The 144,179-nt window shown below is 41.7% G+C and overlaps 1 protein-coding gene and 1 non-coding gene across 3 annotated transcripts; both read right to left on the reverse strand.

Moving 5' to 3' along the window:
- Window positions 1–11,016: 11,016 nt before the first annotated feature.
- Window positions 11,017–120,358, reverse strand: TRIM44 (tripartite motif containing 44). 2 transcript variants are annotated; one of them, XM_054585902.1, is made up of 6 exons: window positions 119,526–120,358; window positions 94,766–94,843; window positions 85,571–85,618; window positions 75,037–75,276; window positions 67,760–67,779; window positions 11,017–18,259 (listed from the first exon to the last, which is right to left on the reverse strand). In XM_054585902.1, the coding sequence occupies exons 1-6, from the start codon at window positions 120,195–120,197 to the stop codon at window positions 18,232–18,234; spliced, it is 1,086 nt and encodes a 361-aa protein (XP_054441877.1). In that variant the 5' UTR covers window positions 120,198–120,358; the 3' UTR covers window positions 11,017–18,231. The 2 variants fall into 2 exon arrangements, with proteins under 2 accessions (XP_054441877.1, XP_054441875.1); XM_054585900.1 differs by lacking the exons at window positions 11,017–18,259; window positions 85,571–85,618 and adding an exon at window positions 25,641–25,764.
- LOC129080837 (small nucleolar RNA SNORA29) lies at window positions 41,425–41,558 on the reverse strand. Its single transcript, XR_008530234.1, has one exon. It is a non-coding gene; the product is annotated as a small nucleolar RNA SNORA29 (small nucleolar RNA).
- Window positions 120,359–144,179: the final 23,821 nt, after the last annotated feature.

The following is a 144,179-nucleotide window of genomic DNA, read 5'->3' on the forward strand; positions in this document are numbered from 1 at the left end:
AAACCTAGGCCCACAGATGGCGAGGTCAGAGGTTTGGCTGGGGAGAGCTTCTGTGGGTGGAGGAGATGTAGTACTTTTTAAGGGCAGAACAGGAATTCAAACTAGAGGTGGGTTTTGGAGGATGGAAAGACTGTCGTGGAGGGAGAGGAGGGCTGAGGCCTTCTGAGCAGAGGAACCTGCCTGGAGATCAGTGGGGAGGAGAGGGAAGGGGGTCTAGGCCTGGGTGGGCGGTGGGGGAGGGAATCCCTGGGTTTGACCAATGCCGAGGTGCCCTGGTCTCATTCCTCCCCTTCTGGGCCAGTGACAGACCCGAGAACTGAAGGGTGGCCCGAGTTGGAGGCAGGCGAAGTGGGTTGTGCTGAAGTCCAGCTCTGTCACTGACTCACTTTAAGGGACCTGCCTCGGCCTCGGTTTCCGCATTTGCAGGAGGGCCTTACCCAGCTTTCCCGAGTGGAATTGATGAGAAGGTTAGAGCCTTAAGTCAGCGAGAGCGCTTCGGGCGCAGGCCATAGCGAGCCCTTCCCCGCTGTCTTACCTTCTGCGGTGCACCCCCAGCCTGGCTTCCTCCTCAGGAGCCTGGCTCACATCCAGGCGTCTTTGGGAAAAGAAGAGAGAGAGGGGCCTTCCCCGGGCTTTCTTGCAGGCCTGAGGATATCTCCCAGAAGCCCCTGCAGTTCACCTGCTCATTCAGAATCCCTCACTGACAGAGCGTGGGGCTTGCTTAGGCCAATCAGGCCGCCCCTGGAGCTGGGAGGCGAGGCCGGGTGTCTCCTGCAAATCCCTGAACCAGGAGGAGGGAGCTGAAGCGGTTGGACCTCTGAAGTACACGTTCAGAGACGTTTGCAAAATGTCCCAATGTCCCACCCAGAGGAGGTTCTTAGGTGGGGGGCCGGGGGCGGGGTCGCAGGTAACCGCCCAGTGGTATCTGAGGTTGTTAAAGCTCTAAAAAAAGTGAGGGAGAAGATGAAGCGAGTTCTGGGAGAACCCAAGCAGCTCAGAGTTGATAATAACAAAATCATAATGTTTCTAAAGTTCTTTTATGTCCTTGTCTTGTGACTTTTTTTATTCCTCTCTCAAAAATCAGTTTTTTAAAAAACCTGTTAACATTTCTTCCCTCTTTTCCAAGGTATAGCAACATATCCCTTTTCACTTCATTTTTACAACTATCCTACTTCTTGTGGGGACATCATTGAGTTCTTTCTGTTACCTTTTTGTGTCATCAGAGGGGTTTTGTTTTTGTTTTGCAATTGGTCCTTGTAGTGATTGTGACTCTAGTGAGGCCTGGGCTATGTGGATACAGATCCCAATCCCAGCACTTCATAGTTGTGCAAATGTGGGCAAGCTGGCCTCTTTCTCTGCTTGTTTCCTCATCTGGAAAACTAGTAGTACCTAGTTTTTGGGGTTGTTATAATGGTTAAAAAAAACCCCAGTTTGTTGTTCTTTGTTTGGCAGAGGTGGCTCATTGAAGACTGGAAGAATTCGCGAATCCTGGGAGACTGGCCTCTTGCCACTTCCTGCCAGCTCGGCAAAGAGCAGAGCACAGAATAGGGCTTTGTGAAGGGAAGGAATGTGCAACTTAATGAAAAGCATGCATTCCATAATTTAAGGAAATTACAGTATTATTACTTTCCAGCATAGCAACAAGATATAAATAGATACTAACAAGTAAAATTAGGTTAATTGCTGAAAAAGTATAATTCATTAATAGGGTTGCATTATGTAAACGTTTACACATGTAGAAGTCCATGTGTGTATATGGATTTTAATGGCTGCGTTAGCATGAAAAATTACTGACTCAGCCACTACTAGCTGTGCGATCTCAGGCAATTCCCTTCACCTTTCTGGGCCTCAATTTCATTGGCTATAAAATGAGACTAGTAATTTCTTTCTTGTAAAAACAAACTTCATGATGTAATGCACGAAAGGACTTTGAAAACTGGAAATCATGACACTCTTCTTGGATATTTAATTATTATTATAACTAATAATCATCCACAAAATACATTCAAAGACTCATTGTTTGAAATAGCAACTTTGAAAGTGATCCAGAAATACTAAACTCATGCTTTCCTTACAATGGCGTCTATAAATTGGAGACATTTAATTTGCTTTTTTAGATAGTCTTTTTTTTTTTTTCTTTTTGTAAAGATGTTATTTCTTTACTGTTCGGGAGATGGAAAGGGAGGGAGAGAAACATCGATTGACTGGTTGTCTTTCGCATGCTGCCACCCTGGGACCTGGCCAGCAACGCAGGCATGTGCCCTGACCAGGAATCTAACGGGTGACCCTTTGGTTCGCAGGCTGGCACTCAGTTCACTGAGCCACGCCGGCCAGGGTTAGATACTGTCTTTCTGATGAACAACAAGTTTGGACCTGGTGGCAGCAATTTGAGAATTGTTTCAGACAGAAATCTGGACAGTCCAAGCTCCTGGATTAAGATACCCTTTATGAATGCATTTTCTGGGTAAATGTGAAAACCAGATGAAGCCAAGCACTTCATTGTGGATAAGGGAACTCAATGCCCTATGGGATGACCTGTTTAAAATCTTAGTAGAGAAATGAATGCACAATTTATATTTAAGAGTTCTGCAATAATAAACCAGAGCTGTTAGCTTCTCACTCCAAGTTCATTCACACAACCATCGGGATGGTGAGTCAGTGCTCATGGGTTAAAAGCAACTAATGTCAGACCCCTGCTGGCCTAGCCCAGCACTGCATAGAGAAACACACACTGTTTCCTGTTAGTGGGGAAATTTGCTCCAGGTGCGAGAGGGCCGAGACGCTAAGTCTTCACTTTGGACGCACTTTCTATAGTTGTCAGTATTTGCCAAAAGGTGTGCCAACTTGGGAGCAAGAAGAAAGGTCAGACTTGACTTACAATGGAGAGCATAGTTTTCGAGGGGCAACCAAGGGACCATGGTCTTCCTTCAGTCCTAAATTTGAACTGGCCTGTCCAACCAGCTTGCTTTTCAGCACTGCAGCCTGTAGTGTGGCACTTATTTTTCAAATGGCTTTCAAACTCGTTGTTGGTTGAATACTCTAACCTCAAGAGCCGGGCTGAGGCTTTCTCCCCAGCTTTTTCATTCTGCCTCTCAAAGGCAAAAAGCAGGATTAGGAAGGGTCAAGGTCAAATGGAGTGCTCAAGGATATATGTAATAGGGTCACTATGGTAGGAGATGAAGTTTGCAGGTGTAAAGAGTGCCCAGGATTACAATTCTTTTCCCTCTAGCCCTGCAAGGAAAATGGTGTCCAGGGAAAAAGAAAGCACAGAGCAGCACAGGGATGGAGGGAAGAAACCCCAACAAAAACAAGAACCTCAGATGAAGAGAGCACAGCTCTCGTTTTCAGGAAAGGATCTCTTGATGAGTGTTCCTGGCTGGTAGAAATCAGACATGATAGAAGTGAGGAATTCATTTTGGAGGAACAGAGGTTAGAGAGTGGCAAAGTGGCTGAGCTGCCTGGTTCAACTCCCAACTTGCTGTTTTTGGCTACAGTGAAAGGTAAATCCCAGGGAGCAGACCAGGGCGTTGTGACTCAGTAGCCATTAGGGGTGGGGAAAACCATTCCACTTTATCTGCTTTGACATGGGCTAGCAGATGAATTTTTCTTCTTCTTCTCAAGGTAAAAAGTTCTGAGGAAGGTTTCCAATGGCCAAAAGCCAGGGCCTTAACTGCTTTGGTCCACCCTAGTGGCCTCAGGACGTGAAGGTCACAGGAAGGTGGAGCTGTACTGGAAACCAGGAATCTTCCAGCCAAGCCCCTCCATCCGTCCGCAGGGCTTGTGCCTCTTCAGTCCGGTTTGAGAGATGCAAATCCACTCCTCCCAGTAAAACAAAATCCTCATCTCATTAGCATCCCAGAGAATGGTCTGTGATTGCAGAAGGAAAGCCATGATTGCTTCTAAACACGGAAGCCTTGGTGATTTTCAGAAGCATTGCAGGCTGCACCGAGCAGGCAGAGAGAAACGGCCCTTCATTTTATGTAGAGTGTTCATCTACATGGGTGCACTCGAACACACTGTTAGTCTTTTGTTTATGGATACTTAAGTCATTACCGCATATTTTTGCCTTTAGAAACAATGTTACATGAGCATTCTTAAGCAAAAAGCTTTGTCCATGTGCCATAGTTCTTTCAGTTACAGGAATTTCTAGAAATGGAATTGAATGCCACCAAATTTCCTTTCAAAAACCTTTTTTTTTTTTTGCACTTTAATCAATTTATAATAATAATGGTAATATTGACCATAACCATTTTACTTCTTGAGGGCTTACTACGTGCCAGGCACTATATTAAGCACTTTTCATGCATTATCTTATTTGATCATCTCATCCACCCAGGATGGTAGGTTCTATTATTATCCCCATTGTAGGGACGAGGAAATGGAGACACCAGGCACATAAGTTAGTTGTTTAAAGCGACCAGGCATTCTGATCCATTCTTTGACTCTAAAGAGGAAAACTACTTCTATTTTAGGAAGAAAAAGCATGAGTAAAAAGTGTGGTGAACTTGACCACAACCACCCTGGAAAGGAAGCCAACGCGAAGCAGCCTATTGTTGGAAGCGGCACCATTTTGAGTCTTCATTAACACATCTTTGAGTCTGGTGTGATACAACAACCTTCAGCTCAAGGTCACCAGAGTATTTCGATCTAGCTGTGCCTAAGAACCCTCGTTTTTTAACTGCATAATATATCAACTTAGTAGTTGTTCTGTTGGACCTCTCCCAAACAGCTGGTTGAAGTGATTCCCCTTTTCCCTCCTCCTCGACAATGAAATTAATGGGTTGTCATAGTGTCCTGTTGCGTCAGACTAAGGATACATGAAATGGGACGGCGGGTAAATCCAATTCAAGGCCAGATGCTGAGCATCCCTAGAAACGGATTCCCTCAGTAGGTGTAAAACATCATGATGAGAACTGAGGACCCACTCCGGTGATAGCTTTTTCTAGGTACGTTTGTGTCCCTGAGCTCCTCCTGATAACACAGGTTTGTCCGAGACAGAAAGGGTCAAAGGCAGCTAAGGAAAGGGGCAAAGAGGAGGCAGAGGGAAGACAGCTGTTCTAGCACGTGGGGATATTTATTCCTTACCAGCGTGAAATGCCCTTGTGACATTCCAGGGGACCTAACGGTCTCCTAGAAAATAGCACCCCGTGTCTCTACTTGGAAGGGCATGAACTCCGTGAGACAGCCCATGTCCACACGGAGGGTATCACGCACACTTTCTATGTAAGGAACAGGGTCATCACTGAGTGACCAGCTTGATAAAACACACAGACATGCACGCAACACAGGACACATGACCAGCCTGCTGGGGAGGGGTGGCCGCGTAAAAACGTCACTAAAAAACTGTAATGAGTTGAAAAATTGTAATCCCAACAACTCCTTTCAGGGAAGTAATTGTATGCAGTTGGAAGGAATACTTTGAAAGACAGTTGGAAGTGGGTGGGGTGATTCACCCCAAAAGGGTAAACAGGAATAACAACAGATGGTCACTAGCTGGCCCTTTCCGAAAAGGGGTCAGGGCTTTTGTTTCTGTGAGCGTAGTATGCAGGATGGGGCACAGCCCCCGATGTTCCCTCCCCCAGCCCCACAGACGGTGTATACCATCCTGTCCTCTAAATAAATGTTGACCTAATATTTAAAGAACAGCAGTTTGGAGGAGTGCCCAGTCATTATTCTTCTGGGTGTGCGCACATTTCCCTCTGGTGTTGCACACACACACACTCACTCACTGGCACTGCCCAGCCCTGTACTGCTACCTGGCACACCTGAGTGCACCCGAAGGGCCAAATCTAAAGTGCCAGGGAAGGCGTTTGAGAATGGTCCCCACTGGACTCTGTTAAAGGCCAGACGCAAACTGCCATTTTTAATGACCTGACACCTCAGTTTCATAAGTCCAGAAAAGGACGTAAGTGTTAAGCTGTAATAAAGAGGCCTTCCAACGCGCAGGGCTCACCAAGCACCTTCACCTGCTGCTCGGTGCGCTGCTGTGGCAGAGGGCGTGAGCCGGCCAGTGCTGCCTTCCCTCCCTGCAACAGTAATCCCAGAATGAAGCCGGGGGAGGGGGGAGAGGGAGGAGGAGGGGAGAGGGAGGTGGGCGGTGGAAGGAAGGAGGACGGAGGAGGGAGGAGGTTGAGAGAGAGAGAAGCTAGGACTTGCGCTAAACGCTAATGTCTGTGCAGATCATCAGACTAATTTGAATTCCAGCCAGCAGACTGTTTCCCATAAGTATCAAAGAAGGAACCTTGGGGTGTCTCCCAGAATGTTCTACTGTAGGCCCTTGGGTCACTAAACAGCCTTTCTCTTCTGAGAGACAGTAGCCAAACCTGGTTAGGAACCCAGGTTTCCCAACAGCCATATAACCTGAGGCAAATTGTTTAATTTTTTTGAATCTCAGTTGTTCCACCAGTTGGACTCATGTCTAAATCCACGCTTCCTAAAATTGTTACATAGCACACCAGAAAACCATATGCTCTCCTCTTCCTGAAGTTCTACAATGCACATGAACATATTAAGAAGTCCAAGAAGTCCCATAGGGAAGGAACCTGTTGAACTTTATTTAGCCCACTGCTTCCCTTCCCAATTTGCTTGACTACAGTATGGTTTTTCACGGCTTATGCACACTTGGTGTCTTAGTCTGCTTGGGCTGCTATATTAAAATACCATAAGTTGGAAGGCTTATCAAAAAAAATTTATGTCTCCCAGTTCTGGAGGCTGGGAGTCTGAGATCACGGTCAGGTTCCGGTGAGAACCTTCTTCCAGGTTGCAGACTGTTGACTTCTCGCTGCAGCCTTACTTGGTGAAAGGAAGGTGAGAGAGCTCTCTGGGGTTGCTTTTCCTCAGGGCACTAATCCATCCTGGGAGCCCCACCCAACCTGATTACTCCACAAAGGCCCCGCCTCCTCATGCCTTCATCACACTGGGGGTTAGGATTTCAAAAATATATGAAGCCATAAATATTCAATCCAAAGCATTCGGACAAATGCTCTCCACAAAGACTTCCCATGAGTTCAGTTCTCCTGCAATTGCTCCAGCACACATATATTCATGGCTGTGCACATACACACAGATATATATTCCCCCATAGACGAACACATGCTTGCACATGCATGCACACACACACACGCCCAGGGACACACATGGAGAGGAAGAGAGTCGAGGCTCTGGAGGAAGCTTCATTCCTGCTGTCACTACTTACTCTGCTAAGATCTTACAGCGTGAGCGCTGGAAGAGACAGACAGATCCTCCAATCGGGCTGACTTGCCCCCTTGTTTGAGGAGCCTGTAGAGAAGGGAGCCACTCTGTTGAATGCTGCGCAGCCTGTTAGTGGCACAACAGGGACAGCAGTTGGGTGTCCCAGCTCCCTTCCCTCTTCTCCTGTGAAGAGCATGTGCTTCTTGGTGGCACCACTTGCTTTGGACACTTGGGCTGCGGTAGATGTAGCTGAAGATGTCTCCTTAGTTTTCTGCATCAAGATGTAATATCTGGAGTAATTCTGGATACAAATGCCGTCAAGAGGTCAGGCAGCGAAGTCCACAAAGAGTTTTTGAACATTTATTTTTCTGTCAGGCAATTTTGTCAGCATTGGTAATACAGTAATGAACAAACAGTGCAACCTTCAAAGAGGTACAGACAGTAACTGTATGAACAAGTAATACACACACGTGAGGTACTTATAATTGATATAAAAGTGTAATTGGATGGGTGTCGTAGAGAGGATTATGAAGCAGTCCTGGGGAGGAAGTAGAGGCTGAGCAGAGAAGCCAGTCAGTGCAGAGCAGGGTAAGGGTAGGCTCCACCCATCCTAACAGGGCTCCATTGTGGTGAGTGATGGCCCTCGCAATGAATAGTAATCATCAGCTACTTCCTGCCAAGTGCTTCCTATGTGGCAGACACTGTCCTAAGCCCTGTAGAACCAGGTGTCCATTTAATTCCTCAGACATAGTTAAGGACAGAGCTGGTACTAGAACTAAGTCTGTCCGCTTCTAAAACCCGGAATCAGGAGCGAGGTCATTCCATTTTCTAGATGGAAGACCACACATTGCTTTTTCCTGGAGACGCAACACTGAGGTTAAGTGGTTCACAATGCGAAGAGCCTCTCCCTAACAACGTAGGCTAAATTTGACTTTTCACCTCATTCCCTTGCTCCTAGGTCTGTCCTCCAGAGACCTCCCGCTCCCCCGGCAAAACATGCCAAGTCAGTTCCATTTGTGTTATCTGATGCCAGTTGTGTGTGTACCTCGGAAGGGAGAAGCGTACATTTTTTACGAGTGGAGATTTTGTTTCTCCAATCTGTTCCCTCCCAGCGGGATCTCAATGTTTTTTCTGAAGTTAGACATTGTGTGTGGGTTTGGAGCTGAGCTGGCGGGGGAATGGATACACACCACACCTTATTTATTTTCTCTTTTGTGGAAGGATCTCAGCTGTTTTTCCGCCCAAACTGAATTCTCTTACTCTTGAAGAATGACCCAAGCAGAGAAATTTCCCAAACATCTGAAATCTGAGAATTTGTGCCTGGAATCCATGAGGCCCATGGTTTCCAGATGGAGAGACCGGAAGAAGAGGAGCGGGGGAGGAGAGAAAGGAGCTGGAGGATGAAAGGCGAGGGGAGGCCTGAACTCTGGATCACTCCTGGCTGCCTTGTGAACTAGGCCAGGTATCTTATTTGCTCTGCAATTTTGCCAGTTGACAATGTGCCAGGCCTGAAGAAATGTAGCAATTACGCACGACCTCGTGAGACTTCCAGCAACTGCTAGGAAGTAAGTCATCGCGCAATTGTCTTTTCTGAGGGCGGCGACTCCCCTTGGTAGCACGACATAAAACAAAGCCCGTGCCTTGGCTATCAAGAGGGGCATAAACACTCTGGATGGATTTTCTCACCAAAAGACAGACACTTCTGGAAATCTTGGCTTCTTTACACCACTTAACCACACGCAGGAGGGGGCCCTGAGGTGAACTAGTTCTTCCTCCACATGCCTTGTCCTTATGCCAGGGGTGGGGCAGGGGGCTTCACAGGCAATCTAGTTTTGGGTAAATTAACAGGCCACAAGCTCAGAAAGGAAGTCCTGGTTTGATTAGACAGGACAGTATCTTCTAAAAAAAAAATAGGAAGTTTGGGGCAAATAGATCAGAACCCACTTGTTAGCGAATGGGAAATTGGTTTAAGTACTGCGGAAATGCCCATTTTTATTGTTATTCATGGGTTCTTCAGCATCATCTCCACCCACAACCTCGCCACCAACACCACTGCCACCATCACCACCCCCCCCAGCCAAGGAGTGATCTTGCTCCTCTATCCTAGTGACTTCCATATGGCCATCCGGCTGGGTCTGAAAGGTCCCGGGAGCCCCAATGTGTGGAGAGAAAGCAAATACAGAAAGGTTACTTCCAGTTAACACCTGCCTGCAGTCTCCAGATGTCCTAGTGAAAACGGTGGGGCAGCAAATGGCCACCCTCCAGCCGGAGAACTACCGCTGGACTCAGTGTCTTCAAGGACCAAGCAAAGCGTTCGAGCTCTTCTTAACCTGCTTGCCTGATGGGTGACAGGGGAAGGTTTAACTGCGCTCTGGCTGGGGAGGCAGGCGGCAGCGGCGAACGTGCTCTGCAACAGCGTGGCTTCGGCAGGCTGTTCATCTCGCCCTGAGGTAGGAAAGGGTACTGCCCGCCCCCTCCGGCTGGGCAGGGCCCAGAATTCATGAACTTCTTTGGACTGTGAGGTGAATCTGGGGTCTAAGCCAGACATTATCATCAGGAAAAGGTGGATGCTTTCCCTGTCTCTTCACCCTCCTTTTCCTATTACTGATTAAACTATTTAGAAGAGAATAATGATTTAATCCCTTCTGCTGCTAGGGATGTTACAGAATGTTGGTTGCAATTTAGTTCTAAAAAAATATTTATGAAAAAGAGAAGAAGGAAGGAAGGGAGGGAGGAAAGAAAAGAATGAAAAAAAAAAACAAAACGTTGTAGCCAATGACACAACTCATCATTAGTACCAGCAAAAGATAAAAAGGCATGGAAAACTCCTTGTCTGTGTACAGAATGGAAGGCAGTTGATTAACTTAGATCATTTCTATATAGAATGCGCGTGGCCTGTGCTTTGACAGACATGCAGTGCTGGAAGCAGTGCGTCAGGGACAAAGGAGAGTCCCAGTCACATGTTTCATGGTTTCTTTATCTTAGGGTCATCAGAGCAGGCCAGGTTGCCACAAAGTGCTCAGTGATCCATGGGAAATGAATCATGTCTTCATTCCGGGGCTTAATATATGCATTACATCACTATTAGAAGCCAGCAGCTCTGTGGTTGTTGGCTCCAACGTGGATCAAGGTCAAAAGTGGCCCTGGAGACCAAATTCCCTAGTGAGGGTTTGCCACACAACCCCGTGTGTCCTTTGCTCCTGAATTCTTCCTTCTCCTAGCAACAACTACTAAACACCAAGCTTCCCAGGCTGCTATTATGTCTACATAATGTTTGTTCTTCTTGCAGCAAAGAACTGGAGAAATGCAAGTGAGAATCTCTTATTAGGAGTTAAATAGTGTTACACCCAACTTGTGGTGAGGGTCCAGTTTCTTTTTATTATACTCCAATTTTGTTGTAATGATTATTGCTTGAAATAAGTGGGCAATTGATGGGGGCTGAGAGATAACATGGAGGCTTAAATGATTTTTATAGTGGCAGTACTTGTTGTAACAGAGTTTGACCTGTATTCTGGTTATTGGTTTTATTCATCACATTCGAAACTTGGCACTTCCATTGTTCATGCCACTATATGAAAAGCACTGTGGCATGAAAGTCACTTATAAAGCTATGAAAAAAACACTTTAAACACAACAGGCTCAGGGGACAATGAAACCTCAGGTAGGGGATTTTTTTGTTTTATTTAGGATAGGCAGGGGTTTATTCCTTTTAACCCCTTAAAGGTGATTTTTTTTTTTTTTACTGTTGTGATATATTTCTAAAATGTTTGATATGTACAAATTGTCTTCTGAGTATAATTTAGTTTCTTTAGATAATCAGGCCCATCATTTTGAATATAATTATGCTGTCCAATGATACAAGGATGCTTTGAGGAACCGAGATGGGTACAGAGCTGTTTTGGCACTTCATGCCCACCCCAAACACTGCTTTTTGAGCTCTGCAGTCTGCTTAAATTTTTTTTGTCTTCTCTATTACAGCTCTTTTTCCTTCTTGACCTAAGTTTCCTCTGGAAGTCTGTTTCTCACCCTTAAATGTAATCGGCTGTGGGCTTGGAAACCAGATATCAAACATCTAGAATTATGTGTGAAGTAGGAATAAATAGGTTCTAAGTGGGTGCTTTACGTGTAGATGTATGACCTTTCTCTTCTGTTTGCTTCCAAACATTTATTCCAACTGTCAGAAACCTTGTTTGCTTAGTTCCTAGTTCTGTCATTTTTGAATGGGTCCAGCAGCGGTTCTAGATTTTCCTAGTTCTGTCTCAATTACTCATTGTCAAGCCATGTGTTTGGATTTCATGTTCTGGAAACAGGGATAAGGTGAAACTGACAGGTGGCTGAGCCCAAGGTAAAAATGAAGGTTGTGGGCCATTTTTGTCAGATACATGGTACACTGTGGCCATGGTGGCTGAGCTCAGCAAATGACTATAAAACAGACAAGCTCCTTGTTCGGCCCCTTTCCAATAATACAAAGCTGGCCCACTACCAAGCTGCTGAAGACAACTTCAAGATGTTAAATTATAGACGGAGTGTCAGAGCTGGCTGACTTTTGGGATTCCAAGTCTATGGCAAGAGAAACCATGGCTTTGCCTTTCCTGGTGGTTTCATTATTAATGACCTTGGAATAAAGAAGATAAAGCAAGTGTAATAGTTTCTCCTTCTAAAAGTGCAGTCTCAGGTCAGAAGAGGACTTCACTGTTACCCTTGGCCCTCCTTCCCTCACAAGACACTGTACTTTGCAGACTGCCCAAAGCAAAGCCTAAGAAAGGGCAAATTCCTTTCCCACAAGGCCATGCTACACCTGTGTATGGAGATGGGGCGGTGATGGTATCACCGGTACAAGGTGCCGCTAGGAGGGATTAATGGCAGGGGTGGGAAGTCTGCTAGACCTGGGTTTAAATCCTGGCTTCCCATTTATTAGGGCGTGACCTTGGACACAGTATAGTATTTAACTCTCTGAGTCTGATTCCTGAGCAATAAAGTAAGGGATGATAATATTAGTGCTGTGAGAATTAAATAAGATAATGTGAAAGCAACTAGAATGGTACCTGGCCTAAAGAAAAAGCTCACTGAAATGGTAGCTATTACTATTAACAAAATAAATGACTTTAACCTGGAGACTTTAATAAGTACAGATACTCAGTAAGCCAGTTATTAACTTGAAGCAGCCTTTAGGTTTTTTTTTCTTTTCTGTGACATCTTCTTCCCGTATTAAGACTGGCAGCCTGACTTTCTGCTGGGTATTATCTGCCTCTGGTGCCTTGTTAAGGCCAGGAGATGTTCCAGACAAGCTGCAATTTCACCCTTTAATGAGTGTAAAGGAAATGGGGCCACCTGTAAGCTGGACCAAGCAAAGATCAATGAAACAAAGAGTTGTAGCTTTCAGAGGGGAAGGCAGTAAAAGAAGCAAGGGCTGGGGCAATGGGACGTGGCGGTGAGATCCTGCACCAGGAAGTAGGGAAGAAAACCCCCCAAAGACATTGTGGCTTATTAAAACTCTGAGACTCCCAAGTGCTCCAGTGCTTGGCAATTCCACCCCGCCAGGCAGAAGTGTCCTCAGTAGCCAGGGAAGAGGAGGTAGGGCCTCGTGATTGCTATAGGAGACAGAGAGTCTGCTGTCCTGGTTTTATTAGCGCGGCTCATTGGGTGACCTTGAGTGGCTGACCCATCTCCCTCTCTCGGATAATTTTCCCGAAGTTCACACTGTCCCCAGCTAACTAATTGAGTCTGATAGACACAAATTTGTTAAAAGGAAATTTAGAGCAGGGTTCATAGATTGCAGCTCCGCCAGGCACACCTGCTGATGGGTTTTAGGTTGGATTTAAAAAAACTGAACTTTAATGCCTTTAGGCAAGACTTGTAATTTCTGATTCACACTATCTACTGTCTTGGGTTTTCACTTCGCCTCTGAGTATATGACTTGGTTTCAATGCAACCTCTGGTCCTAATATTACAAATTGGACTGGAATTGCTTCACTTACAACTTAATCCTATTTCTTCAGCAATGGCATCAATGTGCATTTCTAAGTTTCTACAAAAGTGACTTTGCTGGCCTAACTATAATTTACTGTATGAAGGTTTTCTCCCCCTAGAAAATACAGTAAAAATTAAAGTTTGACTTAACCCCTGGTAATCCAAATTGTAAGGCTTTGTTATTTAAAAATGTCCTTCAGGACCAAGTATTCTTTAGGTTATAATCTACTTTCCTCAGAATATTTAACCGAGGCATGGATCATTTTACATTGAGAAGAAAACATATCAACATATTTCTAAATAATAATGACTTCGTCTGTCCTTTTGCCACTTCCCAGAGATCTCCTAAGCCACTCCAGAGAGATCAGGAGTAAATGAGTCTCCCCCATCTAATAACCAAAACACCATCACCCCCAGCATTACCACAGCTAAGAATGCAGACTATCATTAATATTTACACCTAGCAGGGTCCATTGTGCCCAACTCTGAGAGACAAATGGTATTTCCAGTAATAGTTTATTGATTTCCAAATGCACAGGGGCGCTGAGTCCAAACATCCTGGGATAGCGGTAAATCTCTCTTACAAAATAATTTACAGTATGAAGATGATATACTGAAACATTAACTCAAATGTGTAGTTCCCTTGAAAGACGGAGTGTTCCCTTGTTTAATGTAAAGGGCAAAAGGGGAAGGTGACTAAGGAGGGACTCCGACCGCACAGGAGAACAGGCCGAGGACATGGGCGCACTGGCCCTCCCCGCCCCCGCGGGGTGGCCTGTCCCTGCGGAAAGACTAATCAGGTTTCATTCCCATTAAGTATAAATCTATTGTCCCCTCAAGGTCGTATCAAGCCTGGCATGGGCTCTGTGGCTTTTTTTTTTTTTTTTGCACCAGTATACTTACAACTGTCTTAATTTATTTCCATTTTCTTGCTCTGATGCCTGTTTCTGGTGTGTTCTCTGTGCCAAATGATACACTGTTTTGCCGCGCAGGCCCCCAGAGGGGCAGGAGCTGCCTGGGGCTCGTAGTGCTTGGAATAGGCTGAAGTGGGGGCTCACAAACATGCCCGGTAAAGGCAATGAGACGAGCAGTCTCCCCTGTGGGCCGCCTTTTTCTCTTAGGGCTGGGCGGAATCCATCCGTAATGAGGTTTGTCTTTTAAACAGAAAATTCCAGATGAGCTAGGCACACGGGAGACATGCAACTGATTTTCTTATCAGAAAGCCAGTACTGAACAGCCATTATGTGTGTGTGAAATTTCAGGTATTGGCAGAGTATTTCTAGGTGGGAAGGGGGCTCCTAGGCCCTGCCATGACCACAGGCTGCGACTTCTGCAGCGGTGTCTCAGGCCAGCCTGGCGGGTCAGGCTCAGGGCACCAGGGCGGCTGGGCGCCCCACTTTCCCATTTTGTTAGACGACCTGGAGGAGGGCTGCTGAGCATTTCCTTTGGCGCCCTCACCCTTGGCTCAGTGCTTTAGGATCTGACAGCTTTTGCCAAGGAGTTGCTCTTCTCGTTAGCATCTTGTAAGCCTCTAAGCTCCGATTATCTGGTGACGCTTGTAATCAGGGCTGGTAGCAACCTTTGCAGTGGTATGAAAAATAATGAGGGGCTGCTTTGATTTTCCTTTAGTTCTTAAACTGTGTGTTAGAGTGTGTGTGGTGTGTATGTGTCTCATTTATGTACACACACATATCAGGTATCAGCAAGAAAGTTTAGATTCACTGAACTCTAAATTGCCTCAGAACTGGCTAAGTTTGCTAAGATGTAAAGACCCTTTCCTGCAAGAGTACAACGGCGGGCATTTTCCAGTAAGGCTGGAGAGCTGACACCCTTCTCCTTGACTATTGCTGAAAAGTTCTGTACTCCTGAAGGCCCAGAAATGCTTTATTTATGGGGGGTGGCACCAAAAAGGAAAGGCTCCCCTAACTCCTGGGGGACGTCTGAAATCAGCCATGTGTATGTAATGCATCTGCTAAAGTGGAAGCATAGGGCTACTTTGCTGCCATTTTTGAACCCAGTCTACACCCATGAAATGTCATTTTGGAACAAGATTCATAAAGTGGGACAGCTGGACTGTAGGGGGAACCGGACCTCTTTTTCTCCCTCTGTATTTAGACGCACCATGGGCCAATGAGTTAGGGAGAACAGGGTTCAAAATCCAGCTCCAGTATTTCCTAGCTGTGTAAGTCAAGGTAAGTGACTCTTCCAATCCCAAATCAGTTTTATCATCTGAGAATGCAGGCCTGGTACAGGGCCTGGTTCACAGTTAGTCCTCAATAAAGGCTATTTCCCTTCTTGGTTGTCAGAGCTGAGACGCCAAGCATTTCTTGGAATTACCCTGAATGTAATGATATCAAAAAACAAATAATAAAAAAAACAACCCCAAGACCTTCTCGGCCTCCAGACACCCAGTGTGTGGAAGGCAGCCAGGGACTGGTGTTCAGATCCAACTCATTCCAAGGGCACTCGTTACCTGCCTCCCCTGATGGCGTGTCCCCAGGGACTTCTGCAACTGCCTGCAGCCAGTCAGGACGCACCTCTGAGCACAGCCTGTGCTGACCTGGCAGGGGGGGAGCCTCATCATGCCGGGGTGTAAGGCTGAGTGGCAGCGCTGGTCTAGGGGACGCTGCTGCCGCTACGGGAAGCATCCCAGTCCTCACACAGACGAGCTGCCGGCAAGAACTCAGGAGCTGGGCGGGGCGCTGCGCTGTGTTTAACGCTCACCTGGTTAAAGTTTTATCAGGTGCTGGAGACGGCGGGAACCCATACAGCAAGTCTGAAATCCTTTCTCGGTAAAAGCAAAAGTGCTTTCCTTGAGGGCTACAGGGATATGATTTATTGAGACAGGTAGGTGTGTATTTTTAATATTTCCGTTCACATCCACTGCATAAATGCTTGCATTTCCCAAATACGGATTTAAAGTAATAACATGTGATCAAGTGTGGAGAGGCCAATGAGCTTTCCATTGCTAAGACAAGGCTACTATTTAGGGATTAAAAATAATTATTTGGGAAAGATAACACAAGCTTCCAAATCCTAAAGTCTTCTAAATCTTCTGGTGTTTAACATCTTATTTTCAGAGTGGCCATTAGGTCTTCCTTAAGGGCAGCTTTGTTGGGCAGGGCTGGGAGCTGTAATTCGTGGGACGCCGGGTTGTCCAGCCTTTGCAGGCAGGTAGGTAAAGCACCGGAATTGTCTTGGCCACTGGCTGGCTACCAGTTTGAGAGAAAAACACCTTCTTTCCTTAACAGCCCAAACTCCTCTCAAATTTATAAATAAGCCCTGACGTATATGGTGAGCTAGGATGGTCCTAACCCAGAAATATATATCCCGGGTAGCTTCCTGGCATCAAAGGAATGATCATTTAACAGCATGCACAGAACTGAACAATTATATAAATAGGATTCCTACAGTAAGTATCATTTCTGCCTCAAAACCATACTGCACACACACAAATCAGCTGGCCCTAAAGCTCTGTGCTAGGTACAGGGGTCGTAGGCAGGCAGGCGGGCAGGACGAGAAGGATCTCCTCTGGAGCAGGCTCCTCTGGTTCTGCCTCAGAGACAGGAGGAGGCCAGGCCCTGAGTCAGCAGCAACCCCAAGGCCGTTAGGATACAGATCCAATTGTACTTCTCCGAAGTGAACACCCAATACCACTAAAGCCAGAGCAGAGGGAGGGCATGCCCCCACTTGCAGATAAGAATTACCTGTGAGGTCTCCCATTTTATCTTAGCTGCGTTGATGTGTATGTGCAATCTGTTTCCTAATATAACTGTTTGTTTTATCTAAAAATAAGGTCATCCCCTGACTACAAACTATTTGTTCAGTAAAACTGATGTTTCAGAAGATGCAGGGGTTTTAGCTTGCAGTTTGGTATTTCCCAGGGCATCACTGCTCATGTGAGCAGAAAAACCCGGTTGTAAGGAAACGTGATTTGGGGGTGGGGAGAGGCCCGAAGTCCAGCCATGATGTGTCTCTGCTCATGTTACTACAGGGGACAGAGCCGGGAGGGGAGAGGGCCTGAAGACTTGCTAGTTCAGAGTGCCGTGGGAAGGGGATCTAGCTGGAGTCTGGCAGGGACGTCGCTGAGAGACGAAGCTCGGGCCCGCTCAGCACATCGCAAGTGCCGAGGAGCCTCCCCATACCGCAGGTAAGCCAAGTGAAGCTAAGCAAGGGGAGGAGGAGCCAAAACCTATATTGAAAATTCCCACTTGGTAATATATGTTCCAGCCTTTCACGTGGCAAGATTCATAAAACCTGAAGAATTCACCCAAATAATTCAGGTTTCATCAGATCCTTCAGTGACCATTTTGGAAACTCAGGCAATTTGAGTTCAGAAACACTGATTTCAACTTTTGATCAGATCTCTTTGGTCCTTTCTTTTTTTTAAGGTCATTGCCTTTCTACCTCCTCATTTTTTTTTTTCATTTCTACAGTACTGAATTATGAATCTGAAGTCTTGGAAAACCTGACGTACTAAAAATATCTCTATATGTTCCTAAATTTTAACTCTTTCTCCAGCTCTGTTTTCAGGCCATCCATCTTATTTCATGAAATCACATTTTCGCAAATGTACACGGGGACTTTTAGAGACACATATGTGTGTTCAGCCCTACTTTGCCCTTCTTTGTTTCATGCTTCAATATGAATAAAGTGGGGTTTTATTAGCAGGTAGGGAAGAATATTCTGACTGCCCTTCAAGATTATTCCAGATCCTTCCTAATGAGGAGATACTGTTTGGGTATCTGACATTACAGGGGCTGGCTTTCCTGAGTAAGTTCAAAGCAGCCAATGAGGGATTACCTCAAGGACCCTTCTTAATTGCTCTCAGTGGATCAAAGGGGTGCTTTTCCTTGACCTACCACAACAAAAGGATGAGAAGCACACAGTCAGCAAGCATAAAACTGGTCATCCCTTGGAGAGACATGCGCCTGCTGTGGATCTGGGGACGTATCCGATGGGAGGACATTTGTTGCTGGGCAGCTTTCACAGAAATCAGAAGCTGTTACGTACACGCTGTCACATACACACAAGGGGAAGGAATGATTTTCCACTGGGGATGGCAAGCCTTCATGTGTCCTCTTCTTCACTGGCACCGCTGTGAAGGAAAGGAGAACCGAGTGAGCTCAGACATCACAGGAAGGGAGGTAACCTAGTCTACTGGTTGAAGGCAAGGCTGTGCTGCCAGATATCTCTGGGTTCCGGTCCAAACCCACCACTGCTGGGCGCCGCACTGTGGCCACGGCAAAGTGCCGACCTCTCTAAGTTCTGATTTATTTCACTACAGGCAAAATGAGGATAATAAAACCTACTTTCTTGGAGGATTAAGTAAGATAATACATGCAAAATACACAGAGCCTGGTACATAGTAAGTGAAGAGCTATTTAAATGAGCAGGTGTGGGTTATATTTTTTAACTTGTGTGACAAAATACATTTCTGCTAAAAATCAGGAGTTGGACATCCCCTAAGCCTTAAGCCACCTGTTGTTAGGAGAGAAAAACAAAAAGGAAACTATCATTCTGTACTCCTCACTTGGAATAATGCCAAAGGTTTCTATTCATGCCATGGGGACAGTCACTGGAGTCAAATGTCATCTCTTCAGAGAAGGGACTGTGTCTAAGTAGAACCCCCTAATTATTCTTCATCATATGTCATATAGCCCTTATCACATCCTGTAAAGTGTTTGCTATTTACTCTCCTGTCTACCACCCACTAGAGCACAAAAGAGTAGCAATATTGTCTATTTTATTAACTACTATTTATCTAGCACTGATATTGTGCTAGGCACATAGAAGTGTTCAATAAATAGTTGTTTTTAAAAGTGAGCGAGAAGCAAATCAACAGGAAGGGAGGGAGGCAGTTGAAAGGAAGGAATAGTCAGCTGTTACTGCCCTGATCAGAGGATCCTAGATGTCAGGGGTAGTTCAGTGGCCAAGAAATGGGCAGTGAGTCCCAGAGGATGGCTGGGAGCTTGGCTGCTCGGGGTCAGAGCCTCCCTGGCTTGGTGCTCAGACAGAACAATGTTCATGTAGGGACTGGGCCAAGAAGGCAGGGCCAGAAAAAGAAAAGGCACAGGAGCAAGAACACTAAAAAGGGCCGAAGCAGCAAACTTGCCCAGTGTCTCCTTCTGCACTTCTGGCGGTCACAGTCAAAATCCTAACAAGAGCCAACTGGGTGGGGTGCTTCCGGGGTGCTTACTGGGTGCCAGGGGCACTGAGCTAAGGGCTCCTCACCCATTCTGTCACTCCCCCAAACAACCCTAGGATATAGGGACTATTATTTTTATCATGCCATTTTCTTTATGGAGAAAGTGAAGCTCTGAGAGATGTAAAATCCTCGATCACATAAGTAAGGTCTGTGTTCTCTGGATAGAGTTTAAAGTAGAGACAGGAACTAAGGAAGGAAGAACGACCTAGGGTGTACCAGCTCCCAGTTATAACCTAGACATTTTTATCTCACAAGGGATTATCTATGTCTACTTTAAATCTGTGCTCTTTTACATCCATTTGGGAAAGGCTTTAAGGAAAAACACCCCAGGCCAGTGATTCTCAACTAGGGTGCCGCAAGAATTTTTGAAACATGCAGTACCTGACTATGTTGTCAGGAGCACTGACCTCTCTCCCCTTACATTGTCAAATAACAAAATGACAACAGCCAACACATAAATAGCTGTCTGGTATGAATGAATCAAAATTATACCTTTTTTTTTTTTGTCAGACTGGCAAAAAAAAAATATGTATTTTGGTGTGTCTCAGAATTTTAGTAATTAGTTTATGTGTGCCATGAGATAAAAAACATTAACAATCGCTGTCCTAGGCCGCTAACCTATAGTACTTCTGCTAAGGGTGAAAATATTTCAAGACACAGAGCCTGACGTTGAGGAAAGTGAACTCTAGGAGCCAAAAGAACCAGCTCAGCAACCTTCACTCTCCAGAACTCTGCCCTCTGCATTCCCTATTCCTGACTGCAGTCCGGTCACGGAATGAAGGGAGCATGCTAGGAAGGGCTGGGCAGTGAGCTGTCATTAAGGAGCCACGTGTTTGGTGACATCTGTCCCAAAGGGAACAAAAGGTCTTTTATGTAAGCTTCTCACCAGAGTCAAGGCACAGTTGGGACCGGCATCGTATTCCCCCCCTTGGCATTACATCCAAAGCCAGCTCTTACTGTTCTCTTGTCAATTTTCCTTCAAATATGGGAGGTCTAGCATGGTGGCTGTGCCCTTTCCTTAACTGCCATTCATTTTTCAGCATTCTTCATTGAAATGCATAGTTTAGAGGGTTCATGAACTCACTGAAATTGTATACAAAATTTTGTCTGTGTATCCCTTTGTCTGAGAGGGGCAATAATTTTCATCATATTCATAAAGAGGTCAACAACCTCTCCCTCAAATGAGTATAATGAAATTATAAGTAAGTTCTTTTTGAGTTGCCAGGTTTTTTACCATAAGACTTTTAGAGTTGGCTTGGGGAAAAGGTCAGAAGCCATGATGGATACAATCTTTTCTCATTACCCTAAAAGAGGTCTGTTCTTGGGTCTGAAAGATATAGTCCATCTCGCAGTTTAAAAGCATGAGACCTTGGGATTCTGGCATATCACTGATTGATTCTTTCATTTTCTAAGTGTTATTGACAGTCTGCTGTGTGTCAGGCATGGCGCTGGCACAGCACTGAGTAAGACAGACAGTAGTCGCACGCCTGGACTTTACCTGCTCAGTGGGAGAGACAGAGATCGACAGAGATGGACATACAGAGACAGAGAGAGAAAGAGGGGTTTTCTTTCCAGAATAGCAACTTCAGAAAAAGCACAGTTGTTTTCATAATTAATTAATAACCTGTTTTTCACAATAATGAAAAAGAAAAAGGATCTAAACTGAATCTGAAACATAGAGCTCTGCTTACGTTGTGTGTGGCTTCTCCTGGAGGGTTAACGATATAATTAGTGTGAGATACCATCTCCTGAAAGCTTCTTCTTCACTTTGTATGGAAGCTGGCCTGTGTTCATCAGATTTTATCTTAAATAGTCTATAAGTCTCTACCTCCTCCCAGGGAAGTAACCAGGCTTCCACCTCAGCCATTTGTCACCCTCCTCTGAAGCACTTACCAGTCACACTTTGATTTACAATGGGAGTGGTAAGCAGGTTATTGAAATTCTTTTTAATGTCTGTTTTGAGAATGAACTAAGGCTGTTAGAGAGACAGCCCAGCTGTAGTAGGTGTCCACCAATGGGACAGGCAGCGTTATACAATTGCTTTCAAGTCACCAGCCTGACCTCGGTTTAAGTCCTTGATGTAGTGCCCTGTTTAAGGCACTACTGAGCTGTGGGACCTTGGGTGAGTTACTCAACCTCCCTTAGTCTCAGTTTTCTCATGGTAATACTATCTGACAGGGTTATTGTGAAAGTTTTATGTATTTTATGCAATGTAAATGATTAGAAATGCTGGCTACCTTCTTTGACCCACCTTCCATCCTGTCCCGAATCAACACCTGCCTCCTCCTAACTTCCCTCGATGTCCCTAGCTTTGGCACCTGAAACATTACATTCTAGAGCAAGTATGTTCCTCTTCCCAAATGCTCTTCAAATGTCTGGAGAGCAACAGTGTCCTTTGCTTGCTTGGAGAGTTGTTGTTGTTGTTTTGATAAATCTAGACATAATGAAATACAGGTATTGAATAGAAATATGAATAGTTCTATGTTTCTGACCCTTCTACTTGACAGGTCTCTAGAAAAGTTGGCCTTTGTCAGACGCTGGTGAGGATAAGTAATGAACAAAGCCTGGGTTGGCTGGCCTTAGTCATAGACAGATCTAGTTTGAGGGTGCTGTTGGATCTAAAAGCAGTGGCGTAAACCTTGGGTAACACATACTCTTGTGGTACATGACTTGCCATGGGGTATTTGGGCATGGGTAGATTTTTTTTTTTTTAAGCAGATGTTCCCAGACTGGAAATGGAACCTGTGACCTTTTGGTTTGCAGGATGCTGCCCTATCCATTGAACCACACCAGTCAGGGCTAAGCATGGGTAATTTTAAGAAAATAAATGTCTAGATCCTTAACTTCCGTATATAGTCTTTCTTAAAACAGACATTTCTAAGAACATGCCTGTGACCCAGAGATTCTCTCTGTAGCCACTCCCAGTTGTATAATCACCTCACTCCCACTTGTCAAAAAGAAATGCATACCTCTCACCTTCCTGCTCTCACTATGGGACAATTTTAGAATGCTTTGCTTCTGAGAGGGATCCTATGAGCGCAGGGCAAGAAATAGCAACGGAAGCACTCCCTCATTTCATCCAGGCAATGAACTCTTTGCAAGGTACTATGTCCTTATCTGTCTATCCATAGACTAAGAATTCATATTTCTTAAGTGAGATGGTTGTCATGAGGTGTGTACTTATATATAGATTTGAACTGAAAAATAAAATCAGAGTTGTATCTGACAGAAAGGAAGACAAATTAGGCTGGATAGCTTGACCATAAAAATCATCTTTGCCAATTATAAAGTGAATTTTATCTACAAATTTAATATGCTAACTCTTCAGTGCCAAAATTTTGACAAAAATGTATGTCAAACTCATACTATCTAAATACATCAGAAATCACATCCTTCCCATTATCTAAACTTGATATATAATTTCAGGAGTTAACTTAAAAATGAGCAAGGAGGCACATAATTTTTTCTAAATTATTTTAGGGGTAGAAAAACAAAAAATTTAGCTAAAGGAACTGAGAGTTGGGAGCGCGGTGTGATACTTAGCACTTTGCTGGCTGGGGGTAGGGGTCACAGGGACAGAAAGGGACTAGGGAGTCCCGGGCAGCAGAATGCTGGGTTCCTTCTGCCAGTCGGGCACACTGATGAGGAATCCTTTTTGTCTTGTTGTGGTGCCTGTGAAACTGAAAGAATTGTGATAGGCAGACCACAAACTCTAGTCACATTCAGCCCCTAGATACCTGCGGACGAAATGATTGAGATAGAGGAGGCTTTCACTGCCTGATGATTTTTTAGATGGTCCATACAGACGGGCTGCCAGATTTTCAGCTTCTGTCCCTGGAGGTGGAGGCTTATAAGAGGAAGTTAATAAATGAGACAGTAGGCACTCTGACCTTGCAAGCGTAATAGTTTCTCTTCCTGAGAATATAATACAACTTAATTTGATTTGGCACCACTCATATCTGCTAAATCTTTGGCTATTTATTAATTATTGCTCTAAAAGGATTATTCAACTCAGGAGGATAGAGAAATTAAGGGCTAGCAACCAGGGAGGAAGCCTAGAATCCGCTGAGATTCAAAAGGATAGATTTAGTACTCTCCAAGAATGAAGCCACACAGGTATTATACAAGAAGCTAATTGGAAAGTCTCTATTCATCATCTGAGGCTGTGGCTGCCCAGTTCTAGCAAGTATGTGATCGGCTGAACTCGGGGTGTGGGCCACACACTCAGATCCCGATGTACTTCACTGGACAGAGCAGAGCTGCCACCTGGATCGCCCATGTCACCTGCCCCAACAGGCTGGGCTAAAAGTGAGGGGGTTACTGAGCTATAGGGAATCAGAACTTATATGTTTGGCTACCACCTGAGGAACGAAGTGCGATATAAATGTAACATGAAGTAAAATGTGCTCAATTCATCCTGGTTAACTGAGAAAAACGTGCAAGGACTTCAGAGCTCTAATCATGGCTTTACTGTGTAACTAGGACCCAGCTTCCTCAAATAGGAAATTAGGATGCCTTGCATTACAAGTAAAATTTAGGAAAATTCCAAACCAGACAAGAGCTAAGCTCCTTTCTGACTTACACACTTGCTGGACTAATTAATTAGCTCTCACCTCTACTGTTTTCTCTCTTGCTTCCTGCACATTTTTCTCTTTCCCATTCCTCTCCAATTCAATCTAAAGGCTGGCCTAGACATTCCAAGTTCTTTCACCTCTTTTTCTGGCTGGGCCCCAAAACCAGGTTGATGAATATTACTGCTCGATCAGTACCTACTACAGACCCAAGAATAAGCTCTGGTATGAACAAAAAGCTCCATGATTTCCCAATTCATCATGTTTCTTAAAAAAAAGTCTAAGGTGGCTTTAGTCTTGTTCCATCTTCCTCCTCAGATCACAAGAGAGACGGAAAGAGGGGCTGTTTTCTCCCTCGATTCTATGTTATCCTTTTCTCCTTCAATAATAACTACTATTTACAAAGGCTGATTTAATATTTCATGCACTGTGCTAAGTAATTCACATGCAAGGAGGACCCCCCCAAAGCTGGAATTTATTTATAAAAAACTGTGTATTTCTTCTTACATGTTTATACTTATGTCGCCTTCAAAGCCCTCTCCATTTGATGCAGTCCACCTATTGAGATGTTTTTTCACTGCTCAAATAGTTTTGAACTTGTGGATTTTGATGCCTTTTAGTGCTTCTGATGTTTTTTGTTTCATCTCTCCCAAATTGGCAAAATGTTTCCCTTTGAGGACTTTTTTCATGCAGGGAAACAAAAGAAATGTTGTTTGGGGACAGATCAGGTATATAGGGAGGGTGGGGCATGGGGGACATGGGGGTCATGGGGGTCCTGCTGTTTTTGGTTAAAAACTGCTGAACACTCAGTGCAGTCTGGGGAGGTGAGCTTGTAAATCGCCCATCATGAAATGGGCAAACATGTTGAAAGAGCCTTCAAAAAAATTCACTGAAGCCAAACACAGCCTCTCACAATTCCTCCAGCTGGTACTCTGACACAGGTGGGTTCCTAGAACACTCACCTAGCAGGGGAAGCCTGTAGTACAAGGGGCCTGCCCTCCAAAAGACAATTCCAGTGTTTTGGGGTTCCCCCGTTTATACACAATCTTGCCAAGCCCTACCAGTGGCTTTTGGATAGGTGGTACTATCTCCATTTTACAGATAAGAAAACTGAGGCTGAGAGAAGCTCCATCACTTAATCAAGGCACATAACTTAAAAGCAATAGATCTAGATTGTGCGGACTCCAGAATCCTCAGAAATGAAACTGGACTTGGGTTAAAGGTGAGAGGTGAATCTGTATCTTCTGACCAGTTTCCACCAGTAAGGGACAGCCATTTATATTCTGTGAAGCCCAATTTTACTTTAAAAATTAGGTAAAAATATCCTACCTCTAAGGGTTGTTGCAGTGAGATGGAAGGTACATGCAAGTTCTTTTTGAAGATGAAAAAATGACAGGTAAGGTTAGGGTTAATACAGAAGGACGTATAGACACTGGGTCTCTTTGCCCTCACAGCTGCCTCTGCCTTTGCAGACCTATGGGGACACCTCTAAGAGAAGCTTGGGTCCCTGGTGGTCCACAGTTGGACCACAGCACCAAATTTGATCATCTCCATGTACCGTGCAAGTTGCCTGCTGTTGTTATAAGTGGCTACCGTTCTTGCCCCGGTATGTGGGCCTGTGTGTGTGGCAGCCTGTTTCTATGGAAGATGGGAAGGTACCGGCGGGTCCGTTCAGGCAGCGCCTTCTACAGGGAGAGGCTAGAACAGAAGTAGCGGGCAGCGGGCTTACTTGTCTATGTCCCATCTGTTCTTAGAATGTCTCTCTTTAGGACTGAGTCTTTTGTTGCTACTGTTGCTGCATTTGTAATGGAATCATTTCCAGACCTTTTTAAAAAAAATTCAAAAAGTAAGTTTTTCCATTTTGCTGATCTGTACTTTCTGTAACAAAAAGTATTGCTCCTATAAAAAGAAAAAACATCTATGGTGTTATCCAGCAGTGATTATCAACATTAACTCATTGAAATATATTTATCTATGGCCCTCTATGCATATATAAAAATATACAATTCACAGGTACTTTCATAGTCTGCTTTTCCACTCAACTAGCAACCATGAATACCTTCCTTATCAAGAATAATATTTCTGTAAGATTATGACTCATGATTGAATTGTATAGATCTACTATACCTAGACTAGCTGGACACAAATTATTTCTACCTTTTCATTCACCTCTGAGACACACATCTGTGTGGGTGAATTTTTAGGTTTACCCTTAATTATTTCTCCCCAAAAGTTCCCAGAAGGGAAACTCCTGGGTGAAAGGGCATGATTTTTATTAAATAAACTTTATTTTTTAGAATAGGTTTAGATTTACAGAAGAATTACAAAGATAGTACAGAGGGTTCTCAGCTACTTTCCTCTGTTATTAACATCTTGTGTTAGTATAGAGTATTTGTTGCAATGAATCAACATTGGTACATCAGTATTAACTGAAGTTCCATTTTATTCGGATTTCCTTAGTTTTTCCCTGATGTCCTTTTTCTGTTCCAGATTTCACCCAAGACATCACACTATTTTTAGTCATCATGGGTCCTTAGGTCCTCTTGGCTATGACAATTTTTCAGACTTTGTTTTTGATTCCGGTGGCAGTTTTGAGGAGTACCAATCAGGTATTTTTAGAATGTCCCTCAGTTGGGATTTGTCTAATGTTTTGCTCATGATTAGGCCGTAGTTATGGGCCTTTAGAAAACTAGAGATAAAGTGACAGTCTCATCACATCATACTGAGGGCAAATGCTATCAGTATGACTTAGCACTGTTGATGCTGACCTTGGTCACCTGGCTGAGGCAGTGTTTTTAAGGTTTTCCTCTGTAAAGCTACTTTTTCGCCCTCTTCCCATACCTCTGTGGAAGGAAGTCACTATGAGCAACCCACACCTAAGGAGCAAGGAGTTATATTCCCCCTCATTGTTGATAAATCTACATAAATTATGTGAAATTGTTCTGAACATGAGGTTTGTCTCTTCTTCATTTACTTATTTATTCAGTCATTTATTTTTTTATCAGTATGGATTCATGGGTATTTATTTTATACTTTGGGTTGTAACCCACTACTATTTTATTTTGTTGCTCAACTTGTTCAGCTCGGCCTTCCGGAGCCCCTCTGGTCAGCTCCTCGGGGCCTATGGCCCCTTGGTGCCCCCTCTGCTGTGCTTTGCTTTAGCTAGCACTTCCTTACTTTCTGGCACTACAAAATGCTCCAGGCTCATTTTTTGTATATTTCCTATCCCAGTCCTAAAATCAGATAGTTCTCCAACCATCAAAGGACCTATACCGTATTTTGCTGCATATAAGGCACACCCCTGTTTTTGTGCATATTGTATACAGGATGAGCATATCCATGGTTACACTGTGGTATGTAATCATTATACCCATGTATAATGTGCATCCTTATTTTTCCCTAAAAAATTTGAGCAAAAAATGCACAGTATACACAGCAAAATACAGTACTTTTAAAGGGATTTGATGTATTATTGTTAAGCTGCCCTCCTGGAACCATCTTATACTCGTTTACAATCATGGCTCACACAGGTATGAGGATGCCCATCTCCCCTCGCAACCCTAGGGCAGTTTCAGAGTGTCTGTGGGGAGGAGATTGTGTGTGGGGGGGTGGGGGGTGTTTCTCCTCTCTGAAATAATTTTCATGTTATTTCTCAGTTCCCTGTTGAATTCCAAGAGTTAAACACCAGGGACGTAGTAAGTTTTCCATTTTCTCTGCCTTTCTTTTGGCCTTTCCCAACCTCCTTCCCCTCCCCCAGCATTGACGGGTTTCTCATAACTGCCCATGCCTGTGGAGAGGGCTGAAGAGAGCCTTCCCAAGGCTCCATTAGGGCCCAGGCAACTCCGGGGGTTGGGGGTTCAGAAGCAGACAATAGCTTAGGGTTTGTTTACCTTCCCTGCTTGCTTTCTGAACCTTCAGTAAACCCACTTGACCCAGTTTCATCTTTTATTTTGCAAGTGAATAATGGAAACCAAATCTCTTTCAAGCAGTTTCCTTCCACAGAAATCTTAAACGTAAGATTTAATAAAATGCTGGACTTCAAATTGCCTGTTGCTTCAGCTTCTGTATCTTACAAGTTACCACAGGGACAGGGAGAAAGGATCAATAAATATACTCTTGACACTAATCTCTTATCTCTGTATGGATGGTAAGCTTTTATTTATTTTTTATTTTTTATTTTTTTATTGTGTCCCAGATTAGCTCTCAGTAGCTTTGAGTCCCATGATGACCTTGAATTGAGGTCTGGAAGTTGTAGCAAGTTGGAAATTGGAAGCCTACCAACTCTCAAGACCTAGTGTTACTTCTTGTATCGCAGAGGGTTATGGTGTGGATTTAAGAGTTAGCAACACTAGGTTTATGTCACAGCTTTGCCATTTACTAGCTGTGGGATTCTGAGCTCAGTGTTCCTGCCTGGAACTGGAATACGACTGAGTACCTACCCGGAAGAGTTTCTGGGAAGATTAAATGAGGAGTAATGTACACAGAGTGCTTGGCATGCTACTGGCAGGTAGAAAATGCTCAGTACATTTTATAGTCATTTAGTGACATCACATGAAGAAATCAAAGCTAAGAGTCTGAAAGTCATCTAGGGAGTTGATGGCACCATGAGATGAACTGAGAGTCAGAATCTCTGGCTCCTGAAGCCTCCGTCAAACCTTCAAGCCCCATTTTCTCTAAGAATGCCGTTTATTAACAAAGGAGCCAACACTGTTGCTACACAGGCACTGGAGACATTAGGCTGTCATTTGAACGCACTTACGATTCCTTCTCAAGCCTATTCCTTTGGTGTTTGATAATAGGCCATTTGTTAATAATGACAGTGAAAAGCAGCAATATATTAAGTGGTTTATATGTCCTAACCACTCTGCTCTAAACCATAGAAGCACCATCTCCCTCTCCCATTGGGCCCACTGGCAGGTTCCGTAGACCCCCACTGCGCAGCCTGCCCATGTTGGTCCGTTCCTCTTCTCCACCGCCACCCGCATCTCCTGCTGAACTACTGCACTTGTCTTTTGACTGGCGACTTCCTACTTCTACTCTTCACTTTGCTATGGTTTCATTTTCAAACACCATTCAGAGACATCATTTTTAAATGTACAGCGGATTATGTTACCACCCCACTTAAAAATCCTTCAATGGCTTTCTATAACCTTGGAATAAAGCCCAAGGCCCACTAATCTCTACATGATTTGTCCCTTGCCTACCTTTCTAAGCTATTTCGTGCCACCTCCTGACCACACTGGCTTTACTTCTGCCCCTCATATAAGCAGAGCATGTTCTTGCCATAAGGCTTTTGCATGTGCTGTTCTGTCTCAAAAGCTCTTCCCGTCACAGCTTAGAATGACTGGCTTCTTAACATTCATGTCTCAGCTCCAATGTCACCTTCTCAGAGGCTTTCCCTGACCAAGCAATCTAGAGTACCCACCCCACCCCTGCACTATTACATTAGAATGTTGTATTGGCTTCCCAGTACTGATAACTTATCTACAATTATTCTGAGACGGTAAGGGTCTTTAACTATTGTGTTGCCCACTACATCACCAGTACCTGATAATGTGCCTGGCACCTGTGAAGCCTCCACAAATATTTTTTGAATGAACGAACAAGCAAATGATCAAAACAACCCCATAATATATTACTGTTCTAGAAACCTCCAAGGTATCCCAGGAAAACAATGGGAAGCCTGCTGGTCTTAGAGATACTGCTCAGTAATCTTATGAACAGCTTACTTCTACAGGTGAACCCAGACTATATTTTTTTCTAATTGTCCCTGCAATCACCAGGTACATATAACCACCAGGGGCAACAGGTGTGGATTAAAATGCTGTACATAAGCAATGATTACTCTCATAAATGACTAAGCCTTATTGGTAAAGAATGCATGCATGTGATGAGCAAGTAATTCTGTATGACTGAGGGCAAAGCAGAAACAAGTTCATGTTCAGCCCTCCCCAGGCAAGGAAACCTGACGGACAAAATCACCTCCAGGAGGAAATGTTCTCATCTGGCTTCCTTATAAACAGCTGCACTTTTAGCAGCTCCCAGGCCTGCTCAATCCAGCTGTGAACTGTGCTCAAGGCTTGGATTCCAAAACTTTTAACCCTCCTCTCCTCACCCTAATGGTCCACAGCGGGAGAAACGTGAGGATGGTATCCAGACAGCCGGGCCAAGATGGAAGTAAAGGGATACCTATCCATTGCTCCCCTCCTTCTCTCAGATGAAGCGTCAGCTGAGGATGGAGGCAGAAGAGGGGGAGCTGGCTTAGTTAATGTGGTGGCAGCGGCAGAGGAAAAAGCACACAACAAAGAATCAGAGACACGGCTTCAAGACTCCATTCCAGCACACGTTAGCGGTCTGACCTTGGGTGAGATGGCTCTAAGTTTCCACGTCTGTAAGATGAGGATAATGATACATAGAAGTACTCGTTAAATGCATGCTATTATTATTATTATTTGGTGGGCACAGAACTAATCACTGTCATTTTTGCATTCCGTGTTCATAATAATCATCCTGTGTAACAGCATTAACACTCTGTTTTACAGATGAAGGAAATGAGGGGCAGAGCAATGAGGCGACATCCCGAGTCCCACAGCTCGGCTGAGCCGGAATTACTACCAGGGCCTGGCCCTTGCTTTCAACCCTGGGCAAAGGGCCTCGGTGATGAGCGAAGGCAGCGCAGGAGAGGGCGTGGGAAGTCAGCTTGGCCGCATGCACCCCACCAGGTACTGGGAATGCCTCGTTACCAGCGGCACAGGGGGCGACCTGCGGATTGCTAAAGGTTTTCCTAGGCCTTGGCAGACTCCAGCCCTAGTTGGGACACCAATTACTAGAAGACTTTCTCCCTGCTATAGGGGATCCCAATAAGCTCTTTTCAAAAAAGGCACAGCCAGATGTTTTCCGTTTCTACAACTACAGTCAGTCTGTGACTTTCCTCCAGTGACCTGGCTGCAGGGAGGTAGCCATTTCCATCAGACTCGCACCTTGGTTCTTGTGGGTCCCCACAGATGCACTCATACGAAAGGGCCTGCTGCCGAGACCCTTCCCCTGGACTTAGGACAGAGTCTCTTTGGGTCAGACATCAGTCTCAATTTCTCTCATCTGTCCTGAGGCAAGAGGCACCCAGGTATCACTTTTAATTAGGTTGCAGAGAAAATATCTTTCAAGGCTTCAGCTGATTTTTCACTCCGTCTCACTAGAGTAGAGACTTTGACTTAAGTTGAGATGATGCCCTTTGTCTGCCATTAGGGGACCAAATGATGAAGGGGACCAGAGACGAACCCTCCAGGGGCTCAGGGGTTCAGCACATGACTGCACTGTAAACGTCAGACTTTGCCACTTGAGCTCCTTGGAGGCTGAACCTGTTTCTCATACACCATTTTGTCCCCAGTGTTTAGCAACATGCCTGGTGGCACTTAGGACACATTTGGTGGCTGACACACAGTATCTCTCACAACCTGCCCTGGCCTGGGGGAAGGGGTTCATCTGGCGAAATAAAAAATGGGGAAAGCTGACTTTCAAGGCAGAAGCTGCCTTGTAGGAAGGCAGACTTTCTCCTAGGAGCTCTAAGATCTTTCTAGCTGGAAAACACCTACAGGGAAGAGCCTAGTGGGTTAGGACTGCACATTTCTAGGTTAAGACCAGGATTCCCATCCAATCCCTTCCGAGCTGTGAGACTTTGGCAAAGCTGTTGAACCTCTCAAAGCCTTCGTCAGGCTCCTCATGTGTGAAACGCTGTCGTCCGCTCCTTCACTCCTTCAGTGTACACATGTCTATGGAGCACCAAGAGTATCCCAGGCACTGTGATCGGTGCCGGCATTGCAGGAGTGAACAAAACTGACAAGGTCCCTGTCATCATGGAGCTTAATTTCTAGCAAAGGAGCCAACTAAGGAACAAGTTGACAGATAAACAATTGCAGAGGGCGGAAATTTCTATGAAGGAAACAGAGCAGGATGCTGGGAAAGAGAATGAGGGGCACATGTGTGTTGGGGACCAACTCAGGGAGGGAAAATACCAGAATCTACCTCTGAGAGACGAGGACTAAATGACATAATACAGAGTGTCAAGCCCCTCACCACAAGCAATGAGCGGTCAGCCGAGGTCCGCCGTGCAGTGCAGTGGCTTCTCTTCCACTTCACAGGGCTGAGCCCCGATTTCCTGCCAGTGCTGGCAACAGGGCGGGGGATCCGAGAGGCTTGCTACCCTTAAGGGGCTTACAGTCTGGCAAAGGATGTAGTCTCCGTGGTCTGAGAGATGGAAGTGGGAGATTCACCTGTGGAGTCAGGAAAGACAACCGTTCGATGTCGACAGATGGGCTGGTATTTTCCAGGAAGACTCTGGGGCCAGAAGGAGACCGGGTGTGGGGCGCAGCTCGGACAAACTCCTGACGATGTGAAATGTCTCGGTGTGTCCAGGGAGCTGTGAAAAGTCTGGAATGGCTGGAGGCGGTGTGAGAGGGTGCCGGGACAGAAACATGTCTCGTCCCAGCTCCTAATGCTCACCTCCATGGCTCATGCTTGAAGTGTCCGCTAAGGAGACGGGGGCCATGATGGGAAGGAACAGGCGAGGAGAAGACTGCCAGGCTCCACGTGGCGTCTGCCACACGGCCCGCATGCGAAAATGTGAACGGGGCTGTGCTGAAAATACTCAGACACTCCCCAAGGCAGCACAAACAGATGTTTCGGGGAAAAAAGGAAAACAAACACCCAGTGGTAACTCAGTATAAAGCCTGCGTGGGGGGCAGGCAGGCCTCAGGCTGCTCAAGTGTGATTGGGTCATCAGCGCAGGTCTGAGACGCGGCTTGCAGCAGGAGCCCAGGCGCCAACCGGGGGTCCTGGTGGTCTGTAATGAAGAGACACTTGCTCCCAAGCCTCGCCGAGGGCCCTTTCTCTGCCAAAGCCAGGCTCACCTGTCCAAGAACCTAAGGCCCATGCCGGGGACAGCGAGAGGGCTCTGACTTGGGAAACGGAAAACTACAAAGCGGTTTCTTGTGCTTAGATAATAACCCAGGCATCTCTGCCAGCACATTTTCCCTGAGAAGAGTGTAACTGCGGAGTGGACATTGGTAAGAGGGAACCACTCAGACTAGGGCCTGGTTCCCTGCCTGTTTTACGACTCTGTCCTATCTCTGCCCTTGCAGTAGGCATTCTTGTTATGAGTCTCCCTAGGAAACAAAGAAAAAGGTAAGAATGCTCTCCTTAGTCCTGCTATTTCAAAAGTTCATCATACAGATAGCAGGGTGGGACTGCAGGAGTCTGCCCCCACTGGGAAGAAGGCTGCTTGATGAGGACATCTGGGCAGATGAACATCACGTCAATTTACATGCAGCCAATTTCACCAGAGGCTCTCCCTGGATTCCAGGTCGGGGCTGTCAGATGAGAAGAAGGTGACCCAAAACACACAGGAAGATGAACACACCGCATAGGAGAGCCGAAGCACAGAGAAAAAGAGGAACTGAATGCTGCAGGTGTCCATCCTTTGCACGGTATCACCCGGTCTCAAGACTGAACAAGGCCCACTGCTCTGGATCAAAGGGCTGCCCTGGGCCCTGGAAGATGGAGCAGGGATCCAACACGATTTCATGGAAGAAGCAGCCACGGCCTTTGTCATGTTCAAAAGATCTCCCCCCAAGCCATTAAGCCCAAAGACCTTATCAAAGTTTTCCTTTGGTCAAAGGTACTGCACTTCTCTGGCTGAGCTCCTAGGGTTAAAACTCAGTAGATATTACAAGACAAGAGGAGCCTATAGGATCACTGTAAACCACTTGAACACAGATGAGTTTTGGGGTAAGCCAGCTGTAATTTTAGAAGCTGATGGGATGAGGTGGATGATTAAGTTTCACTGGGGAAAGAAAAATGATAATCTTAAAGGGTTAGATATAAATAGAGGGTGCTGAAGGGAGCAGATAAACATTATTAAAGACACATTCTGCCTTCCTCCTAGTTTTTCCTGAAGCCACCTCTGCTGTCACACTCAAATGACATAATCCTTCCCCTTTAGACCTGTTTCATCTATCTGCAGAGAACCTGTTTATGGCTCAGTCTCAACATAAATCAGATGCCATAAGACTTATGTATGATACCTAGAAAGCGACTATTCCCTACTGGCCCAGCTATAGGGCCCAGCCAGAGCAAGGAATCCAAACACTCCAAAAGGCACCAGAAGAATGTCTCCTTCACTGCTGACGAAGGCCCAGTCAGCCTCTCAGGCTGCGTGGTTGAGGGGCATCTGTCAGCAGTCTAGTGGGCCCCTGGCTGTTAGATTCTCCCCCTGGCTTTCAGACTGAGAGGAACAGGAAGATCATGGACAAACAAAGGTTCAAATCCAGTCCTTCCACTAACTGACTGAGTTCTCCCAGACAAAACTTACTCCACTGGGCCTCAGTTTCCTCATTTGTAAGTCAGTTTCCCCACCCATGAGTCACAGATTCTTCATGAATGTAAAAGTATATGGTACCTGGCAACCGATCATTAGATGGTGGGTTTTCTCTGAAAAGGCGGGAGACGGAGCCTGCATACACCAGGCCTGCGCTCCATGCTGTTCTGTCCCTTTTTCCTTCCTGGACTAGACGGTTTCTGATGCTCTCACACTGAGTCACAACCAGATTTACATGTTATATAGAATAATAAATACATCGCATGGCTCTTCTACTCCCGCATGAGAAGTTTATAAAAAGTGTACAGATCTTTTGCTTTCCCCACCCACTCACTACTTAAAAGCCTTCCACTGCAGCCTTCGCTCGGCCCGGCCCCGAGGGGCAGGAGGGAGGGAATGACGACAAAATGATTATTTCAGCGAACTACATTGGGGAAAAGAGGAGAGGTTCTTCTAAGGGTTGTTTTTGAGTTAAAACAAAACAAAACATTTGCTGTGAGACAAGAAAGCCACTTCTGAAGATGATAATTCTATTACAGGAGTTTAAGAAGAGCCTATGGAACTACTTGATTCATAGTCACCTGGAAAAAGGAAGCTCATTTCCTCCCAAAACTTCTTCTCCAGTCTTTCCTAAGTCTAATTTCTTTTCCCCTCCATTTTTCTGAGATATAATTGACATAACATTGTATAAGTTTAAGGTGTACAATGTAATGATTTGATACACTTTCTGTGAAGTGTTTGCCACAGTAAAGTTACTTATGTCTCATCTTTTACAGCCCATAATTACCATTTTGTCATTGTGGTGATCTCGGTCTGCTCTCCGCTGGCGCGCTGAGCCCAGCAGGATGCAGGCCTCTGACCGCTGACCCCACGCTCTCCGTGCCCGCTGACAAGGACGGGAAGACCGGACTCTGGGAAGGGAGTCAGATGAGCTGCGCGGTTTTGCAACCAAAGCAGGAGATGCTGGTCCATGTGAAATGCAAGGTGATCACCCGCTTAGCTCTTATTTATTTTAATTGGCCTGAATGGTCATTACATGGCTGTAAAGGACATTCTTACCAGGGGTCAAAACCAGACTCTCAAATTAGGCCTAGCACAGAAATGTAAAAATGGTCTGGAGGAGGAGAGTAGAATGAGTCCATGAATCTGACATAACTCCATACCAGAGACTTTATTTTCTCTCTTTCTTTCTAACTCCTCTCCAGTTAAGCAACAGTAATGGCATTGAAATCCACAGATAAGCCTTAAATCTCTGTGGCAGCTCCAGTTCTAAACTCCTCCTTCACAACTGACGGTCTCAACAGCTGTTAACAAGTCATAACAAGGACCTTTCTTGCTCCAGCCTCAAATATCAATATCCTTCCTCTTTCTCTACCCAAATCATAGCCAGCCTTCGTCTACAACTTCCATGAAGGCGGCCTGCTCACCTTTCACCTGTCAAACTCACAGGGTCTGGGTCGCCCTTGTAGGACCAAGGGGAACTTAAGAGGTTACACTGTTCATGGGGGTGGTAGACAGGTAGGGCAGCGAGGGCTGGGGAAACCAGGTGAGAGCTAGAAGCAGCCTAATGAAGAGAGTATGTATGCGCAATTGCCTTGGAGGCACCGCCAGAGTCAGAGCTGGCCAAGAGGTGCTGAATGGCAGCCTTGAGCAGTGAGCCATGTCCACAAGCAGGATAATTCATTACAAAGTGTGAACTTCAGAAGGCCCAGGAAGGCTGAGAAGTGGGTGCCAGGTGAGCAGGAAGAAGAGTTCAGAATGGAGACAGTGAACAGCGGGGGGCACTGGAAGCCTCCTTATGAAGTCCTGGCTGTGTGGTTTGGGGCAAAGGCCTGTAACGTCCAAGAGAGTCGCACAAGCTCGGGCATGCAGCACTTAATGTGAAATCCATTTCCCTGGCATTGATCGCCAGTCACTAAGGGGTCTCCTGTGGCCCTATTAACCCAGTGTGATACTTGGTGTTTCATTCTCTAGCCAGCCAGCTGCTGCTGCTCCAGGGCATGTGTTGTGACTTATCACTTAACAACCCCGAGCCCTGCGTCTAAGATTTGTGAAATGAAGGTGTAAGGGATTTGCATCCTCCCCGCCCTATTCCATGTACCTCAGTCCCCTTCCCCTGATGAAGGCACTAACAGGCTAAGACAAAGCAGGAGGCCATCTAGGCCCCCGGGGGGATGCCACGCAATAAGGGGTGTTTGGCTCTCGGGGATGAAGGATGGGACTAAGGGCGTTCTCTTTCTCCTCACAGTGGTGACACACTGCTGAAAGGGAGCTGCCCTCTGTTTATTATCTTTGCCTTTGTTTTGCTTTGTGTTTGGCTGGTATTGCTAAAGAGTGTTCGTGTTTACCCACATCCTAATCCTCTACCTAGTCCACCTCCAGACACACTGGAAGGTGTGAAAGCAATCCTTGCATCCACTCCCTTGGCTGCCGGCCGCCTGCTCAGAGACCCATCGTTGGTGACGCATCATCGTGCTTTGCTGGAGCAGAGCCTGACCCCTCCGCCAGGGCCCACTGCCTTCCCAGAGGTCAGCCATGGGTTCACATCAAGCAACAAGCAGCATTACAGATTGAGTGCCTGCTGGGAATATCTTTCTGGTGTCAAGCAGCCATTAAAAGCACTTAAGGAAATCACAAAAGGGAGGTGAGAGAATACTTGGGGAGAACCATACATAGGACAGGCGGGAAGGCAACAGTGTATCTTCTTTCTTGAGGGAAAACCAGGTCATAAAAAACAAAGTTGATTCCAAAGAATGGACCAGCCTTGGGGAAACTGCAGAACACCTGTATCTTTCAACCGCTCCTGCGGGGGCTGAAACACTTCAGGGTGCCTGGGAAAACTTTTGCTAACACAGAGTAAAATGACATTTTTAGCAATTATGCATTTTATTTTTTTTTAATTTTTACTGAATTTATTGCAGTGATTTGGTGAATGCAATTATATAGGTTTTGGGTGTACAATTCTATAATACATCTGTTTGTTAGTTTATTTTGTTCATTAGATTCCACATATAAGTGAAATCATAGGGTAGTTATTTTTCTCTGACTGGCTTATTTCACTTAACATAATACTCTCCAGGTCTATCCATGCTGTCACAAAAGGTGAGGTTTCCTTCTTTTTTAACTGCCTAATAGTATTCTGTTGTATAAGTGTACCACAGCTGTTTTATCCACTCATCTATGTATGGACACTCAGGCTGCTTCCAAATCTTGGCTATTGTAGGTAATGCTGTGGTGAACATAGAGGTGCATATATTTTTCGAATTAGTGTTTTGGGTTCCTTTGGCTATATTCTCAGAAGTGGAATTATGACTCAGAAGTGGGTCATAAGGCAGTTCCATGTTTAATTTTTTAAGGTAACTCCATACTGCTTTCCAAAGTGGCTAAACCAATCTGCATTCCCACCAAGGAATTATTAAAAAAAATTATTCAAAGAGCATGCATTGCAATAGGCATATTATCTCTCATCCAATTTGCTTGCATGTCTGTGAAGGCATTATCATTCCTCTTTGAGATGTGGAAACTAAAGTTCAGAGAGCTCAGTCACTTGACCACATTTGGAGTCCGGGTTTGTCCAATCGCGAAGCCAATGTTCTTTCTAGCTAAAAGAATGCTGGGCTGGCCTGTGAATCCTTGCCAAGCCTGCATCCTTCTGACCTACATGTTAGTGGCTTTTACTCCTGTGTTAATTAGGTACACAGGAGGGTGGTCTGTAGGGCACAGTGGCCTTCCCTGGCCTCCCGATTAAAGGGAGAATGAACCTGTCTATCTTAAGTGGGCTGACGGAGTCTCTTTGACGGAATCTTTCTTCAGTCTTACAGTTGTCATAACCATCGCAAAGGGAAGGACCGGACACCGAAAGAAGTAGATCGTGTAACCTTGGGGAAGTCACTTTCCTCTCTGAGTTTTAGTAATGTCACGGGTCCAATAAAATCATGGTAATAGAGTAGTTTTGACACTAAATAAGATATCTTAATGAAGGTCCTTAATATTGGACTTGGCACAACATAAAACAAATACTTTATAAATGATAGCTATCATTGTAATTTCTGTTTTATCTCACAGAAACAGTTTTGGAAAATACATAGGTTTAGCATCAACTTGTTCTCATTTAGTAGGTGCTATTTATTGTTGAAAATAACTTTTTAGCCCTTGAGTGTTTCATGGCTAAGAACAACTACAACAAAAGAACGGCAGTGGAAAGCACGGACGACTTGAGTTCAGGAAAGAGAGAGCCATATTCTCTCAGGCTGGTCCCTTCCCTTGCTGTTCAATCATCTTGTACTATAAGCACAGCTATTTAGAGACTAGAAACTTATACTGTATATACATATGGTAGGAACCTTGAGCATTTCAAAAGTCGAAAGACAAGTGTAGGATGAATTAATGCAAATGGCTTTGCTCCTTGTTATACAGTCCCCTGAAGGCACATTTGTTAGAGGAACTCTCCTACAACGGGCAGCTCCTCAGGGGGGCAGTTTGGGCCGGTTCCCAGGCGTGCAGGCAGCTTAATTGAGCATACAGCAGGGAACAGGAGAATCAGGCTGATCTGGGTTCTCATCCAGGCTACTCGTTCTGACCCCCAACAGGGGCTCTTCTCAGGTTTCAGTCTCCTGCACTTCTGACTCAAAGCTGCTCTGGTGGTAACTGCATCATCTGCTCTCTGTCCATAGAAACCCCCAGCCGATGCTGCAACAGGCAGCTTCTATCTCTATTCTCATTTCTGCAGCCTTTTCAGAAAGGCTTTTTATCTTGCAGCAAGACCAGCCTCGACCAGGGAGAAAGAAAATGTGCCTCCAGCCACTGACCCTGGGGAAAGGGGTGAGCCATGGGGCAGGTTGCCCAGGCATGCAGAGGGCTGAGTGTTTGCCTCTTAATGTTTTCTTTTAGCAGATACAGCAAGCATTATTGCCATTTCAGTTTGCTTTAATACAGAATATGGGGCTCCAAGGTTCAACTTAGAGCTAGATTCGTTTGTGTTTTAACTAATCCCCCAAACAGTGCATTTGGTTCTACATAATTTCCTGTAAAATAGTAAACTTTTCACTATAGGACAAGTGTTAGTAGCTTTTTGGCAGGAAGGAAGCAAAGAAGCAACTTCTTTAAGGTTATTGCTCTGGTCTTTCTAGGTAGATTTGGAAAACTAGTGCTTTCAGTTCTGTTTTTCAGATATTGACAGAAGAGTCAAGTGATGCATTGTGTAAAAATTAAGACTCTAGAGACTCAGAGGGGAAAACACTCCCTGTGAAACAGAAAGCGGCAGATATTGAAATTCTACAGACTAGTTTTTTTATTGTAGATTTTTTAGCAATAAAAAGCTGTTGTAATTTAAGATCACTTAGCGTTAGAGACAGAAATTTCCCTCTCTCCCAAGCCAAATTTTAGAAGAGGTTGCGCCCTTTTTGTGTTAACCAAAAAACATTTCCAGACTCACTGATACATGTACACATTGCATATGTGTACATGCACACATTCACATACACATTCACACACACACACAGACATTCCTATTCTAAATTCAGTTTGCAACCTCTACTCCTTCTTTGATTTGCCTTGTAGTTACTGAGTCAGTAATCCTAAACTGTGTAGCCAACTTTTATTAAGGGGTAACTCCTACATATTTAAAAGATTTAGCTGAAATAGATGTGGCATGAAATGTAGGATTTTATAGAAATTTAGTAGGATACTTTTACATTCTATAAACCACCACATTGCCTCCTTTTTAATTTCCAAAACCCTTGAATGAGGATTCATAATATTGAGTCTTACAGGTGATTTTCGAGGCACCTTTTAACCACTGAGATTCCAGCCTTGAAAAGGATATGTTTGGTGTAGATATATATAAAAAGATTTCATCCCAAGAATCCTTAGATAGATAGGCTAAATGTCTATGGCACTGCGGCCCACATATTGTTTCAAACATGGGAGAGACCATTTCTTAGATAACTGAGTACCCCAGCCTCTCTACAAGATATCCACATTCTCCCATAGTCTGGCCTTTCAGAACCTTTGATTATGATCCATCTACTTCACAGACAGACTCTTGCCATAAATATCAGCTCACATCATTAATACCACACAAAGCACATTCTGCTCCCCATTGGGCCTCTAACTATTCAACCTCAACTTCAAAAAGGCTGTGCAAGTGTGTGGCTGACGGACAGGGTGATAATGGCACCAAGCCCACCAGTAGCCTTGCTGGCTACGCACGTGAAGATCTGATCTCTTGGGGTACCCCGAAAGCTGGACCCCTCAACCAGCAAGACTTTCCCTCTCTCCTTTCTAATGAAATCTGACTATAATTTGTACCCATTAACTTAGCCTAAACACCCATTCACAAAGAACCTGCCTGCAAAAGTTTGCTGATATGCACTGCAAATTACCTCTGATGTGCCCTTCCAGGAAGGGGCCAGACTCTCACTTCAGACGCACAATTCATTCTGACCAAAACATTCTATTTGCTGCATAAATGCAAAACCATATGCACACGCATAGGGTGTCCCTCATTTCCTCTGGAGTAATGGGAGCCTGGGCAATACTTTAAGTGCTCATTTTCCAACATAAATCAGAATGGAGCATCGCAAACACCAGTGACATCTGCATGGATACAAAATGGATTCATGATGGTCAGTGCTATTACAATGAAAGGAAATGCATTCCTAATGGCAGGACATTTGAAATAATGTGTTGCTGGATTCTGCGTCCATGGAAGCAATAATGAAGAAACAGGAGTGTGTCAAATAAATTAAAAAGAGTAACAGGGGCATGGGGTGGCTTCAAGGGCTCTAGGCAATGTCAGTGAGAAGGCACATTCACTGGATGGAGCCCCAGGGAGACATTTTATGGCAGTTTAAAGGTAGACGAGGCAAGAAGAGCACTAGGCTGGCATTCTGGAGAACTGAGGTTTGATTCCTGGTTCTGCTATGGGCTAGCTTTGCGATCCGGAGCCAGTTGTGTCGGTGTCTCCTTACACCTCACAGGGCTCATCTATAAAACCAGGACAGCCTCCATTGCAGGGTTGTACGAGGAGGAAATGAAAGTGCGTACGTAAAGTGCTTAGCAGAGAGTACAGCGTATAATAAGCATACAATGAACATGAGCTTTTATTTTATTTTTTTCTGTTCAGCCATTTCATATAGAAGGAGGGCACAAATGAATCCTCCTTTTCAGGTCATGGCAATTTTAATTTACCCCATATGCATAGCTACTAAACTCTTAGGAGGAAATATGGTAGTCAAATGGGAAACTGAACATTAGCTTTTGTTTTTCCTTTTGTTATCACTAAATAAGGCTCTGCAATTTTTTAGGCATCACCTAGCTCTACAAAGCTGAGTTTCTTCTCTTATAAAATAGAACTAATAATACCTGCTTTTCCTAATTCAGGGGCTAGTTATGAGGACCAAGTGAAATAAAATGTGTTTGGCAGATATATTGGTTGGCGGACTTAGTCATTTCCATCTTACTCTCCTCTGCTCTACTCTGGAGGGCAGAAGAATTAAATATTTGCATACAAAGCCTGCACTGCAGGTGGGGGTGCACGTAGCCCAGTTCAAGCCTATGACGTAGAAGTGTTAAGTCTTCTGCTTTGGGAGTGGGGAGGTTGTTCATTAGCAAAGTGTTTACTTTTCTGATTAATAGAGATGTGCCCCTTCTTGTGACCTCTCCTTCATTCCTGAAAATGTATATGATATCCAAAGTTGCAGCCCTTTTTTGGTTCGCAGGCCAGTGCTCAATCCACTGAGCCACACCGGCCATGCAGCCCTTTTTTAATCATAAGGCAACATGCATGAAGGAAAAGCTCAGGGAGTCTCGAAGACACAAGGCAATACTGACGTTAGCCACTGAACCTAAGTCAGCAGTCAGCCACCTTCCTCCCAACTTACAGTGTGAAACAAATAAACCTCTGTTTGCTTAAGCTACCGATACCAGAATTTTCTCTTACTCAAAGCTGAACACAATTCTGATACAATGCCTAAGTGGCTCTAGAGAATTAAAAGCCCTATATATAAGTATATGATCTTTTCTCTGCCAAGAGTATCATTCCCTTGGACCCATCTGGCTAATTTATACATGCCCTGGACACTTAGATTTAGTAATATCTCCTCTAGAAAGCTTTTCAAAACCTTACCCCCAGCTGGATTAGTGTTTCTCCAACCCTTTGGACATCTCTAGGTACTCTACAAACCTCTCTGTTAGTACATGTTATACTGTTTTGTAATTATTCATTTACTTGTCTTTTTGCCCCACCAGTTGGTAAAAATGTCTCAATAACAAGGAGCCCTATTTTAGCCATTTAAAAAAATTTCTAGCCCTTGGCATATACCTGGCATACAGTAGATAACTCATTAATTATTAGTTGAAATACTGAATAAACCAACAAAATAATGATCTGAAAGAACATGAAATTAATCATAGCCTGTGTAGCCTTATTATCCATTCATATTTTTGAAATACTGAAAATAGTTTTCTAATTCCTGTTACTACTTTCAGAACTCTAGGTTGGGAAGCCTAAGTATAGGCTGTGATTTTTTAAAAAATGTATATTGTATTGATGATGCTATCGCAGTTGTCCCAAATTTTCCTCCTTTGCCCCCATCCACCCAGTATCCACATTCCTTCCTGCAATCCCTGCCCCCTTGAGTTCATGTCCATGGGTCATGCATATAAGTTCTTTGGCATCTCCATGTCCTATACTGTTCTTCACATCCCCCTTTCTATTCTGTACCTATCAATTTGTACTTCTGAATCCCTGCCCCCTTTCTCCCATTCTCCTCCTTACCCCACCAGCTGATAACCCTCCAAATGATCTCATTGCTATGATTCTGTTATGCTTATTTTCTTTTAGATTCAGTTGTTGCTAGTTGTGAATTTGTTGCCATTCTAATGTTCACAGTTTTGATCTCCTTTTCCTTATATTGTTCCCTTTAACATTTCATATAAGGGCTTGGTGATGATGAACTCTGTTAGCCTTACCTTGTCTGAGAAGCACTTTATCTTCCCTTCCATTCTAAATGATAGCTCTGCTGGATAGAGTAATCTAGGTTGTAGGTCCTTGCTTTTCATCACTTTGAATACTTCTCGTCAGTCCCTTCTAGTAAAGTATCTTTCAGAAATCAGCTGACAGTCTTATGGGAACTCCTTTGTAGGTAATTAACTTCTTTTCTTTTGCTGCTTTTAAGATTTTCTCTTTATCTTTAGCCTTTGACATTTTAATTATGTGTCTTGCTGTGGTCCTTTTTGAATCCAACTTGTTTGGGACTCTCCGTGCTACCTGGACTTGTATGTCTGTGTCTTTCTCAAAATTAGGGAAGTTTTCTTTCATTATTTTTTCAAGTAAGTTTTCATTTTCTTTTTCTTCCTCTTCTCCTTCTAGCACCCCTATGATTCTGATGTTGGTACATTTGGAGATGTCCCAGAGGCTCCTTATTCCATCCTTGTTTTTTAAAATTTGTTTTTCTTCTTGCTGTACTGATTGAATTTTTTCTTTCTTATGTTACAAATCCTTGATTTGATTCTCAGCTTCATTCCCTCCACAGCTGGTTCCCTGTAGATTTTTCTTTATTTTGCTTATTACGACCTTCATTTCTGGGTCTTCTTTATGCTGTTGTAGTACCCAATGATTTCTTTGAGCATACTGATAACCAGTGTTTTGAACTCTGCATCTGATAGGCTGCTTATTTCTTTTCCTGGAGTTCTTTTCTTTTGAGCCATATTTCTTTGTCTCCTCAACTTGGCAGCCTCCCTGTGTTTGCTTCCGTGTATTAGGTAGTACTGCTTTGACTCCCTGTTTTAGTAGCATGGCCTATTGTAGAAACGGCAGCCATCTGAATGAATGTGGGCTTCTTTAAATCCTGGTTGTCAGACTTCAATGCAGCTCGATTTTCTAACGAATCTGGGTGATACTTGTTTGTAGCTCAGTTGTAATTTTTGCTGTAGTTGTGCGTGGAGGTGTACCATGTTTACCTATGCCTCCATCTTGACTGGAAGTCCTAGGCAGTAATTTTTTTTATTGTTTTAGAAGGTATTCAACTTGATCCTTGTTTGAGTTCATGGCATTCCTCTATTTCTACTCCCTAAATTATTTTGTGCTGCGTATTTAGCCCATACTTATCTATACAAAAATTATTTTCTTCTTTGTTGTTTTAGAATTTATCCCTCGTAATTACCAAAGACATCCCGGGAATAATCCCACTTGGCACCATAACAATTGTTCACATCATCCAGTGTCCCCCTTCCTACGTGTCTGAGCAATGTCTGTGTGTCTGGGGCTTCTGGAAATTTCCTGCTCACTCCGCCATGTCTGGGTCCTTACCATCCCTCAGTGCAGTGTGGAGTTCCTAAGGCTGGGCCTATCATCTATGGTTCTCTGCCAGGAAACGGATGTAAACTCTTGTGTCCTCTCTCTTTCTAAAGCCAGCTTGTCTCCATGACTTGTATAGATTACTTCATGAAGTAAAATTACTAGCTCCACTGCCAAAATATCCAGAAAAAATAATGTCAAATACTGTAGTATTGATTACCATTTAGATTACACATCAGAAACATGCTCCACTGTTACAAGCATTACATAAAAAAAAAAAAAGTCTAAAAGATGAAGTGGTTTTCCTTGACAGTCGCCAGTGTCAAGCCTCCAGTCTCAACTCCCTGCTCCCTTTGCCTATAATGCTCCCGGTGCTCAGTTCTGCTTGGCTGGCTCCTTTGTTCAGTCAGGTTTGAGCTCAAAAGTGACCTCAGTAACACTTCTTTGAACACCTCATCTATAGCACCTTCTTCTCCCTGGTCCCTTTCTGTCAAATCACCCTGATTCATTTCCTTTCTAACACTGCTATCTGAAATTATTTTGTTCCTTTAGTGGTTTAGTGTTTTTTTTTTTTTTCCTCAATCTCTTCTCACTAGAATTAAATTCTACCAGAGATAGGATCTGATCTCTCGTTTATCCTGTATCCTTGGCAACAAGAGCTGTGCCTAATGTAGGTGCTTAATAAACAATTGTTGAAAATGAGTAAGAAGAAAGTGGGCTGTGTGTATTCACACAGCATTTTGCTGGCCTTTAATTGCATTTCCTTTTGGGAATGGGAGTAAGAATGGGGTTGATGGCCACCATGGAAACCTAGAGGTGGTAAGGTTGGTTTGGGAAGGCCATGTGGAATTATGAAAGAGCCAGAGTTCTGGTCCTGTCATTTACAAGATGTTCAAGAATTGGCACATATCCCTTAATCTCTTTGAGCTTCAGTTTTGTCATCTGTACAGTAAATTGTTTCAGAGGATCAGTGTGACAATTAAATGAGACAGTGATGGCAGAAAGTAAATAAATTAGTTCCCCTCTGCCTCTCCCTTAAGGCTGTAAAAAGAGGAAGCAGTCCAGAAGCCCTGGGAAAATGGTCTAACGCTTTTTCCCACTCTAACAGTCACCTTAGCAACTGTAATGATTCTCCACAGAGAAATCTTAACATGCTGTATCAGGGAGTCTAGCTCACAGGCCAACTCTGAAGTCCTGAATGCATTCTAAAGACTCAGGAGCATGAGTCTACCTTGCAAGGTTATTACAGATTTATTCCTTTCTTCCCAATCTTATATTCACTTACTCATATATTATACTCGGGCTGATGTTTTTTTCAACAGGCGTGAACTTGTAAATACATTTTAAAGCACTCTGGGTGCTGATTCTGCCACATGATGTGTTTCTTCTGGTCTTGTCAAAACGAGGGCACTTGAAGCCATCACCGATCTGTATTCTCCAGGCTGCTGGAGCCCCTATTGGTGCCATCATCCTTGACAGCTATGTGCCTGTCTGAACACAATTAATTCCTTATACTCAGTTCATTCTACCTGTTCATTTGCTCATTCAGCAAGCATCAACTGAGTGCCAACTGCATGCATATCTAGTCCTAGTAATAAAAGCCACAATATACTGGCAGTTATTAAATGTTACACACTGTGCCTAACCCGTTATGAGCCTCAGGCCATTCATCCTTATTTTACCCCACAGGCACTATGATTATCCCATTTTACAGACAAGAAAATTGAAGCTGAAGAGTTTACACAAATTGCCTAAGTGGACAATAAATGATGGGCCAGCACTCTAACCTAGGGTTTTTGCAACACTAACCCCCATTCTGTTAATCGCTGTACTCTAGCAAGTAGGTCCTGAACATGAACTTCGTACGTATGAGGGTGCTACATGCTTTCATGAGCTAAAAGGAAATAAGCCTAGACCGTGACCTTCCTCAGGGTATGAGCTCCATCCTACTTCCTCTTTGCATTCCCAGCCCCCAAAACAGACAAGTTTGAACACCTTAAAATAACAACATACGAAGAAGTCTGAAAAAATCGTACAGAGTACAAAAGGTGTGAGTGATTACAGCCAGGGAATGGGTTTGACTCTATAACCAAACAACATAAGGAGGAGTCTGAACTAGCCCAGGCCTCAGGACTCAAATGTTTTTAAGTGCCTGGGAGGCAATGTGAATGAGTGAAATAAATGAATTGGGTCAGGTGGAAACTGGCGAATTGAAAGTGCCTGCCCTGTCTAAGGGGCCAGCTGTTCAGTGTCATGGGGAAATGTGTACTTAGTATTTGCAGAGCTTTTGAATTTTCAAAGGATAAAAAAAAAATCTGCTTTTGACATGAGATCTAATTTTCAAAGATGGGTCACTAATTCACAAAGTGAAGAAATACATTATGAGCCAAACAAAACACAGCCTTAGGCTAGATTTGGCCTCTGACCCATCCGTGTGCAATTTTAGGATTAGACTATACTTTACAATCTTTTTACCACTAAGGATACCCATATATCATCCATGGACTTCAGAATTTGAAACTCCTTGTCTAACAAACAGCATTTTTGAATATTTAATTAGTTTTCTTGTATGAATTAAATAATCAATAACTGGTAAATTAGGTCCCTGGAGGGGGAGGGGCCGTTCACATGACTCTGCTCTTATTGAAGCTAAATGTAAAATTCCCCATTACAATTTTTAAAACACTGAAAATAGCTTATAGACTCTTTTTTCTATCTTTACAGATCCCCAATTAGACATCAGCAGATGAAATAAATGCTTTATGATCTGGTAGCGGTGAGGCACAGTGGCAAAGTGTGGGATTTGGACTCAGACAGAACTGGGTGGAATTCTAGATCTTCAACTTATTATCTGAATGACCTTCTAAAAGTTATTTAGCTTCTACCCAATGGCAAAATGGGAATAACTTGTGATCCATGTTTTTCTCTCAGTATCACCGTCTAATTAAAAGCAATACCCTAGATTTAATAATATCATTTGATAATATTATAATGATTACAATAGTTCCAGTTAAAAAAATGAATAAAACAAAAGGTCCTCTTCCATGCACAGGAGCCACGACGCCATGCGCATTGGTCGGGGAGCACGCCCGCATTACCTTCCATGACACTTTTCATCTCAGAGCTCCAAGTGCTTGATGACAGTGAGAGTTGAGCTGAAGAGCCAGAAGCTGGTGTGTTTACGAGTCTTGCCTGAAGCCATTCCCTGCTTTAGGTGAGCAGGTGCCAGAGAGTCTATTTCCCAGTACCTCATACTAAACATCAAATAAAAAACTATATCTTTGTTCTCACCGCTACATAATTTGTCAATAAGGGGACTCATCTGTATAGTGCTTTACTATTCACAAAATCTTTCAACAAAGTTTTATCATGTTTTTCTCGCAAATACCCAGTGAGTTAGTGAGGGACAGGCAACCTCATTTTGTGAGTCCATAAACAGGATCTAAAAAGTTGGAACTACTTCATGGCCACCAAATTAGCAAGAGATGGAACTAATTCCAGTGACTTCAAACTCATGTTTTTTCTCATACCCTGGCCTGTAAGAGTCCACACACAGCAAGTGAGAAACAGGGCTGCTGTTAGGAGCCGTGTGCTGATTGAACAACCACTATCCTCTTTATCTCTGAAATGCTACGTGTGTAAGCAATGGAACTTGTTCTGAGTGGGCACTAGACAAGGGCACTTTCGGGAGCTCTGTCGCGTAACTATTAAAACTCTGTTAAGAAAAACTAAATTATCGTCTTAGATTATACACCAGAGTTTGCCTTTCTAGGGCAGCATTATGGAATATTTAATTGAATTTTGCCTATCTTTCCCAGTTCACCCTTCTGCCCTGCCCTCACCTTGGGGAAAAGAAGCCCTATAAACAAGGCTCCTCCCTGCCTCACACACCCTAAATCTAGGACAGCTAATTAACAGACAGATGAAATTGGCTGGGATTTCTCTTGAGACTGTGGTGAGGCAGTATTGAATCCTGCATCAGAAAACTGCCATAGAGCCAGGGTCCGAGTGTGCTGGGAAAGCTGAAATTACAAGGGAAGAGGAGTGACAGAAGTAAACAGAAGAGGCTGCTCCACAGGGTAGAGAGCGAAGCAGGAAGGAGAGAGAAACAAAGAAAAGAACGGAGACTGAGAGAGCACTCTCTGATCCTAACCGATCTCTACTCCTATCTCCATCGGGCACAGAAACACTTCGTTTGACTGAGTCCCTTGAAATGTACCATAACCTTTCCATACCCCCTATGTTACCTGAACTACTTTGGGTGGATTTCTGTTCCTTACAGTCAGTCTCTGACTAATACAATGAGACACAGGAGCCATAGTTATAACAGAAGACAACTGAAAGAGATGAGAGTTAAAAATAGTACAAAATCTTTTTTTCTAGATTGCACAGAGAGAGAAAGAATGAATGAATGAATAAACGAATGAATGAAGCTCCAAAGTTGAAAAAGCCCTAGGACATGGCAGCCTCAAAATATGCCAAGTTTACTTGCATTATGTCCATTCTCTTTTGAGAACCAAAAGGATAAATGTTGGCAAAGCTCTCTTTTTACAAAATAAAGCAAGATGCCTTCAAAGGACTTGAATGGTAATACAGTACACCTTTCTCCTTGTGAACCATGGTTCAAAATCCCCTTGTAACTAACAGATCTTACTATTATGATGTCCATTCTCCACCCTCCGCCAATCAAATTACTGCTGTTTGGGCCACTGGTTTGAATAGGCCAACATCTGTGAAATCTCCCCTGCTTTCCTAGGAACAATTAGTCACTTTTTACTCTGCCTGCCCTAGCAATGAACACATTTCTCTATGTGAGTTCTCATATATTATAATACTTTGCTCGTAAGTTTCATTTCTCAATTAGACTATAAGTACCCCAAGAGCAAGGCCCATGGCTCCTTCTTTTATCTGTGGTATCTTGCACAGTGTCTGGCACACATGCTGGTATAATAAATCAATGTCCATTAGCTTTGTCTCATGGGCAAAGTCCTGGAAACAGTAAAAATTAAAAATTTTTCTGTAACAAATCAACAGGGTTTATAACTATGCACACTAATTGATTTAACTATTTCAACTTAGTCTGTAATTTTAGTTAAAACGAAAGGTACCAATGCCATGTTATATTTTAAATATCTCAGTTAAAAAGTTGTATTTCAAAATACTGCATAGGATATTGGATAGGGGTGGGTATAGGAAGACCAAAACCCCTCAGACTATTAAGTACAACACTCATCTTTGTTAAGCTCATATTACACAATAAATTTAACACTGAAAAGTCAAAGTAATCATTTGATTGAAATGACCATCTAAAAAAAGTACAGACATGCCATTTTACCTGAAATGGTTAGAATGCCCGGATATGGAGCTGGACCGAGTTTCCTGGAAACAGAGTTTATGGGTCAAGCAGATACTGGTTGATGGCAACTCAGCTTTGAAAGCCACTTCGTATGACGTGTGGAAAAATAATAGTCTCCTCTTTAACAGTAACTGTACTTTCCTACTGGCAAAGCTGAGGAAGGGGGAAAGAAAGCCATTAACAATTGTGACGTGATGTTGAAAGGGCCCTGCTGAAGGTCACGGTGTCACTTATTCACTGTATTCTCCAATTGAAACAAGGAGTGCAGGGACTTCAGGAGATAAACTTCAATCAAGGGACTACTTTTGTTAATGGAGACCCAATTAATAAAGTACATGCTGCCTGAGATAGACCAGGGTCTGAGGCTACGCAGCAGGTGCCTCCTGCTACCTCCCCTGCTGAAGTAAAGTTATCTGAATCCCAAGAAAGGAGTGATTTAAATTACTCACTCAATCACCGATAGAGAAGTTGAAACAAAGACTTATCGGGTTCCATCAGAGGCAATTCCTTCCTAATTTGCTTATTGCATTGGAGAGCAGAAGAGCTAAGGTGGCCCATCCTGCCTAAACCAGGTGATTCAAGAAAGCGAAAGAGAAGAGAGACAGATATGGCCCTGTGGTCTTTTCAGTGCAGTGGTTATCAACACGTTAACCCTACACAACAGGGAAGAGAGGTCAAATGATGGCCAGACTCACAGCAATCAGACACGTTTCTCTGTTTCCAAATGGAAAGAATGAGTAAAGCGTGTAAGAGAGACAGAGCATGCCCCTGAGGAGGAGGAAGAGTTAGCAGAAGTTTCTAATTCTATGAATATATGAGGGTGGGGGGAAATGAGGTTTCTCCCCAGAGTCCCAGGCTGACACTGATACTATCACAACAGGCAATATACTGGAAGAAATACAAAGATGCCAGAATATCAAAAGATGCTTGAGAAACGTACTTTAGGCTAGTCTCCAGACCCCAAGGCCCTGTGTGTTCCCTAGGATCTCACTTCAGAACTGAAAAATAAATTCTGTCTCCTCTTTGGATTCACAACAAAGCCCAGGAAAAAGTAGGGCTATTGGCAAAGGCAACAAGGGAAGACACATAACCCAATGGCTGAGACAGATGCAAAATAGAGTCACTGGAACATCTTTCTTGCCAAACCAACTTTCCCTCCCAGTAGTACCACTCCCAGTAGGCTGTGGTCTCCTAAGACAAAGACCTTGGAGTCTTAGCACCATAGAGGGACAGAGCTGAAAGGAATCTCTGGGGCCACATCAAAGTCAGGCCTTTTTTGTATAAATGTTCAAACTTGAGCCCAGGGGGTTTGACGGCTTGTCTGAGTTTATATAACCAAGTAGTACCGCAGCCAGGCTAGGAAGCCGGTGTTCTTGCTTTAGCTCCACTTTTCTCCTTTATTCCTCAAGTGCAGCCACTTGTTTTCTCTCCATTGTTGCTGTCCTTATCCAAGTCTAGAATTAGAGACCTTTCACTTGAATCACTGCAACAATGTTCTAATCTTGTGGGCCTTAAGGGCTCTTCTCTCCCTCTGAAATCACTTCTCGCCCTGCCTCAGCAGTGATCCCCAGCTCTGCTGGGCTGGGCTGCATAGTTTTGTCATTGTTCTTCTCCCTTTGCCAGCATGTCCCACGTAGGGGCTGCTTTTTAGCCTTGGCCTTCGAATGAAGGAGAAGGGAGCAGACCTAAGGCTGAGCCACAGTGGACGCACAGTACGTGAGAGACATAAATGTTTGCTGTTGTGGGTTGCCACTGAGATTTTGGGAACATCTGCATAACCCATGTACTAATATGTCTTATGCAAAGACGGCACCCAATAGATAGTGTTTTATTTTTTACTGAATGAATAATGATGATCTCATTAATCCTCACAGTAACCTCATTTTAGACACTATAATCATCTCCATTTTGCAATGAGAAAACCAAGGCTTAGGGACTTTAAACAGCTAGTAGGCAATGAGGCTAGAATTCAGACCCAGAACCTCTGACTGCAAAGCCCATATTCTTTAACCAGTACATCACACTGATTCTGAGAGCTCTTAAAACTGCTCGAGTTTGAAACACACATTTGGTTTTTAATTACGTATTATTTTATTTTATTGTTGTCTATTTCATATATTATAATCTTGACTAGCCTCTGCTATATTTCCCCTTGGTTGCAAATGACTTTCAGGACTGATCGAGATAATAACCTTTGAAGAATGAGGTCCCTTCTTTCTTCCCAGATGTTAGTCCTATCACTCAAAGGCAGGGAGGAAGAGAAACACTTTCCAGAGAGATTATTTTAAAATAAAAAAGAGGAAGCTGTCAGGCCACAGTTGGAAAAGCTGGAGTCAGCACAAAAAGTCTGTCTATTTGGGTAAATATCTCAAAATGATACATTGAAGTTCACTCTGCGTTTCCAGACAGCAGCCTGCACTACCTCCCCGCTTCCGGCCATCACCACTCCTTTCAAAGATTCATCATGCACAAGGCACACAAGTCAGCAGCTGGAAAGGTGGCCACTGTCCTGGAAGTCCCTCTGCGGCCCACACTTGCCAAGGACAGGGGAAGAGAGCACTGCACACACCTCTCTAGCGGCTTGTCTGCCACAGCCCTGAGCGCCAGCTCACTCCCCTCGCAGCTCTCCCTGCCCCTCTGAAAAGGCCCCCATACAGCAGACAGGGCAAGGACGCAGCTTTAAATGGAAACAGCAAAGAAACTAGCTTTGATTAGTTAGCTTAAAACCCCTCTTTAGAGCTGATGTGCATGGGAAAACTTTTGTTTATTTTTGTTCACAAAATATTTTAAATTTTATCTGTTTATCTAGTTACTTATTCCAGTGCAAGCCTACAGTGGCGACTTGCAGAAAGCAGCACAGAGAGGCGGCTGAGAACACGGACTCTGCGCCAGATGGCTTTGATTCAGACCCTGGCTCTTTACCATTCACTGGCTGTGTGACCTGGGGCCAATTATTTAATCTTTCCATTTTTAAATTTCCCTCATTTGGAAAATGGGGGTGAATAGCCTCTCCCCCTATGAGGTTATTGTAAGGATTAAGTGGAATCATGACACACAACACTCTTAGAACAGTGCCTGGCGCACAGTCAGCCCGCAGTCAGCATTGGCTCTTAAGGCCAGGATCGTTATTATCTAAGGATCAGCCAGGGGATGACGTGTCCCAGTCTGTCGTTTTCCAAGTTTGGCCCGTGGCGAAGTATTGCTCAGTATAACACACCTACTGTGTGTGGCTGAGATAAAGAAATATCAAGTACAGATGTTGCCATCGCGAAGCTCACAGGCTGTTGGTGTGAGAAATAGAGAAGAAAACAGTAAGTCCAAAACCGAACTGTAAAAACCAGAGGATCAAAGAAGGATTTGTGGCAGAAGAGGGAACGAAGCTGGATCTTGAAGGAAAGGTAGGACTTGTAAAGATTAAAAAGCAGACGGACAGCTGAGTCTCCACGACAGCAGAGCACTTAGAGGGACAGCGACAGAGGCTGCTGCCGAAGAGGCAGCATGGACTCTGGCCGTCAGTGTGGCTCGAGATCTGGGCTGATGCTTCCACAAGGTCTGTGAGGAGGCAGAGATGGCTCCCTGAGCAGTCTTACTGTAACGTCTCCTTAACTAAGGTAGTGCTAGCACACCTCTCTTTTATGCAACTGAAAGATCACCACTGACACAAAGCCTCAAGGCCCAGGCCAATTTTCAAGGGTGAAGTGCTTAGCACTTACTAGGCACTTAGTAAGTATTCGGTGGGTGGATTCTATTGTAATTTTACTAATTACTATCACAGGAGATCCGTTCTTTTCTTCCCCCACTCATCATCATGATGTAAAATCAACATTTGTAATTTGACTCAGTTCAGAAAGGACTGAAGGACCGAAGGTGGAGGCAGGAAGGCATGGTTCTCCCAGCCCCACGCTTCATTGCCAGTTTCCTCTGCTGGAACTCCTCTTGGTACTACGGGCTGTCTTAGGCACCAGGTTGCCTCCAGAAGCAGGAAACAGCTCCTCATCCCCTGTCCCTCCCTCCCCTCAGCCTGGGAGGAGAGGGAGCAGCAGTTTAGTCTCTTAGAACAGTCCAGTCCTCCTGCTCATGGAGAAACCATTTCCCTGTCCGTGTTTTGTGTGAAAGGCAAGATTTTACTGATTTGGGAAGGAACTTCATTGCTGTAGGATCCAAGCTACCAGTGACGACTTAAGCAACTAGAGTCTTTACTGCTTTACCCGTTAGTTTCTAACGTTTTAGAACAAAGAGAGCCTACAATGGCCAGAGGGTGAGAGAGATGGCTCGTTGGGGGGAAGGAGGTTGAAAGGGCTCGGGTCACCACAGAGGCTGAGTGGCCAGGCGCAGAAGTTAGTGAAGAATATGAATCTTTGAAAGGAGTCGTGGTCCCCTAGGGACATACGTACAGTGTTTAAGAGAGAAGGGCCAGTTCCTTTCAATCAATGTGGCAAATGCACAGGAGGAGGCTTTCTCATTCCAAATGGCATTAAAGTTAGATCTGGTTTTTGTAATGACAGTGTTCTTCATTGATTTAAACACTATTTGGCATGTTCTGAGAAACAAGACTGAGAATAATCAAGGAAAGACTTTTCTATCATAAAGGGAGCCCTGCCTAAGAGAACTGCCCCTAGAAACTTTACTATTAGTTGGTTCTTAGCAAAAATTATGGTGCATAAGCATTACTTCACTTACTCATTTGGGAATCATATGGCTTGCGCAAGCTGTTCTTTAGGCCAGTACTAAGGATGAATCAAAGGGCCCGGGCCCACGATTCTAACATTGCTGGAGTAGAGTCTGCCAAGCTTTAAGGGCAGAGAGATGAAGAGCAACACTGAAGAAATGGGTTTGTGTAAATCTCCCACCAATGCTGCCCTTGAGGGGATCGGGCTCTGAGAGACACAGACAGGCTTTCTCCTCCATGTCTGTAACACCTTTCTATTCCCAAAGGACTCGCAAACATTTGCTTATTTAATCCCTGCCCATCTCCCCAGATTCTGTCACCTTGTAATCCCCATTTTGAGGAATTTTGTGGATAACAAAAGCAGACTCCCAAATAACAGCTGAAATTAAATGAACTCTACAAGGTGACAGATTGAAAACGTGATCAAGTAAATCTAAGGTTTTCCTATTCCAAACCAGGGTTCTCTCCGCAACTTAGAAAACCGAGCTTGCCCAGCTATTTGTTTAAAATTTGTTTAAAAAGATTCTTGCCTATAATGTTCCAGGCATTAAAAATACAGAGGTGTAAAAGACAAAGCTTTTGCCCTCATGATACGCACTTACCTTCTGGTGGGGAAGGAAGAAAAAAAGAATAAGTTAAATATATTATATATCTTCATGTAGTGACAAGTGTATGCAGCTAACCAAAGCCGGGTCAGAAATGCAGGTCTCAAGAGGCAATATTTCAGCAGAGGCCTGGGTAAAGTGACAGAGAGCCACGCGAAGGTCTGAGGTAAGTGTTCAGGCAGAAGCGAACACAAGCACGAAGGCCCTGGAGCAGGAGGGATGCTAGGCCTGTGTGAAGAAGAGTAAGAAGCAATCTGGCCGAAGTGAGCAAGGGGTGAGGGGCCGGTGTGAGGACAGGGAGGCAGGCAGGAGCGCATCTTGTATGACTTTATGGGCCCATCTGCCCAGGGTATTCTGAAGCAAACTCCGGACATGACGTATCTCCTTCTGGAGCATTCTACATGGAAGAATTACATGATCTCCTTTATGTCATAGAAGATCACTCTAGTCTATGCAAACAAGGAGATGGTGACAGATTGGGGGGGGAGGGTGAGTGAGAGCGGCAAGCAGGGGAAAGCAGTGATTCTCGGGGAACTTACGTGGCTTGACTGACAAGTTCTTGGGTTTGATATATACTTGAGGGTATATCTGACAGGATATGCTGAGCAATGGGATATGGAATATGAAGAAGAGAGATATTGAGTATGGCTCCTAGGTTACTGGCCTGAGACATGATGATGCCGTTTACTGAGAAGGAGGAGTCACGTCTTCTCAAGCATGTTAGGAAGCATGTTGGAGAGGGTGGAGAAAGCAAGAGTTGTTTTGAGCAAAAGCAGCTATGGGAGCAAAGCCTGGATGCAGGACGAGAAGGATGTATTTTAAATCCTGACTCTTGTCACTTCTGGTTCTAGCTGGGCAACCTTGAATAAGTCACTTCCTCTTATTTAATCCGCTCATCAACGTAATATGGGAATAGCAATACCGCCTCCCAGGTTTGTTAAAATAAAGAAATGAGATGTCTGTGTGCACCCTGTAAATTGTAACAGTGCTCAATCAAGGTCAATTTTCTTGTTTCCTTTGTTATTTCTGGTAAATATTTGTTTAAGTAACTTACATGTGAACCTCACATTGTAAATACAGTTAGAGTCTAACAAATACCATTATAAGAAGACTTGTGACTTCCCATCGTCCAATCCTACTTTACTTGTTTAGTGCTTTAAACTGTTGAAGGGTACAGGGTATCATTTACGTTTCTTATTCACATTTCTTACATACTAACATTCCCATGTTATCTCATTTGATCCTTGATACAGACAGAGGGGGCACTATTGCCCTTAGATGACCAATGAGAAAACGGAGGGACAGAGGGGTTCAGCTGAAGGCCTGACATCACAGAGCTGCTCAAATGCCTGACTATACCTTCATACTTGTAGAACTGCAAGAGGTGGGAAAATAAGCATTTGCCAAACTTATTCGACCATCGAACCCTAAATTAGAAGAGTAAATCAACAACTCCATTAGTGTTCAGTCTAACACAGCTGGGAAGCCCTGCATTGGGAGATTTCCATTCTTAACTGCACATCCTTTTAGTAGGCTGTGGAATCCTTAAGCTTGCAGAGAGTTGAGCCGACACAGAACAGATATATATCCCTAAAAGTTGGAGGAAAGACCGATCGCTATACAGTAAGCACCATGAAAAAAAGGACTGTGTTTGGTTTTGATTTCTACTATAGCTCCAACATCTAGCACTGCCTGGCACACAGTAGATACTTGGTAAAAGTTGTTAAGTAAATGAATAAAGGTACAAAACTTGCAGAAAGGACACATTACATTTGATTTCAGAATGAATGGACACATCGTTTTTCTGTCCTCAATGATTTCAATTTCTATATCTAGACTTCTAGACAGTGTTTAATTTATTTTCTTATAACAGAAGAAGAGAATTATTCCAATAGTCTTTTGTTTCCTGACCCTGCAGAAAAAGGTTACATTACTCTTTGCTGATGAACAGCACATTAATGAAACCTCCTTGAAATAGTCCCACCTCTATTATACAAGCAAAATTACACTTTCCAGCACAATTACTGTATCAGTTGAGCTCCCAAATTTTAATATTAATTGTTTCACTTGCAAAGGCAACATCAACATATTAGTTTGTTAAACCTCTGGAAAACTGAGGGGAAGCTCATAGTTTTAAGGAGTGATTATCAACCTACACTTCTCTTTTATTCTATCTTCTGTTTATTTTTGTACCAGCCAAAAGGACTGGGCAAGTTTTATTTCCTAAATAGGTCTGAAGAGAGGAACTAATGGGTTTTCTTTACAATGCATTTTTGAGTTACATACCACTTACACTCCTCAATCCTCATTTGAGACTCTAGAATGTAAGCTCTTTGAGGGCCAGGACCTTGAACGTTTTGTTGAAAACTTTATTCCCAGCACCAGAGACAATGCTTGAACAAAGTACCACTGAATAAATGGTATTTCTCCTCCTACTGAGACTCACTGTTTTAAAGTAAAATCTTTTTCCTTCTCCCCCCACTATTTCTCTCTCTCTCTCTCCCTCTCCTTCTCCTGCCCTCCCTCCCTCTCTCTCTCTCTCTCATACACACATATATGCACTTATGCGTGTGCACACACAGAGAAATTCTGAAAAATACATAAACCATGGAAGTTTGGTTAAAATATGTCATTACAGGAATTTTGGACAGTCTCTTTGTGCTTTGTAATGTCACCAAGCCACCACTTTGTCTAAGCTTTAACTTTCTCTGTGCCATAGGGAAAAGTGATCAGGGCTTGGAATATAGGGCTAATCTATCAGTTATGATTCTGATGGATCACAAAAGCATGACAGGATATTCTCCAATATTGTTCATTCAATAATTTTTATTTTGTGGCTGACTTTATTCAACTAGAAAATATATTACTCTCCTTTTTATTGTAAACTGTTTCTATCTACTTAAGTCTGCTTTTGTTTTAGATTGGGACCATGACTTCCCTATGAAATAGCATAGGTTTTATTTTACAAATACAAATCAATAGCTCTGTAACCTTGGGCAAGGTATTGAACATACCAGGTAAAGTCTGATATGAGAATAATAATAGCACCTTCCTCCTAGGTTGTTGTAAGGATTAAAGGAGATAGGTAATCCATGCGAATACTTAGCTTACTTTCATTATTATAATCTCTGAGGGGCTGACAGATGAATAGACATGATGATCAAGTACCTAAACAAAGTTATCATCTCTGTAGGCCATCTTTTTGTTTTCTTTCTAAGAAGCTACTCTCCCCCATGCCATCCACAGAAGTAGAAATTCACAACAGGTATGCTTTGTGGGTCTGTTTGATCCCCAAGCATGATTTTTTTTCCTGTGGAGTTTAGATAGCATTTCTGGATTGCTTCTGGCAGCGTGATGTTATTTAGGGTAGTCATTCATCTGGCCCCCTGCATTTCTTTTTACAGCCTATGTAACATTCCTTTCCTCATTTGGTCCTAAAAGAGTCTTGGCTTTTTGGGGACCTGACCCTTCCTTTTAGTTTGTCAAAAATTCCTAGCCGGAGAGGCTGAGCGCTGAATTCCAGGGGCGTGCTGGGTTGGAGCATCTGTGCCTGGCCTTTTCATCTATGCAGCTTGCCCGTAATTGCTAAGGTTTCCCTCCTGAAACAATCATCCCCCCATTTCTCTCCCCACCCCCACCCCACCCCCTGGTTAATTATCAGTTCTGGAATTAAACTGCTTGCCTCTCCTGCCGTTGCCATGACAACAGTTGGCCTGCACCTGCCACTGGGTGAACAGTGTCTCTTTCAGAAGAGGCAGTTGCTGGCTCCACAAAAGCCAGGGAGTAAACTAACATTTACCTGTTTTAGGAGAGAAGTTCCTGTTCCTTCCGCCTCAGGCATTTTCTTGGCAAGCTCTACCTCCTCTACCTTTGCAGAAAAACTGCTTGTTGCTATTCAACAAAGAAAACGAATTTTTTTCTGATAAAAACGCCAAATCCCTGTTGGCTTGTCACAGTTCCATCCATTAACTTTACTTAATTCCAGCCAAGAGGTTAGAAGATAGTAAACTCTCTATCTCCTAAGAAAGGCTGTATAGTATAGCGGTTGAAAGAACAGAATTTTAAACCTGATTAGTTTCAGTTCTAATCCTGGGTGAGTCACTTTGTAACTGTGTGATCATGGCTTAATCAGTTAAACTCTTATAATATTAATTTCTTCATCTGTAAAAAGAGGATTCGAATAACTATACCCCACAGGGTTATTTTAAAGCTTTGAAATAATATACGTAAGTCTAGCTCCTATTTACTGTCCAACACATCAGCCGGCATCACTATTACTGCTGTTAGCTGTTAGTCCTCGATAACCTGAAAGTCGGGGCCAGGCCGGCAGCCTGGTCAGCTCTGACTGGCCCTCGTCTGCATGGCTGTAGCTGTGCAGGAGGGATAAAACAGCACGCTGCCCCGTGCCATCTAGACCGAGATGCACCCAGCAGGCAGAGGGGGCAGCTGGGAAACGCTTCTCTCCCCACCTTCACTGCCATTCTGTCAGCTCCTCCTTCTCTGCACTGTTTTTCTCACGCTCAATCTCACTTTCCTTTAAATAGAATTGATGGAACCAGAGGGGAAGGAGACATGTACTCACCAAGGAAACAAAATGCTTTTCTGTTTTACAACCATATTGCAACCTACGGGGAACAACTGGTAGTGGTGCTAAGGAGTAGGGGGAATGAGGCATTTATATAAGAAACTGTTTTTCTTCCCTGAAACCCCTGCTTGTAGATAAGAAAGTATTTCTTTTATGAACCTATAACCACTCATAGTTAGGTTCCTGCATTCAAACAGGCACAAGCACATGAATATATTCGTCTTCGGTAAATACCTTCTCATTTATGGTACCCCAGTTTGATCTTAGCCTTTGGACACCTTCCTTAAAGGACTGAAGCTACTTCCCTGCAATCATTGGCTCAACTTCATACCAAGTTGAAGAGAAAAAAAGGAAAAATCAAACCAAAACAAAAACACACCAGCTTCTGCTCCCGGCATCTGTTACAGATGCTTGATAAGGGTTTCTGGGTAAATACATGAGTGCAGTCCTTGGAAGCTACTGGGAAAATAAAATCACTGACCTCCTGGATGTCTCTCACTGGGAAGAAGTAAAAAGATGCTAGAGAGTAGCAGGTTCCTCCTAAAATAAAATAAGTGACTCCTAACACTTTTGCTGTGGCTGCCACAGGTGAGGGAAGAATAACCAAACCCATCATATTTAGTTATTTTCAAATATAAACTAGTTTTGTGACTTCCTAAAATCTATTATGCTTAATTTCAGTTCAAAGCAGCACTGAAGGCCCTGGCCAGGCAGCTCAGTTGGTTAGAGCTTTGTCTTAATATGCCAAGGTTGTAGGTTTGATTCCCAGTTAGGGTATATGCAATAACCAACCAATGAATGCATAAATAAGTTGAAGAACAAATTGATGTTTCTCTTTCTCTAAAAAAAAAAAGCAATAAATAAAAATTTTGGAAAAAAAACAACAACTAGCTATGAAGATAAAGAGGGAAGAAGAGAACCAGGCTCCAGCCAGACTCTTCAGCACTAGATTTAACTCAGGGACATATGTGACATCATTTTAATTCTTTGACTAGCTTTTAAAACTTCTATAGCCTTAAATCCACTTGGAAAATGTTGGTGCTTTAGTATTTAGTATTTCTTTTCTCCATTAATCTAGAAGGAACTAGATAACTACTTAGGCAGGAGCTGTCAAAATAAGGGTAAAAATAAGATACAAATCAAACAAAGAGTTCCCTTTCACAACTACTTTATCTCAGGTATTATTATTTTTAATCTAAAAGAAGAAACCAAAAGGAGAATGTTTTCAATGCTTCATATAATTTTTGTCTTTTAAGTATAATAGGATGTGTTATTTTGATAGGGAAACTGAGGCATAAGGAAAGCAAACAATTTACCCATAACAAATCATGAAATGTGATTCAGAAAGAAACCCGTAAGATTCAGACATCTGTCCATTTCTTCCACAGACGGGGTAAAGTCAAGAGGTAAAGTCTAACAGGAAATGACACAAACGTTTCGGTATTTCACCATGGCATGAAGACCCTTTACAGGTGGACTCACCCACCTTTTCACTTCATCTCCTGCCACAGTCCACTCCTGCAGTTACTCGCTATTCCCCGCACACATGCATTCTCAACTCTTCTAAGCCTTTAGGCATGTGGGTCTCTCTGCTTGAATGGGTTCCTTACCCTTTCCAGCTGGAAAACCCTACCCTACCCTTCCTTCAACAAGTCCATCACAGATGCTACCTTTTCTGATTCTCTACTCTGAGTTAGTTGTAGTCTTCTCTATATCCAACATATTTATAGTATAGTATACTATAGTATAGTACAGTATAGAGAATCATTATAGTACAGTGGTTAGGAGCCCACGTTCTTGAGTCACACTACTTGAGTGTACAGGTCAGCTCTAGTATTTTTTGCTGTATGACCTCAAGTATGTATATTCTCTCTATGCCTGTTTCCTCATCTCAGGTGAGAAATGACAATAATATATCAACCACGTATTAGGTTAATGCTGGACTGTTGTAAGAAATAAGTTAGGTGATATACGTAAGTGTTTAAAATATTTCTGGCACATAGCATTCAATAAATACTTCTTTATAATAATTTAAAATTACACTGTATAATAATTATTATATTGCACTTAAAACTGAAATTAAAGTGGTTTAATTAGTTCTCTCTTCCAAAGCAGGCTGAGATCGTTAAATGAAGGAACAAAGCCTCTACCATGTTCATATCCCTGAGCCCTAGCGTGGGGCCTGACAGCACAGTAGACTGTCAAAAATGTTTGTGAGCAAACGAATGAAAGAGTTACTCTGCAGTATTTCATGCTTAAGAAATCAGAGAACGGCGCTCCAAGAAGTCAATGTTATCCTGATAAGCTCTGAGGCCAAAGATATAAACAAGGTTAGTCTGTCAAACATCACAACTACTGTACTGGATGGCAAACAAAAGCTGATTAGAGTAAAACTACAACATGCTAAGTGACATCCAGGCCCTTTCCTATTGGACCCTTTTTGTTAGCATTATGAAGCCAGAAGAGGCAGGTGGGTATATGTTATAATACAGGCTGCTCCTGGCCAGCAGTTCTGGTGTGAGGCAAATGGAATAAGCCAGAGGCACTTTGGCCGAATTTTCCAGCTGTCAATGAATTCTCCGGTGATAAACGTTCACACAAAATAAAATAAAGTTGTGATTCTCACAGGCAAATATCTGAAAATCAATTACTTTAGCAAGGAGGCTTGCTTTTATTATAGATAGGCAGCACAATGCAGAACATGGTTTCATTCTTCATTTGGGTGAATAAAATATAAACAATCCACATCAGCAGTGGAAAACTAAGTCAGCTCAGGTTCCCTAACAGAGAAATGCAACAGTTAAGAGACTTTCTATGCTAAAGACCAACTAAGATGTTGGAACTCTACTTCTGCATATTAAGCAGCCCTGACAGTTTGATTCTGTGTCACAAGGATCAAAGCCGTTTTCTTTGGCTGTCAGCTAGGTCTTCTGCAGTGAAGACAGTGCAAAAACGAAGCCATGAATTTGCAGTCAGAGGACAAAAGAAAAACAAAGTGTATCGCTGACTCAGTCCCCTCTTATCTCTGCAAACTAAGTCATCTGGAAGAGAAATGCCGATCTAAGAACATATGGTTATTATTTTAGAGGAAAAAAAAGAGCACCCACTACACACCACCAATCTTCTTTTTTAAAATTGTGATTTTAAAAAATCTACGAAGTTATACAATCTGTAAGTAGATTCTTTCCACTCTGTATTTGATATAAGAAGACGATATCCTCCCACATAACTATATCCCAAAAAATGGCGGGGGGAGGAGTAGCGGGGGGGCAGAGGAAGAATAGTATTTATAAGGAAATAAAAACAGTCTACAAAGAAGCAAAGAGGTTGAATGGCTTGCTCAAGCTCATAGGATCAGTTGCAGGCAGACCAAGAACAGAAGGCAGGTCTGCACATCCCTTTTGAGCCCTCCCTCCTCTAGAACTTGCTGTTTGATCACAGAATCAGCATGGGTCAGGTTCACATTGATCTTAGCAGGTACTTTTTGCCTGAATTAAGAGCCAGCTCTGAAGATGAAAAATTCTACAGAAGTCCCAAGTATGGCTGTCACTATTAAAAAGCCATCTCCCTCTTAAAAAAAAAATCACAGAAATCTCAACAGCAAACCAAACTTTACTATTGATCTTGCTCCTTCCTCCTCTGAGCACAGGAGTTGAAAGGCCCTTCCCTCTCTGACTTCTTCCCACTACACAGCAGCTTTCTAGGTGGCATATCCTATTGCCACCTCCTCTCTTGGAATATACATGACTTCTCAGCAGGCGCCTGCAGGAGCAGAGAAGGAGCCAATCTGTGAAGGAGCAAACACAAGATCTCCCATTATAGAACAGAGAAGACAGAATATTGCTAACAAAAGCTACACTTTTGCTTGGGGAAAAAAAGAGGAATCACTCCGGGTTTCAAAGATAACCTCTTAAAAGATGACTCCACAGTGGTTAATATCCATGTTCTATACATCAGGACTTTTGCTCCTCCACACTCTCTAAGAACCCTTGTCATCGTCGATATGACTGTATCGTAGATTTGAAGAGTAAACTGCGACCAGATGGAGGGGCAACAGGCAGCTATTCTGTGGAGCCAAAGGAAGGCTTGGTTGGCTGCTGCTCAGGAAGTCTAAAAGCACCTCTTTTGCTGCTGAGCCTCAAAGGACACTACTGTGTGAAGATCAAATAAAGAAGTATCCCTTTATAATGACAGAGGCTGAGGAGAAGCAGCGTGCAGAAAACAGAGGCCACAACGATTCAATGTCAGAGCAAGTAAGAACTACCAAGTTAGAGGAACAAGACCAAAGTGACCCTCTCAGGGCTATGCATGAATCCTCTTGGCTTTTATTCAGGGTCACAGGGAGAAGCGTGCGAGCCTCTTGGAGACAGTCCGAATGGTGGCCGAGGGCGTAAGCCCTGAAGCTAGACTACATTAAAGTCCTAGCTCTGCCACTTACTAGGTGCGTGTCTAGGGCAAGCTGATGTTTCTGAGCATTTATTTCCTCGTTTTACATGTAGGATAATAATTACAGTATAAGCTTTATATGAGGATTAAATGAGAATGCATATAAAGCACTGCACAGAGTAAACCCTCAATGAACGGTAGCTATGACTATTACTGTTGTTAATTAGCAGGACGACTACCCAAGAAAATTCAGGGCAAGAAGTAGATATGACCAAAAGGACAAATACTTGGCCACCTCATGCCAACAGCTTGAGAAGTCAAAACTGAAAAGAGCAAAGAAGGCAGGGAGACTCCAGCTGGTGAGTAGAAAAAAAAAAAAAAAACCCTTATAGGTCTATTACAGACCAATACATTTCAATAGGGCAGACTTTCCTTTGTTCCTTCCAGCGTGGATAGTGGTTGTAATCCAATTCTCCCTGAACTTCTGTGCAGACTGTGGGGAGGTGAATGAGTGGAAAGGATGCTAACAAAGGAGAGCCAGGTATAGCAATCCAAGCAGACCTGGGACTCAGGCTCTCCAGACGAATTTCTCTTCCATCCCCTGTGCAGGTAGACCCACACTTCCTTTCTGCCTCCCTTACACATCAACCCCTCACTTAATTCTGTCAGCAATACAGAAGCCTTTGGAACAAAACTGTTTGGCTTATTGAGATGGTGAAGTGTCTATCATAAACAAGAGAACTTGCAGATCAAAGGCAATCTACCCCGAAGTGTTAATTGGAATAAATTGAGCCAAATGGTATTTCAACACAAGCGAACTGAATGGAATCAAAAAGTATAAATATAAAGGTTAAAAAGAAGATTTGACTCCTCTTTCTGTCAAATTGGAACATACTCTTCAAGTGCTCATTATACCTAAAAAGGGTCCTGTCAAGTGCCTGTTAAACAGAATCCCTGCCGACATGCAGGGCAGCCTGGCTCACGGGAAACAGCATGCCATCGTGGCTGCTAGTAAAAACCCCCACAAAACTCCATGCTTTACCAGCATCCGCTCAAGGTGACATGAAGGTATCAGCAATTAAATTCTACAGCCAGTCTCTCACACTGCATAGTATTTTTGAAGGGCATTAATCTCTTCAGAAGGTCCCTGTATTCCTCTAATCAATGAGGCTCTGGCGTGTGACCATAAGTCAGATGAGAGTGTTCATCCTCATCAGGTTCCCCCAGAGAGAAATGCCATTTCTGCCCTGTGGAGTCTGCGCAATATATCTGCTAAGGTGTCTTCTTTATATTGGTCTTGTTTGAACTCTTTCTGGGGAAAAAATGGTCTAGAGTTCTGCTTGGCCTGGATTTTAAGGAGCTAGAGTTAGTCTTGAGAGTAGAAGGTGGAGTGCTAAGGAGATAATTTAGAGTGTGTCTCAACTAAAGGTCTGTGTGAAATGGTGAAAACTTAGTCAATAACTACTAAGCACTTGTTGATTTAGGCTTTTCCCATCGCTGGCGTAGTCTAGTCTCCCAAGCTCTAGTGTCTGAAATTCCAGAATGTCTTCCCACAGCCTGCAGGACAGAGCTCTGCTACCCCACGGAGGCCTACAAGGCCCTGAATGAGCCTGTAAGGCCCTGGATGACCCAGGTTCTGCTTTCTTTCGTCCACTATTCTTTTGCCTAGAGCTTTTACATAAGTTGTTCCCTAGAACCACCCCTACCCCTGCTCCTCTTTTGTCTGCCCCCTCATTTTTCAGACTTCTGTTTATATATAACCTTTTCTAGTGAGCCTCCCCTTATCCTCCGAGAGTGATTTAGGAGCCCTTCATGGAGGAGCCGAAACTTCCCTCATCACAGCTCTTCCCCCATGGTATATACTCATCTCTGCCACTAGACTTAGGGTCCACAAGATCAGGGACGGTATCTGTCTGAGTTACCATTATATATCCAGTATATACCGTGCCTCACACATAGTAGGGTCAAAACAAAGAAAGGGAGGAAGAGAGAAGGGAAAAAACCACCCAGGGAGGGAAGGGAGGAGGCAGAGAGGTGGGGGAGGGAGGAAGGGAGGAGCCACAACACAGAGGGAGCCTGCTCCTGACAATGGCAGGAAGATGGAGTCTGAAGGGATTCCCTGAGCAGAATACTTATGGCTTTAACACTGTAGACAAGGAACTAGATCTAGACTGTGAACCACAGTTCTCAAGGGAGGGAATCACCAAGAGATGCAGATAGATGTGGGATAGCATTTGATACTAAGGAAGAGGCTAAGGATGTGGGACAGGAGAGAGAAAGGAAAAAAAAAAAAAAAAAAAAGACTGCGTTTGTTGGTTTGCAAATAAAACCAAAGAAGGACTCAATCTGGTTCCCATAGTAAAGTAACCTTGAACAATTCATTTAGCTTCTTTCAAAGAGAAATCTAAATTAGATTAGTGATTTTCTAACTGAGTTCCGAGGAACCCTAGGTTTCTGCAGAAGTCCCTCCAGGTTTATCGTAATGAAGCGAGGAGATTCACTAGCAGATGAGGCTCCCAACTTTAACCAGAGAAAATTGTTTTTTATACATTGGGTTTCTATCTAAAGCCCCCTTGAAAAAAAGGATGCTTCTGCTATAACTAAAGTTCTGAATAGTAATGGCCTGGATAACCTTTCTAGTCCCTCCAGCTTTAGCAGTCCTTGATCTACGAGACAGAGGGGACTCATTTGGACATTGTATTTTACTTTGTACAAGTGCCCCTCAGATGTACTGATGGCACAGCTACAGCATTTCTTAGAGCCCATGTCACTGCCCGAGCAGAATGAAAGGAAAGGTAAGGACACCACAGTCCAGGTTCACTGCAAGGCTGAGGCCAAACTAAAATACACTTTTACTTATTTTAATTTTTTAAATTAAATTTATTGGGGTGACATTGGTTAATAGGGTTGCATAGATTTCAAGTGTATATTTCTATGATAAAAGATCTCTGTATTGCATTGTATGCCGCCCACCCAAAGTCAAACCATCTTCTTTTAAATGCACTTTTAAATTTCATGTGGTGATACAGAAGTACAAAGGAGTATTTTTTTCCTAAACAAAACTTTGTATATCTATGATCTGGGATTCATAGTATAGATGTTTTGAGTTGGACACAAAGATATTATAGGTTAGAAATAAATAATATTGGATCCAGAGCCTATAAAAAAAGCAACCCAATTCCAATCAAGAAAGAACAATGCAAGTTTATCTAGTCCGTCCACCTGAGAGCCTAATTACCATTCAAGTACAGTGCCACTCTTCTTAACAGGTATCCTGCATGTGCCAAAGAATAAAGCAAAGTAATCGTAATTGTGTAATTGCGTGCTTTAAAGTCTACCTTTATCTGAAGGTTACAGGCAGGAAATGGCATCGGTGGGGAGGGAGATGGGAATCTTACAAAGTAAGATCTTCAAAGCCTTGGTTTAAGGAGACTCCTTTTCTGTGCTGTTCCTTGGCTGTCTGTATTTCACGGGGTGTTAAAAGGCCACAAAATCACACTCTACTTCAATTCTGAGAACAGACAGGCAGCAATAATGTGATCTTACCTGGGTCCTTCCTCGTCACCCTGAAAGAAACAGAAAGAAACAGCATTAGAAATCAACACTGGTAGAGATTGATTTAGACCTCTTTCTTTTCCTTCTGCTTTCCTGACCTGAAACAAAGCTTGTGCATTTATTGTAATGGAGACAAACCAGTAGACGTCTAAGGGCTAAGACGAGGGCTAATATAATCCCATGTTCAAATTGCCCAACAAAGATGAGCTGATAATTTGCCCTTGCAAGGAGAGATGTGAATGCACAGACCTAGGAGGCCTAAATAATAGCCTTGCCTTTTTATTTGTATGGTTGGCAGTATTTAGTTCTCAGCAAACAGAGCTCAAAATAGCAGCAGGTCTTAGACAAAAGCTGACCAGCTCCCCAAGTATCAAGCTGTTTCCCTCAAAGGCTCCTTTCTGCCTTGGTCTAGGATTTTTTTCCCCCTCCAAAGAGAAACACAGCAACTCTGATATACAGCACACTACAGTGGAAAGGGCACTGAACTGGGACTCAGGAGCCTGGGATTCTAGTCCAAGCTCTGTTGCTTATTAGCTATGTGCCCCTGGACAAGCTAATTAATTAATCTGGACCTTGGTGTTCTCCTCTGTACAAGGGCAGTTCTAGCATTCGATGATCAAGACCATTCTCAGCTAAACAATGGCTTTTCTGTTTCTCTTGTTTACTCTGCCAAGACAATGTGAGTGTTATTTTTCCAGGTATTGCATTTTTCTGATCCTAACTTTATCAGTGATCACAGAACATTTCATTGAGCCTCTTTGTTGTACAAACTAGATTTTTCAAATGACTCTCAAGCCCTTTCCAAGGGACCTCACTCATCGTTTTGGTAACAGGATATCTTTTAAATCGATCCCTTTAGCTATTCAGGGTTGTCCTCAATAGAGAATTATTTCCTAGTAGTTAACTTCTAAGAGAACTTTATTTGATTAATTGTTCCTGTTGGAATAAAGAAGAATGAGTTCTGGAGTCAGACACTCTGGGTTCAAACCTTGACTCCATCACTTGCTTGCTGTGTTACCCTGGTCCAATTATTCTGCCTTTCTTAACACCGGTTTCTTAATTTGTAAAATGAGGATAATAATTGTCCCTGTTATCACAGACTGAGTATGAGGAGTAAATAAAATAATTAGTATAAACATATGGCACAATGCCTAAGATATAGTGTGTACTTAATAAAAGTTCTTTATCCATATCAGTAACAATTCAGTATCATTCATTAAGGAGCAACTACATGTAGGTGCTAAGGATAAAAGATTAATAACCCATAATGTTCTGACCTTCTAGTAGCTCTCTGTGAGGAGAAACAGACAGAAACAGATATAAAATGAACTATGGCTAAATGTGTTAAGGGCACTATCAAAGACACAAACAGAACGCTGTGTGGATCAGAAGGGAGGTGAGACAAGACACTGCCTCTCCTGGAGAAGGCCCGAAGGCTTCACAGAGAAGGGGCCATTTATATCGGCACTTGAGGGATAAGCGGGATTTTCCCAGGCTAACAACAGAAGATAAGTGGGAAGGGCACTGGACTAGCAAGAGCAAAGGCACAGCAGTTTTAAAAATGGATGTTTAAGGAATTGTGAGTGGTTGTTTAAGGAATTGTGAGTTCCGTGCGACTGGGGAAGGGGGTGTGTGTGTCTTGGGCAGGGGCTGTGGAGGTGGTGGCGGTGTGGGGCTTGAGGATTGGGGGGGCAACAGAGGTTATAAAGGTCAGGTGCAGACAGAAAGGTTCTTTAAATCAGAGTGTACACTGGAGGTTGGATAAGAAGGGCATTTTTAGAATACTGTTAAGGTTTCCAGTATGGTTAAGGGCACTAATCATCTGTACTCTAACGAGAGAAGAAGGAGGTGAGTGGTGGAAGGAGGGTAGAGGGATTGTGGAAGCTTTCTTTACATTTTGATCGATTGGTATGTCTTATGGGAACTATATTCTAGTAAGAAAAAAGTTATATAATTTGAATTTAATAATGAGTTACATAACTATCAATGATACAATTAAACCTTAACACAATGTTTCAATTATCTTTGGGTATTAAAATATAGTTGTCTAGGGGAACATTATGAAAAAAAAAAGTATCCATACTTTCTCCCACGATTTAGAGCAAGCCTTCCTCGTAATCACACATCTTGGTGCAATTGTTAAGAGACAGGGTTTTGAGTTAGTAAAGCATGGTTTTAAATTCTGGTTCATCAATTTCAACTCGTTCATCAAGTGGAGGTTTTGGCAATTTACTGAACTTTTCCAAGGTCCAGCTTCCTCATTTATACATGGAGATCCTAATTCTTATCCCACAGAATGGCTATATACATTAAAATAAATGAGAAAATGTTTGTAAAACCCTAAGCAAGTGTCTAGTACATAGTAAGTGTTCAACCAATGATGGTCACTGTTGTACAATCCTTTCCCTGAATTGTTAATTAATAACATTTCTAGGCAGAGTGGGGAAGGGCAGAGAAGAGGGGACATAAGGTTTTGCTTCATATTCATTCACCTCTGTTGCTTACAGACATGTTGTTCTTTTCAGAAACAATAATCACTATCACAAAGCATGGCGAGGGCTGGGGTGAGAGTTTCACTGTGGGAGGAAGGGAGGGAAGGAAGGAGGGGGGAGGAAGGTAAGAGGAAGGGAGGGAGTGAGGGAGGAAGGAAGGAAGCGAGCAGATACACACAAATAATGACAAGGTCTTAATAGGTCAACAGACATTCAAAGAACTGCTCAACTAGCTAGTAAAAGAAATGTGCATGCTATTCATGCTCCCTGAAAATGTACACCCCTAGCCTGAAAGCCCAGCTAATTCCTATCCATCCTTTAAGATCAAGTCTCACTTGGAAATTTTTCCTCCCTGACAGGCTGATGGGGTATTCCTCTCTCTCGTCCACATCTGCAGGGCTCCAACCTCTGGGCTAATATTTTAGAGCAGAACACCTCCAGAGACAGCATCGTACAGTGTCTTCCTCTGGATTGTCACTCCTTCAGAACAAAAACTGTGTTGTTCATCTCTTTATTCACTGCACCTATCACAGCATAAGGCACATAGTAGATGATCAGTCAAGAGAGTAGGGAAGACAAGATGTGAGTAGGATTTAGGATTAACTTCTATTCCCTATTACAAGTGAATTCTGGTTTCAGAGATTATTAGTACTGAAAATCTGTTAAAAACCAGCATCTATGTAAATGACTTGTTAGGTCAGGCTGTGTTTTCAAATCCCTCCATGAAACATCCTGAATGCACTTGGCTGGTAGGATACATTCTAGTACAATCTCTCATTGCCACTTCCACCAATGCAAATGTATGTTCACCAAAAATCAGGTAAGTTTGTTCCTATGACAATGACATATTTTAAAAAACAAGAAAATGAATACAAGAGAGAACTGTTGCTTCCATAAGTTAATTTCATGAAAATTAAGCTGAATTCTTTCAAAGTGTTCAATAAAGATGAGTTACTTAAAAACTGCTGTCAATTTTGATGCGAGAGACATGCAAAATATCAGAAAAAATATAGCATAAAAGTCTAGGAGTCTATAGTCAACTTGTTTCAAATGTTATTCTTCTTATAAAGGAACTGGAACTGAATCTTATAAACAATGCGGTATGGGTGTGGTTTATGCCAGAAACATGACATTCTGCTCCATACGGCAAACCTGTATCCTCAAAGAAAAAGAATCAAAATCAAAGAAATCATATATCAAAAAAATCAAAGAAATTCACATACATATTCATATATATATATATATATATATATATATATATATATTTTCTAAGTTTAAAATAAATTTTAGGGTATATATGTATCATTTTTAATGACTGACACATTTGACCCAACTTTTTTTAAGATTACTCACTGCAGCTCAACACTCTTCCCTCAAAACTAGACAAAATATGGAAATGCCCATGACATGCAAATAAAAATAAAGACTCACCATTTTTAAATACTTGACTTTGGCAAAGAATCTTATAAAAATAAATAAGTGAAACAACAAATCAATGTTTCTCTCCCACCTTTTTTCTCTCTAAAACTCAATAAATAAAATATTTAAAAAGAATAAATTCAGGCCCAAAACAAGAGATTTTCAAAACTAGTGATTAAATGTACACAGCTACAATTGTTTTGTGGACAGTTTATAAAAATATGCACAAGAACCTTAAAAATGTCTCTACGTTTTAATGCTTTTTTAAAAAATATTTTATTTATTTTATTTTTAAAGAAGGGAAGGGAGGGACAGAGGGAGAGAAACATCAATGTGGTTGCCTCTCGAGCACCCCCTCACCCTCACTGGGGACCTGGCCCGCAACCCAGGCATGTGCTCTGACTAGGAATCAAACTTGGAGACCCTTTGGTTTGCAGTCTGGCACCCAATCCACTGAGCCACACCAGCCAGGGAAAAATGTCTATACCTTTGACTCTATAACTGCTTATGATATATAAATGAAAACACTCCCTACAGGGGTGTCCAACCTGTGGCCCATGGGCTGCATGCAGCCCAGGATGGCTGTGAATGCAGCACAACACAAAATTGTAAATTTACTTAAAACATTATGAGATTCTTTTTTGTGTGTGATTATGTGTTGCAATGTATTTAATGTGTGGCTCAAGACAACTCTTCTTCCAGTGTGGCACAGATGCCAAAATGTTGGACATCCCTGCCAATGTTATAAATTACAGTAAAAAGTTGGAAATAACTTAAAATGAGATAAAAGTTCAATCTGTATCGCTGACGCAGGATTCAAACATTATGTTTATGAAGGACTTCTGGTAGTACAAGGAAATTTTAAATATGACGTTAAGAATAAAAAATATATTCATATTTTTTAAAATTCTTTTTTCTTCTTGCTGTTCTGATTGCATGTTTTTTTCCTTGTGTTCCAAATCATTAATTTGATTCTTGGCTTCATCCACTCCACTGTTGGTTCCCTGTAAATTTTCCTTTATTTCACTTAATGTAACCTTTATTTCTGCCTAGATCTTTTTTATGTCATTGAAGTACCCAATGTGTTCCTTGAGCATCCTGATAACCAGTGATTTGAATTCTACATATGATAGATTGCTTGTCTCCATTTCATTTAGTTCTTTTTCTGGATTTTTGTTCTGTTCTTTCATTTGGGTCATATTTCTTTGTCTCCTCAATGTGGCTGCCTCCCTGTGTTTGTTTCTGTGTAGAGCTGCTTTGACTCCCTGTCTTAGTAGCGTGGCCTAATGTAGAGAAGTGTACCTGTAAGTTGGATGGGGTAGAGCCTTAGGTGATCTCTTGGGCGGGGCAACCCATGTGAACCAGGTTGATGGAGTCTCAGATATAGTATCACTGCTCTGTGGCTCTGTGTAGGCAGGGCTCAGAAAATGGACAATGGCCATTATTTGGCCTCTGGAAATTTGTCTAGGAGGAAACTGTCCCCTGGCACTTGCTCTGGTGCCAGACACTTCAGTTTCTCCCTGTATGCCACTGGTGCCCTTCTAGCTGATTAACTGGTGCTGGAGCTCAGAAGGAATTAGTCTGCATAAGTCCTAAGTCCATTGTGGACCCTTTAGGAGGAGACACCTGAGAATTCTGCAGTTTCTTCTGCTGCCCCAACCCCCACTGGTTTTTACAGCCAGAAGTTATGGAGACATCTTCCTGGCACTGGAACCCTGGGCTGGGGGCCTGATATGGGGCTGGGATCCCTTGCTCCCAAGTTGTCCCTCCTGATTTTTATCCACCACACATGGGTGTGGGACTGCCCACTCCATGTCTCCGCATCTCTGCCCCTCCTACCTATCTGAAATAATGTGACTTTTAGGGAGAATTATGGTATTGATCCCTTGACTTAACCCTGTCTGAACTTTTTGTTTATTAAGACACAAAGTGACCACTTCTTCAGTGTAAAACGTCTTAGGAATGCAAAGCTGTCTAGGACACTGTTCTTTTCAATAGTGTCAATAGAGACAAAGCACAGGCATCGGAATAGGACAGACTTAGATCTGAATCCTGGTTCTATTTTCTACTAACTAAATATCACTGCTGTGTCAATTTCTCTGCAGTTTTCTGCATCTTAATATCCAATCTATAAAATGGAGGAAATGAGTGCTGAGTAAAGGATTAAATGAAATGATGACTATAAAGTGCTTTCTTTCCTACCTAATAACTTATTTAAGCTTACACTGCCCTAATTCTGAGGAGGGTGGAGTGAAAAGAATAAGTGCTATTCTATTCTTTGCATGCATTCATGAAAATTAATCAAGAACCTTGGATGACTTGGAACCAGAAGTGGACAACTGTCCAATGGTCTCTTACATTTCCTATCTGATGGCTTGGACAATACCCACCTCCTAGACTATATCTTGGCTCGTCTGTTGGATTGCTTATGCTGTGGCTAGGCTCTCCTGAGCCGAGGCAAGACTGCTAGGTAAAGCTGAACTTACTGAGTAAGTCCTGAATAGTCCACAAGATTCTCCTAGGTTTTCTTCTAGAAGTGCCTACCCTAAACCTATCTGGCATAAGCTTAACTGGACTTTTCAACATAGTGCTATGAAATCTGATGAACAACAGCCTCTCCTCAGTGGCTGAAAATGTTATAAATTTTATATATTTTTAAAATTGGCTGCCTTAAATTATTTTTAGAAATAGATTCTAAATGCATGTATTGTTTGGTAAAATGTCTGAGACTCTTTATTCTGGTTAAAAAATAACAATGAACACAATGACTATATTCATTGTACAGTGATTTAACATTTATTTTATGCCTTTCTTTCACATTGTGTTTTTTTGACCCTCGCAATGTCCTAGCCCACATGCCTCTCTTAATCCAGCAGTTATGCCCCCAATTCATGCAGCTGGCTCCATATAAAAACCAGCTTGAGGAATCCTTTTGCCATTCACAGAATCAGACCAGAATCATTCATTCTGGCCTGTTTTATGCTCCACTTCCTGACTTACTCTCATTCAGCCTAGTTCTCACCTCTGTGATTACTTTACTTACAGGATCGTTCCAAGACTTGGGATCTGCTAAGAGCTCTCTTCTCTGGTTCTGATTTCTGGCTTCCCTAACTAACTCAGATTAGTATTTGCCCCCAGTGACTATACACCTTTAAGTCATGGTGGACAAACATTTTGCCAGGTCCAGTGCTGGCTGCAGACTCCAGAGGCCACTACTTCCATCTGGTATGCATACCAGGCTAAGCTCTCAATTCATTCACACTCAAGGACTACAAGAGGGCATTTCCAGAGCTAACAAACATGGCAGGCAGACCTCCGTTTGTCCTGCGACCAATAATTGTGGGCTTTTTCCTTTACCTCTGCCTTTGGCTCAGCTGCTTCATTAGAGGTATCATGTTGTTCCTTGGCTTGGGCCATCTGAGTCATCAACCTGTCCATGTGGGACTGGATGTCTGCAAGTATCTCAGTCACATGAGCTGTGGCCATTGCTTCCTGGATGTCCACTAGATGAAGGGCTTTCTGCTCCTCATCAGCAATCACTTTCTGAACTTTCTTAAATTCCTGCTGTATAAAAACCTTCATCTGGTCCCGAGTTACCTGTAGCACACAGACAAGTAAGAAGAATAAGATGGACACACAAAGAAATGGAAGGTTAGAGCTGTTATGGTAAGTGCTAAGCAGCAACGGCCAAAATACAAATCATGGTTCCTATTGAATACTGAAGTTTTGGGAATATCCTATAAACAATGTTCCCCTAATATCTTAGATAAATTTCCTGCTAATCTTTTTGCCTCTTTCATTATTTAGGAAGTAATTCTTTATCTTCCTTTTTTTTTTTTTTGTTCATTTTTATAGCAGTAATACATAAGTACTTTTAAAAAATTTAATAGATGAATATATATGAAAAATGAAATTCTCCTTCTCCATCCCTATACCATTTCCTTCCTTAGTGGGAAATTACTATTAACAATTTGGCATGTATCCTTCCAGCCATTTTTCTATGTGTCTATATCTATATATATAATTATATTGTTTTTATATAAATGGATCACAGTAAACATATTGTCCTGTGTCTTACTTTTCTATTTAAAATATTTTAGTATCTGCAGAGCAACTTCATTCTTTGTACTAGTTTTAATATCTGTATGATGAGAATATATATGGATATTTGTATATAGGAATAAATAAATAAATATATAAACATCTTGATTAAACATATATGGAGATATATATATTCTCTTCTTAATGGAAATACAAGATATTTCCTTTTTTTTTTTTTTTTTTTGCTATTACAGACAGCATCTCAATGAAGATCCTTGAATGTGCCTCTTAATATTTGCATGTAAGTTTCTTTAGAGACCTTTGAGGTCACTGGGTCAATTCACGTGTACCCTTAAAAATACTAATTGGTACTGCCAAATACTTTCCAAAAACAATGCATCAATTACATTCCCACAACAATGTGTGAAAGTAAGCATTCCCCTTATAGCTTCACCAATATCAGATAATGTCAAGCACTTAAATTTTTGCTTTCTGAAGGGTAAAAATATATTATTATTTTGCAACAACTGTGCAAACCAAATAAATTATGATTGTTGGCTAAATTTGGCTACGGCATATGAAAGGCAAAGTGAGAAACTACCAAAGTAGCTTCTAAACTCTATATCTTGCCAGCAACTGCATTTATTGACATTTCCTCATAATCATGTTTACTTTATGCATATTTTTAAACAACTATGCACACTACACTGAGTATCTGAGGTAGGGAGGAGGGAAGAGGTAGGACAGTAGACCAAAAGAGAAGGTCAATAGAGAATTTTAAAGATGAAAGAAAAACTAATTGTCATCTACATGAACCCCTTTCTTTTACAGATAAGGAAAAAGACACAGCTGAAAACTTGTAGGAGCTGCAGAGGACTCTAATCTTCTTGTTCCCAGGTTGGTCGTCTGTTCGCTATAATAGTTTGTCAGAGAGAAGTCAAACTGGAAATACCTAAGAAATGAAACTGAGGAAGAGAAAGACTAAATGAGAGGGAAGATCAAGCCATTTTTAATTGGCCTCTTAGAAACTGAAAGAGGCTTGATACTTTAAGCTGCTTATATAACAGTGCCATAAGAATGTCAGTGCAAAACAAGGCCTGTATGACATGTATGTGCTCACACATCAAGTGACTAAGTGACATTGACCCCTCAGGAATTCATATACTCTGAGCTGCAGGTGCTCTCTCTGGTGCTAAGGAAAAAGGGAGGGGAGTGTTAAATGTTATTCATATCCTGTGAATTCTATATCGGATTGAGAACAATGATTTGTGTTTATTTTTGTAATTCCTTTTAATTTTTAATGTATTTCAAGACTGTTACGCTTTATGATGATCATTTATCAATGGATTTCTAGCCTTGAAATAAATTAGGTCTTATAAAATCTAGGATTTTATTTTAAAGACTAAACCAAGGAAGCTTGAGCTAGGGGATGATCTTTTCTGAATGTCTAAGGAACTCTCTTAACAGTTCCAAGTGACTAAAAATAAAGATCATGATAAAAACTGACTGGCAACCTATTTAACGAGACCTCACCACACATGTGGTTGGAAGTTAGAAAGCTGACATCACAGTCAAGGAAGGTGTGGGCCCAACTGCAGTAGGTAAAAAAAACAAATGTGGTTTTAAAAAATCAAATTTTCTAGAAGTTTCTCATTGCTCTGCATAGGTTTTTCAACACAACATACTTTATTTTCTATAGCTCAAGCTCCAAAGGAGGACTGAAAGCAGAATAATCTACTCTATTAAAAGCTTTATTCCTTCTTCTTACTCCAGTTCTCTACTAATTCACAAACAGGTATTCTCTAACCTAGTTCAAAATAGTAAGAACAAAGTTCGGGTCAAGGCACTCTAATTCAGAGCCCAAAGACGAGACTCCCTGGGGATCAGTCACATGGCAGCTTGAGTACTCCGGTTCTCCAATTGCAGGAGCAGGCCGCTTTTAAAATCCCCTTTCTGGATCCATTTCACCTCCTTGCCATCAAAACTCCATTCTGCTAAAAACTTTACAGTTCTCTAAGAGCATGAGGCTCTTCCCATTAGCACCTGCTGTCTAGGAGCCACTGACATCGTTTCTGAGTAGGTTTCTTAGGACTTCTTGCCTCTGTACCATAGCTTCCCAAAGGTGAGAGTGATGGACTCATACTACTGAATATACTGCATGCAGTGCTATGTAAAAAGACAAAATTCTACATATGTAGAGAAGAGAGAAGGCTAGGTGTATCACACAATGATAAAACTGGTGATGTAAAAGGCTCCTTTTATATAGCATCTATTAGAAATTGCCAAACCTTTTTAAAGCCACAGAACTTTCCCCTTCCTTCATCATAAAATGTTAACGTGGAACCCCAAAATGTTACAGAGCCAAAAGTACAGCTACTCTGGTTTAAAAAAGAAATCTCCTCTTCCCCCTTGAGGTAACTTCCTAGGGCACTGGTATTGGTCTCCAAGAAAATGTCACCCAAGGGACCTGGGTTCTGTCTACACAAATGAAACCTAAAAGGAGTTTTCTCCCTTTTGTCAACTGATTGGCCCTTAAGTTGTTGAAACCTTAAAGGCTGAGGTTACAAGCATATTGATATATCTTTGTTACAGCTGTGCTAGAGTGAAAAGCTATGTTATTACTTAAGCATAGTATTGTAATTTGAAAAAAATTGGTGGCTTATTTGGGAATGATTAGAACTAACTATTGAATATCTGATTGTTTTCATTAGAACTGCATCCAATCTCCACATTTTAAAGGCGGGGAAAAAGCCAGAGAGAAGTGCAGTAGTAACTTCAGGTTTAGAAACCAACTTTCCTCTGGCCAGTCCAGTATACTTTCTGCTATAACATATCCCTCTAATGATCCTTTTCTGCCTGCTTCAGGTTCTTCAAATTTATTTCTTCGTAATTGAGATGTTTCCTCTGCTAACAGGCTGCTTCTGTTGTTCTCCCCTCTGGGATGTTACCCCTACCAAGTAAATCTTGGGATAAAGGGTGTACATCTGAACAGTTAAATCTCATCCCATGGTACTTGCTATATGCTCTTATAGTTAACATTTCTAAGCTAGGATGGACCCCAGAGGCATGAAGACTGGTACTTGATACATACATAATTAAACACATAAAACCTTGAATTAAGAGCTTGTACCTAAAAACAACCCCATTCAATGTGCTTGATATGGCTGGAAGCCATTAACTCCCAGCTAGCTGGCGTGTAGGAGACAAAGGTTTTATTTATTCTTCTATTATAGGCAGATTACAAAAACAACAAGCATACTAGCTAGAAAGCACCATGGGCTTAAGGAAAATTTGTTCCAGAAAAGTGTTGCTGAGAAAAACTGAAAAGGATGAACCAGGGTCAGGAGCAGGATGCTACGTAAAAGAAAAGCATCAGAATCTAATTGATTGAAAATTTCAAAAATATGTGTTCCATTAACCAAATTTCCTGCAAGGTTTTCCAGTATTTATTTTGGCATTTTAATTTTACTCCAAGAGAACTCCTTCCAAACCCCTGTCAGGCTCCACTGAGGGCAGGCGAGGGAAGAGCTTCATCAACAAGCAGGAAGACAAAGTCCTTTCTTAGCAAATGGCTAAACCTCCCATTTCCTCTATCCTTTGTGTATGAGTGGAAAAGCCACTATCTGTGAATAAAAAGTTGCCCATTCCTAAGGACTGAAAAATTACCCAGCAGCCTAGAAACACAGAAGACATGAACTAAGAACTGCATTCCATCACCAACATTGCCAATGCTATCAAACATTATCCCAACATCCTAGTGAAAGGACTGAATTGTGGGGATTTTCCAATGGGGTGTTGAGAAGGGTAGAGAAAAGGTTATTAAAGTATATGTTTAATCTCTTCCTTAAACTGTTTTTCTTATCTTCATCAGAAGCCCTAGGCAGAAGCACTCATTTATATGCTCTTTCCTCCTTTTATCACCTCCATTTTGTTAACAGAGCACCATGGGCTTTCTACCCATGGGCTTAATTACTACTTAATTACTTCAAGTATCTACTCAGTGAAGTTGCTGTTACTATTATTTCTATTATAAAAGACTATAAAAATATACTACTTAATTACTTCAAGTATCTACTCAGTGAAGTTGCTGTTACTATTATTTCTATTATAAAAGACTATAAAAATATACCAAAATATAGAAGAGTGGTTATCTCTGAGTGATGGACCCATTAATGATAAAAACTCTCAGAAAACTAGGAATAGAAGAGAACTTTCTCAACTTCATAAAGAAATCTACAGCTAACATCAAATGTAATGGTGAGAAACTAGAGTGTTCCTGCTAATATCAGAAATATGGCAAGGATGTATCCTTTTACTACTCCTTTTCAACATCATGCTGAAAGTCCTACAGAATGAAATAACACACACACACACAAATAAAAGGTAGGAAGGTAGAAATAAAGCTGTCTTTGTTCACAAATACCATGATCACTTTTGTAGAAAATCTGAAAGAATCAACAAAAAACAAACAAAAAAAAATCCTTCTAGGAATCAAGACAGTGTGGTATTGGTGAAATAACAAACAAGTATATCAGTGGAACAGAACAGAAAGCCCAGAAATAGATCTACATAAATATAACAGCTGTCAAGAGGTATACAGCCATGTAATATAAAAAACAGAGACACTTACTGAAGAAGTTACAAGAAACACTGTACATAAGACAATGACATCTCAGGCCCCTTCAAAGTAGGCACCTTGGGACCTCACACAGTTCTCCCAGTCACCATCAGCTGCCCGGTCATAGTTTCCTGAATCTCATCGACAGCCTGAAATCTCTTCCCTTTCAAAGGTGATTTTAGTTTTGGGAACAGCCAGAAGTTGCAAGGCACCAAATCTGGGCTGCAAATTACCCAGGGGGCTAAGTCACCTGGGTAATTTGACGTTTTGGCAAAAAACTCTACATGAGACATGATACATGAGCAGGCACATTGTCGTGACGAGGCTGCCAATCACCAGTTGCCCATAACTACAGCCTTCTGAATCATCCAAATAGTTTCCATGGAGGAATGTTCAATATTCAAGCAAAATTTGACACAGATTCGTTGTTCTGTTTGCTCATTTTGAATGTGAGAGCCACACAGGACACATGCCCACTCAACAGTGTCTACCACCCCCACTGACTGTACTCAGTAAAGTCATCACTGTTCATGTACGCACATTGCAGTCCACTCTCCTTGGCTGCCAGGTTATGTCAGTGTTGCACAAACTATTCTTGTTATATTAACTATGGCTGGACATTTTCTGGACAGACCTCAAATAATCAACTCATCTTGAACAAAGGAGAATAGGCAATAACAATGGAGAAGACGTGTTTTTCACACATGGTGCTGAAACCACTGGGGAGACACACACACACACACGAAAGAAACTAGCCACAAACCTTACATCTTTCACAAAAATTAACTCAAAATGGAACATAGACGTAAATGTAAATGCAAAACTATAAAACTCCTAGAAGATAACATAGAAGAAAATCCACATGACCTTGGGTAAGATGACAACTTTTTAGGTGTAATTTTAAAGGCACTATCCATGAAATAAATAATTGATAAGCTGGACTTTATTAAAATTAAAAATTTCTCTGTGAAACTGTTAAGATGGGAAGGCAAGCCAGCGACTAAGAGAAAATATTTGCAAAAGACATCTGATAAAACACTGTTATCCAAAACATACAAAAAACACTTAAAACTCAACAATAAGAACACAAACAACCAAATTTAAAAATAGGTAAAAAATGTGAACAGACATTGTACCAAAGAAGATACACAGATGGCAAATAAGCACAGGAAAGATGCTCAATATCACCTGCCCACCCCACCTAGGCCCTTTAATCCAATCCCACTTGCTTGTACCACTAAGCTGAAATGAAATTCTAAGTCACAAAGAGTTTCTGGGTGATTTAAAGAAACTGTTTAGGATCCTTATCTTACTTCCAACTTGTTCTAGGACAGCTTCCTCTCCTTTTCATTTTCATTTGGCTATAGAATTCTTGGTTTCTATACTTGACCTCAAACCCCTTGACCTTTTGCCCTTCAGACTTAGTAACTACATGTGCCCCTAATTCCCTACTCTTTCGTGTTTGGACCTTATATTGTCTTATCTAGTCTTTGGTTTGACTTTGACTCTCAGAATAGCGTTCCCTCAGTTGGGAACCCCATATTTCAGCCAGAATAGTCCAGCCTTCTATTTCTATCAGAGTGCTTCTTCCTCAGACAATAAATTTTGGTTCTTGAGCCTAAGTACTTGACTGCTCTTTAACATGATCATGCATATGACTCTATAATATGCTTCTTCTGAATCTCTTTCCTTTCATGGTTATCTCTTCCTCACATACAGACATAAATATACGTGCAAACACATATGTGTGCATACACACAACATCAGAGGCTTAGGGCCATGTTTCCTAGAGGCTTTGTACTTGAAAGATCCTAATAAACACTTGAATTGAATCTGCTAATCAGCTGTGAAGTGGAAAGCAACTGTGTGTTCCCAGTCATCTGAGGGAGACATAGTCACAGCAGAATGACAAGCAGCTCTTAGTGTAAGAGATGGAAATCTAACCACTATGGCTATGGAACTAGTGCCAAGCATCCTCTCCTTCCAAGGCTGCTCATTCATGCTGTCGGCTGCTATGACTTTATTGTCATGACAACTTGATGTGTAACCCAATGTCATGGCACTGAACTGGATGCACCAGAGAACAGTTCGATGGGATATAGGACTCACTTTGAATCAATACTACTGCTTGCTCTTAAGATGCCTCTCTCTTTGCCTGACCCCTGGGTGGCAATAAAGAAAGCAATCACAAACTTCTGAGCATCACTTTTTCTGAGTGGGCAGGAAAAAATTCTGGGTAACTCCCCTGTAGAAATGTGAAAGTAGAAAAATGAGTCCCCAGAGAAACCCAGGATCTGTAACAAACAAGAATAAGAGTGAGAGCTTCTAATCCACCTCATTTTCTTGCTTTCTTTTCACCTTAACCTGGGCATAAGCTAGAAAGACAGCTTCTGCTTCAGGAATTATTGTGTAGGAAGTGGGAGGTGAAAACGAACACTGACAGTTTCAGGGGGCAAATAAAAAGAAATTATGCTATTTTAAGCACCTTAGACTTGAATATACAAAGAAAGGCTATTTTATCTACTGAAGATTAAAGTAATCCCCCTCCACTTCCAGTCCATTCTCTCTACCTAAACACCTTCCCTGCAAAGCTACAGCTATTTGTAAACTTTCAAAACCACAAACCCAAACAACTGCCCACCACTAGGAATAATCAGAAAAGAGCACTGACATGTAGGTCTCATGTTTTCTGCCTCTTTTTTGCTACAGAGAAAACAGTAAAGCTCGTAGTTTGCTGTAGTAGAGAAAAGAAGTTTGAGTAGTGACTGCCTCTGCTAACTACGCTCTGCAGCTCAGAAAGGTAAGAGTCTCTTCATTTTTAAAATAGGGTAATAATATTGTTCTCACAGATATCTTTGTAACATTTACAGAAAACAATATGTGGAAAGAACTTAGTACCCTTTGGGCGTATAGGGACATCAGCAAAACTGATGCAAATAATAGTCACCATGAACATTTATTGGGTGCTTCTCATGTGATACCCACTGAGTCCTCACAGACAGAGAGCTCCCAATTAAGAGAAAGAGTCTACACCCTCGGGAGTGCAGACTACTTTCCCAAAGGAAAACAGGAAGGACTTTTTCACACTTCCTAGGCATTGAAGAGTAAGGATGTCAATCAGTAGCTCCTTACCTCAATTTCAGTAAATGGCCACAGACTGTCAGGGAGATATGGCTACCTTTTCTAGTTTGATAAGATCGGACATGGTCTACTTCACAGAAAGTCGGGTCACATTCTGCTCCTCAGCACCTACACACAGCCTGTAGTCAGCGCCTCAATCTCACCACTTGCCTCTCCCATACAGTAGGTGCTCAAATACTGTCATTCCGTTCAGTGTCATTTCAATATAATGTAACTGAGATGCCATAGAAGCCTAACTCTTGTTTCTATCAAATAGCCTATGATAAAACTGGTCTCGTTTTACGTTGTTTTGCTTGAAGTTGGAAAACCTGTTGATGACACTGAACACTCACTTTTCTCTTTTGCAAACTGAAACCCTATTATACCCACTTAAGCTAATCATCTGCTTATCTAAGGACCTCAGGACTTGTTAACTAACTACAGTTGATAAAATACTTTTCAGGCCTCTAAAGCCATGACACCAATCATTATCCATCATGTCTTATCTCTGCAAAAATTTGTTTTCAAGGTATATACTAATAATATGATTAGTCCTATTTCATAGATGAAACTGAAGGCTCAGACAAATCAAGTGATAGAGAGAGGTGCCATTACATAGACTCAGGTCATCTGACTCCAATGTCTATCTTTTTTCACTGTAAAAGGAAATTGTGTCATACTAAAAATAATTTCCCCCCCTAAAGTCTGAACAAACTCTGTATTGGTGTTCTACTCCCAAAACATTTTCTATAGGTAAAAAGTTAATAACTTCCTATAGCTATTCTATATAGCAATCATATATATTCTATATATATTCCTAATAATTCTATTTAGTAATCACAGAAAGGCAACGTATTGGCTTCATTAGCCCTATGGCCTTGGACAAGTCATTGAATTTCTTAAACCTCTGTTTCTTCATCTGTAAAGTGAGGGTTATAATGTCTAACAAACAGGTTGAGTTAGAAATTAAGGCGGTATCACAGAATCTATTTCACCTACTATAGCAGTAAACAAGCCATTCAACAAGGTCATCAGCTGGGTCACTGGGTTGAATGGAGGTTCTTTACATAGCCACAGAGACCAGATGGATGTCGCCATTTTGCTAAATACAGAATCAATCAGGTAAGAGGCGTGGTTCTTAAATTTTATATTTACAGTTGACCCTCTGTACCTAGGGTTTTGCATCCTCAGATTCAACCAACAAGGGATCAAAAATATTTGGAAAAAAATTGTTATTTTCCTGCTGGTGTATACTATGTTGTTAGGCCTATGATGGTTGCGTCTGTACTGAATACATACAGACTTATTTTTGTCATTATCCCCTAAAGAATACAAGCATACCTTGGACATATTGCACATTCAGTTCCAGACCACTGCAATAAAGTAGGTGGGGGAGATTCAGAAAGAGTCACTCCAAGATGTGTTTCTGTGGTATGCAAATTGTTCTGAGCTAAAGGCAATTTTAGCTTCAGGCTCAAGAAAAATTTCTGCCCCTCCCTTTAACTACCTAGAAGAGCTTGAATTAGGGGTCTTGCCCATAAGAAATTATCAGTGATAACCTTTTCAACCTACCTATATAGCAGGGCAAACTTTTATTTACTAAACATCTGCTCTTCTAATCACCCTGCAAAGACCCTTTGAAGCCCCCAACGTACCCTACCTCATGCCTAGCTCAGAATATCTTATAAACCTCAATCCTCCCTTTCTATCTCTGAACCTTTCCTGCATGTGGGGTCTCTGACTCTCTCATGTACGCAGGGTTCCCATACATATGTAGGTATTAAATTTGGTTCTTTTCTCTTGCTAATCTGTCTCGTGTCCATTTGATTTTTAGACCAACCAGGCGAATCTTGAAGATAGAGGAAAGTTTGTTCCTTCTCCACACAAATATTGCAATAAAGCAAGCTGTAATCTTTTTGCTGGTAGAGGGTCTTGCCTGCAATTTGTAAAAAACCCAACATCTATGAAGCACAATAAAGCAGAAGCACAATAAAACATGGTATGGTTGTACAGTGTAACAACTAATCTAGAAATGATTTAAAGTATACCAGAAGATGTGGATAAGCTATATGCAAATATATATGCATATAGCTTATTTTATGTGAGACTTACTTGAGCATCCTTCAATTTTGGTATCCATGGAGGTCCTAGGACCAATCCCTGCGGATATAGAGGGAAGACTGTATATATACATACAAGCATCTACATAAGACCTGAGGTAGGCTGAGACTTGCACTGTATAGCTTTAACCTTAAGATAGCAAAGAAAACACCTTTTTCCTTGAGAAAACCTCAGTTTTATTTCCTAGCTGAATGAAAGGTTAAACTAACAGGAAAGGGGAAAGGAGAGGGACAGGGGAGAAGTAGGCCCTTAAATAAAAGTCTGGGTGGTTTTTATCACTATTATCGCAGTAAAGTATTACATCGAGACTCCTAAATTAAATGTCAAATACAATCCTGCACTGGAAATGTGAAGCGTGGCTGGTATGGGGGAGTTCTGACAGCCCCACTCCCTTCTCCATGTTGGCCACGTAATCAGCCCTTCAAGCTTTGGCAGAGAGTAAATTATCAAGTCTTCTATCAGCGCCTCGAGGAGCTGGAGCAGGGGGAGAAGGACATCACAATGTATTAATTTTATTAAGCCATTTAAAGCTCAATCCCTTTGCTTTCTAACAATGCTCCAGCTCACCAGGCAGCTTAGAAACCGTGTCCAGCCCTAGTGTTAAAAAGCCCAGAGCCGATTTCCACAGTGCTTCAATTAGGAGCTCTGCGGCTCCTATAGGAAGAGACTAACCAAAGGGTGAAGCTGCAGGGGGAAGGGGGAATAAAAAGGGAACAAGAATTTCAGTGGTGTTTACTTTAAAGTGGGGATATATCTTCTGATGTGTCTCTTCAATGGCACACAATTTCTATTGTGACTCTTAATTTCTTTTAATTTGGCACCAGGCAGTTTTGCTAACTAGAATTTGCTCACTAGAATTTGCTCCGTAATAATAAATGTAATTGATTTGCATTGAGTTCCTGTTTCTATTGGGACTATATGGACACACAGTGGCACAGTCCTAAGGCAGACTGCCTTGATGTGAACAAATAAGAGATCTACACTGAACTAACTTCAGGCAAGGCAGCCGGCACAGGGCCCAGCGTCAGCCAGTCAGCCAAGAGCAACACCAAGAGGGCCCAACTATGAAAATTTAACTCAATTTTCATGTCATTATCATTTGAAGAGGTAGCGAGGGCCCTTTAAAACCTGCAATCTGCGTGTCACTAACCCTGGGAAGTGTTAATTGATCAAAATATTTGTCTTTGCAGGAATTAGGTCTCCTGAACAATGGGGTTGGGGCCAGGGCTGGGGCTGTGGGGGAGTCCCCCACATACTCCTGCCTGTCTTCTGCAAGTGGTGGTTCTCAGGACTAGGAAAAAGCAGCCACCACTTACAGGTTATTGTACTAAGCACCTTAAATGGATGTTCTCATTTAATCTTCCTAATAACCATATGAAGAATGTACTATTATTCTCTATTTTGCTATTGAAAATACCACCACCACCACCACCCTGGAAAATGGAGAATTTAAGCAAAAAACCTGCCCAAGATCTCAAAGCTATCAACACTGGGTGGGACCTGTCCCAGCGCAGTCTTATTCTAGAGCCTGAGCTTTTAATAACTGTCAAATACTGCCTCCTCCGACTGAGGCTAACAGCAGGTTTCTGACCTTCCTCCTTGTCTAGGGGAGCAAAGAGAAAGAAAAAGACTATTCACAACTGACACTTCAAGTGAAGGGCTGAAAAAATTTGACTCAAATAGTAAATCTCTCTCTCAACAGCCTTATTGAGATATAATTCACATTATCATACAACTCATCCACTTAAAGTATACAATTCAGCTGGTTTTTTTTAAGTATATTCACAGAGTTGTGCAATCACTACCACAATCAACTTTAGAACAGTTTTATCAACCCAAAAGGAAACTCCTCGTCCATTCCAGTCATCCGCCATCCACGTTCCTCCATCTCCCTCGGTCCCAGGCAACAATGAGTCTACGTTCTCTCTCTATAAATTTGCCTATTCTGGACATTCCATATAAGTGGGATTATGCAATAGTTGGGTTTTCAGTAACTCATTTCTTTTTATTGCCAAATAGTATTCCGTTGTATGGATATACCATATTTTACTTATCCTGTCATTGGTTGTGTTGTTTACCCATTTTGTATAGTATGAATAAGGGTGCAGCTTTTGTGTGGACATATGTTTTCATTTCTCTTGGGTATATACTCAGGAATAAAATTGCTGGCTCATATGGCATCTGTTTATCCTTTTGAAGAGCTGCCAAACTGCTTTCCAAAGTGACTGCACCATTTTACATTCCCACCAGAAATCTATGAAGGTTCCAGTTTTTCCACATCTTTGCCACATGAACAAAACTTCTCTCTACTGGGGAAAACTACAGAGCTGTAGCCCTTCATAAGAGCTATCTACCTGCTCCAGCTCTGCCAAAACTGCCTGGGTGGCCTCAGACACGAACTTTTACTCTCTTGGCACCTCAGTTCCTCATCTATAAAGTGTGTGAGTGTCTGTGTGTGTAGGGGTAGATTGGAGCAGATGGCCTAAGACTTCCCACTGAACCCTACATTTATTCATTCAGTCACATCACATGAGACGCCTTGACCAGTGGGGAGGTAGATGCTGTGAAACAGAGAGTTTGGGGTTGACTGCGTGACTGTATTTTACTGTGCATTAACTCGGCTACCACTGTGCCTCAGACTGTGACTCTATCATGCTTGCTTAGGGGGAAAAAAAAAAACCAACCCAGAAAAAGAAGAAATATACCTCACAGAATCTGCTTATTAGGAAGAAACCAAAAATGCCTTATTAGGTAAAATTTTCACTTGGTAATAATGGCAGGTTGGTCTTCAGGATTTTAGTTCTCTAAATTGGGGTCAAATTTGGAAGTAGATGCAAACGATAAAAATGTATGCACTTATTAGGAATGATAACAGGTGATAAAAGTAGTATACAAACAGTATGTGTGTATACACATAATAGTTAAATATGCATATATATAACTTTTTCCATCTGAAAGGCAAAGCACATTTTCTATCTGAAAGATGAAGCACCATAATATTAACCAGGTTTTTCATAGGTGTGTCCCAAGGTGTGATATATTCACCATGTGCATCACAATAATCCAGGCTGCATATTAAAAAAGCAGATGTCAGAATTACCAAACTAGATGTGCTGGGTGAGGCTCAAGAATCTGTATTTTTAAAAATATCCAGAGTCTACGAACCATTGCAGACAGCAGAAAAATAGCTGATTTTTTTCTGCCTTCTTTGTACTTGTCTGTATTTTCCACATTTTTCTACAGAGAACATCTATTACTTTTGTAACTGGGGGATAGGGAAGGGGGAAGTTGTTTTGTTTTGATAAAGTCAGGGAGATGAGGAAGGACAGCAGCAAGCCCCTTTCTCCTCTTCCCACTGCCCATGGGTCTGTAGAGGATAAAAAGGGGCCACATTTGCTTCTGCAGGGATTCCATGCCTCAGGGCTTAGACAGAACCTGAGAAAACACATATATTTTCCCATTTGGTGTCCTCCATCAATAAAGGGGAGATACTGAGCACTGCCTGAGTTTTTCACTGAGCTGGCACTAAATGCTCTGGGGCTGGCATGGCTCCTTTGCCATTGTCCCACATTTTCTATTGGAAAAGGCTATTTTCCAGTTTTGGGACTCTAGGATTGTGTGGAACTGTGGCTGCAGGATCCAGTAAAGGGAGGGAAAAGAATGGAAGGAGGGAAAAATAGTCAATGAAGAGTCGTGCTGTTAGGGATGACAGGCTGGATGTATGTACATGTGCTATATATATGTGTATATCCATGTGCTCAACAATAGTGTAGGGAAGGAGAACATAGAGTACGAGAAATCTGAAGTTAAGTCCTGGTCTCCACACTTACCGGCTAGCTAGCTAGTTAACCCCTCTAAGTCTTGGATTGCTCATCCATAAAACAGGACAAACAATATTTATTTTCATAGGTGTTGTAATAAGATAATGCATTATCTGTTACTTTGTGCCAGATACCATGCTAATAGGGCTTGAAGATACAGAGATAAAATAAACACAATTCACGCTCTGTAAGATTACTATTTACTTCTTTTTTATGAAAAGTGCAAAAACAGATCAATAATTGTAATGACCTTTTAACCAAAGGAACACTTCTGAATGAATCGACTTGATAAGTGAGGCACTTCAATTCCCTGTTTCAGTTGGTGGAACAAACACGGCCTCAGTAAATGCTTCTGTCTGGTGGCATGGCAAGGACCAGCACCAGGCCTGGCTTGACTCTGGCGAATGACAGGACACTACTACTAAGAATTCAAGTTAAATTTTGCATATATCCATTCCTATTTGTGCATACAAAACCTGTCATTTTAGCAAGAGTCTCATTAGCATAAGAGTGAAGAAGTGGGCTGTGTTCCACTTCAATGATATGAGCTATTTAAAAAGGATTGTAAAATTCTCTTGTAATTATAAAATTCTATGTATATGCTAAATAAAAATAAGACAATAATTATCAGATCTATTTAACTAATTCTATGTTGCTAGACAAATCTTTCGTTTCACACTTCAGTATGAACACCTTTAGAAATTGAAGAAAATGAGGAAAAAACCTGATATATTTTAGGCAGCCTTAGTATGACAACATTCCATGTTTAATGCCACTTCATTCAGACAAAATAATGTGAACCACTTGGTTCAAGTCTGAAGACACTTTTTAAAAAGAATAACTTCTTATAACATTAGTATGAATTTGAGATACACAATTGTGTTTTTAACTGTTTCAAGCATGCTAGCCATAGGAAACAATAAACAGCATATCTTAGATGAAATGAAAAATAACCAATATGTAAGAGAGAAGGTGGCTGTTATTAACTGCATAGTAAGAGGCTAGTTTAAATGAGCTTATAGCATATTATGCTTTTGGTTCAATGCTTTCTGAGAGACTGGGCAGGGAGAGGGAAGGGAAAAGAATTAATGTATTTTCTAAGCTTCAGTTTCCAGGTAAACTGTGAAAGATAACTGCCTAGTCACTAAAAGGCAAGCTATAAAGAACTCAGAATACTTTAAATTTCTTAAAGATCCAGATATAGACAGACACATACATCCTGAAAAATTACATCTTTTAATTTTCCTAAAGTCTATCATAAATATAAGAAATCTACAGACAAAAATCCTACTTTGTGCAATAAATGTTCCTGGAAAGTTTGGCTGAAAAAAATGTTTGCAAACTGTGTCATGTCAAATACACTAGGATGCCTTATGAACTGGAAAGACCACTTCCAATTAAATAAAATAGACATTGTTTGTTATTAAAAGCAATCTCTTTCCAATGTATACAAAGTTCTAGATTTCTGGAGGTATGCTCCCTTTGAAACAGGGCTCACCGTGGCAACCTGCATGCACACAACTTCCTCTGGCCCTGTGCCTCATTTACCAACCAGCACTGGCTCCGATTCCTGTCCGCAGGTTCACCCCTAGTGTCTAGGATTTGATGTCTCCTCTTCCTCTGGTTTTATAACTCAGCCCACTCTTGGACCATGGCATGGACCTTGATCAGCCTCTTAAATCCTGATCAGGAGGCCTCCATTCCCTATTTTTAGCTTTGCTGTTTCCCTGTTGGACATGACTGTTTAAAGGATTCCTGTCCTCTTAGGCAGCCTGACCTGACTCCTCATTAGACCTCCCTTCCCCCTCCCCTACTCCTTTGCTACCGTGGCTCAATTTATTTGCTTTGTAAGCATGGATTTTTATGTATTGCATTTTTTTCAAAGTTGAAATCACTTGGACTTATTCACAAGGGGTCTTTAGGCTATTTGCTCAAAAGAATGAAAAAAAATCAAAACGAGAGAGAAAGAACGTAGCCAAGGTCTAGTATAGCCTCAAGTCACCCCTGGTCTACTGAATCAGAAACTCTGGGGGTGGCCTAATGCTGCATTTTAATAAGTCCTCCTGGTGATTTCATGCACACTAAAGTTTAAGAACTACTAGTCTGAAAGAAAAGAGGGTATCTGACAAATATTTTGGACAAAATGAGGCATCAAATTAAGTCTGTGTTATTGACAAAGAAGAATGTCTAAGATGTTCTGTGTAATAAAACTATAGGTATAATGTAATTTTTGTAAAAAAACTTAGAAGTGTATTTCCACATGGAAATGTCTAGAAGGTTACACAAAAAACTGTTAAAGTGGTCAACCTGGGGGAAATTCATTTTACTTTTCCTATATGTTTTTTTAATCTATAAGCATATATTATTTTTCAATTTAAAAAATGGTTAATCTAAGCATCTGCCACTCCTCTCCGGAAAAATCTGCAGGTAAAAATTAATTCGGTCTCCAGGAGACTTCAGTGTCTGGACTAATCAAGTTTTGTGATGCTTTAGGGAATTCTAGAGGAAGTGAGGTAGAGAGAGTGCTCAGCACTCCATGACTCGATCAGTGCTTCTGTGTAAAGCTGCTGTACCAGGAAATGACAAGTCATAAAGTTTGAGAGATTCTGCCTTTCTACCAACTTAACACAAAAAAAAGAGGGGATGGTGGGGTTCCAAGGGAAAACAGAACAGCCTAAAAAGTTTCTTGGAAGACACCAATTTATTGCTGGGAAAATTTTCTTTGTTGCAGAAACTATGTATTTAAGTGCCCCGTTTTCCACCACCCCTCTCTTCGTGCTCTGGCATTCATTCTATAATTACAACGGTCCTTCTTCAAGCTGGCTCCACGTACATACAGCATATGCATATATCACCAATTAGAGAGAGGCATGAAAATAAAATTGGTTGGTAGAAAATAATCCAGGGCAAGAAAAAGAGAAGATAAAAGAGAGGCGAGTGTGTATACATATATCCAAGATCAGATCAGATCCTAACAAATATCCTTTAGCTTATGGTACATCATGGGAAAATCCTGAGGCTTTCATGGGTTGCTCTCACAGGACCACTCAATTCGTTCACCTCTGGCAAGTTTCCCATCAGAAGTACTACATGCATTCATAAAGGATCCCAAAGCACTTTACCTGTATTTATTATCATGCACAGAAGCCACTCAGTGTAATTTGTACACATCCTCTCAATCTTCACTGCCTAAATGCATGTGGATGTGGCAGAAACAGAACATGCAGTTGTCTCCCTCAGTATAGCTGTTGTCCCAGAAATCAGAGAAACTTGGTAAAAAAAAAAAAGCTTTCAGTGATCTTTAATAACTAATTGATTCATCTTCATGAAAGAAAAACTACTTACACCAGGGATATTTTTACAGCGAGCTAAAAAAGAAATTGATAAAAGTTACCCCAATTTTTTTCTATCAAAATACTCCACCTCTAGAACCCTAACTATACCAGAAGACAAGAAAATTACTGATGCTCCAAAACTTTCAATGCTGTACGAAGAGGAAATTATTTTGTGATTAGTAACTGGAGCTAACTCTTGAAGAACCTATCATTTCCCATGGCTCTGCCTCTTATGGCACTTCAGATTAGAAAAGAGGCACAATGTGATTATATGATGGAAAGCAGATGAAACCCAGGGCTTGGTCTGCAACATGATATAGAAGAGCACAGGCAGTGGGGTCAGAGTTGAATCCCAGCTCTAAATTATACTAGATTTGGGGCAAATGATTCTACTTCTCTGAGCCTCAGTGTCCTTGTCAATAACATGGGAAAACTAATGTACTTTATAGAGTTGCTAAAGTAATCACACGTATGCGAGAAGAGAGGTGGAATAAGGAGTTAGTGTTTAAGGGGTACAGAGTTTCAGTTTGAGATTAAAAAAAAAAGTTCAGGAGATGGATGGTAGTGATGATTTAGACAAGAATTTGAATGTACTTAATGCCACTAAACTGTACACTTAAAAATTGTTAAAAATGTAAACTGCATTATGTATATTTACCACAATTATTTTTACAAGTATGTAAGGCTCCTAGCACAGTGCCTGGCTCTTAGTACGTATTCAAGAAATGTTAGTCTTATTCCACCTACAAAGAACTTTAAATGAAAGGAAAGAAAGGAGATACAGAAAGTCAAACAATCATGCTCCTTTCCCAATTCACTTGTGAGAGGCTCTGACTCTCAGGCAGAGCCAGCCGGCTCCACTACTAGGTAGTGCCACAGTAAGTATCTGGGTAGGAGAAGGGAGGCTGTTAGTCATAATCCCTCCAGCTTGTTCAGTTCCCAGTCCACCCCCACCCTGGTATGGCATCTCCCAGAATGTCAGTCCTACAGCCCCCAACATCTTGCAAAGAAAGCTGGGAAGCTTAAACCATTTCCCAGACCAGACTCTAGGTCATGAGGACAAAAGCATTAGCAGTGGCAGCTGGCTCCTGTAAGTTGGGGAGAGACAAAACGCTAATGCTGAACACCAACTGGATGGGTCTGGATCCTGTTCCAGTTCCCAGCATTAAGCTGATCAGTATCTCAGATGCCTTTGGCTGAATTTAATGGACACAGAGGACAATAGTCTCAAAGGCCTGGTAAAGGAAGATTAAAAATGCACTTGTCTGCAGTTCAGGGAAAACAATTAATGATTATGTGTTGTAAGTCATAAAATACAGAAAGGGAAAAATAGATGATTTATCTCTAAGCATATGAGAACACTGCTTGTGATGGGCAGGCTTAATTAGATCTTGATGCAGTGTGCTGATAGATGATTGGTAACATCCCTTGAACTTAGCTCAAGGAGAATGAAATACATGTTTCCCTGTCCCTATGAAACCTTTTGCAAACTGAAGTAGCATAAAGCGAAGAAGCAATTACCATGAATTTATATGGAAAATTTTTTAGTGTTCCCATACCCCTAAAGTACCTACAAAATCATACCAAATATGCTTAATTACCAGTTTTACACTAAGCGTAACACCCTTTGGAGCTCTCTTAGGCTTTGCTGATACGTTATTACAATTTTGCTAACGGATGCACAAAATAAATGGAAATAAAACACAGATGCTCACAGACACAATTCAAAGCTATAGTGGCTTGATACTGAGATGCTGAGTGTAGTTCTTCAGGAAGGAGCTTGGCAGGGCCGCTTGCAGCTGAGAGTTGTGCTGCCTCTATAACAACTCATTGCAAAACAAAGGCTGAAGGCTGTTTTTGCGTTTCTTCATAAAAGCAAAAATTCTTTTCGGATTTCTTCCAGTTAGTGAAAACGGGTACTAAGGTAGGTCTTTCATCAAAGCAGAGTGGAGTAAAGTGAACTTTGAGAAAGTGGGGGAATACCTGTACTTGGGTTACCAATGTCCAATAAATTCCAAAACAATACTTACTTTAGGGTCTGAGCTCTTGAACTTTAACCTTTCCACCAACTCTATCATAGCCGCCTTTAATCCTCCTGAGTCTTTGCTCTAGAAAAAAGAAAAGTCAGGGGTTATTAGACAGCATTTTGTTGCTCTCTAGATCACAAACAGCACTTCGTGGGACAACGTAACAGAAAGCAATTTTTTTCTTTCTCTCAGCCAAGAAAACTAAATAGCTAGGCAGAGCTGCGTTGCCCTTCTTCATCTTCTCGATGAAAAAAGAGGGTTGAGACATAAATTGCCCAGTGACCTGAGAGAACTACTGGAATGAAAATGAAAGGCAATTTGTACAGGCTGACTGACTACTTCGTATCAGTGCTCAACTGTGCCAGTGTTCACTGAGGACCAAGGCCCTGCCAAAGAAACTCCCTTCTGGGGTGTCTATTTTATGACCTAGTGATTTTTATTTTGAACTTCTACACACCAAATATGGAAGTATGCAATATTTAATATTCTTCACAAAATAAACACAAAGAAAATGCCCTGAGATATCATTGGAAACGGTATATTACAGTGTGCTGGACAAGTACAGGTTTCTAAGTCAGACAAATGGTGTCAAATTTGGGGTCTGTCATTAACTAGTTGACTAAACTCAGGCAAATTACTGACTTTCTCAAAACCTTCTCTTCTTTCCATAAAATGGGGATGATAAACAGAGTTATTTGGAGGCTTAATTAAAGCAGGGTTTGTGAAGGTATTAGCACAGTATGTGGCACACAGTAAGTGCTCAATAAATGTCACCTGCTACTATTACTGTTGTTATTGCATTGTAATGACTTAGAGTAGCACAGTTCAATAAAAATACAATGTAAAAAATAAAAAAATGCAATGTAAGCCACAAATGCAAAACACATATATAATTCTAAGTTTTCTAGTAGCCACAAACATAAAATGAAATTAAGTTTAATATATTTAACTTAACTCAGTATCTCCAAAATATTATCATTGCAACATGGAATTTCAACATGAGGTACTCTATATATTTTTTTCACACTAGGTCTTTGAAATTCATACTTACAGCCCCATTCAATTAGGACTAGCCATATTTCAAGTGCTCTAAAGCCTTGTATGGCTAGTGACTACTGTATTGGTCAGCACAGACTTAGAACACAGACTCTAGAGCTACAATATCTGGATTCAAGTCCCAATTCTACCACTACCTGTGTGACCTTAGGCAAGTCACTTAGCCCCTCTGTGCCTTGATTTCTTTATCTATAATATGTAGCTAAACACAACATCTCTTTCATAAGGTTGCAGTAAGATTAAATGAGCTAATATATGTCAAATGAGTTAACGTGGGCTTAGAACAGCACCTGGTACATGGTAAATACAATAGAGGAATGAGACTTTTTTATTATTGCCTATCTTCCTCACATTATTTTAAGTTTCTTAAAGGTAAGAACTACATCTATTATCTCCGTATCTGTGCCCAGCATCAAGAAAGTTTTTTAAAAAGTCTGCTGAACAAATGAATCAATGAACATATAATCTTAAAACATTAATGTCCAAACAATAATACATGTGTGTTGCACAGTCTAAAACCACATTAATTAGTTTTACTTTCTAATCTCAACTCCTCTATGGAATAGGGTAGAATCATCATCCTCATTTTACCAGTGACAAAAAGGAAGCATGAAGGAGTAAAATGGTTACCATTTTTTTTGGGGGGGGACAATAAAGAAGCACAATATAGACAAACAATACAAATATATTGTTACTTGAAATTGTCCACAGACTCAATGATCTTTTCCAAATCTTAAGAAGCAATTTCAGTTCCTCTAAAACAGGAAATATGTACTTACAAGACTCCATCATACAGATTAAAATAGACTAAAAGCTAAATCTTTCTTCTCCCTTTAACCTTTCTCTCTGAAGCCTATACAGAAAATGTCTGTTGTAACATGACTAAGACCAATATCCGCCTTAGATATACTCTCCAAACATAGCTTGGTTGACATTCCCACTTTAGCTATGTTTCTCAATTTTAATAATTTGTAATTTTTAAAATGGTGATTTACAACTCTCCAAATTTCCTCACCAATTTAAATCTTTAATTCCTGTGGTCTCACAATAGACAATTAGGAAAGGAATCTAGAGGTCACATACCAGGGTGTGGGTGAGACCCAAAATACCTAAAAAAGGGTTAGGTTGCCAGACACAGTCCTGCTCTTATGAGATGACCAACAATAAAGCCTGTCTGGTAATATCATTCCTCTAACCTGCTTCTCACTGGCTGAACAAGCAGGTCACTTGTCCCTGGAAAGCTCTCTTCCCCCACATCCCAGCTGCCAGCGCCCATTTTAAGCTTTTCGGCAAGAGCCCTGATATATTATGACTTTCCCCCTGGCTCTAGAGAACGGAAAGGAATGTATGAAACTGTGCCTTACAACCTTCAGAAAGGAAACCAAACGACAAAGGAATCCCTAAGAAGCAGACAGCCTGTTTGCAGGCAGATGTGCCTTGTGTGGAGAGATAAGGGAACCCTTAGCCTTCTTTCATAAAAATACAGTGTGTCAGCAGAATCCTTTCTCCACGTAACAAAGCCTCAGCAGCACTGCCTACCCGGGGAGAGACAGAGGGGAGGCACAGAGACTCACCCTTCAGGAAAGTCACCCTTCCACCCTCCCCACCCTCTTTGAGATTATTCTCAAAGACCAATTCGGGTCTATATTGAGCCAGCTATACTCAGCCTGTAAATGGGTGGTGATAAAAACCGTTTCCCTATGGCTTAAAAGAAAAACAAAACCAAAACCATAAAATAAGCAGTTGGTCAGAAGAGAGAAGCTCCTCTGGACAGACATGCCCCTGACAGTTGATGGGCTGGGCTACCGTACAAACGGAGGCCCCTGGGCCCCCAGCACACCTTCTTTGTCTTCCCACACCCCAGTCTTCATGTACCTCAAGAAGCCTTATACACAGACATTCAAGCTAGGAAAGGTCTGGAAATCTCTCTCTGAAGCAGTTACCCGTAGCCACCCTAATGTAGGAAAGCATATATCAGGGGGTGGGGTCTAATGGCTTGACCTATTTTTGGAAGTAGGAACTCAGAAAGGGACTCTGCAGGTCCTGGAAATAGGTTCGGGACATTTTGTCTGGTGATCCTTGGGCCCGGAGTCCTTGGAGAGTGGTCCAGGAGACGGGTATGGCCAAAGGAGGGCCCTCTAAAGCACGGGGCATAGGGCAGGGGCACAGCGTCGTCTAGGTCTAAGGTGGTACTGAATATGAGTGTCCCTAAACCATACGGTTTTAGTTAATTTTTTGTTTGAAGAGGACAGTCACCAGTCAAAAGGGAATGGGAACAGGAGATTGTACCCTCATACTTCCCTGTGATGGTAAAATAGAACAACTGCCTCTGAAACCTGTGTTCTAATTGAGAAGAAGACCAGAATAGTAACAAAAGGCAAACTAATTCTAACCTTGTAGACATTTGGTTCCATAAATGGGCGGATTCTACTATGTCAGTCCGTGGGGCAAGCACTGTGAGAGGCAAAGAAATGAGCTTTCTCCTGATGCTGCTCGTCTCCTCCTCCATCCCACACAATGCATTCCAAGAACGTGGAATTCAATGTACACATGCGTTGTTTATGCACCTATTTCCCTCACTTAGAGAGTGTAGAATAAAAAGAGGTAAGTGCTATTTTGTGACACGCACCCCACCCCTCAGCGTTTAATCAATCTGTGGAGATGTGGGATGCTTAACAAAAGCCAACTCCTAGGGATGAGTCATAATAGAGACAAGAGAAAAACAAAAATGCCTTACATTTAAAGAAATTCTTTACTTTCCAAAGAACTTTCATATGCTTTTCCATTGGTCTTTCACAATAAACCTAACAAGTAGTGTATTCTCACTTTATATTTGACAAAATGGCTGAAGAAAGTTCAAAAATGATTGGAAGAACCCAAAAATCACAGAGCTCATACAATCTTTCATTGGCATTTCACAGTAACAAAATAATTAAGTAGTGTATTCGCACTTTTTGATGGAGAAAAATGGTTCTGTGGAAGTCAGATGATGACCCCAAATTACAAACCTAGTAAACAGCAAAACCAGGGTCAGAAAGATTCAAATAAGAAAGGTTAAAATGTACAACAGAAGAGGATGATATCAAGGATACATGAGAAACTTGGAAAACTATAGGACATTGAAAAAAAATTGAGGAAGAAACAAAAAAGTGGATCCATATACTATGTTATGAATTGGAAGATACTACCCAAAGCAATCAATAGATTCAGTGCAGTTCCTGTTAAAATACCAATGACATATTTCACAGATCTAGAAAAAATATTCCAAAAATGTATATGGAACCAAAAAGATCCTGAATAGCCTCAGCAATATTGAGAAAGAAGAACAAAGTTGATGGATCAAAATACCTGATATCAAATTATACTACAAGGTCATTGTAATCAAAATAGCCTGGTACTGGCACAAGAAGAGGAATATAGATCAATGGAACAGACCAGAGAGCCCAGAAATCAACCCATGTCTACATGGTCACTTAATATTTGACAAAGAAAGCAAGCACATACAATGGAGTAAAGACAGCCTCTTCAATAAATGGTGTTGGAAAAATTAGACAGGTACATGCAAAAAAAGAAAAAGAATAAAAAAACTAGACTACTAACTTATACCACACACAATAAACTCAAAATGGACAAAAGAATTAAATGTAAGTTGTGAAAAACACATACCAGAAGATGGTGGTGTAGGCAGATGTGGCTCACCTCTTCACACAACCACATCAAAATTACAACTAAAATATAGAACAATCATCACTCAGGACTGTCAGAATCAAGTTGAATGGAAGTCTGACAATTACAGAATTAAAGAAACCACATCCATCCAGACCGGTAGGAGGGGTGCAGACACAGAACGGGCTAGTCCCATATCTGAGTGTGGGATAAAAATTCGGGAGGGATATCTCTAGAGCGAGGAGTACCACCCCCACACCAGGCCCCGCAGCCCAGGGTTCCAGTGCCAGGAAGATAAGTCCCCACAACTTCTGGCTGCAAAAACCAGAGGGGATTGAGTTGGTGGAAGAAACTTCTAGAGCCTCATGCAGTTCCTCTTAAAGAACCCACATACTGACTCACCCACTCAGACTCACTCGCTCTGAGCGCCAGCACTGGGTAGCAGCTTGAAAGACACCAGTGCTATACAGGGAGAAACTGGGGTGTCTGGCATCAAGGTGAGCAGGGACCATTGTCCCTTTTCTAAACCCTCTGCCCACAGAGCTGGCAAGCTGGTGCCATATCTGACGTTCCATCAACCAACATTGCTTGACCAGCCTTGGAGAGCGCTAGAGACTTTGCCACACTCAACTTAAGGGCCCACCAAAGCTGCTTTTCCATATGAATGGCTGGTCTGCTTCATCACTTTCTAAATCCTACCAAACAAGCAAAAGCTGGCCTCAGTGAGCCCCAGGCCCTGCACTAGCAGCAGCCAGCCTAGATTCACAGCTTGGCTTCACCTGGGAATCTCCAAGTCCAGCACAAGAAGGAGCTGTCTCAGACTGATTTATGACTCAGGCAGGGTGGCTCTGTGCAAAACATAGGTGAGGGCTGACCATGACCTGCAGCACTTGAGAAACCCCAGAACCAGCGCACCCAGTGGACAGCTGAAGACCTCACTGGAGCACCACCACACTCCCCCTGCACAGCTGATCCTCTATGGAAGGTGGAGGTTGGGGGTCAGTGGTCACAGCCAATCCTTGCAGCTGACTGGCCTGGGTACATCCCTCCCATTGGTCTGTCAACAAGAACCAAGGCTCAACTACAGGAGGAGGGTGTACTCAGCCCACACGAAGGTCGCACTTCAAGTACCCAGCTTGGGTGACAGGGGAGGCTGTACCACTGGACTCTACAGGACACCTACTACACTGGGTCACACAACCAAGACACAGACCCAAAGCAGCACCGAATACACAGAAACTAACACAGGGAGGCTGCCAAGAAGAGGAGACAAAGAAACATGGCCCAAATAAAAGAACAGAACAGAACTCCAGAAAAAGAGATAAACAAAATAGAGGCAAGCAATCTATCAGATGCACAGTTCAAAACACTGGTTATAAGGATGCTCAAGGAACTCACTGGGTACTTCAACAGCATAAAAAAGGTAGAAATGATAGTTACACTAAGTGAAATAAAGAAAAATTTATAGGGAACCAACAGTGGAGTTGATGAAACAGTGGAGAATCAAACCAATGACTTGGAAAATAAGGAAGAAAAAAACATTCAACCAGAACAGCAAGAAGAAAAAAGAATGCCCCCAAATGAGGATAGGATAAGGAGCCTCTGGGATCACTTCAAACATACCAACATTCAAATCAAATGGTGCTAGAAGGAGAAGAGAAAAAGCAAGAAACGGAAAACATATTTGAAAAAATAATAAAAGAAAACTCCCCTAACTTTGAGAAAGACATAGACATACAGGTCCAGGAAGCACATAGAATCCCAAACAAGATGGACACAACGAGGACCACACCAAGACACATCATAATTAAAATGCCAAAGGTTAAATGTAAAGAGAGAATCTTACAAGCAGCAAGAGAAAAGCAGAGAGTTACCTACAAAGGAGTTCCCATCAGACTTGTCAGCCGATTTCTCAAAAGATACTTTGCAGGCTAGAAGAGACTGGCAAGAAGTATTCAAAGTGAAGAAAAGCAAGGACCTACAACCTAGATTACTCTATCCAGCAAAGCTATCATTTAGAATGGAAGAGCAGATAAAGTGCTTCTCAGACAAGGTAGAGCTGAAGGAGTTCATCATCACCAAGCCATTATTACATGAAGGGTTAAAGGGAACTATATAAGAAAAAGAAGATGAAAACTATGAACATTAGAATGGCAACAAATTCACAACTAGCAACAGCTGAATCTAAAAAACAAACTAAGCAAACAAGCAGGACAGGAACAGAATCATAGATATGGAGATCATTTGGAGGGTTATCAGCTGGGAAGGGTAAGGGAGAGAATGGGGAAAGGTGCAGGGATTAAGAAGTACAAATTGGTAGGTACAAAAGAGACAGGGGGATGTAAAGAGCAGTATAGGACATGGAGTAGCCAAAAAACTTATATGCATGACCCATGGACATGAACTAACTGGGGAGATTGCCACAGGGAATGGGGGATACTGGGTGGAGGGGTGCAAAGGGGAAAAAGTGAGGCAACTGTCACAGTAGAATCAATAAAATACAATTAAAAAACAGCACATACAATGGGCTGAAGATAGTTTATTCAATAAATTGTGTTGGGAAAATTGGACAGGTACAGGCAGAATAATGAAACTAGACCACCTTCTTATATCACACACAAAAATAAATTCAAAATGGATTAAAGACCTAAGTATTAGACCCAAGACCACAAAAATCATAGAAGAAAACAGGCAGCAAAATCTTAGACATTGCTTGTAGCAATATTTTATCAGATATATCTCCTGGTGCAAGGAAAACAAAAGAAAAAATAAACAGAATACATCAAACTAAACAATTTTTGCACAGGAAAAGAAAACATCAACAAAATAAAAAGACAACCCACAGAATGGGAGAACATATTTTCTGATATATCTAATAAGGGGTTAATAATGAACATTTATAAAGAACTTAACAAAACTCAACATCAAAAAAACAACCCAATTAAAATATGGGCAAAGGAGCTGAACAGACACTTCTCCAAAGAGGACACACCAATGGCCAATAGACATATGAAAAGATGCTCAACATCACTAATCACCAGAGAAATGCAAATTAAAACCACTATGACATATCACCTCACATCTGTCAGAATGTCTATCATCAACAAATCAACAAACAAGTGCTGGCAAGGATGTGGAGAAAGGGGAATGCTTCTGCACTGCTGGTGGAAATGCAGATTGGTGCAGCCACTGTAGAAAGCAGTATAGAATTATCTCAAAAAATTAAAAATGGAGCTGCCTTTTGACCCAGCGATCCAACTTCTGGGAATACATCCAAAGGAACCCAAAACACTAATTCAAAAGCACATAAGCATCCCTATATTCATTGCAATATTAGTTATAATAGCCATGATATGAAAGCAGCCCAAATGTCCATCAGCAGATGAGTGGCTGAAACAACAATGTGTGCACAATGGAATACTACTCAGCCATGAAAAAGAAGAAAGTTTTACCCTTTGGGACAGTATGGATGGACCTGGAGAACATTATGCTAAGTGAATTAAGCCAGTTAGAGAAAAGACGAATACCATATGATTTCAGTCATATGTGGAATCATGAACAAACAGAACTAATGAGCAAAATAGAGACAGGCTCAGAAAGAGCAGGATGACAGCCAACAGTAGGGGTTAGAGGGACTGAGCAAAAAGGACAAAGGACTCATGGACATGGACAATGATGTGGTGATTGTGGGTGGGAGAGGGGTAAGGGAACTAAATGGTAATTAAAAATATAATAAAATTATTAGATAAAAATGTAAGTTAAAATAAATAAATTTAAAATAATACACAGGAAAATATATAGGGGTTCCCACAAATAAGAAAAAGACAAGCCCAAAAGAAATCCCAACAAAGGATACGAACAAAATAGAAATATGAAATGGCTAATTAACATATAAAAAAGTTGCTTAAAAAAGCTTAAATTACTTAATCAACAAAACATGTCTTATCCGATATACTGAAAAAGTTTTGATTTGATAGTATCAAGTGATGTGGGGCTCTGGGGAAATCTGGGACTTTCATATGTTGCTGATATAAAATGATAAAGCTACTTTGAAATCACATGCCTAGCAAGTCCATTTCTCTCTTTTACCCCTTGAGAAACACTAGCTCATGTATCCAAGAGGCGTGCACAAAAATATTTATTGCTGCACTGTTTGTAATACTGTGAAACTGGAAACATCTTAAGCATCCATTGATGGTGGCTAAAGAAATTATAGAATTAACAAACTATGAAATATGATATAGCAAATTAAAGGAATGAAGTCGACCTGTATGTACCTGGATACAAGACATAATGTTGAATTAAACTTGCAAAATGATACATACTATAAATATTATTTATTTTTTATAAAAGCACAAAACTGTTATTTTTCTATGGGTGATGCATATGTACGTAAAAGACTAGAAAAGCAATGATTTGAGGGACTGGTATCAGGAGTAGTAAGTAGGAGGAAGAGTCTTAGACTTACTTACGTGTATTGTCTAAGATTTAGTATACAAAGGGAAGGGAGAAAAAAACCTAGGGCATCTTCTTCAACTGCTTCTCTCCTTGAGTTTGCCTAAGAATAAATATAGGACACCGTTCCCTTTGCACTGCAAACATACGAACCAGGAGGTAAAAGAGAGTTCTTTACCTGGTGTTCATGTATGGATTTCAGGCAGTTTGAAACCTCCAAAACTATATACCAAATGTGAAATGTACATGCACTTTTCTAGGGAAAGAAATTTAGCTTTCCCCAGAGTCCCCCAAAAGTTCAATTTTCTTATAGTGTAAAGAGTATTGCACAAAGAAAAAGGAGATGCGGGCCCCATTCCTAGTTCCTCCACTAATTGCTGTGTGAGTGTGGATGAATCATTCTGTACCTCTGGATTTCTGTTTCTCAATCTGTAAATGAGGAAAATGGGACAAATCAGAACCTTCACATACACAGCCTGAAGAACTTTTTAGGCCTTTAGGGTGTTGTCCCACATAGCATACTGGGAATTTTTAAATTAGTTGCTAATTTAAAAATCAGGAAATATGATACAATAAAAATTTCTAGTTTCGTTTGAAAATCTGAAGGTATGATTATACTGGGTTCACATTCCCACATAGCAGCAATTAGCTGAAGCTGAAAAGCAACTACCCACTTCAGGCAGGGCAAGCTCTCTCCAGTTTGCCATTGCTACTCTAGTTTGCTTCTCTCATTTACACTACCTCTCTCTTCCCTATAGACATTTAAAGTTGCCACCCCTGGAAGCAACTCTCTCTGAAAGGATTTTTGTTTGTTCTTTGTTTGTTTGTTTGTTTGTTTTTTGAAGCCTCTAAGAGTGCTTGTTTGAACACCAAGGAAGCTGAGATATGTTTCTTCATAGAGGTTCAAAATACTTCATAGACACATGTCTACCCAGTCACCCCAAAATACAGGAATAATATAGCTCATTCTAATGTAAACATCCTTTGAAAATGGGCAAGAGGCAAAAACAAAGGGAGAATATGATAGGTGAAAGTGGCATCAGAACAAGAGGTATTTTTTGACAAACAGTCTCTGTACTTTTATGGGAGTCAGTCAGCTGGGCACCAAAAGAAAAGCCATGTGTCAGTAGAAATGTAAATGAAAGTCACTTAAATATCCTCAAATGGCTCCTAAGTATTGAATTCTGTATTACAAAGAATCAGAAGATGCTGAGTTTGGAAAGAATATTGGCTGCCTGTTTTGTTTTGTTTTTTTATCTCACTGGCCTTGTGTTGGTACCATGCTTAAAAAAGAAATCAACCCAACTTTCTTTAATTTTTACAAACAGGTTTTGTTTGGGAAAAACAGTGGAGAAGGATTATGAGACAGAAGATATAAGAAATCCTCCTAAGGAATCAAATAAGAAAGCAAAGCATTGCCAAAAGGAAACAGAACTAAATTTTAGTATTACCATGCCATGTACAAAAATTCTTTATAATTTTCTGCACATTATTTGATTTTCCAACTTCAAATCCACTCATGTTAGGCAACCATCTTTCTATAATTGCTCAGATCCAAAATCATTTTTGTGCCTGAGAAAACTCATTACCTAAGTCCCAATCATGTGCCATATCCAACTACCCTTCACCACCTCCACCACTACCCAGTCCAAGCAGCAATACTCTTCCCACTCTTGCTACCCTACAGTCCTTTCTCTGCAAAGGAATCAGAGTGAAATTGTAAGGACATGTGTCACATCACTCATTCCTGTGCTTAAACAGTCTATGGCTACTGGAAATAAAATCCCAAATCCTTATCATGGCCTATTTAGTAATCTGATTTCCTCTATCCCTCCTCCAGCCATCTTTTTTTATCCCTCAGTCAGCTTGTCCCATCTCAGAGCCTCTACACTCAGTATTTCCTCCCCTAGGACAACTATGCCCTCAGATCTTCCCATCATTGGCTCTAACTATACAGGTCACTTCCTCAAAAAAGTCCTTCTCAGACCCTTAAACAGCCTCCCTATCATTTCCCTGTCCGAGTCACTCTCTTTCTCCTTAACTTAGTTTGTTATTCATAGTGCATATCCTTATGCTTTTCTCATTTTTTTTAGAGAATTTTTATAAGAGTTTATTTGAGCCAAACTGATGACAATGGCCAGGATGCAAGATCTCAAATGCCTTCATAGTACTAATCCATCCTTATTTGAAATATTATTTATTGTTTTATTTGCTTATATTTATTTTGCTCATACAATATAAGCTCCATGAGACCAGGGACTTAGAACTGCTCATTGTTAAATATCCTACTGCCCAAAATACCTCATCTAATTGAATGAATAGATCAAAGTAAAAACAATTATGTCACCAACCTCAAACAATATATAAAAATATCTTAATAAAGAATCTACCTCAAAGAATTATAAAAAATTTAATGAGATAATAGGTAGAAAGTTTACAGTACAGAACTTGGCACATAATAAGTTCTCAATAAAGCTATCATGGTTATTGTTATTATTAACTGAATAAAAATATACTATGTGACTGACTACTAAGTATTAAGTACTGAGCTAGAGAAGTACTGAATGGCAAAAATTAATAAAACAATCTGTTACTAATCAAAATGCTCTATAAAATATCCAGGAAGAAAATTTCAGACAGAAGGAATAGTTTTAGAATATTCAGAAATATGTATCTATTAAATACCTTCATGTATGAAGGCCTTGACCAGCGTGGCTCAGTTGGTTGGGCATTTTCTACAAAGCAAGACAGTTTGATTCCTGGTCACGGCACATGCTGGGTTGCGGGATCAGTGCCCCATTGGAACATGTACGAGAGGCAACTGATTAATGCTTCTCTCCTTCTTTCTCCCTCCCTTCCCTTCTCTCTAAAAATAAATAAAATCTTTAAAAAATATATCTTCATACAGATAGTAAACATCAGGAGAGTGCATGTACAATTTAGAGAGGTTAAATGTAAGTGGGAATAATTGAGAAAAGAAGCAGAATGGGATGGTAGAAAGAACATGTACTTTGGGATCAGTCCTAGATTCATATCCTAGTCCTTTCACTTATTAGTTAAGTGACCATCCTCTGTGAATCTCAACCTCTTTCAGTATCACTTTCCTCATCTGTAAAACAAGAATCATAATAACACCGCTGATTGTGGGAGCTGTATTGAGATCATTTGAAAAAACATATGAAGAGCACCTGACCTAAAACCACTCAATTATTATTATTAGTCTTCTCATCTCTTTAAAGAACCTCAAAATTTAACAGCAGGCAAGAGTTTCCTGACTCTTATCTTAGTTTTATAATTGCAGTTGAAGGTTAGCATTTTCAATCTTCACACACATGAAGTCAGGGTCTATCACTCGACACAAGTTAGACCTTGCCAGGGTTCACACAGACCCAGTGCACAGAGAGGAGAACAGTAGGGATGCCATAACATTTCTCCCATGATTGCCTACTGCAAAGAAAAGCGAGGCAATTTTCTAACCAGAAAGTAAAGGGAATATTACCCCTACCACCCCTGTGCTTCTATAAAAATTTCCAACAGTTCAGAATGTAAAATAGAATCTAAAGAAGACAACCAGCAATATTTGTGAACCTAAAATTAGGCCTATCAGCTGTGTTTTGGTTAGCTAGTGCATAAGGCACCAGCAGGACACTAAAATATACAAGAGCCTCTTTTCTGAAGACAAGCTTTTCACCAGCCTATCTACCCACCAGAGTAGAGAAGGCAGAAGGAGCAGAAGGAGAGGGGGCTGAACAGTTTTCACCCCAAAAAACTTGGTATCCAGAACTTCTACTGCTGCCAGACTATAAGTGTTCTGGCATTGAACTCAGAATAGAACCTCAGATGGCTCTACAACAGTAATAAGAATAAGAGCAACCAATTGCTGAGGGCTTATTATACTCCAAGCATTGTGCTCTTTACGTGTATGATCTTGTTTGTTCCCTACTATAACCTAACAAGGAGAAACAATTATTAAACCCATGTTACAGATGAGGAAACCAAAACTCAAAGCAGCTGAATAAATTATCGAACATGACACAGCTAGTAAGCAGCAGAGCCAGGACTCAAACCCACAGGCTGCAAAGCAGCCAATTAAAGCAAAACTGCTTGGTCATTCATATTCATTCTCCCATTTTTCCTTAGTACCAGACCCCAGATTTTAACTAGGTACACTGGGGCCTGGAGAAAAAACTGCTTTCCAGCTCCCCTTGCAGTTAGATAAGGCCATGGTACTTAATTCTGGCCAATGAAACAAACAGCAATGTGTGCAACTTCTGGAGGGTTCTCTTAAAGTGGAGAAGTGTGTCCTCCTTAATTTCCTATGCCAGCTATCCTGAACTCGAATGTGCTGGCTGGACCTCCAGCAGCCATCTTGGTCCATGACAAGGATCACACCCTAAGGATGGCAGAGTAGAGCTGGAAAGAGCCTAGATTCTTGATAACCTCACGGTTTCTCCATACCAGCCTTAGACCACCTAAGCTAAAACTTCTTTTACGCATGAGAGAAATAAACATCTACTTTGTTTGAGGTGCTGTTATTTTGAGGTTTTTCTAAATTATTTCATTATTTTAGATGCAAGTGAGCTTAATGTAAACACTGATACACTAAATCACTATGCAATAATGTCACTTTCAGTTCTTTATTGATGCTCTGGAACTAGATGAGATTACACTTCACATCACAAATATACCAAATATTTCATGTGTATCTACTATCCAGCAGACCCCGTGCTAGGTACTGGAAACACAAAGATGAATAACATATAGCCCTAACCCTAGAAGAGTTTATAACCCATGCAGGACATGGACATGGAAAGAAATAACATTGATAGTACATTGTATTTAGTGCTACAATAAATGTACGCAAGCTGTTGTTAGGGGAACACAGAGGAAGGTTTCCTAACCAACTGTATCTACCTAGTAAAACCCTATCCATCTTTGAAGACCCACCTCTAACACCATCACCTCCAAGAAATCTTTCCTGATTCCATGTCTCCAGCAGAAACTAATTTCTCTTTCCTCTGAGCCCCCATTACTTACTATTTGCACCTCTCCTATCTTTCCTGTTAAACTGTAAGCTTCCTGATGTCAGGAACCACTTGTTATTCTTCTGACTAGGTCACACAGCTCACTATGAGTACTCAAAGATTATTCGGATAATAAAATTAACTTAAAAAATACCAGTGTTTGACAGTAAGGTTAACTATAGGCTATAGTATCAATATACTACAATGAATGTTTTTCTCTAATATTCTATCTATAAGAATATATATTCTAAAATATAAGTTGAAAGCAGAATATATATTCTAATATAAGTTTAAAGCAGACTACTCTGCCACCTGATTAAAAAAAACACTAGCTAAACACATCTGAAGTGAGTTTTATAATTAAATGTTCAACAAGAATAATTAGCACATTATAATGTACCTCAGAGTCATTGCCCATATGCTTAATTGCCATAACTTATGGATTGAGCCTTTAGTATATTTGGAGAATTTTGTTTGGTTGGTTTTATTTATTTTCATTGCTTTTAGAGAGAGAGAAAGGGAGGGCGAGAAAGAGAGACAGAGAAATCGATTTGAGAGAGAAACACTGATTGGTTGCCTTCTCATATGTGCCCTGACCGGGGATCAAACCCACAACCTGAGTATGTGCCCTGACCGGGAATTGAACCCATGATCTTTTGGTCTACAGGATGACACTTCAACCAACTGAGCCACACTGGCCAGGGCTGGTTTTATTTATTTATTTTATTCTCAATTAATTTTTGACATCTGAAAAAGGCATCAATATTAATTTTTCCCCTGATATCATGTTGACTTGATCCCTATCATAATGATACACCCCAAAACAAAAATGCACATGCAAAGGATTTTAATCTCCCAGGGCCAGAGTTCTGTGTTTCTCACCCCATTCTCACCTCCACCCCACATATCAAAACTTAAGTTTTTGTTCTACCCATTCTTTGTCTGTATCTGTCCCCTCTTCTAAAAGGTCCACAAGCATCCTTCCTGCCACATAACAAGTTTAGCCCCTGGCTCTGGATATTAAAACAACCAACAGGAATGGGAGGATGAAACTGACCTGGTCACCCCAGACTAAACTAACTTCAAGCAGAAGGCACACTGTGCACTGATGCAGCTCAGCCTCTGACTTCTCAGTCTTGAGTCAGATGCAAGGGAAGAGAAAAGATGAATATACCAATGAACAGGCAGGGCAACTTCCATGTCATGAGCTGTGGTCAAGAAAAGTTGGTGCCACAGACATACACTCCTTTATCTTCAAAGGAGGTAAGTGTCCTTCATCAGCAACCTTACCCTGAAGAGCAATTGTCTAATAGTATAAAATGCCTATTAACCCATTCTATTTTGATTGAAAGGTCAGGGAAGAGCAAAAGCACGCACAGGATTCTTGGGAGAAGAGAGACCAGAAAGCTTACATCTTTTCTCTTGAGTCAGCTGTTAAGACACTTAGCTAAGCTCTGTTACGTTTGAACTGTATGACCCTACCCCAGCTATTTGATCCCTATATGCCTCAGTTTCCTTCTTTTGTAAAAGAGATAATAAAATGTACCTGGAGTGTTATGACAAGGGTCAAATGAGTTAATATAAGTACAAAGTACTTAGAACAGTGCCTGGCACATAGCATTATATGAGTGCTAGGTATTAATATGACTAATCATTTTTTAAGAATCAGCTTACACTCAGAAGTTGACCTGTGAGTAAAGGAAGCGCAAGGGGACATTTTCCAGGCTAGTGCATGAGACATTACATGATCCTTGTTCATGAGACACTGCAGGAGAGGGTCATAGAAACTACCTGAGAACTTTCTGTTCTCTACCTTGAAGATCCTGTCTTCCATATATGATCAGTAATGTCATCGTGATAATATTTACCCTTAACCCTGTGACTTTCTTCCCCAAACCCAATAACTCCAATCTAATCTTGAGATGAATATGAGGCAGATCCCTAAAGGACATTTACAAAATATACTTGACCATCCCCAGAGATTTTGATTTGATTTCATTTGCTGGGGTGGGGTCAACCACAGGTCTTTTCTAAAGAATCCCCCAACCCCACAAGGAATTTAGAAATGTGGCACCAAGGTAAGAAACACAGTTTACTCTGTAGACCTCAATTCTTACTCCTTTCACTCTACTCTACTCCATGGCCTTTCTTCTATCCCTCAACACTCCAAGTTCACCTTTACCTTAAAGCCTTTGCAGTCACCATTCTTTTGGCCTTAACCACTATTCCCCCAGACTTTTTTTTAATTCTTAGGTTGTCAAGTGTAATTTTCATAACGAAGACTGTGGGAAGAGTCCATGCCCTTAACAGGACACAGTTAGATGGCTTTTCCCCTCCACTTAACCCTGCAAAAGCCCTCTAGGCTCCCATTAATGAAGCTCCATCACCGTGGATGCTGATCCCCTGAAAAATTGAGCTGTTGTAAAAGGGATCCCTGTAAGCTCATATTCTCTCCACAGGGTCGTATTTTCACCTGTGCTAACGGCACATTACAATTGCTAGAACTATGCAATTCCTCTTACCTCAAGAGCCATCTAATCCCTTTATGAACAGTTGTATGAATCAAACCAATTGTCTCTGCTAAAAATTGCTGGTCTTTGCACAAACAGCACTGAATAGTAATACAACAGGAAGGTCTCTAGCTCTTTGCGAGATCTCATAGTTCACATCTCTGCCCAAATGTCAGATACTCAGAAATAACTTCCATGACTACGTCATCAAAAAGTAACCCTCTCCTACCACACCACTTACTCTTGCATTACTATGACTCACTTTTTTCATCGTACATACTACCATCCAAAATATCTCTACTTATCTTTGTTCCCAGCTACAAGATAAACTGCATGAAAGCTAGTGTCCAGTGTGTCCTCTTCACTGCATACTTCTAAGACTTACTACATTTTGAAGGACTGAGATGAGGAACCCCAAAACTGCAGGCCTCACATAAACTTTCCATAAAACCATTTCAGGCGGCAGCAACTGATACCAAGCCATTCCCATTACCTTAGTCTTACAGCTTTTGTCTATTATACAAGCAAATAGGACACTAAGTGAACCACTGTGTAGTCAGTGCTTCCAAGTTTTATTAGAAGGTACTCCAAATCCTTTAGGACAAGAATAAAAAAAGTTACTCGCCAGAGTTACAGCAGACCCTCAACCTTCTGCCTTCCTACTAGAGCTACTAGCAGCATACTAGTAGAGTATGCTACTGCTTCTTATGAGCTGGCTAAAGAGCCAGAGCCATTGACCTTTATGGGATACAGCAGTAGCATACCTCCACCTCCAGCCCCTCTACAGTTACAGCTGTTTTGAGCATATGCTTATATCCTTCAAAACACCCTGCTACTAGTGCCCCCTAACCAGCTGCCCCCTGTCGTTGTTCTCAGCATCACTTAAGGAAACATTCTTCTCCCCAAATACCAATCTTAAAGGCATGATCTCAAGAGCATGGCATGTGGCCTCAAAACCTTTGGGTCTGTCCTTGACAAGGCCATGTTAAGAACTCCACAGGTTCAGTGCTGGTCTGGCTGAACTCTACCAACCCTACTCCCTTTCCCTTTTGATAAGACTCCCCCTTTTCTTCAGGTGATCAGAGAGTGAACTAGATAAGGGTTTTTAAATCGCAGGACGTAACCCATTAGTGTGCAATGATAGCAATTTAGCGGGAAAATCCAGAAATTATTTTTGAACAGAAGAGAATAGAAACAGAACATATCATATACATTAAGGTAAACAATGTTCCATTTGAATTGTGTGTGTGTGTGTGTGTGTGCACGCGCGTGCATACAAACAAGGTCGCAATGTAAAATATATTTCTCCTACTATAAGTTATGTTCAAAATATTTTTTAAACTACTGGTCTACAGTTGTGAGTATACTTAGTAGCACTTTTACTCTTAACAAAAATGATTCATTAAATGGAAATATGAATGCCAATTCCCTTGACAACATAAGAATTTTTTCCCATTTTATTGAATTTACTGGGGTGACATTGGTTAACAAAATTATGCAGGTACAGGTGCACAATTCTACAACACATCATCTCTATACCCTAGGAAGAGTTCCCCACTCCGAGTCAAGTCTCCCTCCATCACCATTTATCCCCCTATAATCTCCTCCACCTCCTCCCACTCCCTTCTCTCCCCAGCAATCACCATACTATTGCCCGTGTCCATGAGTCTCTTTTTTTTTTTTTTGCTCAATTCCTCCATATACTCCAGCCCCTCATAAGAACTTTCATATGAATAAATGTTTACACGTGATCAAGCTCCTTTGTCAGACCTAATGATCCATTTTCCAGGCCAGAAATTATGGTCACAGTAAAGGAAACCTGCCCATGAGATGAAATGTTATGACACAGATGAGAGGTCATAATTTGGGTTGTGTAACTATAGTTCTATGAAAAAGCTGGAGAACAGGCTCAATTCAAAATACTTTGGAGACGAAGTCCTATGGGGCCAAACTGGAAAGGTCACTGGTTTGATTCCTGGTCAGGGCACATGCCTGGGTGGCAGTTTTGGTCCCAGGTCGGGGCATGTACGAGAGGTGGCCAATTGATGTTTCTCTTTCACATCAATGTTTCTCTCCCTCTCTCTCCCTCCCTTGCCCTCTCTTTGAATGAATGAATGGATGAATGATGTTTAAGTCACTTCGGTGACTAAGTGTTAACGTTGTCTCTTCAAGGTATTCACCTTAGTTCTTTTGGCCTAGCCTTCAGGATGCCTCTGCCCTAGTGGCCCCTTGCTGTACAGTCACTCAGTCTTCTGCCCATTCTGGCCTACTCTGAAATTTGCTTTAGGTATGAGCAGCCCTTGGCACCAATTTGGCCTTCTACCACCAATGCTGGCCACTCACAGCCTGGGGCACTGAGGCATCAAACATATTGTACAAACTCAACTCTACGTTTGCATGTTTAAATAGACTCCTCATGGTAATAATAAAAACAATAGCTAACATTTATTGAACACTTACAATGTCTTAAGCATCTTATCACAAACTAAGTCATTTACTCTCACAAAATCCAATTTTATTTATTAACATTACACCCATTTTAGAGATATGGAAAAAAGTCCAAACTGTTGCATAACTTGCCCAAGGTCAAAAAGCAAGTGGCAGAGCTAGGATACTTCCTACCTCACTCTAACCCTACATTATGTTTTATTTTTTTCTTTGTAATACTTATTACATGGTTATTTGCTTATTTGTTCTTCTTTATTGCCTTATAATATAAGCTCCAGTAAATTAGGGACTTCTCCCATTTTGCTCACTGCTGTATCTCCAACGCTTAGAAAGTACCAGCCCTTGGTGGATGCACAGTAAATACTCACTGAATGAATGAATGAATGGATGAATGAATGCAGTATACCAAACATCACCTGCCCTCATCATCATGCCAAGACACTTTTAACATCCCAAGAGATTTACTCTCTTGCCAATAAGCAAATGCACATTGCCCTCGAAACATTTGAAACCAGAGGTGAACTGAAACTAATTAAAGCTGCAACCAAGCTCTGGCTAACCTCAAATCATTACTGGGTCAAAAACTTCAGCCTCTCATCCTAGCTACCTAACAGAGCAAATGGCATGCCCTTTCTGAGGAAGAAAAATATTACTCTAGTGTCTACAATTCTTTTAAACAAATATCTAGTAGGATGAAAGAATATGCGATAAGAAAAAACATGAAAATGTGACATATAATCAAGAATCATATCCCAAAAGATTCAGAAAAACATATCTTCAAAAAGTAAAAAATAGGCATTCAAAAGTTGAAAACATAGTATCATAAAGTTATGAATTTAATGAATGACACACAATGGAGTATTTACAGCTACAAAATAAAATTTTAAACAAATAGGTCTATTGAGTTATTTCCAAGACATCCTGCTAATAATTTAAGAAGACAACTCACAAAAGAGAATTTACGTTGCCCAAAAACCCATAATCCCAGTTACACCATGAGAAAAACATCAGACAAATCCAAACTGAGAGACATTCTACAATGCACCTGACTGGCACTTTTCAAAACTATCAAAGTCATCAAAAATTAGAAAATGTAACGTGCCATAGGATCCTGGTACAGATGTCATCAGCAGAAAAATTGGTGAAATTCTAATAAAGTCTATAGTTTAGTTAGTAATACTGCTCCAACGTTAAGATAAGCAGAGTACAGAAAGCAGCTTTAGAACTCTGCATACTTACTGATGGAAAGAAACTGGCCTGTGCATTTATTTGATTAGGGTCAGAAATGAGGAGGCAGGACAGGAGAAGGCAATAGAAAGCAAAGCCTATGGCATGCTCAGAGTGGGACATTTAAAGGAGACCCTTTCCACACAGACTTGGGATCTTCCCACCCCTGCCAGAGAGCAAAATCCCAGAGGAAAAAGCAGACGAAACTTTCACTATCTTACTCTCAAAAGGGGACTATAGGGAATGTTGCCTTGGAGCAGAACAAAATGGATCGAAAAGGTTGGCTTGGGGTGGGATGAAAGAAATCAGAGGTTATAAACGGGAAGACAGCTCCTGAAATTTTGGTCTCAAGCAATTAATTTAGTTTAAGTAGATTCTAAACAAGTTGTGGTCAGGCCTTAGCAGAAGCAAAGGCAAATCCTCTTTCAAAGAATACATTTCCATGTCAAGACTTGGGAAATCCCCACAAGTAATTTTTTAAAGGCAATGAGAAGCTATGCAGTCAAACATAATGAACAAAAGGAAGTAAAGAAACATGAAAAATACTATCAAAAAACAATAGCAGAGAGAGATCCACAAAATTAGAAAAATTAGAAAATGTAACGTGCCACAGGATCCTGGGACAGATGTCATCAGCCTTCCTGTACTGGAAATACCAGAGACAGATCATAAGTGAATATGCTTACTTTTCATAAAGGAATACAGAGGATAGCTGCAGTATGAACAAAAGATATTAAGAGGATATGATTCACAAGTTAATACTAATACATTTGAAAATTTAGGCAAAATAAACAAACTTCTGGGAAAAATAACAAAAGTGACTTAAGGAAAATAGATAATTTGGACAGAGCTATACCCATTAAACTGAATCATAGCCAAAAACACTATACGAACCAAAATAAAATTCTCCTGCCCTCTTTCCTTCCCTCTCTCCCCCTCCTCCTCCCCTCTCTCTCTCTCTCTCTCTTCTCAAGTCCAGGAGGCTTTCATGGTCAGTTCTATCAATCATTCTAGGAAGAAATATTCCAATCTCATACAAACACTTCCAGAGCATTAAAATAGAAAGAAAAAGAAAATATGTGAGAAGCAAACAACTTAACTCACACCATGAAGTCAACATAACCTTGATGGTAAAATCTCAAGAGGACAGTACAAGGAAGGAAATTTATGAGCTAATTTCTCCCATTAATATAAATTAAAAACCTACATAAATTATTAATAAACCAAATTAAAAAAATATAAGGATACTTTATCATGACCAAGTTGGGTTTATCCTAGAAACACAAGGTTGCTTTAATTGTACAATATAATAATAATGACACAAAGAGATGGAAATAAGACCATATATGCCTGTATTTGCTGAAAGAAGCACTTGAAGGACAAGCAAAAAAAAAAAAAAATGGTGAAAGGGGCAAAGGTGAAAGGCTTTTGAGACATGTGAACATATTACTGATTTTTAAATTTAATTTAAAAAGTAAATCAATTAATGTAATTAATCACATTAACATAGAGTAAAATCACACAAACACCCCGATAAAGAAAAAGCAGTGGGTAAAATTTAGTATCCATTCAATATTAATAAAAACTCTTCGATAAACTAGATCTAGAAGGGAACTTTCTTAATCAGATAAAATATATCTATAATAAAAACCAAACAATCACATTATTTGTTAAATGTTGTAAATAATCCCTCAATTAGGAACAAGGCCAGAATACCCACTATTGCTTCTATTAAACATTATAGTTGAGGTCCTGTCCAAGGCAGTAAGGCAATAAAAAGAAAAGTTATAAGAATTGAAAATAAAAAAAATTTTTCCCTCTTTATGGGATAATATGGTAATGTATGTAGAATGAACCTACAGATTATTTGAATATGTAAGGAAATTTAGAATATATAAAAGTTAATCATATTCCTAAATATACAATTAGAAAAAAAAAATTAAAAACTTTTACAATACTATAAAATTTAAGTATCCAGGAATAAATTTCACAATGTTGTACAAGACCTTTCAAAAAAAATATAAAACTTTATTGTAAGGCAATAAAAAGACCTAAATAAAATGGATCAGAAAAGTTCATGCTGAGATGATATTATTTCTTCATACGTTGGCTTATAAATTTAATACCATGCAGAAAATGTCCTGCAGGTTTATATTATGTAACTTAATAGTAAGAAATGTAAATGGCCAAGACTGGTTGAGACACTCTCCTAGAAGAGCAAAGTGGAGGAACTTGCTCTACCACATTAAGACATGTTACAAAGCTATGGAAACTGAGAAAAACATGTTGTTCACACAGGGACATACTAATAGATCAATAGGACAGAATAAAAAAGCCAAGAAACACATTCATTCATGGATGGACACTTGATAAATGGCAGGTGGCAACTGGCTATCTGTATGGGGAGGAAAATGAAATTGAGCTCCTACCTCCATTACACAAAAATCAATACTAAGTTGAATAAGACACAAAAAGCATTAACAATAAAGGAAATTCTTGATAAATTCTATGTTAAAATGAAAAACTTCATTCAAGGCACAAATTTTTTAAGAAAGAAAATAGAGTAGAAGATACTTGCAACCCATATAAACAGCAAAGGAGTCAGAAATAAATGTTTAATATGTCCTATAAATTAATGAGAAAAAGATAGACAGCCCAATAGAAAAGTGAGCAAAAGACCTAAATGGGCACTTCAAAAGAAGAAATACAAGATACTCAAGGTTGTCAGTAACCAGAGGAATGTAAATTTAAACAACAAGAAGATATTATTCACAAGATTGACAAAAATTAAAAATTCTGTAATAGCAAGTCTTGGTGAAGATACAGAACAAGATCTCTCAAATGCTCTTCACTGGCAATGTAAATTGGTACAACCTCTTTGGAAAACAGTTGGCAGCATCTGATAATATTAAAGATATTCATAGTCTATGACCCCAAAGTTGCACTCTTAGATTTACATTCCATTTAAATGTATGTAGAATTGCACCGGGAGACATGAACAACAATGTTTATACCAACATTTTTAAAATAATGGCCGGAAACTCCAGAATCTGTGAATCAAATGTTCACTACTGACAGACTAGGCATATTCATAAAATGAAATTCTATACAACAATACAAATGAACAAACCACAGCCACCCACCAGATAAATCTCACAAATACAATGTTGAAAAAAATGAAGCAAAACCCCTAAGAATGCATGATAACAGTATGATACCAATTGTGCCAAGTTCAAATAAGTTTAGGAATGCATCCATATGTGGTAAAAGTATAAAAGTAAGCAGGGAAATTATCACTGCAAAAGTCAGGATAGTTGTTACTTAAGGGGAAGGGAGACGGTTATACCTGGAAAAGGGCATGGGGCTTTAATACTGCTATTGTTCTCTTTCTTAATCTGACTGGAGCTTACACAGAATGTGCTTGATAATTACTTGTTAGCCTATGCATATATTTTTATACACTGCGTATTTTACAATAAAGGGAAAACCTTAATACAGGGATTTTCATTATCAAAGTATTTGTTATGTCAGTGCCAGCAACTGCAAGGTTATGTATGGAATCAAAAGGTGCCATAAGATGACAACATGCACAAAGCACCTCATCCCTGAATGAACTGATCTCTCCACTCAACCGTTCCCCCCTGGTTAATGCCAGCAGCTCTCTCACTGACTGTATACATCCACAATTTAAATAAAAGGCAAGTCATTTGCAAATTCATTCATTCAACCAATATTTATTAATGTCTATCGCGTATTTTCCAACACTGTTCTAGGGGACCAGCAAGCCCCTCTTACAAAACATGGTGGACTGGACCCCCACTCCCATCCCAATTTTGTCTCCACCCTCTCCCCCCCGCTTCCAGACAAGTTATCAACAAACACGAAGACTATAAAAGGCAATCAGGGCACACATGACATTATCAAAACCCAAACCTTGGAGAATCCTTACCGGCTCGGATTCGTTTGGCAGAACCATGGTTTCCCCTGTTTTCAAGCAGGCAAAGAGGGTGCCTCATCGAGAGCCCGAAGTCAGGGCACTCGTCTCAACAATGGTGATGCCGTGGGAATCGGCTTAAGTGGGGTCAAAACTCCCAAGAAATGCTTTCCCTGGGATGCAGAGCCCAGAGGCTTGCAGCTCTCCAGCAACGGTATTCTAGATTTTCTGTACGCGTGTTTTCCTTGGGTCGGAGTTCAGAACTTTCATCCGACTCTCTGAGCAGGTCAACCAAAAAGGTGAACAAGCACTGCTCCCAACAAGCTGAATAGACAAGCTTGTTAGGGACATGATGAAAGGGAATGTGGCCACAACCACACCACCTGAGTCGAAACCCAGGCGTCCCGACCTCTAGGCCTAAGTTCTGAACACCCAATACTTACTCTTAGCTCCTCGAAGGCTTCGTCTAAGGTGGAGAGTTGGTGGCCCTGGTGAGCCCCAATGACTGGGCACAGGACACAGATGAGCTGCTTATCTTCCTGGCAATAGGTGCTCAGATCGAGCCCGTGGTCCGGACACTTCCTCTTGGCCACTCTCTCCGCTTCCATTTCTATTTCTGGGTCAAATTCACTTTCTGCCTCAGTTTCTCCCTCGGCCTCAGATTCTCCATCTTCATGGTTGTCTTCCTCCGCCTCGCTCTCTTGCTCATCCTCCATTTCTTCCTCACTGTCTTCTTCGCTCTCTTCATCGCTCTCCTCCTCACTCTCTTCCTCCGTCTCGCTCTCTTCGTCGGACTCACTGTGCTCCTCGGACTCGCTCTGCTCCCCCACCTCGCTCTCTACGTCTCTCTCATTCCCCGCCTCGGCCTCCACGCCTTCCTTTCCCTCGCCTTCCTCCTGGACTGGGCAGGTCCAGGCCTGGGCGGCGCCGTGGATGTACTCGGCCAGGTGGTGCCCGGGGAACTTCTGCCTATGCCCCTCTGCGTGGCGGCGGCAGTAGCAGAAGCCGCATTCTCGGCACACTTCCTCGGCCCCGGGAGCCTCGTCGGGCTCGCACTGGTCACACGTGCCGTCGTGCGGCAGCTCCTCCAAGGCCGCGCCCCCTCCGGAGGCCATGTGGGTGCGGGGACGAGGCCCAGGTCGTGGGGCCTCGGAGATCGCCACTGGCCTTCGCGGCCACCTCAAGTCCTCCTCCCCACCCGGTCCTGTCCCAGGGAATCGCCGCCCGCTTGGGACGTGTGGTGCCTTGGAGCGGGCCTGGGGCCGCGGCGCCGGTGCCGCCTGCTCCCGGCAGCCCCCGCCCAGCCCAGGAGCAGAGGGCCTTCCCGCCAGCTGAAAGCTCGGCGCCCGCTGCGCTTCCTCCCGCAGCCTGGCCACTTCCGGCGCGGCGGCCCCGCGCCCCCTTCGGCCCCCACGCCGCGCTGCCCGCCTTGGCCTCTAGCTACCCCGGCGAGATCGCGGCGCGCAGCCCCCGCGCCGCCCCGGTTCCACTTTCCCTTTCCCTGTCAGGCGGCCTCCTTTCACTTCCTGAGTCATTTAAAGTGGCAATGGCCCTTTTCTGCGACTCCCGCGGGGGCTCCGCATCCCCGGAAGGAGGGGAAGGATGGATAAGGCCTCCTTCTAACTCCGGCCCCGGGAATGGGGCCCCGCCTCCCCCAGTTCCTCCCTAGAGGTGTCAACCCGACTTGTCAGGACCAGTAGGCAGGTGTACGTGTGTATTTCAGGTTCCTTCCCATTTGTCGCTGACCCTCCCAGTCCCCGCTGCTGCGTGCTCTGGAAGGTGCCAGGACGGAGTGTTATTTACCAGAATGAACCCGAGCGCCTGGGATTTCCAGAGGCCCTGGGAAGGGGTGTGTTTGTTCTCCTAGGCTCGGGGAATCTCAGAGTCAGCCTGAGCAAACAGACATTTTCGATCCAAAGCAATACTATACTTTCTCTATTTGCAAAGCCTATTTGCATTCCTGCCTTCTAGGGGCTCAGCACTTGTGGGGTGGCAACCTTTGTACCTTTCTCGGAGAGCCTGCCTTGGGTTTGGCTGAGATGTCAGGTGAGGTAGCTGGAGAGACAGTGTTTATCAAAAGGGAGCTCCAGTGTGCAGTCATTTTCCCTTAAGTAAGGACACTGTTTAGATTCAGATTGGGTTCCAAAGAGAGGATGGGGGCTGTAATTGATTAACCAATACTAAAGTACCCAGAATTGGGTTTTTTGTAGCTCTTTACAACTGGGTTTTGGAAATCCACTGCCCAAGGGCTCCCAAATCTTGACACTACAACTTGTTGCCTTTGTGACCATGGAGAATTTAATTGATCTTTCTGTTTTCTGCTTTAAAAAAAAAAAAAAAAGTATGCTTGTAAAGTGGAAATCATTGTAATACCTATTTCCTGGGGCTGTTTTGTGAATGAAATGTGAAAGTGCCTGCCTTGTACACGTATTCACTACACTCTAACTGTTATTATTGGCACAAATTATATTTAATTGGGCATAATGACCCTTGAAAGAGGTTTTAAATATATTTTTTAACTCATTAAGTATTTTTTTGGCTGGCGGCTGGTAGTGCAATCAACCCCTCACCTCAACCCCTTATCTGTGCCCCTCCACTCACTGAAGAGCTTTTGTTTTGTACTTGTGAGCAAAGAGGGGCATTTTAATCTAGTCCCAGGAGAGGCTGAGATGTGGCTGAGGAGAATGGTCTGTTTTCCATTGACTTCCTTGGATAATTTTGAGCCCGAATTTCTAGATGAACATCACAAAAATGCGAGAGGATGGGATGATGTAAAAATTATTTAAAATAATTTTTAATGTCTCCACATATAATGTATGCTTGCTCTCTGTGCAGCTTTTGTTAGAGACTTATTTATTTTTTAGAAATCTTTATTTTTTTTTGTAACCTCAGACCAATTCTATAAAATGTTGAGAAAAAAGAAAGAAGGGTTTCTTTTCCCCAATTCAATACACATTTCTATTTTTTCCAGTTCATTTCTCTGGAAATTATTTCTATGTCTGCATTCAAAACAAGGATTGATGCACCATTCTGAAAAAAATATTCAACAAATGTCAACTCAGACATCAACATTAGTATATCTAGAGAATAGCGTTTCTTCAAGCAAGACACACTATTTTCTTGGTGTACTAATATCCACCTCTCCAAGCTTACAAGGAAATAGTTTTTCCAAACATAACATTATAACATTTAGAAAATTTTTTTTCACTGAAAACAATTTTTTAATGTCTTTAAAGAATATTTTGTGTGTATGTGTCCAGGATCTTGGTGGGGAAGGAAGGGTGTCTTTTTGCTGTCATTATTGTTTGTTTTTAATTTTACCTGACAGAAAGCGAAAATATCATTCCGTGTGGTTCACTATCTGACACTTCACATTCCTATTTTGAGCCTTTTGTGATAAGTGGGGTTGTAGAGTTAGAAGGTGATGGAACTGTAAAAAAGGGACTTTATAAAGTTCTGGTAATGAGGTATGGCAGACTAAATGAGACAGACCTTCCATAACCCTCTGCACAGATATCAGAACGGTCTGATTCCCCAGGAATCAGGATCTTTGGGTGCATCCAGAGAGAGAAACTTTATTATATTAACCTATTATTGCATAGAAAATTACCTCAAAACGTAGCAGCTTAAGACAATAAAGATTTATTATCTCACACTTTCTGTGAGCCAAGAATAGGGGAGTGGCTCAGCTGGTTGGTCTAACTCAGGGTCTCTCAAAAGATTTCAATGAAGATATTGGCTGGAACTGTAGACACTTGAAGGCATGACTTGTAGGATTTGCTTCTAAGGTGGGTCACTCACATGACTGTTGGCAGGAAGACCACTTTCTATTGGGCTGCTTTAGTGTCCTCATGACATGGCAGTTGAATTCTCCCAAAGCAACTGATTCAAGAGAGGGCAGAATGGAAGATGCAATTTCTTATGACCTAAGTTCAGAAGTCACACATCATTATTTCCAACATAGTCTATTAGTTACAGAGATCAGCTCTATTCATTGTGGAAGGGGACTACACAAGGGCATGAATACGAAGAGGTAGGGATCTTTGGGGCCATCTTCGAGGCTGGCTACCAAGTTTTTCCCTTTTGCCCTCAATGACTCACACCTCTCTCAAATGTAAAACACACTCACTTTCACCCAAGATCCCTAATATCTCACCCTATTATAACATCAGTTTTAAGTAAATCAGGTCCAGGTGTGGATGAGGCGGCTCAGTGTAGTGTCTTACAAGCAGCTCCTCGAGAATAGTTCCTCTCCCTCTGAATACTTGTTTTCCTCCATAATACCAACATACAATGATGAGACAGGCTGAGGATGACTGATACAGACATTCCTGTTTAAAAGGAGACAAGACACAGAGGAGCTCCCAGGTCCACAGCAATCCCGAAATTCAGTTGGACACATATTAGAAGTTCCTCAATTAAAGTTTAATTCTACTTTTGCCCAGGAATGACTCTCCATGGCTTTTGACTTCACCCTTTAAGCTCTTGATTCCACTCTCCAAGTCAATCTTCCTTTTCTATAAAAAGTAGACGATGTTTGCAGCTATATAATTTGTCAGTCTGCTTTCTGCCAATAGAATTAAGGCAATTTAAAGGCCCTTTTTAATTTTGTATTGTCTCTGTTTCATTTAGTCCATGCTGGCAATGTTTCTGCCAATATAATTCCTTTTAAAATGTTGTGGGTCCCCTATGAATCTAAGTGGGGGCACTGCTTCATTGGACAAAAATCATACCCACACGTCTCTTCAAGATAAGCTCTTTTCTACTGGGGAGAGTCCCTCTACTGAAACTGCTGAGGCACAGCACTAATAAGCTTCTTTGAAGCCGTGTTTTTTGTCTGAATGATTCTCTGAATCACTGCTGTAGATCTTTTTGAGGTACGAACAAAGGGGTTTCAGCCACACTCTCAGCTTCATCATTTGCTGATGTTTTCCTTGCAGTTTCCGGGAGTTCGTTTTTGACTGGAAGCCATTTCTTCATTTTAGCATTGTCATTTAAAGAAGATGAGAATATCCAAATCTAGCAAGTTCTAGATCTTTTCTTTTTTTAAAGTCCTTCTTTAGATTCTTTCTTTTCACATTTTTAAATAATCCGACATATGACATCAGAACCTTCAGCACTCTATCTGGCAATGTATTTAGCTACAACACCTAATTAATCAGGCATATTTTCTACTTTATGCTTTACTGCCAGTGACAGTGTTGCTAAACTTCCTGCTGCTACATAACAAGGAATCTTTTTCTCCAGTTTCTAATCACATTTTTCTTATTTCCCCTTCAGCCTTAACCTACAGTCTTTTCAAAACCTCTCAAGATTATTCTAGCAGTTTCTTCAAGACTCTGCAGGCTCTTACTAACACTCTCCTCCAAGTCCTTCCAGCTTCTCCAACTGCCCAGCTCCAAAGCTACTCCAACATCTTAGGTTTTTGTTACGGAAGCCACCTTACTCTTTATAGTAAAGTATGTATTACTGTCTATTAATGAATAATAAATTACCTCCAAACTTTGAGGCCTTTCAGGGGCAAACTACCACACTTGACATTAACGTTGTCTTCTCATTGTGGTAAGTACCAGCTGTTAGGCGTCTCCAAGATGGTCGGCAGGCAGTAGATGCAGAGGACAAGGCAGCTTGCATTTGAGACTGTTATGTGAGTACATGTGGGACTTTGAGAAATAAATGGTCTATTCCTATAATAAACTGGTGTCTGTTAATTATGTGGGTGATAGCTCTGAAGTTATTAGACATTTGAACTCTCTACACATATGGAAACCTACATTCAGAGAGGTGAAAAAGCTTGTTATATGTTAGCCAAGATGTGGCCAAATAGGGACTCAAACCGAGGTCTACTTGAATCTATCTTACCATACTCACCTGTGGTTTAAATAGGACATACCCCTAAATTGCTTAACTGCTTCTCAGTAACCTTATCTGTCTTTTCCTTCCAGCTGTGAAATCAGTTTCCGTCCCCTTCACCTGTTCCAAAGAGACAAACTGGATTTAGTAAGATTAATAACATAGTGCATTTAACTAAAAAAAAAAAAAAAAAAAAAAAAAAGCCTCTTAAATTGAGAAGAGAACATGGTGGAATTTCTAAATCCACTGCTTTACTGGAGGTATTTGTACCCCCTGAGTTAGCCCCATTCTCACTGGAATGTCACTTCAGGGGCTGATTTCATTCCCCCTGCCCCAAGCCCCTGGAATCACCTAAAGCTCATCTCATGATGTTATCATATTAGCTAACTTCTTATCCTATTAAAGCCAGTGCAGTGAAATATGATATCCCCAAGCTAATCCCAACTCCGCCAAAATATAAAGAATAAAGACTTTATGGCTGAGCCTGACTCTTTTTGTTCCTCAGAAGCTTGTTGAAGATGGATACCTAAATGATTCCTTGGCCCAACACTCTTCTAAACATTTTTATTTTATTCAGTTTTTACAAGTGAATGGTTCACTGTCTTTTAATATTATAATGTTCTAAACACCCCCAACACCTTAAAAAAAAAAAAAAGTATGTGTACAGATAACTCCAGATAAGCTCCAATCAAGGTATTTTAATTTCAGTACATCCATTTAGAATGTTGCTTGCTAAATGGTGTTAATTCCATAACCACAACAAAACAATACCTCATTTTTATAAGCACTACTTCGTTTACTTCAAGGTTTCCACTGATACTTGTTTCCATTTTTTTTCAGATATTTTACAAAGTATCTGTACCTGCCTGTGCATACTCCATTTTAACAGTGTGGAAACTAAATGCCAAGAGAGTTATTTAAAAGAACATCCAGTCAATTTGAGTTAATCTCTGACTTCCTCTCTGGTCTTCCAGCCAGCTCCCTAATCCCTGGGTGATGTTAATTCTTTTTGGCAAAATGATGTTTTTTAAACTTCTTTCTTTGTAAATGCTTTCTTACGGGTGGTCTTAGTTTTCATCTGAGTGGGCTGCAGGGAATAAGAAAGACACTCAATCATTTGTAAAATCAGTGATTTTGGGGAGTGAGAAAAATCCCTAAATTTGCCTTCCCTTACTCCAGTCGGAAAAGCAGTCACCTATGGATGGGAACTAATGAAAGGCTTTGTATTTCAGTCGTTCCTGCACTGCCCTTGTAGATCAGGGATTATGAAGGAAAATTTCCCTGAGGTTTGTTCCCTCCACTTATTTATTTATTTTGGAACTCGGGTACAGATAGGCTAGTTAATCATACTACTCAGATCGTAACTTTAATTCGTGCAAGGCAGCTTTCTTATTTCATTTTATGTTGATTTAACTTTATTTTAGTTTTCCTTTATTGCTAAACCTCACTCCCATTCCTACAACCTTTTCCCACAGAAATTCTCTCTGTGGCAGATAAATGTCCTTGAATACATATGTATCTTTAAAAAGTATTCAATTGTTTTTGTTTATGTATGTGTTAAAGTCTACATGAATACAATACTCAAAAGTGATTTCTGTTTCTTTTATATTTATATTTTTATTTATTTTAAATTATATTTTATTGATTATGTGCCTACAGTTGTCCTGATTTTCCCCCTTTGCCCCCCTCCACCCATCATCCCCACTCCCTCAGGCAGTCCCCCACCCTTGTTCATGTCCGTGGGTCCTGCATGTAAGTTCTTTGGCCACTCCCTTTCCTATACTGTACTTTTCATTCCCATGGCTATTCTGTAACTACCTATTAAAATATCTTAATCCCCTCACCTCTCACCCATTCTCCCACACCCACATCTCTTTATCTTTAACTTTTGGCATTTTAATTATGATGTGTCTTGGAGTGGGCCTCTTTGAGTTCATCTTATTTGGGACTCTCCGTGGTTCCTGGGCTTGCACATCTATTTCCTTCACCAAATTAGGGAGGTTTTCTTTCATTATTTTTTTCAAATAGATTTCCAATTTCTTTCTCTTCTCCTTCTTGCATGCCTATGAAACAAATATTGGATTGTTTAAAGTTGTCCCACAGGCGGCTTACACTATCCCCGTTTTTTTTTTAATTCTCTTTTCTTTTTGTTCTGATTGGTTGTTTTTTTTTTCCTTCTTATGTTTCAAATCACTGATTTGATTCTCAGCTTTATGCATTCTGCTGTTGTTTCTCTGTAAATTGTTCTTTATTTCAATTAGTGTATCCTTCGTTTCTGCCTGGATCTTTTTTATGCTGTTAAGGTCCTCACAGAGTTCCTTGAGCATCCTTATAACCAGTATTTTGAACTCTGCTTATCTCCATTTCATTTAGCTCTTTTTCTGGAGTTTCGATCTGTTCTTTCATTTGGGCCATGTTTCTTCGTCCCCTCGTTTTGGCAGCCTCCCTATGTTTGGTTCTATGTATTAAGTAGAGCTGCTTTGACTCCATGTCTTATAGTGTGGCCTAATGTAGAAGGTTCAGTGGCACAGCCTCCCCTAATACCCAAGCTGAGTACTCAAGGTACAACCTTTGTGTGGGCTGAGTACACCCTCCTCTTATAGCTGAGCCTTGGTTGCTGTTGACAGATCAATGGGAGGGATTTACCCAGGCTAGTTAGCTGCAATGATTGGCTGTGACCACTTACCACCAACCACCAATCTCCAACCTCCTTGGAGGATCAGCTGTGCAAAGGCAGGGTGGTGATGCTCCCACGAGGTCTGAAGCTGTTCACTGGGTACACTGGCTCCTGGGGTTTCCTGGGTGGTGCAGGCCAAGATCACTCCCACCTGTGTTTTGCTTGAGGCCACCCTGCCTGAGTTATAAAGTAATCTGAGATGGCTGCCTCTTATACTGGGTTTAGAGATTCCCAGGTGAAGCCAAGTTGTGAATCTAAGCTGCTAGTTCCTGGCCTGGGGCTCACTGAGGCCAGCTGCTGTTTGAGGGGATTTAGGAATTTGTGAAGCAGGAGCCAAGACCATTCACATGCAAAAGTAGGTTAGGTTGGCCAGTGTGTTGGGTGGGGTGGGGTGGAGTGGGGTGGAGTGGGGTGGGGTGGGGTCTCTAGGGATCTCCAGGGTGGGTCAAACAGTGTTAGCCAGGTTGATGGAATCTTAGATATGGCACCAATCTGCCATCTCTGTGGTGGGACAGGTCCGAAAGGGGACAATGGCCTCTGTTCACCTTGATGCCAGACAGCTCTGCCTCCCCCTGCATGCCACTGATGCCCCTCAAGCTCCTACCCTGTCTTCGGAGCCCAGAGGGAGTGAATCTGAGTAGGTAAGTTCATGCGTGGGTTTTTTAAGAGGAACTGCTTGGGGCTCCAGAAGTTTCTTCCACCAACTCAATCGCCACTGGTCATTGCAGCCAGAAGTTGTGGGGACTTACCATTCTGGCACTGGAACCCTGGGCCGGGGGGCCTGGTGTAGGGCTGGGACTCCTTGCTCCTGAGATATCCCATTTGAATTTTTATCCATCACATATGGATGTGGGATCAGCCCATTCTGCGTCTGCGTCCTTCCTACCAGTCTGGATGGATATGGTTTCTATAATTCCGTAATTATCAGACTTCCATTCAACTCCATTTCTGCTGGTTCTGAGCAATGGTTGTCCTATGTTTTAGATGGTAATATTGTTGTGGTGTGAGAAGAGACAAGCCCTGTCTGCCTATGCTGCCATCTTGAGCAGAAGTCCCTGAGGCATCTATTTTTGAGCACCTATTATGTGCAAGGTATTATGCCTCTCTCTCTTTTTAATCTAATGCCATGATTGTTAAAATCTTGGATATTCATTCCTTAACATTTGGTGTTATCTGAAATTCTATTTTTTGTCAATGTAATGGTAAGTTGGTGTAATTTGATAATTCATTGTGGTTTTATTTGCCTTTCTTGGGTTACTTTTAAAGATGAATAGTTTTTTTTATACTCTAGTTACATGATACCCAATGTCAAAACTAAAACAATTTAGTCATGAGTTTGGCATCCTTTATTCAAGGGAAAACAATCCATGGATTGGGGGAATACAGTGCCTGCCTCACAAGCAGTGGAGCGCACTTCCTGAGAGATTTTGGGCAAGAGTGAGTTTTATAGAGCGTTGTAAGCAGCGATGGGGAACAGGGCTGGGGTTACATATCTGACCTTGTTTAAAAAAATCAAGGAACCAGAAAATAAGCATAGAGCCCAGAGGTGGCTGGGCGTTTTGTTGGCTGATCGAATAAACTTTGTTTCTGGTAGAGCAGTGCATTTACAGGAACATCAAAGTTCAGTTTGCTGGCATGGCACCCTGGGGAGGGGTCGTTCCATCTTGGGCCTCAAAATTTACTTCCATACTGAATAGCCTATTTTTAGTTTTTGCCTATTTTTGAGTGCGTTCTCTGTCATTTTCTTATTGTTTTGCAGGATTTTCTGGTACCCTCCAGATATTACCCCTGGTTAGTTTTAGACATTGCAAGTATTTCTTCTGATCTGTCACCTTTCCATTGACATTGTCTATAGTGATGTGCTTTTTGAATAGAGATCTTATGTATTGATGTAGTCAAATCCATCCCATTTAAGAAGTCCTGCTCTACCCCAAGATCACACATGTATACTCCAACATCTTTTCCTTTCATCTCTATGGTTTTACTTTCCACATTATGGTCCACTTAAAGGTCACCTTTGTATATGATTTGAGGTAGAGATCCAACTGAATTTTTTTTTCTGTAGAGTGAAACAGTTTTCTCAATACCCTGACTCAATTTATAATCCTAACCATGAATGAAGAAATTTGTCTTATGGAAGATACCATAATGAAGTGATTAAAGGGGAGGGGCAGGTAAACAGTTGACTTACTCTTTTGAAGTATGCTCCCTAAAAGTGGTACTTTTAAAAAAAAGTTTTAAGGTAATATATCATCATAGTTGTCATTTAGACTATAATGAAGAAGCATTAGGGGAGTGAAATTGGTTTGAAGATTTGGCTTCAGTTCAGGACAGACAGATAAACCAGAGGGAACACAGACCCAGTCAAAAGTTGAAAGAGCTATCCTGGAAACTCTTGAGGTAGCCTCTTCTGATGAGACTGAAGTGAGGGGTGAGAACAGGTAATTTCACAGTGGGCCATTCATTCATTCACTCATTCACTCATTTAATACATTTTGATTGCTTTGCATGGGTCAGGCAGTCTTCTTGGCTCTGAGGATGCAACAACAAAACAAGACTGTCAATAATGCTACTTTCAGTGCACTTGTTTTCTAGTGTAAGTTGACATTCTTACATTTCTGGTACCCCATCTACATGGTCACTACAATAACTCTTCCAAAATGTAACTTTAATTGAGATATAGTGATCTTCAGAACCTGAATCTTCATCAGTAGATTTCTATTTCCTACTGCAGACTTGGAATGCTGTACAATGTCTTCCCTGATTTGACCACCTGCCCGGCTCTCCAACTTCATCTCTTGCTACTCCCCCAACTCTATAGGCTGCTCCCCAACAGAACAAACCATTGTATGTGCTAAATCTCTGGTCACCTTAAGCGTAAGGCAATTTCCACATTTTCTCATGGGAGGACCCCCACCTAAAAACTCTATGACCATCTTGTGTCTATATATATATTTGGGGAAGTAGCTGAAAATTTTAAATATCTACTTGTAATATTTAACATATTAATTTAAACATTTTAAATTAAAATATTACATGAAATATTAATGTATAAATATTGATTCCTTTTGTCTCTAATTCATGAAATAGTTATATTCTAACTCTTCATTGGTGACTCTGACAACAATGTTTCTTCATCATTGCTAGAGCTACCCTTTGAGTCACAGAATGCAGATTTTCAGAGTATATTGTCTTTACAGCTTTGTGTGTTGTTTGTCATATACAGAACTTATTGAAACTGTGGAGATGCTGCCAATGGAATTTTTATCACAAGCTAGCCACATATACCTATCCATACCCCTTTATTTAACAACAGGATATTTCAAAAAGATATATATATATATATCTTTTTGAAATATATATATTTATATATATTATATATATATAATTTCTTCATGATGTAGCCACATGCTATTTTAAAAAAATTGTTTTTGAAAGGTCAATTTATAATGACATTTACCACTAACAATTTTGAGTATATATCCCAGGCAAGGAATGGTACTAAATATGCAATAAGTGTTTAGATCATCTCTCTTTCTCTCAATCTCCCCCCCCCCCCCAGGTACTTTTATCTTCTTCCTACAAAAGTGATTAATTTTATTCAAAATAAAGTAACTAGGAGATCACCCCACAAAATGAGACTATGGAAAAAATAAGATGTAAGATGACCGTCTTCGGAAAAATAATTTGGGGGAGAATCTTGCCTTACATTTGGCCATCAGGGGGGATTGGTTACTATGGTTCTCTAAGCCATGCCATGCCTTTGCCCTTGCTGTTCTCTCTGTAATTCACTGCCAAATCTCTTCCCCTCGCTGTTGCCTACCAGTGCTGCCAGTGTGCCTCTGTTACTGTGCTTCACACATCAGAAAGTTGTCTTCCATACTGTGCAGCGGCCTCACTGAGGTCGGGGGCAGTGTCCGCTGACCCTGGTGTCCTCAGAAGCCCTCAGAGCATGTAGTGCCCATTTCTTCCCCATGAAACCTGAAGTGGTGGGCTGACAGTGAACCATGACTGAGGAGGTCACCATATGATCTATCACTCAAACTGGGACCCTTGAGAGTGAAATGGAGCACTGTTGACAAGTAAGCCAGGACGCCAAGCATGGACCAGAACAGTCCTGGGTAAACTGGAATGCAGTCATCTTATAAGGTGGCTAGGGAGGAATCCTTAGGTTTCTAGTCCAAAAATAACAGGTCAATATTTTACCCTTCACTTGTTCAACTTCCTTCCTGTTTATCCCTTCTTCTCTATTCCTCCTCCCTTTCTTATTTTCTCTCTCTTTTCCCAGCAAGACTCATAAATTTGCTAAACCACAACCGCAAAATTCTCATCCTTTATTTCACAAGGTGATTTAAGGGTGAGGAGAGCCCTTGAATCCTGATGGAACATGCGGTGAGCGGGGGTAGGATGGGAAGTGCCCTGATTATAGCTCTTGTATAGGGTAAAAACTCAAGACTTTTTAATTTCCCTCCTTAGAAAGCGTCTTAGTAACTGAGCAAATGCTCAAGGAGGAAAAACTCTTAGGAGAATCCATGTATGTCTACTGTGGCTTTATTCTGAAATCTGTAATGACCCAGGGGCACATTTTAGACATAAGATTCAGATTTGGGTTGAATAGAATCATGAAAAAAAGAAAAACTTGATTTGGGAGGAAAAGGCCCTTGTAGTCCATGGAAGCTGTGTATCATGATAGTCAAAAGAGTAAGTTCAGAATCTGACTGATCTGGATAGGAATCCTGACTCCACCACTTACTCAGCTGGGTGACTGAGCATGTTACTTAACCTCTTTACCCTCAGTTACATTATTTGTAAAATGGGGGGTTGTGTCACACCTACTTATAGACTCACTGTGAGGATTAAATGAGAGTGCATTTATCACTAAGCCAAGCATATACAAGCTACTACATTAATGCACATTAGCAAAAGTTGAAAAATGCACTTTACCTGTATAAAAATAATTATTCCAGGTTTAATGATCAGAGCAGTGTACTCTGAATGCAGAAATCTGAGTTTTTGCCATACCTGGGCCACTTTTGGACTGTGTAGCTCAGAGCAGGTCATTTCTTTTGTTTTATAGTCTCCTCTGTGAAATGAATAAGCTGGAGGTGATTCCTCTTTTAATTACTTATTGCTATGCCACACACCACTCCAACACTTAGTGGCTTAAAACAATAATGATTCACTATTTTTCAGAGCCTTATGAATTGTCTGGGCTGAGCTGAATGGTTCTTCTGCCCTGTGTGGGGTCACTCATGCAGCTGCTTTCAGCTGGGTGCTCAGCTGGGTGCTCAGCTGGGTGCTCAGCTTGGTGCTCAGCTGGGTCTGGGCTGGCCGGAATGGTGTCACTCACATGTTGGCAGCTGTATTTGTCAGCCTCTCTGTGAACTGTCATCCTCTAGGGCCATTCTTTCTCTACACGGCATCTCAGGCATGATGAGTGAGACTACTTCACCTGGCAGCTGGCTTCTAAGAGGGCAAAAATGGAAGCTTCAAAGTTTCTTAAGGCCTAGGCCAGATAGCACACTGTGTTACTTCCACTGTAGAATATTTGGCAAAACAAGTAGGCCAGCCAAGATTCAAAGGTTGGGGGGAAGACTCCGCCTCCTGAAGACTTTCAAAGTCACGTTATAAAACAGCACGCATTGTTGTGACTAGTTTTCAAATCAGTCTTCACAATCTCTATGGTACATGCTGGCTCTGACAGTCCATATTTAAACTTAAATATCTGAGGCAATCCCATTTCTTCTCAATTTGTTTTATGGACTCTATGATATGAATTCCCTAGTGAATGCTTAGTGTGCTCCTGGACTTGAAACTTTTTCTGCTCTTGGTTTAGTCCCAACAGAATCTTTCTTTCTTCCTTCCTCCCTCCTTTCCTTCCTTCCTTCCTTCCTTCCTTCCTTCCTACCTTCCTTCCTTCCTTCCTTCCTTCATCTTGCCACCCAGTATACTCTCAGCTTCCTTCTGGTAACTAATTCTGGTAACTAAACTCCCAGCTCCCCTCCAGGGACCTGGTTACAACCCAGCTGCCATCCTCCCTGTTTCTGTGCAGCATTGATTTAGTTGTTTCACTGTTCTTTGTACGGTCCACCTCACATTATAAATTATCTGAGGACCAGAACTGTCTGGGCTTATTTATTCAGAACAGAGCACCAGGAAGCTTAATGATTAAGACCATATTTCATCAAATCTTAGATGCCACCAATTGGAATATGCGCCCTCATTCCATATAGCACTAAGAAAGAAAAAAATGCTAGGAACTGTAAGACTTCCCAATTTGAGAGATGTCAAAACCTGGAAAAATATGCATCTTAGAGTCCATAAAATAGAGTCTAAAGGTTTTTAAAAAAAATTTTTTTTTTATTTTTAATGATGATGTTGATGAACTGTCAACTCCCAGTTTGCTGATTCACTCCCAGGCTGAACCATGATTTAGGTTTCTTATACCTAAACCCAGACTGCTTCAAAATGTCTTCATAAGCTCCCCTAGAACAATTCCTCTGGAAGTTTTTCATTGTTTAAAGTAAAGTACTATTAAGAAGTAGCTCCACACACATTAACAGTGAAACATATGACTTTCAACGTGCTAGATTCTGTGCTAAGCGCATCAAATGCACTATCCCTCTTGATTTCTCATGATCATCTTATAAATAATTAGGTTTTTAATATTTCCACTTGCAGAGAAGACAATTGAAGCTCATAGACATTTAGTTCCTCGTCCAAGGCCACCCAGCTGGCAAATGGCAGAGATAAGCTTCGAGTCTCCACCTCTGACTTCAGGGCTTGTGGCCTTAACTGCTGTTTCTCTTGTAAGCAAAAGCAAAGGAGAGAACGCCTCTATTTCCCTTTATAAAGTGTTCTCCTCCAATACTCTTTGCATCAGGTAGTTTATTTAATGTCTGCTTTTTCTCCATCTTTTGAAACTACTTGCCCAGTTATCCCTCCAATAAGTGCTTTTACCTCCCAGTACTCATTTGTTCTTGTTCCCTTATAAATCAGTCTCCAGAATTTTAATCATTCTTGGCTCACTTCTCTAACAACCATACCAAAGACATGGGCTGGAATTGCAGTCAGAAAAGGGCCCTGAAAAGTTAAGAAAAAAAAAAACAAAACACTTTTACAGTCCATCTGATCTACACAGGAAATTAGAAAACGCCATATACTTAAATGGAAAAATACTTGAAATGAAAAGCAAGGTTTGCTGTTATTTAGATTCTGATTTAAAAATGTTTATCCTTTATCTAAGGCTCGAGGACACTGGAAATGAGGGATCTGAAAGCTTCCTTTATAGAACTTTAATGATCTTCTCTTATTATGTTATATTACTGTTTCCTAAGCCTGTGGTCAAATGCGATAGCGTTATTAAAGATGTGATTCAGTTAGAAAGCGGAATGAATTTTTCTGCCACAGGAGCACTGGTGAGAGATGAGGGAAGCTGATAGTGCTGTTGGGGGAAGAAAACTCCTGAACAAAGAAAGACTGGCTGCCAGTGGCTCACTCTACCAGGGTTTATTCTTTCTTTCCCTAGGAGCTAGGTCTCTTGAATTCACTGCTAAATATCCCAAGGGTAATTTAGCTTCTAGTCCACTGAGAGAAGGAAAATAAACAAAACAGAAAGGAGGTCTGGGGTTGCAGTTTGGATTTGAGATAAAGCTGCTTATGTTCCATCTCAAGTTCTTACGTGTGCAGCATCAATAAAGATAAACACTCACATTTATCAAGCATTTCCTGTGGGCCAGGCACAGCTCTGAGCACTGTCCGTTGTTATATTGTTTAATGCCTTCAATAAACCCATGAGGTGGATCCTATTATCATTTGCATTTTACAGGAGTGGAAACTGAGGCAGAGAGAGTTATTGACCCAAATTTCCCATGGTAAATAGTGGAGCCAGAATTTGAACTAATATTTTTACTTCAGAGGCCATATATGCACTTGGCCATGAGGCTACACTGCTAAACACCCACCTGCTTTTGCCAGCAGGCCATGCAACCCTGGAGGCTAGTTAGGAATGGGGGTGGGTTAGCCTCCAAGAGAACCAATAACCTCAATGCAGTTGGAGAAAGGAGGGATTTGGAAGGAAATTGTTGTGGAGCCTCCTAACTGGGGCAGTTCTGGCTTCCTTTGAAGGGAGAGAAATGAAGCAATTTCAAAGAGTAGGGGAGGTTAGAGGTCAAGACTAAGCCACCGTAGCTAAGTGATGCAGTAATGCAAGCCTGTCATTGCTAAAGTGACAAAATAGAATATCAGGACCCATTCAAAACAACCTCACATAATTATTATGGAAATTAACTGTTGCTATTTCTGAGCCGTTTTTGCCGGCTGTGTGAGGGGCATATGACATCATGAACAATTCCTGATGTAACAGAGGCTGAGGGATTGAAATTCGGGACAATTATATGACCTTGACAAGTTAAGCTCTCTCGACCTCAGTTCCCTCATTTAAAAAATGGAGATATAAAAGCATCGATCGCTTTAGTGTTCTTGTAAGGATTAAATGATGATAATGTAGACAAAATGCTTGGCAAATGGTGCACAGTGCGCAAAAATTGTCCAAACTATATGAATTCTCCCTTCCGCTCCCCTGTCAACTCCCCCTTTTGTAAGACTGAGTCCCATCTGTCTGGAGGGAAACACATTATTTACCCATGAGGAGGGGGTTGATTATGAATAACAACCAATATTTGTTGAGTGCCCTCTGGGTCCCAGGGAGGGTGCTGGGTTCTAGAGATACAGTAGTACTCTTATGGGGCTCCAGCTCTCAAAAAACCAGGAGGACTTTTCTGACTCCCAGAATATGTTAGGCCCCCTGGGATATGCTCCCATTCACCCAAATACTTCCCCTTTCTTACTCATTATTTGCAGTGATTCCTACCAGACTGTAAGCCTCCCCAAGGAAATGACTAATTAAATGCCTTAAGAATACATGTTAAATGATTGGGGGAGAGCAGAGCCCAGGAGTAAGAGGCTCTCAGGTAAGGGGAAGAGCTAGCGTGAAGTCTCAGAGTCAGCGTAGAGGGAAGCAAGACAAAAAACCAAAAGCCAAAATGGTCCAGCTCTGCTGATGCTCGGAGAGTGAGGGATGATCAGGGTTAGGCAAAGTCACAGAAAGAACCGGAGGTGAGATTACAGAGGTCTTACTGCCCCGTTTATTGAAGCCAGCTTCTCAGGTGAGGCCCAGAGGTGCCGTTAGGCCCCACAATGGCAGAATCCTCTGTGTGTGTGTGTGTGTGTGTGTGTGTGTGTGTGTGTGTTACTTTATATTATTCTACGCAGCCAGGGTTCAGTCAGGAAAACAAAGGCCACTCCATATGTTCCAAGATTGAAGGGTTATAATACAGGAAGTTGTAGTTTTACAAAACTGAAGGGTTGGTGGGGCCACAGTCAGAGAAGCAGCTGATGGGGTTCAGGACACATTACTCTCTAAATATGTCACCTTGGCATATTGAATATCTAAGTTGAAGGAATCTGAGAAAACACAAAGCAGTAAGATCACCTGACCTCCCACCCCTACACACTATACTTGTTCCCTGAAACAGGTCATAAATCTCCCATGAGATAGGTATCCTGCCTGTACCAGAGGAAGACATTTGGACTACCAGAGACAGCGAATTCAGGGTGAAGAAATCTGTACAAACAAATCTTATTAAACTCACACTTATCCTCCTATTACTACATCCATTTGCTACCCATGGCCCAGACCTCTCTGTTTGTCAATGCTTCCCAAATGTGTTGTTTCTCTGTCTGAAGGCATAGAGGCTGTCTTTTCTGGTCACTTCTTCTAGTCTTTATTCTCTTGTAATGGCTCCCATCTACATGTAAAAATTCAATAACATGTGTGTGTTCTTCTCCTGTTAATCTGTCTTTGTAGGCTTAATTTTTAGATCCAGCCAGAGACCCTAAGGAGGTTGAGGAAAACTTTTTCCTCCCCTACATAGCCTCTGAGCATCTGGTCTGGAGGCTTCAGAGAGCGGATTCTCAAAGCTCTGCCAGGAGGACAGAGCGGGCCTGCAGCCCCCTTAGAAGAAGAGTGTCTTTTCCTCTCCTGCCTTCCCGATGAACCTGAAACCTTGCAGGTGAGGGGGTCTGGAAAGCTAGTGCCTGGCTTCTCCCATGTGAGGCAGCGAGCAAAAGCAAAATATCTCCCTGTGCAGAGACGGACTGTGCTCTATCAAATCTAAGGCACACTATATTATTTTATGTCCCATGAAAAAAAGTGAAAGTGCTGCTACTTTCACTGACACATTGCTTTCTTGTCATCAACAGTTAGGCACATCCCCAGATGAAAGTTGTAAAAATGTGTGCGTGCGTGCGTGTGTTGTGTATCAAGGGGGAAAGGGCCTCTTGCAATTGATTTTTTAAATGATTTAAGAAAAAAGTTAAACACTGACTGTTGTGAACTCATCTACGAAAACAGCGGTCCCCAACCTTTTTGGCACCAGAAACTGGTTTCAAGGAAGAGGACTTTTCCACGTACGAGGGTGGGAACGTGGGAGACAGGAGGCGGAGCTCAGGCGGTAGTTAGAGCGGGGTCCACGGACCAAGAGGAGGGAGGTTGGGGACCCCTGTTCTAAAAGATGGTGCACTTAGGGAAACTAAGGTAGTGCTGCAGCCTGGCTCATTGTCAGGACCGAGGCTCCTCTTTGGGTGGGAGCTGAAAGGCTCGCTTGCTCCTGCCCTGCCCTGACCACCTTGACTTACCTCTCATGCTTCCCTGAAGTGACCCTGGGGAAACTGTGGGCTCAGACAGAGCCAAGAGAGTTGATTGCCCTTGTTTGCTTCAAAACTACCCATAAGGTGTGTTTTCTTTTCTGTTTATTTTTTGTGAAATATATAACAAACAAAAAAATAGACAAAAACATCACCTAGTCCAAAAAATAAAATGTGGCTAAGCACCCCTCCGGTCCCCCTTGTATCCACTGCCAATCAAGTTTCCTTCTTTTTCCCTAAAGCCAGTCACTAGCCTGACTGCTAACCCCACAGATTAGTTTTGCAGACTTTGAAGTTGTGCATAAATAGAATCAAACAGTAGGTTCTCTTTCGGGTCCGGCGTCTCTCCCTAACATCACTTCTGAGATTCATCCGTTCTGTGTGTAGTTCGTTCGTCCTCACTGCTGTTTAGTATTCTGTTCTACTGGCATCCATGAAAACATGGGGCCTCTGTGTGGTTTCCAGTGTGGGGCTGCTGTGAACAGTCCTGCCATCAACATTCTAGGGTGTATCTTTTGCGACGACATGTACGCATTTCTGTCGGGTATGTCCCTAGGAGTGGAACTGAATGCATATGGTTTCAGTAGAGATGGTCCAACCTCAAGTGTTGTGTGCAAATTAAGCTTCCTTGGTTTCATCCCTCAGGAATCACTCCTCCAGAACGTTTTAAGAGAAGGTTCCAGGTGAGGACTTGAACCCTTGGAAACATTTCTTTGAGAAAAAGGAAAATGACTTTCATGATAGCAGAGGAGGCAAAAATGGAGCAGGCACATTCTCTCCTGCCAGAAGAAAGAGGCTGGTGCTGGCAAATATACTAGGGCATGCCAGCAACTGTAGAACTTTCCCCTGGAAGCGTCTTTTGGGAGGGTCAGCTCTTCCTTTGCCTTATTCAGCACCTTGTTACCTGGGCAGATCCAAAGTTACTAGCTTCAGCAACCTCCCAATGCTGAGCTGCGTTTTGCATCCATGACAACGCATGCCTTACATACCATTTTATTTCAAACGAGACGGGAAACTAAACACTGGGTATAAAGCAATGTCAGGTTTCAGGTTGGAGGGTGGGGGAAGGGGTAAAACTGTGTCTCCAAGTGGCAACTTGTCAGATGGAATGCCTAATGCAGTGTACTTAAGGGAAGGTGTTGATAGACTCCTTCCTCTGTGTCACACATAAGAAATGTCTCTCACTGCCTGTTTCCTTCAGTCTTCCCTGCCCTTGCATGCCGATTGCATCTCAGCATGTAAACTGTGTACACACACACACACACACACACACACCCATGCACACAAACAGTAAACCTTGGGAGGAAGTAGAAAACAAACAATTTTAAAAAGCCACCTATATTCAGAATGGCTTTTATAGGCAGGATAGTAGGTGCTCACTAAATGTTTGGTTAATAAATAAATGAATAAATGCAGCCAGGAGCTCCGCAGCTGGGAAAGGGTGACATTGGGGATTGCATTTCATTTTATAAACCAGTTTCCTTATTATGACTCTTAATGACTTAATTCTGTGATTCTTTATGCCCTAATAAAAACACTTTTAACAATTAGGGGTTGTCTCTCAGAAGTTGTATTTTAAATTAATTAGGCAATGTATTTAACAGCTCCCACTGCCTGTTAATGCCAATGTGCTCCAGAGTAGCAGGTGGGGAGGTGAAGTCTTGTTTATAGTGACAGCACTGCTGTCTATCTCTCTCTTCCATCCTCCCTTCCTCCCTTCCTTCCTTCCTTCCTTCCTTCCTTCCTTCCTTCCTTCCTTCCTTCCTTTCTCTTTCTCTTTCTCTCTCTCTCTCTCTCTCTCTCTCTCTCTCTCTCTCTCTCTCTCTCTCTCAGAAGTGATAACAGCTGGTAGAACTGGCGGGACAAGAGATCAACTTCAATGCAAGCAAACATTGGGGTCTCTCCTTTTTGCCTCCTTTCATGTCGAAGTCAACACTGGCACTAGAATTTCAAGTATACGGAAACTTTCCTGGCTCAGCAGACCAGAAGCCATCCTCTTCTCTCCACGGCATGTGGTTTCGGAGTAGCAGGTTGCAACTCCTTGCCACTTGCAGAGAACATTCCATTTGGGGGCAGGTTTTTGTTTTTCTAATAAACACACACAAACACATACCTACCCACAAATGTGTGAATGCTTAATATTTACAGAGTCAAGCCTGGCAGGTGGAAATGAGCCCTTTTGACAAATCTCTATTTATTGTGTTATTTCACCAACAAAAGCTCAAATGCTAACTTTGGGAATAATTTGTGGATGGGAATGTGATCATTTTTCTAAATCAGCCAGTGGGCTCAGTTCATTGCACTCCCCACCTAAAAATAAATTCTCTGGCTGACTGCGAACATACCGATACTTGCTGCAAGTGAAGCAAACTTATGGGGACCATTAAAGTGCCAGGGCATTGGAAAATAACAGTGAAAGGAATGCTGATTTGCATTTATGTCATAAAATAACTTGTCACCTTCAATTTATCACAGTAATTGGTACCAGAGGAGAATGTATGATGCTGATACTTGGTTCAAAGCTACCTTTCTTCACCTGCCAGTCCCCGCCTCTCCCTCTCTTGAAATAGCAATGGATGTACTTCCAAAGAGAAATGATCTCAGACCTTTTCTGTGTTGCTGGAATTTGGGAAATAGGATGCATGCATTGGATCAAAGACATTAAATCTCAGCAATCCAAGGAAGTATGTACTATCGTTATCCCCATATCACAGATGAAGAAACTGAGACAGAAGTGAAGTAACGTGTCCCAGGTCACATGACCAGTAAGTGGTAGGGCCAGGATTTGTGCCCAAGCAGTAGGACTGGAAGTCCATGATCTTAACCATTGTGCTATATCCTGTTAGCTTATACAGGCTATAATGCACATCATAATATAAATATGTGGGTGGGGACCAATACCTGGGAGAAACATACATCCCCAAGATCTTCAAACCTATAAGAAAAATGCAGTGAGAGTGACATGCCATTACCATTTTAAACCACGACAGGGACATGGCCAGGGATGTTATTCCAACTAGTTTTAGAAAAATGACCAGTGGTTTGTGTTATTACCAGTGCAGTTCAGGTGAGGCTCTCTTGATTACAGTGGAATGTTTTGAATCCTGTGATTCTATTTCCTTAAGCCAACCAAAGCCGTACATGACAGATAGTTGTATCTTTCTTAGGGAAATTCTCCAGGTCTCTCTCCACTTAGCATTATCAGAGCATCTATATATTTTAGTTCTACAATTGTAAATTGACTTCTCCTATTGATGAATTCTAAAGTGTCTCTGATTGTGGGTCTCACATGTTGCAGAGAGCATGTAAATTCAGCTTCATCTGACTTCCAGCATATGAATATCCTGAAATAGGAGGGCTTTCCCCAGGCATTTTGGAGTATGGAAATTGTGCTGCGTTTGATGAGAGGCCAATCAAGGTTCCAATCCTCCTTTTTATCACTGCAGGGCCTGGGCAACGTAGTTTACCTGTCTAAACTTTGATTTCCTCCTCTGTCAAAAGTAGCTTAAGGAAGGGAAGGCAAGTATGTGCATGGAGCTAACACTTGCAGCTCACGTTACAGATTATGGCAATGCATAGCAAGCCCTTTCGTTTGGCTCGTGCTGTGGGAGTACTCTGACTACGTACACTGTACTGATTGTCTTCTTAAAAAATTAATGGTAAAATATATGTAACATGAAAGTAACCACTTTAACCACTTTTACGTGGCATTAATTTCATTCACAATGTTGTGCAACCACCACCACCATCCATTTCCAGAATTTTTTCATCTCAAATTGATATTATGTCCCTATTAAACAGTAACTTCCCATTTCCCCCTCCCTCTGGTCCCTGGCAATTATCACTTAACTTTCTTTCTCTATGAATTTGACTATTCTAGGTACCTCATGTAAGTGAAATCATACACTACTTGTCTTTTTATGTTGGGCTTCTTTCACTGAGAGTAATGTCTTTACATTCCGTCCATGTTATAACATGTGACAAGATCTCCTTCCTTTTTAAGGCTGAATAATATTCCACTGTATGTATGTACCGTGTTAGTTTATCCATTCATCTGTCAATAGATATTTGGGTTGTTTCCACCTTTTGGCTATTGTGAACATGGGTGTACACATCCCTGCTTTCAATTCCTTTAGGTATATATATATATATGCAGAATTGGGATTGCTAGATCATAAGTTAATTCCCTGTTTAATTTTTTGAGGCTGGATATCATATATATATATATATAGATTTGTGTGAGTGTGTGTGTATAAATAAAATATTTAAAATAAAGAGCTGTTGAGAGGTACCCTGGGAAATCCTCGGGTGTTCTTGCAGGACTTCCCCACCACCAGGCCCCAAATTACTTCAAGGACCTACAAGGCTGCTCTGTAAAACCAAAAGCCTGCTACTGAGTTATTTAGGCTCTCTGTTGCCTGCCTTTCCTCCCGTTACAGGTGACAGATTGCCAGAGCAGGGGAAAGCAATCCAAAGGATATTAGTATGCAAACCAGAACAGGGAACAATATGGTTTAAAACTGTTTCTCCACTATTTTGCTATGGATTTGTGTCTGAATGTGACACATATCCCACCCCCACCCCACCCCCTCCTCTCTCTGCTGGAAGAGGGAAGGCAGGCACATTGGGGGTGTTAACCCTTCCTGCGCCAACATCAATGACTTCCTCAAAGCATTTGATGTTTCAGCAGCCCTGCCTCTGAGCAGTTAAGTTAGATGAGAAGCTGTCAAGTCACTTGATGGCTTCAATTGTTCCGTAACTGACAGACACTGAAAAGTCTCATTATCACCAATCACTGGAGCGCATAGTCTATATCACAGAGGCTGCGTCAAGGCTGTGTACATATCCAAAAGGCCAGGTCCAGCGTCACGCACAAGGAGAATCCTGCTCTCTGGTAACGCACCTCACCACCATCCAGCCAGTCACCACTATTCAGAAAACAAACTTACTCTTTGGATGTTGTTTATAACCTGTTGCTGATCTTAGCAGAGAGGTGAGCTTTTCACAGAAAAAAAGCTCTTAGTGGATCATGAGTAAATGGTTAGGAGGAAGCCCTTTGAGCAGTGGAAGTACAACTGACTCTTCAATGGGCACTTGGCAAAGTCTCCTATCTAAGTCACCCACCCAGGGTTTTCTAGGGGGTCAACATCTATCTGCTCATCAGGGGGTCTGTTAGATGGAGGAGTCACTGATGCAGTGTGACTAGAGCGGGCTTTGGCATCAGGGCTAATTACGTCACACAAGGAAGTACTTAACCTCTTTGTGCCTGTTTCCTCAGCAATAAAACAAATGAACCTTAGTTTTCTTATCTGCAAAATGAGTAGAATAACTTCTATCTCTAAAAGATCATTGTAGAGATGAGATAAAAAGTAGGTCAACAAAATAGTTCAGAGTAGGTACTCGATGATTGTTAGATATTATTTCAAGCTACCTTTCATCCTTTTGATGGAAGATGGGGCATAAATAATCAGAATGTACATACAAAAAATAAAATTTGGACTAAAAGTCTGTATTGAATTTATCTGGGGTGTTTGAGTCTGATGCTGCCTCCCACACTCTTGGGGTTGGGGAGGGAGTAGTGTGGAAACCTTTTATGATCTGATTCTCTGTCAGTACAGCAAGCCGCCTCCAGAGTCAATGACCAGGGATGAAATTGTGGCACCTCAGTTCCTAAGCCTTATGATTTTGAACACTTGTTTATTCTCTTTGTATGTGAGTTTTCTAATCTGTAAAATAGAGATGAGAATTATACCTGCCTCAGATGTCTTGATTAAATTAAACAAGTTGATACATGTGAAATACCTAAATGGTACCCCACACTAGGTTAAGTGTAATAAATCTTAGCCATTATTATTACTTA

The sequence above is a fragment of the Pteronotus mesoamericanus genome, unplaced genomic scaffold (genome assembly GCF_021234165.1).
Source record: "Pteronotus mesoamericanus isolate MK-2021 breed Mesoamerican mustached bat unplaced genomic scaffold, CSHL_Meso_final contig_90, whole genome shotgun sequence".
Taxonomy (NCBI): domain Eukaryota; kingdom Metazoa; phylum Chordata; class Mammalia; order Chiroptera; family Mormoopidae; genus Pteronotus; species Pteronotus mesoamericanus.

Coding starts and splice junctions, on each gene's coding strand:
- TRIM44 (XM_054585900.1), bottom strand. CDS start 120,197: ATGGCCTCCGGAGGGGGCGCGGCCTTGGAGGAGCTGCCGCACGACGGC. Junction 94,844..119,525: donor AAGCCTTCGAGGAGCTAAGA/GTAAGTATTGGG, acceptor TCTTTTTTCTAG/AGCAAAGACTCAGGAGGATT. Junction 75,277..94,765: donor TCAAGAGCTCAGACCCTAAA/GTAAGTATTGTT, acceptor TGTGTGCTACAG/GTAACTCGGGACCAGATGAA.